The following is a 144,179-nucleotide window of genomic DNA, read 5'->3' as shown; positions in this document are numbered from 1 at the left end:
CCCCACTGTCAAATAAGCTGATAGAGACATCAGACGTTTCAAAGTGAGCACTGAGACCCATATTAGGCAATATGATTGACTGACTGTGCAGACCGTAAAATACCTACATCTGCAGTCAGCATGTGAATTTTGAGGAGCATAGATTAATTATGTGCCCTAGTTTGCTACTGACCTTCCTGAACTAGACCCTGAAGTTGCTGACTCAACTTGAGTAGCCCAGAATACACCATGAACGGAACAACAATATAGCGGTTGTAAAAACTAAGGTACATCTCCAATGCACTGAGGGTGTTGTTGCACAGACCATGAGTGAGAAAAACTGCCATTAAAAATGCACAATTGGAGTGTTGTCAAAATGTCAACCCAAAATGAGGTGGAAAGGAAGAATTAACAGTTTAATTTAATATGAAGTGCCTGACTGCACACCCTGTTACAACCACAACGTTGAGGTTGTGTTAACTGAAATGCAGCTTCTGTGGAAAGAGGACGTCATTCCCCATTCATGCTTGTTCTGTCAAAGTAACTGTCGAAGGTAATAATAATTAAAGATTAAATGTTTGGTTGCAACAAGGATGCTTGTTCACTGAAGGAACTATCCATGCAGCCAGTCGTTGGATCATTGGGGGCAAGAGGGTTGTGAATAAAATCATATAACGAAAACTTTGCGTCCACCTCCAAATTCTGAAGATGGCTTGTAGGCCTAGGTGTCTACTCATCCAAATTATCAGTTTCTCCTCACAACGTCTCGGTTACGTATGTAACCCTCATTCCCTGAGTAGGGAACGAAGACGTTACGTCGGATGTCGGAGAATGGGAGTTTCGCATAGAAAGCCAATCCTCTTTGAGTATTAGAAAACGAGCCAATGGCATGAAAATGTCATGGGTCTGCGGAATTTGCATAGCGTATCTCCGCCCCACCTCGTGAGTATAAAAGGAGGAAGCGGACGCAACCGCAGTATGTCTTCGCTGAGGAGCCGAGACTGAACTCAGGCTTCTACCCAGCGGTACAGCGGAAGTTGCAGGGAGACGTAACGTCTCCGTTCCCTACTCAGGGGAACGAGGGTTACATACGTAACCGAGACGTTCCCTTTCGTAGTCACTCCGAGTTACGTCGGATGACGGAGAATGGGGGTCCCCCGTGTAATCACGCCACCTTCACAGCTGTCTTCCAGTGCCCTGTGAAAGTCTGATCCCCTGTCGTGAACCTAGCACAGACGAGGAGTCCTACTTAGCACAGGAATTACCAGGGTACACTGGGGAGCATATCCCAGAGGAATATGCCGCAGCACGCCTAGCCGTAGGGAGGACTTAAGAATACACATATGGCCCACAGGGACTTCATATGGAGAAACACTGGAGTCATCAACCCGTAGGGTGGCTAAAACTTAACTCCAGGGGTGGCAAGGTGGCTTGCCGAGGGAAGACACATGCTCAGGGATATCCGCATTTGGTTCGGTTCATAACGTTCGCTGGGGGACATTCCAAGGACGTCCGCATTTGGTCTGGTTCATAATGTTCGCTGGGGGACATTCCGAGGACGTCTGCATTTGGTCCAGCGCCCCCTGGAACGGGGTCCGAAAACTTGGTCCATAAATCAAACACGCTTGCATGTAATAATATAAAATACGCTTGCATGTAATAATATGAAACTCGGTACACATGTAGATCTCATCGTTTCATATATACTGTACTTCATACTATTACTTTTTACCACCAACTGGCAGCAGGAAGTGTGTCACTTTCAAAATGCTTTGAAATCACCCTCTTATTTTTACCCGATTTGCTTCAAATTTCATCTGTATAATGTAAACACATGCCAGATAAAGACCTGTGAATGGATTTTTTATATCTTTGATACTGTTGCCGTGGCAACACATCAAACTTTAAAATTCTTTTAGGATGCTTTTGAGACTCTTAGCATGCTTGAAATTGCATGAAACTCAACAGACACATCACATTTATTGGCCAGTAGACATGTGCAAAGTTTCAGAAACGGACTGTCACAGTCTTCGTCTGCACCGTCCTGTCTTGTCATCAGCACTACACTTCCCAGGATCCTCTTGTCTCCACTCCTGAACTCACTCCCTCATCAGCCACCTGTTCCTCGTCTTGTTCATCAGTATCACCTGTCTTCACATCGTTATGTTTGATTCCTCCCTGTATTTAGTTCCCTCTGTTTCATTCAGTTATTGTCGGTCAATGTATATGTTACCCGGTGTACCCCGTCTTCCTGCCTGTATTTGTATTTTATGATTAGTAAATCTGTATATTGGAGCTTCTTGGACTCAGCCCGTTCTTCTGCCTGCACCCACACCCGTGACAGATTGACCGACCCAAAAAAAAAAAATGTGGAATTTGCAGCCGTACAACTACTCCTCCTTGAGCAGGAGGATCAATCCCTCGAGGCCCACACACAGAGGTATTTGGACTTGGTGCCTCATGTTCATTTTGATGACACAAGCCTCTGTGTGTTCTTCCGGGCAGGCCTAAACGCTGAAACCCAGGCACGCCTGCCCAGAGATGGGCCTCGAGGGAACTTCGCGGCCTATGTGGAGTGGGTGCTGGTGTCATGTGGATCTTCTTTCACCGTGGACGACGGCACCAGCCCCACTCCAACACCAGAGACCGTCCAGCCAGCGCCAGAGACCGTCCAGCCAGCGCCAGAGACCGTCCAGCCAGAGCCCGAGACCGTCCAGCCAGAGCCCGAGACCGTCCAGCCAGAGCCAGAGCCCGAGACCGTCCAGCCAGAGCCAGAGCCCGAGACCGTCCAGCCAGAGCCAGAGCCCGAGACCGTCCAGCCAGAGCCAGAGACCGTCCAGCCAGAGCCAGAGCCAGAGACCGTCCAGCCAGAGCCAGAGCCCGTCCAGCCAGAGCCAGAGCCCGAGACCGTCCAGCCAGAGCCAGAGCCCGAGACCGTCCAGCCAGAGCCAGAGCCCGAGACCGTCCAACCAGAGCCAGAGCCCCAGACCAGGATCCCACCCAGCCTCCCTCTCCCACCTCCTCCCGTCACGCAGCCGTCAGCCCTTCCGTCTGCCAGCTCCCCTGACCCAGCCTGGTCTGTGGATCCCCGGCCTTCGCCTCACACCTCCTCCATCGGGACACTTCCTCGGCCCCCGGTCCCATTGGCTCCCCCATGGCTCCTACCTCCCTCAGCTCCTCCTTGGCCCCTCAGTCCACCACATCGGCCAGGCTCCCTCGGTCCTCCGGATTCCCTTCACTCCCTCGTCATCCTCCCCTCACCTATGGACTTCCTTCCTTTGGCTCCGCCCCGTTTTGTCACCCCTCCAGTTCAGTTGGACTCCTCACTCCCTTCAGTCACCCGTCAGCCCTCACGACCTCTGACCTCACCGTGTCCCTCTGTGCCCCTGTCGTCACTTCTGTCACCTAAGCCTATGGTGTCCCCATGGTCCCTCGGTCCCTCTTCAGCACCCGATGTCGTCTGTCCCTCTGCTTCACCCTGGTCTCCTCTCCCATCTGCTCCGCCCCTGTCAGTCGGCCCCCTGGTGTTGTCAGCCCCACCAGGGGTCCTCCCTCCATCTGCTCCGCCCTGGTCTCGCCCTCAGCCTGCTCCGCCCTGGCCACGCCCTCAGCCTGCTCCGCCCTGGCCACGCCCTCAGCCTGCTCCGCCCTGGTCTCGCCCTCAGCCTGCTCCGCCCTGGCCACGCCCTCAGCCTGCTCCACCCTGGCCACGCCCTCAGCCTGCTCCGCCCTGGCCACGCCCTCAGCCTGCTCCGCCCTGGTCTCGCCCTCAGCCTGCTCCGCCCTGGCCACCCCCCGCTCAGCCCCCAGTTCGTCCCCCCTCCTTCCTCTGTTCTGCGGCGTGAGGTCACGCCTCCCGGGAGGGGGGAGTTCTGTCACAGTCTTCGTCTGCACCGTCCAGTCTTGTCATCAGCACTACACTTCCCAGGATCCTCTTGTCTCCACTCCTGAACTCACTCCCTCATCAGCCACCTGTTCCTCATCTTTTTCATCAGTATCACCTGTCTTCACATCGTTATGTTTGATTCCTCCCTGTATTTAGTTCCCTCTGTTTCATTCAGTTATTGTCGGTCAATGTATATGTTACCCGGTGTACCCCGTCTTCCTGCCTGTATTTGTATTTTATGATTAGTAAATCTGTATATTGGAGCTTCTTGGACTCAGCCCGTTCTTCTGCCTGCACCCACACCCGTGACACGGACGTGGTGCAGGGACTAAATAGCGCCACCTTTTGACAAAAGTGGGGTTGTTAGTTTTATCTACAGTTACAAAAATCGGTATATACATTGTACTCCTCAAGCCGGACAACCTTCTAATTCATAGTCATTAGCTCGGACCAAGAGGAAGTCAGATATTTTGGTTTGAATATGGTGAGCCTCTCTCTGAGCCTACGTTTCTGTATGGCAAGCCCTTTTAACATTTAAAAGCTAAGTTTGCCTATCCGGAATTAACATTGTAGATATCAACAACGTCTTTCTGACTAGTCATAATTACATTTTGGATAGTTTGTATTATCATTTAAGATATCTGTAACGTAATTGTGACTAGTCGAAACAACAGATAGAGTATGGCAAGCCGTTTTAAGATTTAATCATTTAATCATAAAAGGGCCAAAGCCTGCGGCACTGCCACCCCGGTGCCTTTAGGTAACTAAAGGAACCGGGGTTGCGGTGCCACCGGCTTGGGGCCGCCATCGCTTCTTGCAGCTATATTTCTAGTTTATGTTTGTAAATGCATGACATGATGCATTTTAACGGGCATGCGCATGAAGTTGAGTTGCCATGGAAACGGAGCGTCACCAGTGCAGACAGCAAAACTCAAACTCTCCCTGTTTTCACTGCTTTCAGGTGAGTTTAGTCTCTAAAATCACACAAATAACACACACGACTGTTCTTGACACTTCTCTTAATTGTAACTGACACGCTTCTGTTTAATATTTACTTTATAGAAATGGGTTAGTGTCTTCGAAAAAGTCCATTAGCATCAATAACCGTTTCCAGAAGAGTTAACGTTAGGCTAACTTTATAGCTTGAGCTTTTGTTTATGAATGTTTGGGCTTTTAATCACATTTTATGCGTTGATGAGAGGTTTTGATATTTTTGTAGTCTAAATATTTAGCTTGGGAGTGAGCTAAAAACGTATGTATTTAACATAAAACGTTACGTTTTATTACGTTACTGTTAATCGATGACGTCACTTACACGGCTGAAACTAGCTGAATTGTTAATAAATATTGATAAAAAAATTCTGTGATTTCAGCAGCAACAAGATAATTGTTGGCTATGTGACAAATGGTTTGTTGTGTTCCTAGATCGTTCCATGCTGATGCCCTGCTCTGTAGCAGAGTTGAACTGACCATCATCTCTAAAAGGCACCATACTATAAGTAAGCCAAAGACAAATGTCCACTTGGAACTGAACTAAAACTTCAAACATACACTAATGTTGTTAGTACATATTTATATATATTTATATATATATATATATATATATATATATATATATAAAGTTTGATACTCAGTACCCGAGTGCTTCAAAGAATCTATTATCATCCCAGTCCCCAAAACCAAGACCATCTCCTGCCTCAATGATTACAGGCCTATTGCCCTGACATCAGCAGTCATGAAATCATTCGAGCGCATCTTACCCAATCACCTAAAAACTGTCACCACCCCACTCATGGACCCATTACAACTTGCTTATAGAGCCAACAGGTCAGTTGAGGACACCATCAACTTAGAAATGCACCAAATACTGAACCACCTTGAGTCCGCAAACACATATGCCCGGATCCTGTTCATGGATTTCAGTTCTGAATTCAATACAATAAACCCCGTCAAACTGGTCAATATACTACTGGACATCGATCCATGCATTTTCCACTGGATTCACAGTTTTCTCTGGAACAGGAAACAGAGGGTAAGGATGAATGATAATACATCCTCCCCTCTGTTCCTCAGTACAGGTGCACCCCAAGGCTGTGTTCATTCACCATGCCTTGAGATTGGCATGGTTTTACTTCAGTTAGTCTAATAGCTGGTTTGATTTGCATTGAAAGATAATCTTATGGAAAGTGGTTTGATTTGCATTGAAAGATAATCTTATGGAAAGTACCCCATGCCAATCTCAAGGCATGGTGGAAGGTGTGTGATGATGCGGGGATATTTTAATTCCAAAGGCCAAGGGAACTTTATCAGGATGCATATTATTCTGGATCCATGAAATAACTGGCTTTTAAAAATAAAAATCTGCCTGACTCAATGGGAATTTAACATAGGGGTGTCCTGACTTATGCACCCTGTATTTTAAGGAAAAACATTTATTTATTTATGATACATTATTCATTCACTAAGAAAATTTGTGTCCTTAAAGGTTGGAGTTTTCTTCATTTTTCTAATTAAGGCATTAAGATCAATATCCAAAAGATGATTTTTTATTCCTCTTTTTAGGCAACTTTAGCATAGGTGTCCAAACTTATTCACATCACTGTATATGTATGGTATTGTATTTTATATATATATATACTGTATATATATATATATATATATATATATATATACGTATATATATATATATATATGAAGAGTTCAGATGCAAAAGCCTCTAAATGCCATTTGAAATTTTCTTCTTTAATGGTGATTTTTATCAAACTTGTATATTTAAGTTCTGTAATTTCACTTAAATAACAATTAATGGGTAATTATCATTGCCATTTAAGTGAAATCACTGAACTTAAATATTAGCCTGGCTGCGCCCGCCTACGCACTTCCGCTCAATTTCATTTTCCTTCAGTACTGCGTCTGGGACCGCTCCATATCCTTAGGTTTCCAGAAATCAATTTTTTGTAGGACCAATCAGCGAATAGAGGGAGTGGCTGAGAACGATGACGTTGATGTAGTGCATCAGTTTGAGTGCAGTAATGGCAGCGGAGAAAGAAGTGAGAAAAGCTATTCGGTCCGTTGTTGGAAAAGAAACTGCCGAATATACAGAATTTAAAGCCGGATTGTTGTCGTCTCACCTCTTGTTGCACAACGGAGGACCAAGTGAAGGAGGCAGAAAGGTTGGAAGTTTGTGCTGGGCAGCTCGTGCACAATGACCGTGACATTTTGGACTTTAGCCTGGACTTTTACATGTTGTAAATCATACAAATTGGTTGTGATTTAAAAAAAAAAATTGTCATAAATAAAAATTTGAAAACCCATACTTTGGAGACTATATTTGATTTTCAGTTTTAGATGTCAATGGTTAATTTGTTTTAATAAAAAAAAAAAACTAAATGCCATATAAAAATGTACAAACACATACTTTGAAGACCATAATTAAGGTAATTAAGAAACAAAAATACGTAATATGAAAAATTGTTGTTTATTACACATCTGCAGACAGACTGATCATACAGCATTGACTGAATAATCACTGTCCTTCATGTCAAATATACATTTCGAATTAATAATTGTTCATAGATTAACAAAACCTGCAGATCTCGTTGACTGAAATCCTATTGTAAATTTAATCCTCTGATCATTCGGAGTTCGGACTTGTTGTTTCTTTTACTGTCTATGGTTGTTTCCAGCCGTTTCGGCGCATGACATACGTCACTCACGACCACACATTAGCGATTGGCTATGGCAGATCGTGAGTGACTCTGGGCAGATCCAATAGATTTGAACTTTAATAGTGAACCCGCCTACAAGGAAGGAAACGTTTCTCAATTGAGGGAGGCCAGACTCTCTGTACAAATGAAATGTATGTACGAGAGTCTGGTAGAACCAGGCTACTTAAATATACAAGCTTGATAAAAATGATCATTCTAGAAGAAAATTTCAAATGGCACTTAGAGGCTTTTGCATCTGAACTCTTCATATATTTAAAGTCTCGTATGCTCTCTTAGGGCTTAATATTGATCCTTTACTGATGGTATTACAATGATCCAACTAAAATTGTGTTACTTTGTTTTAGGTTCCAAGCTTACGGGTGGAATCAGATGTGGAGTAATGCGTTTCAGCTGTACCTGGCAACCGGACACGCAAACATGCTCTTTTTTGATAATAAAAATAAAAGTATTTTGTTTCCTGACATTCCTTGTTGTGTGTTTGTTCCTTGAGTAGTTAAAATGTGTGTTATCAGACTATAATATGTTAAAAAAGACTTCTAGTGAATGTTAAAGTTCACTAGAAGTCTGAAAAGTCCCCGAATGTTTGCTGAACGTCCCGCAAACGTCCCCCGCGACGTCCTGTGAACGTCCCGCGACCGTCCCCTGCAACGTCCTGAGAACGTTTAAAGAACCCTACAGAAAGACCTTCAGGGGACGTTCGCAGTGGACGTTCAGGGGACGTGTTTTTGTTAGCTGGGTAGCAGGAACCGTGCACATGGAGGCACCTAGCCGATGCCCAGGCAACAGACACTGGTGCCAGCATCATCAGTGCTGGAGGACTCAGGGCTTTAATAGAAGGCTCAGCTGAGGAAAACAATCGCACTTATCCAGTCCGTGGAGTGGAATGGCGAACAAGCGAAGACACCTGAGCGGGTCCAGTACTGGCCGGTTGAGCGAGTACAAGAGAGGACACAGGCTCCACTTGGAGGTTATAGAATCTCGCGAATGTGTTAGGTGTCGCCCAGCCTGCAGCTCTGCAGATGTCTACTAGCGAGGCGCCATGCGCTAGAGCCCAAGAGGAAGCCACACTCCGGGTGGAGTGGGCCATCACACCAAGGGGGCACGGTCGACCTTGCTGCTGGTAAGCCAAAGCAATGGTGTCCACAATCCAGTGAGACAGCCGCTGCTTTGAGAGAGCCCTTCCCTTCTGGGTCCCACCATAACAGACAAAGAGCTGGTCTGAGGTCCTGAAACACCACGTTCTGTCTACGTAAGCCTGGAGGGCATGTACTGGACAGAGCAGTGCCAAGGCTGGGTCTGCCTCCTCCAGGGGCAGCGCTTGCAGGTTCACCACCTGGTCCCGGAAGGGAGTGGTAGGAACCTAGGGCACATATCCGGGCCGGGGTCTCAGGATCACGTGAGAGAAGGCCGGCCCGAACTCCAGGCACGCTTCGTCAACGGAGAATGCATGCAGGTGCCCTACCCTCTTGATGGAGGCCAGAGCAACCAGGAGCGCTGTCTTCATTGACAGGAACTTCATCTCAACTGATTGCAGAGGCTCGAAGGGAGGCCTCTGCAGGGCACTTAAGACCACTGAGAGGTTCCAGGAGGATACGAGAGGAGGGCGAGGAGGATTTAGTCTCCTCGTCCCCCTCAAGAACCTGATGATCAGGTCGTGCTTTCCCAAAGACTTACCTTCCAATGCTTCATGAAATGCGGCGATGGCAGCCACATACACTTTCAGGGTGGAGGAAGACAGCCTTCGCTCCAGCCCTTATTGCAGGAAGGAAAGCACGACACTGATTGAGCATCTCCGGGGGTCTTCTCGGCGAGAAGAGCACCAGTTGATGAAGAGGTTCCACTTCAACGCATAGACGTGTCTAGTGGACGACGCTCTAGCGGAAGTGATGGTAGCCGCCCCCACAGGTGGCAGGGTATTCAAACCTGCCTCGCCTTATGCTACCGCCTGTGAAAGACTCGGTGCCAACACTGAGCAGCCCGTCTCAGGAACACCGCTTGGCCTGGCGTTTAGCGGGGCGCGGGGCCTGAGGGGGTCTTTCACAGGAGGCGGTAGCAGGCTCCCTCCTTCCCCCGGTGGAGGGCCGGGGGAGAATCTTTTGTTCTCAGCTCCCCGCTGCTCACCCACGGGTGGGCAGCACCCTGAGTTGGTTAAAGAAAGACTTGACACCATCACTGAGCACACAGAGCAAAATGAAAGGAGGGCGCCCTCGGCGGCGAGCAGGTTGAGGCGCCTGTGCCGATGGCTGGGTGGCTGTCGGGGCAGGATGTGTTCAATAGCCTCAGTCTGCTTCTGAGCGGTCGAGAACTGCTGGGCAAAGTCCTCGACCGCACCACCGAAGAGGCCAGCCTGGGAGAGGGGAGCGTCGAGCAGACGAGTCCGCTTTGCGTCCCGGACATCAGCCAGGTTGAGCCAGAGGTGACGCTCCTGGACCATGTTAGTGGCCATCACCTGACCCAGGGAGCGTGCTGCCACCTTAGTCGCCCGGAGGGCGAGGTCAGTAGCAGCACGCAGTTCATCAAACGCCCCCGATTCAGTCCCGCCCTCCTGCATGTCTCTGAGCAGCTTTGCCTGAAAAACCTGCAAGGTGATCATTGCATGCAGGGCAGCGGCCACCTGTCCTGCAGCTCTATAGGACCTCGCCACCATCGATGACAAGAACCTACAGGCCTTGGACACCCGTGAGTGCTCGGAGGGGAGGAAAGGTGGGGGAGACTGACTGGCTTTCTATGCAAAACCCCATTCTCCGTCATCTGACGTAACTCGGAGTGACTACGAAAGGGAACTTCTTTTATCCTCACACAGAATGTGTGCACCCCTGTAGCTCAATCTTTTACAGCATCAATGTAAAAAGCAAATATAGCCAAGCCAAAAGAAATGAATGGCCAATGAGAGTTATTACGCAGGTTTTTCCAAGCAAATGCAAAAAAATAAAAAATAATAATGTTTGCAAGTTGGAAAAAAAAGGTCCTAGACAAGATGGCACCAAGCTCTTCCGTAGACACGTAACAGGGATTGTCATACTCCAAGTTAAAGTAATGTGTCAACAAGCAGTTATTTATTGGTGGTGCTCAATCATGTCAGGCGGGGAGTGTTCTGTTACAGTAATTATCAAAGTTAATAATAATTAAATGATGTTTCATGTCAGGTCAAGTCAAGTATATTTATATAGAGACTTAGAATGAGACTTTCAAATTACTTGAAAAAAATTACATACTGAGAAAATTGGATTTTGGGGGTGAAACCCCATAGACTCCCATTCATTCTGCACTCGCCTGCGAGCGCCCCCGCATGGACAGAGACGTGTTACTGCAGCCAGTCCAGAAACAGGAATTAACCAAACAGTGCCAATTGCCCCCTTATTAGACATTCTCTGGTACAACTAACGTAAAGTTGATAATGCCGCGAATGACTGCAGGTTTCGAACAAAGATGGCGACAAAGAGGAAAAACACGGGACTGCAGCTTTAATTAATCATGAATTAAGGCATATTTGTGCACCCAAAATAACTCATGTAATAACTAAAATGTAAAAATTAGTTTGTCCTTTTGAGATTGAAATATTTTGTGAAGGTTAAGCAACTCCGTTCAATGACAATTTGTAATATATATATATATATATAAAATAAAAAGAACACTATGTAATCTTCAAAACTGTGTTTTTGTCATATCCTGAATCACTAATAATTACCAATTCTCTTTTTCAGACAAAGCTGAAGCTAAAGGAATGCGGGATTGAAAAGGAAACAAGAGTGGCATGGAGAATTCAGCCAAATGGAAAAGTGTTTTCACATGCTTGAAAACAAAATATTAGTCGTACAATTGTAAGTTGATTTATCAAATTTTTCGGATTTTCAAGAAATTATGGACTTTCTTCTCTCTTACACTCTCCTCGTGTGCACTTTGTTTGAGGGGGCAACAGAGATGGCTCACTTTCACTCCAGCTGTGTTCTCAGAAGGATCTGTTTCAGTACATTAGAACATTATTAGTACATTAAAAATGTTTTAATTATGTTAATTCAGAAAGAATATAGATGTATGATCTTAAAACGTTGCTTAAACACTTTCATTTTCATTCAAGTTGTATTTCAGTACAGCTTTGATTTCATTGAACAGTGGGGGGAGTCCGTCTGTTTCCTGATAACAATCACTTTTATTTACTTGTAATGAAACACTTTTTGTTTGAAAATTTACTGTACAGCTATATTAATAATATGTGTTTATTTTTTCTTTATTATTAGTTGACTAGTAATGACTAGTAATGTTGTTTTAAATAATTTATCTATATGCATAAATAAAATAAATAAAATGCTTAAATCACTACAGCACCTTTAATATCAAGTCCCCTTGTAGATATGTATACACACCACACAAATAGAAACTTTTTTTTCCATTTTTTTATTTTTGAACAGGGACAATGTAACATTTACCAGGATATACTAATTTCCACCTGCTGGCATGTCACAGCTCTGGTACCAAACCAAGAATAACCAGAACTGTAGTGACAAACCGTGACACTTTAGGCCTTCTGACTCAAGTTAATTTAGTTCTAATTAGAATTTAGTTAGTAATTTAGTTAGTGAAGGGTGTAACTTTTCATTATTCATCAATTTTAATTTCACATTAAATTGTGAAAAAAAAGGGGTGGGAAAAACTCTGTTTAGTCATGCATCCTTGGTTCATTGAGATGAGGGAATGCAATATTTCGTAGCCAGATCTTCAGACTGGTGGCAGAAGGTCTGGACTCCATAGCAGATTTCCTTGAACAAGGACCAACTAGAGGCCATCTGAGTCACATTTTAAATAACCAATCACAGTTTCTTTTGTTCCGCATCATTTTTAGAGTGTGAAAATATACTGTTGACATCCCTACAATAACAGACCGGCGGCATGTAAAACTTTTTAATATTTTAAAAATTCTTTGGTGTGAACTTCACACACATTTGAAAATCCAGTGTTTAGTTGCTCTTGATATGAAGAGTTCAGATGCAAAAGCCTCTAAATGCCATTTGAAATTTTCTCCTTTAATGATGATTTTTATCAAACTTGTTTATTTAAGTTCAGTAATTTCACTTAAATAACAATTAATAGGTAATTATCATTGCAATTTAAGTGAAATCACTGAACTTAAATATACAAGCTTGATAAAAATGATCATTCTATAAGAAAATTTCAAATGGCACTTAGAGGCTTTTGCATCTGAACTCTTCATATGCACTCAGTCACAGTACATGGCGGCTTTCTTTTTCCATGAGTGATCATTAGAAAGCGTGGCACACGTCTTCAATCAGATGATGACTTTGAGTTTGAAACTGCTGAAGTGTTCCCAATTTTCTGTGCGGTCTGTGGGCGTGACGTCTGAGGCTGAGACTAGAGGGAATATATATATGAAGAGTTCAGATGCAAAAGCCTCCAAGTGCCATTTGAAATTTTCTTCTAGAATGATCATTTTTATCAAGCTTGTATATTTAAGTTCAGTGATTTCACTTAAATTGCAATGATAATTACCTAATGATAATTAATTGTTATTTAAGTGAAATTACTGAACTTAAATATACAAGTTTGATAAAAATCATCATTAAAGGTGCCTTCTGGAACTAAAAATCAAAAAATATTCCATATTCCATAACAGATGGGGGCAGTATACCTCCAGAAAATGTGTTGTGCCGCTGCCGCACGCACTCACGTCTTCAAACAACACAAACAAGCGCTGTTTTGCTCTCTTTCTTCGCATATTATTCAAATAATTTGACACGATAGTAAAAGGTCGGAAGACCGCAGTTTCACGTGGAGCATTTGGAGATTTTTAGAGATCAGAGACTTAATGAACAACATCTCAACACTAAATGATGAAGACCGACTCATAGACGCCTGTCTCAAAAACAAGCTGTTGCATTTCAACGATATGGGAAAATAAAAGCCTACAGGCTATTATTTTAAGTTTACGGTATTCGTTTTGTTCATATTACACTTTTATTGTTAGTTTGAATTAATTTGACAGACAGCATTCGCTGATGTTGATCAACCTAGCGAAATTCAGAGCTGCCAGCTCTCACGAATTCACCGTGAGACACATGCAATTAACACTTAGCAAGCAGGTTAGTTAAGCTCTCAGATTCTGTCAATTTTATTATGCAATTCAAACAATAAATACCGTTTTGGCGCTTGTACATGTTACACCACAGATCCCTAGCGCACGTGAACCGATCATCTCTACTAGCTAATGGAAAAAGAACCCGAACACTGTTGAAAGATACAGTATGCTACAACTTACCAAAATGTATTCCTCATGCATAATGTCGACCAATCATTTTTTGAACTCTTCCCTGAACTGAAATGTAGTAATGGGCTGTATTTCCACACGACTGACATCAGGTTCAAGTACACACACAAGCCGGCGCTAGCGCGACTCACTCGTGTACTGCAGTTTGGCTGGTGGTAATGTTGCCCGGCCGCATACCGCCTCCCATGGCCGGAACTGGTATTACGACACCTACCGGGCCGGGGCTAGTCATTTAGCATGCTAATTTAGGTTTATATCTCGGCAGCACTATAACTTGCCAGTTTTTTAATTACATCATTGCACTTATTTCTTCTCATTCTTTTGATGCGTGTAGCTCATTTTTGGGATATTTTTACCTCAATTATTACATATGCCACCTTTAAAGAAGAAAATTTCAAATGGCATTTAGAGGCTTTTGCATCTGAACTCTTCATATATATATATATATATATATATATATATATATATACATAACAGAAAAAATCCAATAACAAGATAAATACATCCAATGAGATGTAGCAGAAATACTTCAATGCAGCATCAAATCCCTACTTCAATGAACTTTAACACTTTGAAGTATCCTTAAAAAAGGAGTAGACAAACATGCATTTCATCAAACAGTTAATGAGAGTTGAAATACATAAACCTACTTACTTGTTTGATACACGCACACATCAATGGCAAGAAAGCACTGAGTCGGTTTGCTACACTCACCCATGCAGGGATGCGTTTCCCAGAAGCATTGTTAGCCAACTATGGTCGCAAGTTCCGTCGTTATCAGCATAGTTCAAAGAGTCGGTGTTTCCCGAAACCATCGTTCCAACGAACATTCGCAAACAGCATCGCAAAGTTGTGTGGTTTGAACGACAGCTCTCGACCTATGGTTAGAGGCATCGTTTCACCTCCATACATGGACACCTAATCGCATACAACTCTCTGTGCAATGACAGTGTCCTCTTGGATATTACAAGTTTCTACTTCTTTATTGATAGAGAAGCCCCTCTACGCCATAGCCTGCCCATAGGAGAGGATCAGAAGGTTTCTGTTGAAAGCCCAGAGCTGTGAGTAGGGCTGACTTACTGTATAAGGATGGAGAAACACATCCAGCCTCTTCTCTGGGGGCCTGAAGGACAGGAACTTCTCATTCCTCACCTCCAAGGACAACAATTGTTAAAATTTCTGGATGATCAGATCACCTAAAGAAAGAAATGAAAAAGCACTCACATATATAATAATTCAATGAAATGTGCATGTGATTCTTTTGTAAATTGTATGCCTAATGTCAGGAGGCATACAATCATCTTTATGTACCTGTAGAAACCCCGTCTAACTGCTTGTCTTGGAGAAACCTTTTGACTAGACACTTTCCTGACACAATTCAGGATCCGAATACATCATGGCCGGGTTAAGACAAGTCATTTGGGCTCAAAGGGCTCTTCTCTTGAATCTTCTTCACAATTTTGGACAGCTTATCCAGTGTAGGGCTGAGTAGACCAGTCTAACAACAGGGACACCAGGAACAGTCTGGTTACACGTGATGTATTTCCTAAATATCTTTATTGCAGCCTCAGCTCCAATGATGAACCCTGGACTGCATGTCACTAACATCAAGCCAGACCAAATGCTAAGGTGTGGCATCATTTGACAGTACACTATAACAATGAAAATAAGCACTCTGACTTTACAATGTTTCTTTTCTTCAGTATTATTAAATTAGGCAAATTGATCTGACTATTTAAAATATTTGCATTTCAATTAATTCAGTTTTAGCTTTAGTCTTAGCATAACTGTGAATGAGAGGAGATTTCACTAAAAATCAATATGAAAATAAAATGAGAAGATTCACCTCACCTTCAGCAGTTCAGCGAAGTCATTACCAATGAAAGACAGTGCAGGCTCATCAGGCTGGTATTTGGAAAGGATGGGTGTTACACTTCGACACACTTCCAATGAAAAAGTGATGCTGTGCCAGAATGAGAGGGGTTTTTTGCCACCGCAATGTTATCATAGGAGGACGTGTCCCAAGTTTAGGAAGCTTTTTGGTGCTAACAGTATCAACATACTTCATCATGTCTGGCCAGATGACAAGGGCCCTTTCTGCCACTGGGAGGTTCTCAATCCTGAGGTGACCACAAAAAGGCAAAGCGAAGATTTTGGACTTTGTGTGATTACAGAAATCCTCCCTTCTTGCTGGCATGTTGTTGAAAATTGTATGCAGAGGTCTTAGGAACTTCTCCATATGCCAGTCAGTGAATCATAACTCCTCACCACTGCCAGCTGAGTACCCCCAAAATGCTCTGCATGCTCCTGCTGCTGCATCTATAGACACAGAGAACATCTTTCTCAAGTCAAGGTCACATATACACCCAAAAAAACATATAAATTCTACAAAACACATATTATATAGCCTACATAATAGTTAGTGTGAAGGTTGGGGCCTCAAGGTTAAAGGGTTCTGTTTACACCAGGGTGTTAATTACCTTTATAAGGACAATTTTTAAACCTCACTAAATATATGCATTCTCTTTCATGTCAAATTCTTAAATTTGATCAAACTCAGTTTTAATAATAAGGGCTGTTATCAATGAAATTAAATCATATACTCTGCAAAATTACAACTGTAATACAATTTTTTATGAGATTGATGTTTAAACAAATAATTAAAAAAAAAAATCAATGATGCCTTTAAACAATAAACCAATAAGTGGTGGGAAGTGACCATCTTAATAAATGAATCATTGTGTCAGGCGTTGTGCAGGATGCAGAAGACGAGGACAAAAGGAACTCAATGTTGACGCTTTATTTACAAATTTAACTTACAAAGATGAAGGGAAACATTCCAGGGGCCCGTTTCAATAAGGAGGTTCTCTGTTCAATCAACTCTGAGTTTAAACTTGAAATCTGAGTTGTCTCACCCTGAAATGGGAAACGTTTTCGGTTACAGAACAGCTGAAATTAGTTAGTTCAATGAACTCTAGGTTGATTGACTCTGAGTTAAGCGCGTGCACCACACCTATAAAAAGCCATTATCAATGGAGCACAGATATTTTAAATCACTATGCAACAGCGCCATACAAAAAGAGGTCTTCATATTTCTCACTAGCAGGACTGTTTTAGCTTGGGAGAAAATAGTTTCTGGAGTCAATGCTTAAATTTACGTTTTACGTGTGGGGTGTAGTTAATTACCAAGTAATCTAAATACTGTAATTCAATTAAAGTGATTACTCTTAATTCTTCTGTAATTTAAAGTAAAATCTGATGTAATTGCATTAAATACTGCATAGAATAGAACATACCATACCATCTTCTTCCGCTCATCCGGGGCCGGGTCGCGGGGGCAGCAGTCTAAGCAGAGATGCCCAGACTTCCCTCTCCCTAGACACTTCCTCCATCTCTTCTGGGGGGAAACCGAGGCGTTCCCAGGCCAGCCGGGAGACATAGTCTCTCCAGCGTGTCCTAGGTCTTCCCCGGGGCCTCCGCCCAGTGGGACGTGCCCGGAACACCTCCCCAGGAAGGCGTCCAGGACGCATCTGGAACAGATGCCCGAGCCACCTCAGCTGACCCCTCTCGATGTGGAGGAGCATCGGCTCTACTCCGAGCTCCTCCCGAGTGACCGAGCTTCTCACCCTATCTCTAAGGGATCGCCCAGCCACCCTGCGAAGAAAGCTCATTTCAGCCGCCTGTATCCGGGATCTTTTCGTTTCGGTCATGACCCAAAGCTCATGACCATAGGTGAGAGTAGGAACATAGATTGACCGGTAAATCGAGAGCTTTGCCTTACGGCTCAGCTTCTTCTTCACCACAACAGACCGGTACATCGACCGCATTACTGCTGAAGCTGCACCGATCCGTCTGTCAATCTCCCGTTCCATCCTTCCCTCACTCGTGAACAAAACCGCAAGATACTTAAACTCCTCCACTTGAAGAAGGATCTCTCCACCAACCTGAAGTGGGCAAGCCACCCTTTTCCGGCTGAGGACCATGGCCTCGGATTTGAAGAGCTTATTTTCATCCCAGCCGCTTCACACTCGGCTGCAAACCGTCCCAGTGCATGTTGAAGGTCCTGGTATGAAGGGGCCAACACGAAGAGCCGCGAAGAGCAGAGACGAAATCGTGTGGTCCCCAAACCTGACACCCTCCGGCCCCTGGCTGCGCCTAGAAATTCTGTCCATAAAAATTATGAACAGAACTGGCGACAAAGGGCAGCCCTGCCGGAGTCCAACATGCACCGGGAAGAAGTCTGACTTACTACCGGCAATGCGAACCAAGCTCCTGCTTCGGTCATACAGGGACCGGACAGCCCTTAGCAAAGGACCCCGGACCCCATATTCCCGGAGCACCCTCCACAGGCCGCCTCGGGGGACACAGTCGAATGCCTTCTCCAAATCCACAAAACACATGTGGACTGGTTGGGCAAAATCCCATGAACCCTCCAGCACCCTGTAGAGAGTATAGAGTTGGTCCAGTGTTCCACGGCCAGGACGAAAACCGCACTGTTCCTCCTGAATCCAAGGTTCCACTATCGGCCGTATTCTCCTCTCCAGTACCCTGGCATAGACTTTCCCAGGGAGGCTGAGAAGTGTGATCCCCCTATAGTTGGAACACACCCTCCGGTCCCCCTTCTTAAAAAGAGGAACCACCACCCCGGTCTGCCATCCCAGAGGCACTGTCCCCGACCGCCACGCGATGCTGCAGTGGCGTGTCAACCAAGACAGCCCCACAGCATCCAGAGACTTGAGGTATTCGGGGCGGATCTCATCCACCCCCGGTGCCTTGCCACCGAGGAGTTTCTTGACTACCTCGGTGACCTCAGCTAGGGTGATGTATGAGTCCACCCCTGAGCCCTCAGCCTCTGCTTCCTCAATGGAAGGCGGGATTGAGGAGGTCCTCGAAGTATTCCTTCCACCGTCCGACGACATCCCCAGTCGAGGTCAACAGCCGCCCACCCCTACTGTAAACAGCATTGGTAGGGGACTGTTTCCCTCTCCTGAGGCACCGTACAGTTTGCCAGAATCTCTTCGAGGCCAGCCGATAGTCCTTCTCCATGGCCTCACCGAACTCCTCCCAGGCCCGAGTTTTTGCCTCCACGACCACCCGTGCCGCTGTCCGCTTGGCCTGCCGGTACCTGTCAGCTGCCTCCGGAGTCCCACGAGCCAACCAGGCTCGATAGGACTCCTTCTTCAGCTTGACGGCATCCTTTACTTCCGGTGTCCACCACCGGGGTAGAGGATTGCCGCCTCGACAGGCACCGGAGACCTTACGGCCACAGCTCCGAGCAGCCGCTTCGACAATGGAGGTGGAGAACATGGTCCACTCAGACTCAATATCTCCAGCCTCCCTCGGGATCTGGTCGTAGCTCTGCCGGAGGTGAGAGTTGAAGATCTTTCTGACAGGAGATTCGGCCAAACGTTCCCAGCAAACCCTTACAGTATGCTTGGGTCTGCAGAGTCCGTCCAGCCTCCTCCCCCGCCATCGGATCCAACTCACCACCAGGTGGTGATCAGTTGACAGCTCCGCCCCTCTCTTTACCCGAGTGTCCAAGACATACGGCCGCAGGTCAGATGAAACGACCACAAAGTTGATCATCGACCTACGACCTAGGGTGTCCTGGTGCCACGTGCACTGGTGGACACCCTTATGCTTGAACATGGTGTACGTTATGGACAAACTGTAACTAGCACAGAAGTCCAATAACTGAACACCACTCGGGTTCAGGTCGGGGGGGCCGTTCCTCCCAATCACACCCCTCCAGGTGTCACTGTCATTACCCACGTGAGCGTTGAAGTCCCCCAGTAGAACAACGGAGTCCCCAGTCGGGGCACTTTCCAGCACCCCTCCCAGAGACTCCAAGAAGGCCGGGTACTCTGCACCGCCGTTTGGCCCGTAGGCACAAACGACAGTGAGAGACCTATCCCCGACCCGTAGGCGCAGAGAAACGACCCTCTCGTTCACCGGGGTAAACTCCAACACATGGCGGCTGAGCTGGGGGGCTATAAGCAAACCCACACCAGCCCGCCGCCTCTCACCATGGGCAACTCCAGAGTGGTGAAGAGTCCATCCTCTCTCAAGGAGTAAGGTTCCAGAACCCAAGCCATGCGTAGAGGTGATTCCGACTATCTCTAGTCGGAACCTCTCAACCTCACGCACAATCTCGGGCTCCTTCCCCGCCTGTGAGGTGACGTTCCACGTCCCTAAGGCTCCGTGTCCAGGGATCGGGTCGCCGTGGCCCCTGCCTTCGACTGCCGCCCAATCCTCTCTGCACCGGCCCCTTACGGCTCCTCCTGCAGGTGGTGAGCCCACGGGAAGACGGTCCCACGTCGCTTCTTCGGGCTGAGCCCGGCCGGACCCCGTGGGGAGAGGCCCGGCCACCAGGCGCTCGCATACGAGCCCCATCCCCGGGCCTGGCTCCAGGGTGGGGCCCCGGCTGCGCCATACCGGGCGACGTCACGGTCCTTGTATGTACTTCCGTCATAAGGGGTTTTTGAACCGCTCTTAGTCTGACCCGTCGCCTAGGACCTGTTTGCCTTGGGAGACCCTATATAAGGCATATAGCCCCAGACAACATAGCTCCTAGGGTCATTCGGGCACTCAAACCCCTCCACCACGTTAAGGTGGCAGTTCAAGGAGGGGTGAAGAATAGAACAATTATGTTTAAAAAAAGTAGTGGATTTAACATACATTTTTAAAAGGTATATTTTTAATGTTCTCCCCACTCTCTCCCCACTGTTTAATTCAAGAATAATTCATGCAATTGTATATTGTTAAATTGAAAGCATTAAAAGTGCAGTTTCTTGTCTCTCCTTGTATTGTTCAAGTGGTTGAGGTTGATATGGGATTTAGTAAACTAGTGCAAAATGCCTGTGCAAAATAATTTTTTTGTGTGTGTTTTTAGTGTTGGTTTGGTGCTTTTGCATTTACTACAAATGATGGCCGTGAAAGAGACTGCGTACGCTAAACAGCGTAGCTGACTTACAGATTCAGTTAACAAATGAATAAGCGTGACGATTCAGGGGGCAAATCTGCTTTAAATATAATATTAAGAAGTAAGCAGCGTAGCTGACTTACAGATTCAGTTAACAAATGAATAAGAATGTTTATTTTTAAACCACAAACCTCTCTAATGTAAGAATGTTTATTTTTAAACCACAACTTTTAAACCACAAACCTCTCTAATATTAGAATGTTTATTTTTAAACCACAACTTCAATGTGTGCTTCTATTACAGATATATTTACCTATATCTTTTGCATTTTTAATCCAAACAACGTCAAACTCGGCTCTGCATTTACTCGTGCCCGTAGCAAGACACTTGTCAGTTTGAGATCTATTGGACTAACGGTTCGATAGATATGCGATTAAAAGTCAGACACACACACACACACACACACACACAGACGTTCCGGTAATTTTTAGATAGATAGATAGATAGATAGATAGATAGATAGATAGATAGATAGATAGATAGATAGATAGATAGATAGATAGATAGATAGATAGATAGATAGATAGATAGTAATCATAGACATATACACTAGACCTCACCTTGGATACGGCAGTTCATTGGAACGAATGCGTCAATAGAGCCGCCATCTTGAAACAGGGGAGCCCCTCCACTTTAATGCATCAGCGTCAATGTAGTAGACAGGTCTAACGCAAATAAAATCACCATAAATCATCATGAATGCGATTTTTCTTGGTTTTTTTGTTTGTTCCAACGGTCAGACATGTATTTATCATTGATTCCAGAAAGAATTTTTTTTTTTTTTTAAACATTCTTCCTAGTTCAGATTTCATCCGTGAACATCATATGCTGCACAAAAGTCCGCCACCATCAATGAATTTGAAGGGTAACACTTTAGAATACGGTTCCTTCGTTAATGAATAACTACACAAGAACTAATGAGTAACACAATATTAACAATCTAGTAACTATTATTGACTAACAAGAAACTCCGATTAACGAACTAGTAAGTAATAGCGCACAGACGAAAGTAGTAGTTCACTATAAAGTAATCAATAACTACTATTTTTTTAATACTTCCCAGAGAACTACTGAAAAAGTTTATTAATAATCTAGTAACTACTAGTAACTACTATTAACTAAAAGAAACTCTTATTAACGAATTAGTAAGTAATAGCTCACAGATGAAAGTGTTACTAGATACTTCTGTGGGAATTACTAATTATTTGGATTCGTATTATAAAGTGAAGATCATTGGAACTAACTAGTAATTACTCAAGTGTTACTGTCACAGGTCGAGGGGAGGAACGCTCGGGTTACCAACCACCCCCCCTCTAACTGAGTCACCACCGTGAGGAGCCGACACCACAGGCACACAACAGAGGACCCGGAGACAGAGATAAATTTCAAAGGAGTAACAATCTTTATTAAGCCAAAGGTTTCTCACAGTTCAAGAGACTCTCGTCGATGTACGATGATGGAGCAGGGGGGTTGAAGCTTACTTCTCACCAGCGGTGCTGCAGACTTCCAGACCCAAGAGTAAGTATGTCAGGTAAGGATTCTTCACGGTACAAAGTACTCTCGTTGGTGCACAGTAATGAAGCAGTGGATTAGAAGCTTACTCTTCCCCAGCGGTGCTGCAGACTTCCAGACTCAGACAGTAAGTATGGCGGGTAAGGATTCTTCACAGTACAGAGTACTCTCGTTGGTGCACGATAATAAAGCAGTGGATTAAAAGCTTACTTTTCCCCCAGCGGATGCTGCAGACTTCCAGACTCAGACAGTAAGTATGGCAGGTAAGGATTCTTCACAGTACAGAGTACTCTCGTTGGTGCACGATAATAAAGCAGTGGATTAAAAGCTTACTTTTCCCCCAGCGGTGCTGCAGACTTCCAGACTCAGACAGTACGTATGGCGAGTAAGGATTCTTCACAGTACAGAGTACTCTCGTTGGTGCACGATAATAAAGCAGTGGGTTAAAAGCTTACTTCTCCCCCAGCGGTGCTGCAGACTTCCAGACTCAGACGGTAAGTATGGCAGGTAAGGATTCCTCACAGTACAGGGTACTCTCGTGGGTGCACGGTAATGAAGCAGTGGATTAAACGATTACTTTATCAGCATTGCTGTATACTTCTGGGCTCAAACAGTAAGTAGAACAGGTGAGGATATTCACAGTACACAGTACTCTCTCTTCAGTTCACAATAGGGAGACAGTGAGTCATAAGGTTACTTTACCAGTGGTGCTGTATGCTTCTGGGCTCAAACAGCAAGTAGAACAGGTGGAGATCTTCACAGTACAAAGTATTCTCTCCTCAGTTCACAGTAGGGCGACATTGGGTTAAACGATTACTTTATCAGCGTTGCTGTAGACTTCTGGGCTCAAACAGTAAGTAGAACAGGTGAGGATAGTCACAGTACACAGTACTCTCTCTTCAGTTCACAATATGGAGACAGTGAGTCATAAGGTTACTTTACCAGTGGTGCTGTATGCTTCTAGGCTCAAACAGCAAGTAGAACAGGTGGGGATCTTCACAGTACAAAGTACTCTCTCTTCAGTTCACTGTATCACTCTGGGCTTCTGACGGGGGCAGATATAATAACCTTCCACGAACGTGTAAGCATGGATGGGGGCCACTTCTCAACAAAGACACAGCACACTTGTGTTCACTTCAATTCCACAGCAATAAATCAATGTGTATCAATAAGGCAAAAGCACTGCAATTCACTCACACGATAGGGTTGGACAGAGGCCCCACTCCGGCCGTTGCGCTCGTTTACAGGGTTTTCACTTTTAATTCCTCCTCATCACACTCTGAAACACATAGCTCCTCCAACAGTCAGATCCACATTCACTGTATCCTCTTCAAGTGGTTCAAATGTTCATAAGATGAAAACAATTCACTTATCTTTCCTCTCTCCTTCCACAGCACAGATCCAGCCCTAGCTCGGCCCAGCAGTCTTCCCACAAACGATCAATCTGACCCAGCAAACTCGAATGGGCGATCTCCACACTCCAACGATTTTTCCAAGGAAGCCTGTATCCAGCACTGCCCAGAGTCAACCCTTTGGAATCTTGACACACTGTACACCCACCAACCGCGCTGCAAACACTCTCTAAATGCTCCTTTTATATTGTGGCTTATGAAACAGGGAGTCTGTGTGAGTGCCGCTCCTCTCTCTCTCACACCTGCAATGCATTAGCGCTAATCAGTACGGGCATGTTTCCATCACACCCGGAACCGTAGTGGAGTGTTGCACCCAATATGTTCCCTTAGGAAACTCAGGACTATCAAGAAGGTTCCGTTTACTGAGCGATTTTGTCACCCGTGACATCCCCCCTTGCCAATCGGTTCCAGTCCCTGGAACTGGCGTCCCTCAATTCCATTCGCCGTACCTCTCAGGTGGTTGTCCTCGGGTGTTCCGTTGAGATCGTCGGGGTGGCGAGGGCAGAGCCGCTCTGGCTTCAACCTCAGGGTCCCTCGGGACCACAGCCCACCCTATCATAGGTGCCTCTAAGGCGGGTGGTGCGCTTGGGGCCTCAGCCGCTAGTTGCGGGTAGTTCGGACAGGGACGGAGCAGGTTTCGATGGAGCACCCGTATTGGTCCGGGCTTCCCTTCGGGCCGTACAGAGTAGACGGGGGCATCAGGCCCTTGTCGTTGTTCCACCACGTATAGCGTCGACTCCCAGCGGGCACTGAGCTTCCCTTTCCCTGGGCGCCGGTTGTCCCATACCAGCACTCGCTCCCCAGGTAACAAAGGGGCCTCTCGGGCAGTCCGGTCGTATAGTCTCTTATTCTTGGCGGCTGCTGTACTCAGATGGTCTGAGACTCGTCGGTAGGCATTGAGCAGTTGGTGGTGGTGCCGATTTACCCAGTCAGTGGTACTATACCCTCTTTCTGCAGCCTCGGTCCCCATGAGCAAGTCCACAGGCAAGCGGAGATGGCGCCCAAACATAAGGTAGGAAGGAGCATACCCGGTGACACTGTGCACACTGTTGTTGTATGCTTGTAACAGCGAGGGAAGACTCTCGGCCCATTGGCCCTGTTGTTCACTCTCTAGGGTCCCCAGCAACCCCAGCAAGGTCTGGTTGAATCTTTCGCACCCTCCGTTACCCTGAGGGTGGTATGAGGTCGTATGGGTCTTTCGGCAGCCATAGAGGCGGCTCAGCTCTTGGATGACCCGGGACTCGAAATTTGAACCTTGGTCCGAGTGTAGGGTTTCTGGGCAGCCAAAAGGTTGTATCACTGCTCTCCAAAGGGCGTTGGCTGTGGTAACTGCCGTTTGATCGACGGTGGGGACGGCCCAGGCATATTTAGTAAATAGGTCCGTCATGACCAGAATATTCTGGAATCTGTCTGTTGGTCGACCCAGAGTCAGGAAATCTATCCCTACGATATGCAGAGGTGCTTTCGGTCGCAGGGGGACCAATGGAGCTCGGACCTCCTTCCTGCGTTTGAACAAGGTACACCGTGGGCAGCTCTGAACAAATTCCTCAACTTTCTTTTCCATCCTAGGCCAGTGGAAATACCTCCTCAGCAGGGACAGTGTCCTCTCTTGGCCCTGATGGCCAGTATGGGTGTGATAGGCATTCAACAGCTCCGAAACTTGGCCCTCTGGTACAACAACTTGGTGTACAGTCTCCTGTGTGCGGGGATCCTGCCTTGAACGACAAATTACTCCTTCTCGGAGTTGCAGCCTCTTCCACTGTCTCAGAAGCTGTCGTACCCCCACCGTCTGAGACCGTCTTTCCTCTGCCCTCGGCATGTTTCCCTGTCGGAGGTACAACAGGAGCTGACCCAAATCTGCATCTCTCTGCTGCAGCTCTCTCCACCGTCCGGGGTCCCACCCCCAACTAGATGGAACAGACTCCGGGGCCCCGGACGCTTCCACCACGGCCACCAGCAGCTCATCTTCGGTACCAAGGGCACCGAGGGGTGCTTGATCGTCCCTCTGGGTGGCTGGGAGTCTGGACAGGGCATCTGCATTTACGTGCTCTCTGCCGGGACGGTATTTTAGCTGGTAATCATAATTTGCTAGCTGTGCCACCCAGCGCTGCTCCACTGCCCCCAATTTAGCGGATTGCAAGTGTACTAAGGGATTGTTGTCTGTAATCACCGTTACCTTGGCTCCCCACAAGTAGTCTTTAAACTTCTCCGTCATGGCCCACTTCATCGCCAGTAGTTCGATTTTAAAGGAGCTATAGTTTGCAGCGTTTCGCTCGGCGGGATGTAAACTTCGACTTGCGTAAGCTATCACTCTCTCCACTCCTTGATGCTCTTGGGCCAGCACGGCCCCCAATCCTGCATTGCTGGCGTCAGTGTACAGGAGAAACGGCTGGGTGAAATCTGCATAGGCTAAGATTGGGGCCTTCAGGAGTTCCTGTTTAAGGTTCTGGAAAGCGGTCTCACAGGTGGAATCCCAGTGTACTGAGGGGGAGCCTTTACCACGGGCACGTCCAGTGCCAGCCAAGAGTTGGTTCAGTGGCTTAGCAAGCCCAGAGAATCCCTTTATAAAGCGACGATAATATCCCACAAAGCCCAGGAACGACCGCACCTGTCTTACTGTCCGGGGTGGCTCCCATCCTTGGACCGCCGCCACCTTCTCTGGGTCCGGGGAGATCCCTACAGCACTGACACGATGTCCCAAGAACTGCACCTCTTTCCGCAGTAACTGGCATTTTTCCGGCCTAAGCTTCAGCCCATATTTCTCCATGGCCCTGAAAACTCCTTCCAGATGATGCAGGTGAGTGTGGAAATCAGGGGAGAAGACGATCACATCGTCTAGGTAGACCAGCGTTGAGTCGACTAATTGTCCTCCTAGGCAGCGCTGCATCAGGCGTTGGAAAGTCGCAGGAGCGTTGCACAGACCGAACGGCATACGGTCCCATTCAAATAACCCAAACGGGGTGGTGAAAGCTGTCTTCTCCCTATCTCGGTCATCCACCTGCACCTGCCAGTATCCACTTGCCAGGTCCAATGTCGAGTACCATGCCACTTGGGTAAGACTGGTGAGTGAGTCTTCAATCCGTGGCAACGGGAATGCATCTTTCTTCGTTACACTGTTAAGTTTGCGATAGTCGACGCAAAACCTCCAGGCTCCCGTCTTCTTCTGCACCAGAACGATGGGCGCAGCCCAAGGACTACTGCTTTCTCGGATGATTCCTCCCTCCAGCATACCTTTCAACAGGGTGCGGACCTCGGTATAAAGAGTGGGGGGCACCGGACGGTACCGCTCTCGACTAGGCGTCGCCTCACCAGTGGGTATTTGATGCTTCACCACCCCTGTGCAGCCATAGTCCTCTTCATGTTTTGAAAACACATGTTGCCACTTCCTCAAAAGCTCCTGAAGCTGTACCACTTGCTCCTCTTCCAGATTCTCACCCTTCAGGGACTCTCCCATCAGATGGGCCGGCATCCCTCCTCCAACTGAACCCAGTTCTACCTCAACAGGGCGGACAGCAACTTCCACCACCGCAGGGCTCACCTGTCTGAAGCAGACAGCTTGGTGCTCGTGCACCTGGGCAGGACGTACCGAGGAAACTCGGGCCAGACGTTGATGTCGACGAAGGAGCACTGGGTAAGGATTTGTGTTCCGTACTTTTACTGAGACTCGCCCCCGATGGACAACCGCCAGTCCGTGAGCCACTTCAACTGGCTGACAATCTTCGTGAGGCTCTACCAGGACACAGGTGCCTGACCCACGGGGTCTTGCGGGTACTCGGACCCAAAGAACGGTCTCACTCTGAGCTGGGATGGACAGAGCATACCTACAGGCAACTCGACCGATGTCTTCCCTCTCTTCTATGTGATTAGCTGCGTGCACTCTTTTGCAATCGGCCAGAATTCGGTCCCAGTCCTGTTTTGCCGGTGACGGAGACATCCGAGCCGGTGGGCCTCGAAACAATTCTTCCCAGCAATCCAGTATAACGTTCATCCCTAAAAGTGCTCGATGATTTCCCAAGCAATGATCTCGGACAATAACTACCCCTTTTTGTTGGACGGGGACCCCTCGGACAAGAAAGTCTACCACGATGTACCCTGTGTAGGGGATGTCCAAACCATTAGCCCCCCGTAGGGTCAGCCTGGAAGCTTCAGTTGCTTGGAGCCGATGATCTGCGAACAACTCCTGGGCCAGGCTCTCCGAGAATAGCGTAACTTGAGACCCTGTGTCAACCAAACAGACTATCGTGACTCCATTAGCTTGAACCTCCACGGTAGGGCAATGTCCCACCCAGTCATCTCGTGCAACAGGAACAGAAAGAGGGTCACACAAAGGGGTCCCGGCCACTTGACCCACAGTGGCCGGTGGAACTAAAAACCCCCTTGAGAACCCCGACGAAGCCCACACTGGCGACTGATATGTCCAGGATCTCCACAATTTATACAAATGGGCCTTCCTTGGTCGTCCCACTGGAACCGGGGGCCCACAGGACGTAGGGGGCGGCGCAGAGGACCTCGCCCTTCCTCTGAATACGACCTCTCTCGCCCCACTGCTCCGCCTTCAACTCGTCCTTGACGAAGCTCACCCAGCAGGTTCCGGGATAATTCCGCCATCTGTCCCTTGACATCCCCCAACAGTTCGGCCCTCAGTTTCTGCTTCCAATCGCTCGGTTCGACAGGCGCAGGTCCACTGGCACTACTTGCTGCCACACAGACTGGTGTGCGAGTTACCTCTCCCTGGTCCAGTTCTAACGCCAAGGCCTCTTGTCGCAGAGCCTCAAAGGTCATAGTGGGGTCTCGTCGAAGCTGGAGTCGTATGCCCTGACGTACTGGCCCTTCACGCAGCCCCAAGACGAATTGATCTCGTAACAAGTCATCCCCTTCACCCAGTCCATGATCCGGTCGCCCCTTCAGCCAGCCAAACTGCTCCCGCAACTTCAAGGAGTATGCCCGCAGTGTCTGCGTAGGCCCCTGTTTATAATTAAAGAACTGGGCACGAAGAGTGGCCACTGGGGTGGAGTCTCCATATAATCCGAACAAGAAATCGAAGATAGTTTTTGCAGTAGCACGTGTGGCTTCCGATGCAGCCAGAACTTCCCTTTTGGCTTCTCCTTCCAGCGACCCCAACACAAACTGTACTCTCTGTGCTGCACTCAGTCCCTGTAGTCCAGCCAGATACTCCGTCTGCGCCTTCCAATCCTGTAAGCTTAACTCCGATCCCGGTCCTCCATAGCGCTGTGCCCAGGGAGCTCCCATGAAGATCGGCATGACTTGAGGACGAGCCGCAGGTGCCTCTTCGTCCGCCATCGCGTACCTGTGGCCGCTACAACTCACGGTGTGTATCCTGCCGACTACGCCACTTTTGATGTCACAGGTCGAGGGGAGGAACGCTCGGGTTACCAACCACCCCCCCTCTAACTGAGTCACCACCGTGAGGAGCCGACACCACAGGCACACAACAGAGGACCCGGAGACAGAGATAAATTTCAAAGGAGTAACAATCTTTATTAAGCCAAAGGTTTCTCACAGTTCAAGAGACTCTCGTCGATGTACGATGATGGAGCAGGGGGGTTGAAGCTTACTTCTCACCAGCGGTGCTGCAGACTTCCAGACCCAAGAGTAAGTATGTCAGGTAAGGATTCTTCACGGTACAAAGTACTCTCGTTGGTGCACAGTAATGAAGCAGTGGATTAGAAGCTTACTCTTCCCCAGCGGTGCTGCAGACTTCCAGACTCAGACAGTAAGTATGGCGGGTAAGGATTCTTCACAGTACAGAGTACTCTCGTTGGTGCACGATAATAAAGCAGTGGATTAAAAGCTTACTTTTCCCCCAGCGGATGCTGCAGACTTCCAGACTCAGACAGTAAGTATGGCAGGTAAGGATTCTTCACAGTACAGAGTACTCTCGTTGGTGCACGATAATAAAGCAGTGGATTAAAAGCTTACTTTTCCCCCAGCGGTGCTGCAGACTTCCAGACTCAGACAGTACGTATGGCGAGTAAGGATTCTTCACAGTACAGAGTACTCTCGTTGGTGCACGATAATAAAGCAGTGGGTTAAAAGCTTACTTCTCCCCCAGCGGTGCTGCAGACTTCCAGACTCAGACGGTAAGTATGGCAGGTAAGGATTCCTCACAGTACAGGGTACTCTCGTGGGTGCACGGTAATGAAGCAGTGGATTAAACGATTACTTTATCAGCATTGCTGTATACTTCTGGGCTCAAACAGTAAGTAGAACAGGTGAGGATATTCACAGTACACAGTACTCTCTCTTCAGTTCACAATAGGGAGACAGTGAGTCATAAGGTTACTTTACCAGTGGTGCTGTATGCTTCTGGGCTCAAACAGCAAGTAGAACAGGTGGAGATCTTCACAGTACAAAGTATTCTCTCCTCAGTTCACAGTAGGGCGACATTGGGTTAAACGATTACTTTATCAGCGTTGCTGTAGACTTCTGGGCTCAAACAGTAAGTAGAACAGGTGAGGATAGTCACAGTACACAGTACTCTCTCTTCAGTTCACAATATGGAGACAGTGAGTCATAAGGTTACTTTACCAGTGGTGCTGTATGCTTCTAGGCTCAAACAGCAAGTAGAACAGGTGGGGATCTTCACAGTACAAAGTACTCTCTCTTCAGTTCACTGTATCACTCTGGGCTTCTGACGGGGGCAGATATAATAACCTTCCACGAACGTGTAAGCATGGATGGGGGCCACTTCTCAACAAAGACACAGCACACTTGTGTTCACTTCAATTCCACAGCAATAAATCAATGTGTATCAATAAGGCAAAAGCACTGCAATTCACTCACACGATAGGGTTGGACAGAGGCCCCACTCCGGCCGTTGCGCTCGTTTACAGGGTTTTCACTTTTAATTCCTCCTCATCACACTCTGAAACACATAGCTCCTCCAACAGTCAGATCCACATTCACTGTATCCTCTTCAAGTGGTTCAAATGTTCATAAGATGAAAACAATTCACTTATCTTTCCTCTCTCCTTCCACAGCACAGATCCAGCCCTAGCTCGGCCCAGCAGTCTTCCCACAAACGATCAATCTGACCCAGCAAACTCGAATGGGCGATCTCCACACTCCAACGATTTTTCCAAGGAAGCCTGTATCCAGCACTGCCCAGAGTCAACCCTTTGGAATCTTGACACACTGTACACCCACCAACCGCGCTGCAAACACTCTCTAAATGCTCCTTTTATATTGTGGCTTATGAAACAGGGAGTCTGTGTGAGTGCCGCTCCTCTCTCTCTCACACCTGCAATGCATTAGCGCTAATCAGTACGGGCATGTTTCCATCACACCCGGAACCGTAGTGGAGTGTTGCACCCAATATGTTCCCTTAGGAAACTCAGGACTATCAAGAAGGTTCCGTTTACTGAGCGATTTTGTCACCCGTGACATTACTAAAGACATTTTCTAAAAGTATACTAAAGTTCACCAAAAATCTCAAACGTTTGCACAAATCATGACTAAATCATATAGTAACACTTGAGTAATTACTAGTTAGTTCCAATGATCTTCACTTTATAATACGGATCCAAATAATTAGTAAGTAATAGCTCATAGATGAAAGTGTTACTAGATATTTCTGTGGGAATTACTAATTATTTGGATCCGTATTATAAAGTGAAGATCATTGGAACTAACTAGTAATTACTCAAGTGTTACTACATGATCTAGTCATGATTTGTGCAAACGTTTGAGATTTTTGGTGAACTTTAGTATACTTTTAAAAAAAGTCTTTAGTAACACTTGAGTCATTACTAGTTAGTTCCAATGATCTTCACTTTATAATACAAATCCAAATAATTAGTAATTCCCACAGAAGTATCTAGTAACACTTTCATCAGTGAGCTATTACTTACTAATTCGTTAATAAGAATTTCTTTTAGTTAATAGTAGTTACTAGATTGTTAATAAACTTTTTCAGTAGTTCTCTGGGAAGTATTAAAAAAATAGTAGTTATTGATTACTTAATAGTGAACTACCACTTTCGTCTGTGCGCTATTACTTACTAGTTCGTTAATCAGAGTTTCTTGTTAGTTAACATTAGTTACTAGATTGTTAATATTGTGTTACTCATTAGTTCTTGTGTAGTTATTCATTAACGAAGGAACCGTATTCTAAAGTGTTACCATTCGAAGTAAAGGCAGAGATAGCAGCGTTACCTAAGCTACTTCCTATGACAAGACCCCTGTTCCAAGATGGCGGCGGTTTTGACGCATGCTTAGAACCCCCAGGTGAGGTCTAGTGTATATGTCTATGGATAGTAATAAGTAGACCAATACATTCTAGAGATAAAAATTATTACATTAATCAAATTTTATATTGAAGATGTCATTTCTAGTTGGTAATTAATAAGAGAATATTAGAGGTGAAACTGAAGAAAGGTATGTTATTCTGCACCACCACCTCCACAAATGCAGTTTTTCACATCTGGATTTGGGTATCCTCTGCCATTCATCCTTGCAGATCCTCTCCAGTTCTGTCAGGTTGGATGGTAAACGTTGGTGGACAGCCATTTTCAGGTCTCCTCAGAGATGCTCAATTTTGTTTTAGTCAAGGCTCTGGCTAAGCCATTCAAGAACAGCCACGGCAACATGACATCATTACTTTTGCGTAAACATACACGCCACTTTCGAGTCAAGTGGCGTGTTATCTCTGCGCATTTTGAGCTATCCGCGTGTATGCATGTATGTCTACGCCATTAACGTCCGAGTGATTCCGCGTGTCTGTACACGCCGTCAAATGTCCAGTAATAAATGCCATTAACCCCAGTGACGGTTAGGTTTAGGGACGGGGTTGAGGTAAGTCATATATTTATATATACAGTAATAACGTTAAGTCAACGGCATTCATAAACACGCTGAAAAGTGATTATGCGTCTTGATAGCACGCCAAAAATGGAAATACGAATTGGCATGTCATACACACGCTACTTCATGAGATCAGTCTGGCCACGGAGTTGTTGTGAAGCCAATCCTTCATTATTTTAGCGGTGTGCTTAGGGTCATTGTCTTGTTGGAAGGTGAACCTTCGGCCCAGTCTGAGGTCCAGAGCACTCTGGAAAAGGTTTTCATTCATGATATCCCTGTACTTGGCTGCATTCATCTTTCCCTCGATTGCAACCAGTCGTCCTGTCCCTGCAGCTGAAAAACACCCCCACAGCATGATGCTGCCACCACCATGCTTCACTGTTGAGACTGTATTGGACAGGTGATGAGCAGTGCCTGGTTTTCTCCACACATACTGCTTAGAATTAAGGCCAAAAAGTGGTCTAGTGATCTTGGTCTCATCAGACCAGAGGATCTTATTTATCACCATCTTGGAGTCCTTCAGGTGTTTTTTTAGCAAACTTTGACTAAGGAGAGGCTTCCGTCGGGTCACTCTGCCATAAAGTCTCGACTGGTGGATTGCTGCAGTGATGGTTGACTTACTACAACTTTCTTCCATCTCCCGACTGCATCTCTGAAGCTCAGCTACAATGATCTTTGGGTTCTTCTTTACCTCTCTCACCAAGGCTCTTCTCCCCCGATAGCTCAGTTTGGCCGGACGGTCAGCTCTAGGAAGGGTTCTGGTTGTCCCAAAGGTCTTCCATTTAAGGATTATGGAGGCCACTGTGCTCTTAGGAGCCTTAAGTGCAGCAGAAATATTTTGTAACCTTGGCCAGACCTGTGCCTTGCCACAATTCTGTCTCTGAGCTCTTCAGGCAGTTCCTTTGACCTCATGATTCTCATTTGCTCTGACATGCACTGTGAGCTGTAAGGTCTTATATAGACAGGTGTGTGGCTTTCCTAATCAAGTCCAATTAGTATAATCAAACACAGCTGGACTGCTGTATGTGTTTCCCGTGTGTTTGTTGTCAAACTAAAAAAAAATGGTTTATTTTTAATTATTAAAAAATGCCATTATTTTACATGAAAACGTTAATAATTTATTTTATTAAGTAAATATTGTATTATTTATAGTACATTATTGGTTTGACTTGTGTATATATATATTTTTTAGATCATATCGTATTTTAAGCTGTCAAATGGTGACAGCTTAAAATGTTACAATGTGCCCCTCACATTTTACAATGTACCCCACCTATGGGGCATGTTGTCACAATTCAACATTTCTTTCAGGGTAAATCAAGACAAAAATTATACACTGTATTAATAAAACAAAACCACATTATTGTTCTAGACATGTGGGAAATTAATGTGGGGGGAAAAATATTCTAAATAGATTTGCACAAACTGAGAAAGTCAAAAAGCGTTACGTTGTGCCCCGCTCTCCCCTATGTGAGATTCAACACATTCTTTCTGTTGTGTGACAGTGTGGAACGTCTTTGAATTGCCATGAATTTAATTCCACTTCCTGTCATTCCAATTCCAATTCAACTTCCTGGGGGGCGGAGTCAATTCAGTTCAAATTCCAATTTATGAATTGAATGGAGGCCAATTCTGAAATTCTGAATTTTGCTCAAGCCCGACAGTCAAGTCAAGTCAAGTCACATTTATTTATATAGCGCTTTTCACAATACAGATTGTATCAAAGCAGCTTCACACTGAATAATCCCAACTGAGCACGCTCAAAGCAAGCCAAAAGCAAGGCGACAGTGGCAAGGAACCAAACTCCATCAGATTGGATGGAGAAAAAACCTTGGGAGAACCCAGGCTCAGTCGGGGGCCAGTTCTCCTCTGGCTTACATTCATATTGTTTAAATATAAATATTAAATATAAATATTGTTTATGAATAAAACGGCGCCATAACATATCGCAGGCGTTGAGTCGTCTCTTCACAGGCGTTGAGTCGTCTCATCACAGGCGTTGGGGCATCCGAAATCCCCGTGAGAGGCTGGACACAAAACTGGACCTGACGAACGCCATTTTTCTCGGGACAAGCGTCATGAGATAACAGCAGAAAGGCAGATGGGAAATAATTAGCATAGCTGATGTTCATAATGATTTCCGTTATAACTCACAAACTCTCCGTAACCTGAACTCTCCGCAACCCAACCATACGCGCCGACCCGTTTGTCTAAGAGGCTGTCGAGCCCCACTGGTGCGTTAAGCAGTTTCAGTGGCAAACGGTTCCGTATGGCATAACAGAGGACTAGAAGGTAAGCATTATGTGAATGCTTGACTAAAGAGAAGCGTCTTTAATCTAGTTTTAAACTGTGTGAGCGAGTCAGAGCCTTGGACCGTATCGGGAAGGCTATTCCAGAGTTTTGGAGCTAAATGCGAGAACGCCCTCCCTCCTTTACTGGACTTCGATATCCTAGGAATGACCAGAAGCCTTGAATTTAGTGATCTTAAGGAACGCGGTGGATTGTAGGGCGAAAGAAGGTCCGTTAAGTACATAGGTGCTAAACCATTTAGGGCTTTATAGGTCAGTAGTAGTATTTTGTAGTTGATGCGGAACTTAATAGGTAACCAGTGTAGAGATGATAAAATCGGTGTTATATGATCATATTTTCTTGACCTAGTAAGAACTCTAGCAGCTGCATTTTGTACTAACTGTAGCTTGTTTATTGAGGATGCAGGACAACCAGCTAATAAAGCATTACAGTAATCTAGTCTCGAGGTCATGAATGCGTGAACTAATTTTTCAGCATCAGAAATAGATAGCATGTTACGCAGCTTAGCAATGTTTCTAAGGTGGAAAAAGGCTGTTCTTGTCAAGAACAGCTTTTTTATCAAGTCACATTTATTTATATAGCTCTTTTTACAATACAGATTGTATCAAAGCAGCTTCACAGTGATGAGTTATAACATGAAAATAATACAACACAGATCAATAATATTGTTAAATATTATATGTCCCCAACTAAGCAAGCCAAAAGCCAAGGGAACAGTGGCAAGGAACCAAAACTCCATTAGGCGATTGAATGGAGAAAAAAAACCTTGGGAGAACCCAGGCTTAGTCAGGGGCCAGTTCTCCTCTGGCCAACGAAGGAACAGTTATTACAAAACAAATTGGATCGAAACATTAAGAGAATTATTCCATTTACATCTGTTTGTAAGTCGAAGTAATCACGCCGGTTTGGAGAGTTGTTGAGGATCAGTGCTGATGGCTGTCATGTCAATGAAACTAATATTAGTGTAGACGCCATCCTTCTTATGATGTACCAAGTAGATCAGGATTTACATGACGTGGTCCCGGTTCCGGCTGATCTAAACTATGCAGCCTAATTTTGAATTTAGGAATTCTATAGTGTGTTATGTGTATGTTAGGCCAAAGAGATGTGTTTTTAGTCTAGATTTGAGCTGACAGAGTGTGTCTGCTTCCCGGAAAATGTTTGGAAGATTGTTACAGAGTTTTGGTGCTAAATACTGTAGGAAAAGGATCTACCACCAGCAGTCGATTTTGATATTCTAGGTATTATCAACTAGCCGGAGTTTTGAGATCGCAATAGACATGAAGGACTATAATGCGTTAAGAGCTCAAGTACTGCGGAGCTAAACCATTTAGTGCTTTATAAGTAATCAGCAATTTTATCAAATTTATACAATGTTTAATAGGCAGCCAATGCAGGGTTGACAGAACGGGGCTAATATGGTCATACTTCCTGGTTCTGGTAAGAACTCAAGCGGCTGTGTTTTTGGACTAGCTGAAGTTTGTTTAAGTGTGCAGGGCAACCACCCTGTAGACCATTACAATAATCTAGCCTTGATGTCATGAACACATGAACTAATTGTTCCGCATTGGTCAATGAGAGCATATAGCGTAATTTAGATATATTTTTTAGAATGAAAAATGTGGTTCTACAGATACTAGACACATGACTTTCAAATGAGACATTGGTATTAAAGAGCACACCCAGGTTCAGTATTCTGGGCTGTTACGTGTGGAAGTTTTTTGTCCAATAATTAGAATCTCTGTTTTTTCAGAATTTAGCAGTTGGAAATTAAGAGTCATCCAATTTTTTATATTAGCTATGCATTCTGTTAATTTTGTGAATTGGTAAGTTTCATTAGGTTTTAAAGAAATATACAGCTGAGTATCATCAGCATAACAGTGAAAGCTAATTCCATGTTTCCTAATGATATCTCCTAATGGCAGCATGTACAGAGTGAATAGCAGCGGCCCTAGTACTGAGCCTTGTGGTACGCCATACTGAACTTGTGATCGATAAGACATCTCTTCATTTACTGCTATAAACTGATAACAGTCTGATAAGTATGATTTAAACCATGCTAATGCAGTTCCACAAATGCCAACATAGTTTTCTAGTCTATTTAAAAGAATTTTGTGGTCAATTGTGTCAAATGCAGCTCTAAGATCGAGTAACACTAATAGAGAGATACAACCACGATCGGATGATAAGAGCAGATCATTTGTGACTCTAATGAGAGCTGTCTCACATGCAGGTGTTCTTCTTGCGTCGCGTGTGAAATGTCTTCATCCCAGGTACAGTGGCATATATTTCAGCATGTCATGAATATAATTTCATGTTTTTTTTTTTTTCTAACGACAAATGATCACGTTGCACACGTTTACAAGCCAGCGTCATTATAGTAGCCTAGTCTTTTGGTTACCGTTTTACTGAATTATATGATACTTCAATGCAATGTTTGATGAGCGATTTTGAAGGGATCTAAGGGATCTAATAAGGATCTGATAAGCAGAGGGTATGACAATAGAGGGAACCAGGCGATGGTGAGTGGATGGTGACTGAAGATTGTCAATGGTGACTTAGCTGGCAGTAGATTGATGATGGGTTTCTGTACAGATGGAGAATGACTGGGATGACTGGTGAACAGTAACCGGACGGTAGACGACGAAGGTGAGTATTCAGGTAGGGAGTCGTTGTATGTCGTTGTAGCATTGACGAGACCAGACACTGAAGTGAAAGTGATGTGTGTATGAGGCCCTGTTTACACGAGAACGCTCGCGGGTGAAAACGTAAAAATATTTTATCGGATGTGTCTTTCGTTTACATGGCGACGGCGTTTTTGGGGCTTAAAAACGCAAAAAAGTGAAACCACCCTCCAGAGTGGAAATCTTTAAAACACTCCACCGCCGCGTTCCCGTGTGAACGGTAAAACGCAAAGCTCTGCTTGACAGTGAAGGTTGTACGCCGTCGCACAGGCTTGATGTTGTTGTAGTGTGCACCCTTAGCCGCCTGGAGTGCATACTACAGTAAATTTCACAGACTTTTGCGTCACCATCTGCACGCGAATTTCACACCCAAAACGCTCGTCTAAACGCAGAATAAAAAGTGATAACGCAACGCCACTTTGCGTTTTCTCTTCAGAATCGTTTCCGTGTAAACATAGCCTAAGTAGTGAGTGGTGATGAGTACAGATGCAGTGAGTCAATAATCATGTGATTGAGAATGAGTGGGCAGACCATATTATTAGGTGATGATTGGTGTTGTGATGATGTGGTTGACTCTGTGGCCCCGTTTACACGAGAACGATTCCGGGTGAAAACGTAAAGAAAACGTAAAAATATTTTATCGTATGTGCCTTTCGTTTACACGGCGACAGCGTTTTTCAGGCTTAAAAACGCAAAAAAGTGAAACCACCCACCAGAGTGGAAATCTTAAAAACGCTCCACCGCCGCGTTCCCGTGTAAACGGTAAAAACGCAAAAGTCTGCTTGACAGTGAAGGTTGTACGCAGGCACGTGGACTTGGTGTTAATGTAGTATGCACTCCTAGCCGCCTGAAGTGCATACTACATTGAATTTCACTCACTTTTGCGTCACCATTTGCACGCGGATTTCCCACACAAAACGCTCGTCTAAACAGTGATGACACAACGCTACTTTTGCGTTTTCTCTTCAGAATCGTTTCCATGTAAACATGTAAACATAGCCTAAGATGGCTGGTTTTTGCCAGTAAAATTTTTGTTTGTGCTGCCTCGGGTTTTGAACAAATTCAATCAAGGCAATATCTGGTGTCAGACAAGTATGGAAGGTCTTCTGGTGGTCATGAAGCAGCATCTCACCTCAGTGTCATCATGTTGGAAATTTAAAATAGATTAGTGACCTCCCCAAATTAGGTCAATCAGACTGGGAATGCCCTTCTTAACAAATAACTGTTTTATGTGATCTCCTCCACATTTGGCAAGCTCTTCTCCTCATGTTTGCATTTTCCTCCAAGGTCACATGCAACACATTATGGTTTTAAAGTTGCTCTAATTCATGTTTTCTTCTCTACTTTGAGCATAACACTGCGTCAAAAGAGGTGTATACGGGAGAATTCAGGCAATGAATACACCTGCTAAATGTGATCTTTACCATGGATCTTTGGATCTTTGTTATGCGTACCTGTATAATGCCCGCAAAGACCCGAAAACAGGAACTTGTCTGACCCCATGCTGTTAGTTGATGGCTTGGCTTTTTAAATGCTAATTTGTTTTGGGACTGGCGGCTCAAGATTGCCCCTATTCCCCTGCCCTCCTCCTTAGTATTCAGTAAAGGTGATTAGGCTGATAAGTGCTTTACATTGTCAATCTACAACAAAGATTGTAGTACCTGAAAATAAGTTTGTATCTGGGTGTCCACTGCTCTTCATAACAAAGGATAAATACTCATTAGGATTTTGCACATTTATTTAGTGTAAAATTAAATAATACAAAACCTTCAAAATAAACAATGTAAACAAGAAAAATGTATCCCACAGGACCCACATGCTAAACAAACTTTCTCGTTACAATCGTTACAATGACCACCAAACTCTCTTCCGTTTCCTTGTTCCCTCCATGGCTTGAAAACAAACGTTTTTTTTGTTTTGTTTTTTTGTTTTTTTTAATGATTTGCTTCTGTAATAAGTAGGGATTCGCAATCCGGTCCATTCTTCTTCTTTTAAATTTCTGTCAGTGCAGACACTGTTAAACCCTTTATCGATCCGGTAGTTTGATGTTTCTGATAAACTGAGTGACTGAGGTTGAATTTAACCTGTGTTTATTTCGCTTGATTTCCGTATTTCTGCTTTCCAAGCTTGCAATTGGATGAAATACAACATTTGACGTCATCCAGTTCCAACCAACGGAATCAGTTTATGTTTTGTGTCAGTGAAAGTAACCAATAGCATTACCTGAAAACTTTAGGGGCGGCACATTTTGTTTGTGGATGGGTGTTACCAGTATGTGTATAAAAGAAAAGATAACTAAAATATACAGGTTAGTAAAGGTACGCCGTATCCTATTTACAACGAGAAGATGGCTTGCAAAAGAACGCTGGAGTTTTACGGAGAGCAGAGTAGAGATGTTACTCCTTTACATCGGGACAATGTGGCTATTCAAACTCCGAGTCCGAACGAAAACCGACTGGTGTATATGGTGAATGCAAGTTTGAAGAGGATATTTGAAAAGCTGGAGACGATGGACAAGAGATTGGATAAGATGGAGGCGGACATCAATGAGCTCAAAGAGGCAAAAGAGGAGCCTGCTTCGAAGAAATTAAAGAGAGCTGGGAATAAATCTGTTGCGGTCAGTTATTTTAATTATTTTAGTTTTTTAAGGCACAAACGTTTGGCGGTGTCCGCTTAACTTTGTGTGCTTTATTTATTAATGTATTTGAATTGAGCCCTCGTACTATGTTGGATTTTTACAGGAAGCTGTACAGAGATTGCACAATGAGGAAAACAACAGACACAAATATGACCCACAGACAAGGTATATCTTTAAAACTATTGTTTCATAACAGTCCTTTCTTCTAAATTATATTTTTAATCAACCTTCTTTAATTACTGCTCCACAGTCTCTCCTCCCCCAACAACCTCGACGTCACAAGCTATCTTTTTAATGGCGTCTCCATGGCTGAACCGGACGTAGATCCTGCTGTTGTTAAAGGTAAAGACCTCATTATGCTTCTGCGTCAACTCCACGGCATATACGCCGTCACTCCTACGGCGTCGTGGCCATTTCATAATTCTGCGTCAGCTTGCGTTGTATCGAGGTGCATTTCACTGCCAGAACGCTAGGGGGGTGTATGGTTCACGAATCTCTTTGCTAGTTTGTTTTGGCTCCGTGCGAGAAAGAATGTTGTTGCAGCTGGAGCTAATCGACGTTGAACAACAAATGATTTTATTGCAAATGTTTAATCGCAGAAGAACATGAAGACATCAGCGAAGGTGGTCTGTACGTCCAGTGCACGAAGACAGGGAAAGGATTGAGTTCCATCCAGACAACGCTGTGAGTGTCGTTAAAGCGTGTGTTGTCCTGCACGACAACCTCACCTACACAGACGAAGTGAAAACCCCAGAGAGCCGATATTTACCACCACATTTTACAGACTGTGACTCTGAAGGGACCGTGCAGCCTGGAGAGTGGCGAAGAATTGTGGCAGACGACACAAACTTTGTTCCCATAGAACCAACACAGATGTCCAGGGCCCGTTCCACCCGAGCTACCATAGCTGTTCGGAATGACTTGAAGGCTTTTTTTTTGTCTCCACATGGAACTGTGCCATGGCAGGATAATGTAGTGTCCCGTGGCAGACTTTAGTTGTATTATCCATGATGTATTGTAAATAAATAACAAACTTTGTTTCAAAATAAACGTTGATTTATTGATTGATTAAAGTTTATTTCGAGCAAAAAGAAGAAAGAAAAAAATATAGAAATAGGTTATATTTTAACAATGAAATAAAAAACAACACAGTTTATCACCCATATACTTACATATGCATTTATTTTTGTGGGCTTTATACAAGAATTGAGCGGAATAAAAATCAACTAGATCAAAACGTTTTAAAATTTTAGATTGCAGAAATATGTTTGTGTGATTAAAATATCCCACCTTGTGTATAATTCTAACTGCTCATTTTTGGAGTAAGAAGAGGGTATGTAGTGAACTTTTATAATTATTGCCCTAAATTTCTATACATTATATAGTGCATTATATTCCAAGACATTTAACTTTATTCATTATAGAAATACTTTTAGCTTTACCTTGTATGTATCTGGTGTGTGGTTTCCAGCTTAATTTACAATCAATAGTTATACCCAAGAATTTATTTTCTGAAGGAGGAAAGGTACGAGAGAATCACGTGACCCTCTGACAGAGATGGCTGCTTGAGACTTCAGCTCCCCTACTTAGCTTTGATTAATCATCTGTTTTAAAAAAAGAAAGTTTATCCTGCTGGACTTTAATGCTGTAACTCAATCGTGTTACTCTCTACCGGGTGTTGGACACTGTCGGTTAGATCACAGCACAAGAGTAGAATCAGACACAGAGCACTATAATTGTTCTTCACGCGTACAGTAACTGAAACTTAAAACTATTAAAAGAAAAGGCTCAATAAACTATTGCATAGATAGATACTGTATAATACACTGTCCATCAATATGTATTTTCTTTGTGCTTTGAACTTCAATGCAGACTTGACGTGCTGCACGCTGTAACTCCGTGTGGCTTCAAGCGCATCATTCTCCACTCGGGATGCGCATAAGCGCTTTGTGCCGCACTGTACTGAGCCTTTCATATCATCATGCAGTGACAGATTATTACTAGCCTTTCTTGTTCTGTCCTATCTATCATATGTTGCTACTTCATTAAACATCTGTGCTATACATTTAAAACATGTTGTCTCAATTTTATAGTAGCCATGGCTAGATCTAAAATAATTTATCTTTTTGATTTTTGTTATCTTGTTTTTCATGAATGTATTTTACAACAATACAAAGAGCAATGTGTTTTATCCACTTATATAGTTTATAATAGAATTTTTGTCATAGATTATGATCATATATTTTTGGAATTTGTTGTTTATCTTTATAATGAAGTTGTCTGAATTAAGTAGATTGTGTTTAACACACAAAAAGAGTGATTATCAGTTGAACACACAGATTTATAGAAATTCTACTTGATAAAAAAAAACTGCGCTGGATTCGGATCGGTATCGTTCGATACTCTGAATTTTTGGTATCGGATCGGATCAATTCTGAAAAAGATGGTATCGGTGCATCCCTAGTTAAAAGCATACTTGATGAGCACTCCCTGCAAGCAATCTCCACACCAAGGTAATATATACATATTACCTAGCCCCAATGTAAATATATATATATTCTTCTATAATGGGGTCGAGAGAGAGGGGCTATGGGACTGTAGGGAACTTTTTCTTCCAAAGAAGCAACAGACCAGGAGACAGTGGAAGTTTTCCAAGCAGAAGTTCTTTATTGCTGGTCGCTGCAGTCCAACATCGTCTCACTAAGGGAACTTTTACATTGCAATTTATTATGGGGAGGGATTTACAGAGAGGGGGAGAATAGGGACAAAGCATGCAAAGGACGTAGGTGTTATCTCGTTACCAAACTTTCCCCAGGCCTGATCTCATCAGCACAACCGTTATTCAGGTCATTGAGGCTAATCCCATCAGCCTGACTAGATTGCTCAACCATTACCATTATCATAGAAACAAAAGCAGAGCTGTATTGTACTTAATGGCCAGTAAGTGCATAAAGACAAAAGCTATACATAGTTCCCACAGGCAAATTAATGTCACGTGACCTCCCCGGAGACGCCATCTTTGAGGGCATAAGCTGCTGTGTTTACCATAGGTGTTTACAAAGTTTTATGTTACACAAATCACGAAGAGACAACGTGAAATAGATTATAAAGAGACTCTGTTAAAGCCCCATTATGTTATTTTTGAAATGTTGCTCTCGAGGTCCCCCTACAGTTGGGAAACAGTATTGTCTTCTACTACTGTCGTAAAGTCTGTCATGGTTACACTAGTGAATACACGCGTCCATTTGTTGACAAGCGATACCTAGTGATGGCCAAATGAAGCGTTTGGAAGCATTATTGCTTTCTGATACAATTGTGTCGAAAATGGTTCATTACTCGAAGCTTCATTCAGATAGAAATTGCAGCACCATCTCCTGGTGAAGTAAATGTAATGTAACAAAGCTGACAACCATAAGTATGCAAGTAGGCATGTTAACGCCCCGTTTATGACTAGTTTACCGACGCGATCAAAGCTGAAACTGTTAGTGCTGTGAAACTCATTTATGTAGGTGAATTTTACAGATACTGATGAATTTCATGTGTTCACTTTGACAATAAAACATTAAGCATGATGTGTGTGTGTAATTATTTCTTTAGACAAGGACAGATCAGACCAGCTTTAAAAAAATGGAAACCATCACAGAAATTCTAATGGTTTCGATTAAAATACCAATAGGAACCATTTGCTTTTACCATTTAAACCACTACAGTAGAGACCCACAGAGGCCACTACAATTCCCATGAAAACCATTAAATCCAATAGAATTTCTGTAATGGTTTCCATGACTATAGAAACCATTATTACTTATTCTTTCCTGTGGGAAGCAACTTGTGGGACTGATATTTTTGTATGAAAAAGATGTGCTTGTGTAACTCCTTGAACTTGAATAATGTAGCAGAGGTTTCTTTGAAGTTTCTGTCTTTCTCCATATCATTCACTACATATGTAAAAATATTTGTATGCAGAAATGTCAAAGAACTAACCTTATTTGGGAAAATAAGTTTAAAGTGTTCCCAAACTTGCGAACAACTTCTCTTTCTCGCTGGCTCCATCACTACAACACTAAAATATACTCAATCCACTCTCAATAATAACGCAAATCCGAACACCGACTACTAACCCACGGTGTTGGCATGGTTTGGCTTCACTTTTATAAGAAATACAGCCGCCAGGTTTCAAACCCGTCAACACTGGATCGGGCTGTCAAACCAGTCAGGCAGTTTACTACAGGAGTGAACCATGTTTGCTTTAGACGTCATTTTCACGTGACTAGTGATGTAATGATACAAACTCCGAAGCATTGGTTCATTGCAAGGACCATTCGAGTTTGAAGCAAGCTTCGGAGCGTCGGTGTCAGACCTAACATAACATCAGCGATACCCCTGAACTCTGCAGCAGGAGGGAGTTCTCACATCTTGGACAGACTCCAGTGTTGCGTTTGAAATGTCTTCATCCCAGGTACACTGGCATATATTTCAGCATGTCTTTTGAATATAGTGTCATGGGCTTTATTTTTTTCAAATGTCAAAAGATCTTAGCTCATGTTTACAAGCCAGCCTCTTTATAGTAATGTTAGCCTATTGGCTACTGTTTTAAATGATGGATATGCTAATTTAATTCAATGTTTGTTGGTAGACAATAGCCATGTCGTAAATATTATAATATCAAGCTACCATAGATGAATCTGCAAATTTGAAAAATCGATTTACATTATAGCCTGAGGCAAGACACTTTCACCAGAAAAATAAATAACAAACATCAGCCTACAGACATAGAATAGTTATCCTGATCGATTATTTTGTTTGTCTAATCATGTATTATTTACTTGCAAGAATGTAGCCCCAACCAAACTCGGTAATCAGTATACTTTCACGTATCAAGCTGGTGCAAGCTGCCCGCGATGCTCTACGGGGATGCTTGAGTGTCTTAAGCGCCCTTAAAAGAAAGCAATGCAGTCTACACTGGATGCGGTGAGGGACGAAGCTACACAACACATTACCAACAGTAAACTAATCACGCACGTGCTCTGTTTCTGACGCACTTCACGTTTGCTAGGCGGGGGAGGATTGATGGATTTTTAGTACCCGAGAAGACCTCTAGTCAGAGCAATGTTTATCCCTGGGGACAGCAATGTGGGAGCAGACATCCTGTCGAGGCAGGGGCTGAGGCCCGAGGAGTGGAGACTCCACCCCGAGTCCTGGAAGGAGTTTGGACAGGTAGAAGTGGACCGATTTTCCTCTCACAAGAAAACTCACTGTCCACTCTGGTTCTCCCTATTGCATCCAGCTCCCCTGGGGGTGGATGCCATGGTACAGACATTTCCCCCAATCGCTCTGCTCCCAGGGGTTCTAGAGAGAGTCCGGTGATACGGGATCAGCTTACTCCTAGTAGCCCTGTACTGACCAGCCTGAGTATGGTTCCCTGACATCATGGCCTTCTGTGGCGAATTCCAATCAGTAGACCTTCTTTTTCAGGCCAGGGGAACAATATTCCACCCTCGGCTGGAACTATGGAAGCTGTGGGTCTGGCCCCTGAGGGGGACCAGCTCATAAATGCTGGTCTCTCAAGTGAGGTTGTTGAGACCATTTTAAACTCTAGAAACCCCTCCACAAGGAAAATATTGAAATGGAATGTGTGTAACTTATGGTGCAGAGAACTTTAGTTGGACCCAGTTAACTGCTCAGTGGCTGCAGTGTTGGAGTTCCTCTAGAGTCACTTCTCTGACTGACTCTCCCCATCCACACTTAAGATCTATGTGGCGGCCATAGCTGGCTTCCACACGCCTCTAGGGGTGGGCAACTTGGGGAGACACCCACTTATTGTACGTTTTCTTCGTGGAGCTAGGAGGATGAGGCCTATCATCCAGTCCAGAATCCAGAGTTCCCTCAAAAGAGTTGGGAACCTGCAAGCTTTATCGGTTGCTCCTTCTTACCTCGAGTTCGCTCCTGGCAAATTAAAGGCCATTCTCCACCCTAGACCTATGTGCCTAAGGTGCCATTTCAAATGTGGCACGGTCTAGTTCTTCAGGCGTTTCATCCTCCACCGTATGTGTCGGATGAGCCAGCTAAACAGTATTTACTGTGCCCGGTCCGAGCACTGGAGGTCTATTTTCATAGAACCTCGGCCTGGAGGAAGGCGCACCAGTTACTCGTATGTTTCGGGTCACCTAAGAAGGGCTCCCCTGTTTCCAAGCAGTCTATCAGCAGATGGATAATAGAGGCTATATCTTCAGCTCACGAGGCGCACAGCTTGCCTTTGCCTCTGCTAATAAGAGACCACTAGTGGAGTGGCTTCCTCTAAAGCTTTGCTGTCAGGAGTTTCTCTGCTGGAGGTCTGCGATGCCATGGGCTAGGCTACCCCTCACACCTTCATTAGACACTACAGTCTGGATCTGCCCTCTACTCCGGGTTCTCAAGTTCTCTCGTCCTAGGTGTGCCAGGTTGCTTCGAACCAGGGCGTACTCTCTCAGTGTGGAGCAGTGGGAATTTCGTTTTCAAATGTGTCGATTTTCAACGCAGCGCGAGTTCCCGAGAAAGGTAAACGTCTCGGGTTACGACTGTAAGAAGGGAACGAGACGCTGGGTCCCTTGGCTACACTTCTAGCGCTCCAAAGAGCGACTTGCCAGGACCAAAAGCAGACATTGTTATGTTCTGGTCCCCTTTTATACCTTCCGCTCACTGTAACATGCGATGTCACGGGTGATGTCATGACGCAATAACAATCAATATTGGACTAGTTCCATACAGGCTTCAGACGCGTCACGCTAGAGGCATTCCCAAATGTCGATTTTCCCTTCTCGGGGAACGAGGGTTACAGCCGTAACCCCAGACGTTTTCATGGCATTTGTCTGTATATAGTTAATGTATTCCTGGTATGGTAAATAAAATAAAAATTTTGATCACACACAAAAAAAGAAAGAAGGTACTGTTGATCCCGGAGAAAGGCTTTTACATTGCCACTCTTGCACACCACTTTTCCTGCTTTAAAGGCTTTGAGAATCTTTCATTTTAACACTGATAATGTTGAAAACTAAAGTGACTAACTTTATCTAAACGTTCAGGTTAAATCCTACACTTTCCTATCAGTTCTAAGAAAGACTTTTCCCTTTAAATAATAAGAGGTTTAAGAATAACTGCAACTTTAATGGAGTCAGATTCATTATATAGGAGTCAGATAAACAAATGAATGCACGTCATCATTCAACTGCTTTTTGTTCCTATTATTGGTTCAAAATAGCTGCGCAAGTTTCAAGTATAATTGCCTTCTCTTCTACTACACACTCAAAAGTATCAATTAAAAACCTAGGCAGCTAAGGAAAAGAAGCTGTACACAATGGAATGAAATGAACATTGAAAGAAGAGTCTAAAAAAAAAGGAACAAAACCCTGATCCAGACATGATAACAGGGTTAATTTATTGGCAGTAGTCATAGTCATTATCATAGTTTCTCTATGCTTTCTGACTCGGCAGTTTCACTTACTGTATTTATTTACAAAAACACTTCTTCACATGACAGGTTTTAATAACAGAATAAGCATATTTTAACATATATAAATCAAAACTTGCAGTGCCAAAAATGTAAACATGAGATATTATGGCTTTAGGTGAGGGTTTAATATTGTTATAGGACCAAACACACTATAAGTGGAAAGTATAGTAGTATAGCACTGACAAATAACTTCTAAAGGATTATCGGGACCAAGTTATGCATTTATAATATACATCCCATTATACGAGACTAATTAATTCTACCACCACCAAAGATTCATATAAAATAGCTCAGATCATCAGTTTGGGTTGCTTATACTGCAACCCTTACTGTCTGAGGCATCCATATGTGCAGATTATAATACTGTAATTGTGGTTATGATGGATTGTTTATTATTGAGAGTATTCACATTCATCTTCATAAAGGATAAATAGGAAAAAGTCACTGACTGCCTAACATTAAGCCCACATAGTGGAAAATATATTGCGTAACAGTGCACAATGACAATAACCATAGTTTATAAAAGTATCAGGTTATAATAACAATAATTTGTATAATAATAAATACAATAGAAAATAAATGTTTTAAAAAATATTCACTCTCATACAACATAATTAATTCCTAAAGCCATTAACAATTGCAGTATTAGCAGCAAAACGCATGTGGTCCCGGAATACATTACACAACAAATGTATGCATTTGGGGGGAAATATTCAAACACTAATATTTAATAAGTCACTAGAATAATATTACCACTAGATACAAATACAATCTCCTAAAATTTAGCTATATTATATAATTTCCTCAAATGTATTTTCTTTTGTTGTTGTTATTTCTTTATATATTTATTAATTTTATTATGATTATTTTCCCTAATAATAAGATTACATTTGAATCCACTTAATAATTTTGGTTCCGCAAGGATCGGTGACAGATTTAGTGAGACTCTAGACTGATTGATAGATTGTCTGTAAACCGAAAAATCCTGAATTCCATATTTGTTTGTTATTTAAAAGAACCCACTCATAAGAGCCATTTGCTGTTTTGCTGTTGGTTTGTTGTTGTGCATTACAGTGATGACAATGCAATATAAATGTTGAGTCATAGTCTTTCTCTCTCATAAAAATCAATTCAGACTTTAAACTTGCAGATGTAAATTATGCAGCAGGAACAGGAAACAGAATATTTCAAAATTGTGTTCTGCATCAGCATAAGAATATGCTCTTAAACTGTTAATAAATTGGTACAAAAATGAAAAAAAAAGTATTTTGATAAAACATGATCATACTATTATACACAGAATATTAATACCTCATTTATTCTGCAGCATAAAGACAATAATTAGTATAATACGTAATTTTTAAAATGCCCACGGTTTTAAAACCTATAATCAGGGAAAAAAATGAAGGAAAACTGATAGTCTTTATGCTGTGTATATTGTGCATTATTTAGTGGAACTATATCTTGTACAATGACACTGATACACTTTAACACTAGTGGCAAAACCATTTGACAGCCTTGAAAAGCATGACAGAGGCTATTGAAAAGTTATGACAACTAATACATTTGCCGACAACACCGGCTTTCCAGACAACATCAGATGTGTGCAACCCTTGCCTTGACAAGCACAAAAATCCTTCTTCACGAACACGATCTGGCGCCTTCTCTCTTGATTTAGAAACTTCATAGCAATAGCAGATCTCTCGGTGAGAAAACTGAAGCTCCTCTAGGAGTTCAAATTCATTGTCCAGGCTCTGCAGGAAGGCGGCTTTCATAGAGACTCAAGGCATGGTGCACAAATTCATATTGTTCCTCGGTCTGGATCATACCACCCCTGCGGAGAAAAAGAAACACCACGCGATTACAGGCGAGTCTCAATTTGATGAAAATCTTGTTTTGGCAGGTACATTGTTATACTGATAAATGCCATTATTGTTTTTGCTACTGAAAGAAAAGGTTGTTTTTATGGCATCTTACAGAAACAAAGATGTCCTGAGCCCAAGTCAGATTGGCTTCGTTAAACAAATTAATTAACTTAATAAAGAACTTTACAGCCATGACTGAAATGGAACAGATAAAGATCATATTAGGAGAGGGACAGACTGTCATGGTTCGCGGGTTTTGCCTGTTCATTCTGTGTGTCTACTGTGCTGATCTGATTGCCTTTCAGCGTAATGGTTAGCGTCACAGAATCCATCCTCTTGGAGTCAGCATATCTCATGGGTTGAGTACGCTCGTAACTCATTACCAGTGTCGTCCACGGGCCTGTCTTCGTTTAAGTGTAGCTTAGGTCACCAGCCACCAATTTTTCCTAGTCTGGAATCCGAGGTCGCGGTTCCCTCCGCTCACAAATTCGTCCAGAGGTGCAGAGACAACTGGAGAATGGTCAGGGAGACTCTTCTCCAGGTGGGTCAGATCTTTTTTCCAGCCAGTTAGATTTTTACATTTCCTACCGCCAAACCCAAACCTGACATGTTTTTGACAAATCTGAAAGCCTGCATTTTCCTGAGCCCACCCTAAATTTGTGGTTTCAGTGGTAACTTGGGAGATTGAGTTGAAGGTCTGCGCTGCCTTACTTGGGGTAACGCGTCCGCCCGGGTTTCCACTAGATAGTTTGTTCGTGCCTGAGAGTTTATGGTCCGACGTCATTTGATGGGGTCATTGTTCTAAGGTGGCTTGTCATCCGGAGGTGAGTCGTACCATGTTTCTCATAAAGGAAGGGTTCTGGTGGCAAGCTATGACTTGCAACATACATCGCTTTGATTTGGCTTGCACGGTTTGTCCCAGTTGTATAAGACTTCCAATCAACCTCCTGCTGGACTCACTGTCATTTCCTTCAAGACCCTGTTCCCACATTGCTCACCATCTGTAATAAACTGGCTCCTAAATTCAGAAGCCCATTTACTGTCAACAAAAAGATTCTTAGTCCAGTGGCAGTCCAGCTTAATCATCTTCCGGCATACAGAAGTCATCCTCTCTTTCATGTTTCTAAATTAAAACCCGTTTTTATTTGCGCTTTTCATTCTACCATTAAAGCTGCAATACCTAAGATTTAGATGCCGCTAGAGGGCGCTACATTCAAAACAACAACAACGGCTTTGCTTGATGACGACGTGGAGGAACGCGGAATGATGGGAACTGTTGTTTTCAACTCCACCGTGGATAAATCAGTCAGACGGGAATCGAAAATTAGTTGTCATGGATGAGGTAAAGTTCGCTTTCTATAAACGTTGCGTTTAATGAAATGCTTTGTTTTTCATTAAACTGAAATAACCGCAAGAAAAGTCAGGTTTAAAAGTAAATTAGTTACTGTACGAGTCACTGGACGAAGCTATGGTGGAGAGGGTTTGAAGGGGCAGGTCTCTTGCAAGGAGTTGACGTGGCTGGTCCTCCTTGGTAACTTTATAAAAATAAAAAATCAATTTAATGTACATTTGACACATCTTTTCATGTCGTGTAAGTATTCAACCACAGCTACAGTTTCACAAAATTAACGTTAAGGGGGTCGCACACCGGACGAGAAGCTGCAGCGCCGCGTCGCGCCACATCTTTAAAATTCGAAAACGTTATTATCTATAAGTGTAACGTTTTACACATACCGGCAGCGCTATTCGCCGTCTGTCCGCGGCGCCCAGCAACGTCTCAGGACCGTGTTCAAAATCCTGCTGCGCCACAGAGCGCCATTTACATAGTTTTATATAAAATTTTAATTATTTTTGTCTCAAATCGTTGCTAATGGATCCTGACTTCGCCCTATGCTGCAATATGCATTTAGTTTTGCAGTCATTTACAGAAATCAGCTGCTTGAATGACAATTGCTGATGTTATTATTCGATTTTTCAGGTGAGATTCTCAATTCATTCAGTGAACGGATGCTCTGAGGTAAAGTTTTCAGAATGCAGACTCAGCAACGATTGTATTTAATTGTACAGTACAATCATAACATAGAACAGACATTATCCTCATTTCATGTCATTAAACATAACAATATTGCTGGCCATACACTGATGAGAACGTGGGCGTCCGGTGTTCAACACTGTGGAGTTGTCCTAAACGTGGCGCGGCGCTTCTCGTCCGGTGTGCGACCCCCTTTACAGCCAACAGTTCACATTCCGAGAATAAATAAGAAGAATAATTGTGCTCCATTCCATAACAAATGCGCGAAACAAGCTGACGTTTGTTGCTTGATAGACGCTAACGCACAACTACAACTACCGCATTTGTCCAGGACTACACGTAGTACGAGCGGAAACCGAGGTAAGCGGATATGACGCGATTGACTGGCGACTCCCAGCTCACCCCTGCTCATACGCCCCGTTTCCTTGGTTAAAATCTCAATTTTCTCGCGATTTAAACTTTGTTTGAAACATTTGGAATATTGTGAGTTATCATCATAACTAAATATATAACACTAGCCTTGTGATTTTGGGATATTTGAATGCAAAAATCGTAGGTATTCCACCTTTAATCCGCCCGCTTTAATCCAGTCCCCCCACTGCTACAAAATGTAGATGGGAAACCTGCTTATTCAGTCAATCGTATTCTGGATTCAAGGCGGAGAGGGGTGATGGTTCCAGTACTTGGTGGACTGTGAGGGTTATGGTATGGAGGAGACGAGTTGGGTTTCTGCAAGGGACATTTGGATCACTACCTCATCAATGATTACAATCGTCAGGCAATTTCCCCAGGGAAAGCCAGGAGCTGGCGCTCTTAGGGGAAGGAGTACTGTCATGGTTCACGGGTCTGTGTGTACATTCTGACATGGCTTTGTTGTGTTTCTGTCACTGGTTTGATTGCTCGTCACCGTTGCCTAGCTACTAACTGCGCTGACGAGCTAATTAGACTAACCACACTTGCAGCTCGTTATTGTCATCCATATCTAGTCATGTATTTCCTGTGTTCCTTGTCAGATCGTTCTTGTGCTCATTGCCATTCTGTTCCGTCAGTATTCTCTCAAGTCTTCTTTTCCTATGTGTTTGCTTCCTGTTCGAGTGGGAATTACTGGCTGCTTTGCTGTTTCAGGATATTGACAGACATCAGTGTAGTCTCTCCTTGCTGCCAAGGCCTGCTGCTATCTCTGTAGCTCTTCATAGTCATGAGGGGTCCCTGAGACATTAAAAAGTCACCATTCCACTATTAACAATAGGGTTGAGTATCGTTTGAATTTGAACGATTCTGATTCCGATTCCGATTTCTTGTTTCGATTCCGGTTCCTAACGATTCTCGATTCTGATTCTTTTAAGAGGCAGGGTCAAAAAAGTTTAGCTAACCCTGCTAACCAACGGCCTTTCTGAAGGAAATAATCCTTTCTGAAGGAAAGACTCCTTCTGTAAAAATACTCCTTTTATCACAAATTTTGCATTTTGCCGAGATTTCGTTATTTTTAGAAAAGTGAAGCCACACTTTGGATCGCCGACGTAAGGTACTCATGTTCGACTTGCATGGTTATGCCAACACTTCCGGTAGACGCTTCTTCGTTGGTGTTGTTCAGCGGTTTCTTCTTCCGCTCGGCGGACTGTGAATATCGAAACTAGGAATCGAAATTTTAACTTTTGAACGATTCCGGGAAAAACGAAAAGTTAGTCTCGGTTCCAATCGATACTCGATTCTCGATACCCAACCCTAATTAACATACTGCAAATAGTTCACCTGCTCTAAAACCCAACAAATCAGTCTCACTTCAAACACTCTTATGTTATGTTTTGTTGAAAATAAAAGTGCATACTGTATGTTGATTTCAAAATAATGGTATAGTACAACCACATTTCCAGAACAGTTGGGACATTTTGTAAAATGAGATAAAATCATGAATCTGTGAAATTTTTGTCAATCAAAATATTTACCCTAAACTTTGCAATCTGATTCACTGCATGACTACATCTGTCTTGCTTATTTTTCCTCTTTTTCCAATAAACTGTGAATTTGCATTTGTGACTGGATCCTGTGTTTTCCCCCAAACCTTTGGAATATGTTAATGTTGATATGAAAATTTTCCTGTGTAATGTAATCAGCATAATCTGAAAAGACTAAGACATAGTTTTCCCTCTATTCACAGTGAAAATACTGGAAATTCTTGTTTATTATACTGCATTTATAGTAATATTGGATGTGTTACAGTAAGTAATGTTCTTAGTCTTTCCATCCAGTGACGGTTTACGTGGAGAAAGCAAGATGAAGTTTAATGTGTAACCAAAATACCAGCCTGTATGCTTTCTCTCTAACCTTTCACCTCCTCCAGCTCCACCTGCCTAGATCTGCTACGGGATTTATGTATGTCTATTTATGCAGCAGCAGCATATCTACTGTAACATGCTCACAGTAGTGTGCCTGTGTATCAATTAGCAGTAGCAAGTCCATACTTGCTCAATAATCAACAGCAGTATTCAGCAACATTGGAGATCCAGGACGCGAAGACCAAATACATTAACATTTCAATAGCTGAACAGCGAAACAGTCACAAATTTTAATAGAAAAACAGTAAAACATTTGTACCTGTCTGTCCTAAGTTGGCACACAATTCCCAGCACATCCACAACTCCCTCCAGCTCCAACTGACGACAACCAATTGTTGTAGCCATGAAACACCCTGTCCGACCAATTCCAGCACTGCAAAAATTCAAAGGTAAGTTAAATGGTTTTCAAGCACTTTTTTTCACCAAGCACTGGATTATATAATGTTTTATCATAGTTTTCCACAATAAAACATGAATTATATTTTATATACAGTGCATCAACCAGTAGACACTTTTTAAAGGGACACTTCACCCATTTGCATTAAGCTTTGTATCTTTAGAAACCCAGTCATATTTTTGAATGGTCATGGTTTATTCTCTTATTTTCCCCTGAGATGGGAGAAATAAGGATTTAAGTGTTTTACTTCCAGCTTATTATGACGTAAAAATCGTCATTTTGCGTCATAATAAGCAGGAAGTCACATTTCATTAAAAAGTGTAGAGACTACAAACATTAGCTCCTCATTATTCAAGGGTGTGGCACCCACTCACCCTACAGGCCAATTACAGATCATTGGGTGGGACTTCCCTTGCAGATACTGAATCAATATCAGCCATCTTGTTTGGAAGCTAAGCTAACAAGCGCTGTGGAGATAGGAAGTATGATAATGACGGAAGAAACTAAACATGATATGGAAGAAGAGGATTTTGAAATTCTGCTGCTCGAATCCGATGTTCGTGGCTATCCTTACGAGTCGCAGTATAGTGAAGAGCAGCTGAGGCTGATGGAGGAACCGGAGGCGGCTGCCTGTCGCGGTCGAGGAGCCCAAACTGACTCAACCTGGGCGGACTGCTGGTGCATGTGCTCTCGCTGTGAACTACGAACACAGATAGAGTCCGTCTGCTGCAGAGAATTTCAACGATGGCAATTTCTCCTGAACGAAATCTCTGAATCAGATGAGCAAACGGGCGTTTGTGTTGTGATGTGAACCATCCCAGTTTCGCCTGACTGAACATCCACCCAGATAGCAAACTGACATTGAATCAACGTGGAAACGACGTCTCTCGTGACATTGAAACAACGTTGATTTTGCTCATCGAATTAACGTTGAACCAACGTCAGACGCGGCATTCTTCAAAGCTAAATGAAAATCGAAAATTGGTTTGCTTTCATAACGTTGAAACAACGCGTTGATTTCAAGTTGATTTTCCGTTAGTTTTGAAAGAATGACGCGTCTGACGTTGGTTCAACGTTAATTCGATGAGCAAAACAATGTCAGATCAACGTTGTTTCGATGTCATATTTCCACGTTGATTCAATGTCAGTTTGCTATCTGGGCAGGTATCATGCAGTAATTCACCATGACAATGAGTTTGCCAATGTAACGTTAACAGGGTTTGTAGCTGTGGGAAGAAGGAGGCGGGAACCGGCGAACATTTAAACATTTTAATAGTAAAATGAACAAATACAAAACGAAAGTATAAGCCAGCAGCCCCTCATTGACAGAAACAAAACACATCATAAAATCAGGCCTGTTTCTCTCTCGATCTGCCTTCGTCGCTCCTCATTTTATGATTTCGTTCCTCCGCGAGACCGGCGCACGCCTCACAGGTGTCTTATCATTATCACTCACGTCGCCGTCCTCTTACGTCCCTCGCCCTCGATCGTCCTGCTCGCCACAGCCAACTAACTAAAAATTTTGTGTGAAATGAGTTTCAAACTCTGGTGACAGCTAACGTTAGCCTTGTAGACGGAAGAGTGATTTCTCTGTTTGCGCTGTTCCGGGTTAGTGAGTGTGGCTTGCCGAGCTGTGCACTGTGGTGCATTGTGGGAGTTGTTGTCTTACATAGAAATGCGCCCCCCCGGTTATTTTCTGTCTTTTCTTGGTCAAGAGGGCACCAAATTCAAAAATTCTTTTACTTTTCGACTACATATATGATCCACTTTCAATAAAGATTAATGTTGAAATGGGTGAAATGCTCCTCTAATGTTTTGCTGATAAGCTACTGAACCTGCAGTGTACAATAATCGGCCCACAAGATGTAAAGCCCCTCCTGTCCTGCTCAACATCGTTGACTAACTGCAGCAGGGGTCCAGCGCTCTCTGGGGTCTTTTGGTCCGGCCATGAGGTATACCAGTAGTGCTGCACTTTACGACTCTGGCCTCCATTCTGAGGGATTCAAAACACATGATCCATTAGAGTATCTGATAATAGTATTTCTTTTGGATTATTACTTTTACTTATAATGCAAATACCTTTAGTATAAGGGAGCGGATTATATAGTGGTCACATTCTTTAACATTATTAACGAAGACCTCCACTTTCCCATAGATCCCCCTCTTCTCGGGCCAGTACAGAACACATTTCTGAAACAGTAAAACAAAATCTTTGGGAAAACACAGTCTATTTAGTCATACTAAGAGCTTTGTGGATCTTTTGAATTGAAATTACTTCATTTTTCTCTTTCAATTTAGTAATCATGACAATGACAGGGCAGTCCTCTTGCCAAGCCATTTGCCAGAAGTCATTCACCGTGTTGATCATTGGACCCTGAGTGGCAATGAAGGCCTTCTCATCTCCAAGATAGCCCTGGACAAAAAAAGTGCTGAACTTAAACAGATATAATGACATAATGGAGGTGAGCCAAGTATCAATCACCATCAGAGCCAAGTTAGAGCAACAAGACTCTTCGATACTTTGGCATGAAATTAAACTTTCTTGTTTATAATGTTTCACTTTTCTTTTTTTAATGTTTTTCACTAAGGTTTTATTTTCTGATGGTAGTAGATTTAAGTTAAGTTACCTCAAGAAGAACATTATAGGATTAGTTCACTTTTGAAAAAACTTTTGCTGATAATTTACTCACCCCCATGTCATCCAAGATGTCCATTTCTTTCTTTCCTCAGTCGAAAAGAAATTTAGGTTTTTGATGAAAACATTCCAGGATTTTTCTCCATATAATGGACTTCAATGGGAACCGGATGGTTCAAGGTCCAAACGACAGTTAATAACAGTTTCAGATGCAGCTTCAAATGTCTTTAAACGACACCAGACGATGAATAAGGGTCTTATCATGCGAAACGATCGGTTATTTCAAAACTTATTCCAAAAATGTAACTTTTCTAAGGACAAATGCTAGCCTTGCTCTATTCTGTGAGGCGCGTTTGCAACGTCACATATTACGTAATTACGTTCAAAAGGTCACGGGCGACGTAGCCGAAAGTACAGAGTCAGTGTTTACAAGTTGAACGCATAGGTTGAACGTGCAAACTAGCTCAAACACCATTTACAAAAAAAGGAATTAAAAGGAAAAACAACGATGTCGGACGATTTTGATTCTGTACTTCCGGCTACGTCGCCCGTGACCTTTTGAACGTAATTACGTATTACGTGACGTTACAAACGCGCCTCAGAGAATATAGCAAGGCTAGCATTTGTCCTTAGAAAAGTTACATTTTTGGAATAAGTTTTGAAATAACCGATCGTTTCGCATGATAAGACCCTTATTCATCGTCTGGTGTCGTTTAAAGACATTTGAAGCTGCATCTGAAACTGTTATAACTATCTTTTGGACCTTGAACCATCCGGTTCCCATTGAAGTCCATTATATGGAGAAAAATCCTGGAATGTTTTCATCAAAAACCTAAATTTCTTTTCGACTGAGGAAAGAAAGACATGGACATCTTGGATGACATGGGGGTGGGTAAATTATCAGCAAAAGTTTTTTCAAAAGTGAGCTAATCCTTTAAGAGGCTTTTTGGCATAGGCTATTGAATAAATTGTGACTGTGTCACTGAAAACTTACTCGTATGTAGTTGGCATTAATGTAACTGCTGAGCGGGTCATTTGATTTCTTAGTCTTCAGAATAACCCTGGAATGTGGATCTGAAATGAAATGTGAATTTTGTGTTGCATTATAATTGATTCACCAGTATACTACAGTGGCCCACTAGTGCACAAGACGATGACATTTATAAAGCAAACATATTATATAATTAAAGGGGTAAATGGACTTTCAATAAAACTTGGCTGCCTATGCAGTAGAAAGGTGAAAATTATGCATTTCAGCTGTTGTTTAGCTTTAGCTGAAGTCAGTTCAATGTTGATTTAGTACTGTTGTAAAGATCATCAATTATTAAATTAGTTCATTTCAATTATTAAATTAGTTCATTAGTTCAATTATTAAATTAGTTCATTAGTTCATTTAGTTCTGTAAAAAATGATGTCATGGTCCAGCTCATTTCAGTTCTCATCCAGCAGTGTCAGTAAAGTCAGATCAATAATATTATTGAATTTTAAGTGAATATTGAGAATTAAAGGAGTAGTTCACTTTTGAAAAAAACTTTTGCTGATAATTTACTCACCCCCATGTCATCCAAGATGTCCATGTCTTTCTTTCCTCAGTCGAAAAGAAATTTAGGTTTTTTATGAAAACATTCCAGGATTTTTCTCCATATAATGGACTTCAATGGGAACCGGATGGTTCAAGGTCCAAAAGACAGTTAATAACAGTTTCAGATGCAGCTTCAAATGTCTTTAAACGACACCAGACGATGAATAAATGTCTTATCATGCGAAACGATCGGTTATTTCAAAACTTATTCCAAAAATGTAACTTTTCTAAGGACAAATGCTAGCCTTGCTATATTCTCCGAGGCGCGTTTGTAACGTCACGTAATACGTAATTACGTTCAAAAGGTCACGGGCGACGTAGCCGGAAGTACAGAATCAAAATCGTCCGACATCGTTGTTTTTCCTTTTAATTCCTTTTTTTGTAAACGGTGTTTGAGTTAGTTTGCACGTTCAACCTATGCGTTCAACTTGTAAACACTCTGACTCTGTACTTCCAGCTACGTCGCCCGTGACCTTTTGAACGTAATTACGTAATACGTGACGTTGCAAACGCGCCACACAGAATGGAGAAAGGCTAGCATTTGTCCTTAGAAAAGTTAAATTTTTGGAATAAGTTTTGAAATAACCGATCGTTTCGCATGATAAGACCCTTATTCATCGTCTGGTGTCGTTTAAAGACATTTGAAGCTCCATCTGAAACTGTTATTAACACTATCTTTTGGACCTGAACCATCCGGTTCCCATTGAAGTCCATTATATGGAGAAAAATCCTGGAATGTTTTCATCAAAAACCTTAATTTCTTTTCGTCTGAGGAAAGAAAGACATGGACATCTTGGATGACATGGGGGTGAGTAAATTATCAGCAAAGGTTTTTTCAAAAGTGAACTAATCCTTTAAGATCTGCAGGAGCACTTGATAATTACAGACATGTGTTGGATCTGAACTTTGCAGGTAGGTAGATCTCCAGGAATCTTTTCAAAGTTGTGAAAATGTCAAAATTGTATCGAGATTCCCCTCGCACCGCCCTAACTACCTCAAATTTGGGAACACCTTTGGGATTTCTGTGATTATTAAAAACCCTGCCTACGGCCCTGTATGCTGACTTAGCAAAGCACTACATTACTGCTGTTCTCAAGTATGTATCTTTTATATATTATATTGGGATAAAATATACCTAGTGTATATTATAAAGTGTTTATTCTGACCTAACTACAAGCAGCCAACTTTAAAGGGGTCCACATAGTCATGAGGGGTCCCTGAGACATTAAAAAGTCACCATTCCACTATTAACATACTGCAAATTGTTCACCTGCTCTAAAACCCAACAAATCAGTTTCACTTCAAACACTCTTATGTTATGTTTTATTGAAAATAAAAGTGCATGCTACTGTATGTTGATTTCAAAATAATGGTATAGTACAACCACATTTCCAGAACAGTTGGGACATTTTGTAAAATGAGATAAAATCACGAATCTGTGATTTACACAGATTTTCGTCAATCCAAATTCAGTTTCGTCAATTAAAATATTTACCCTAAACTTTTCAATCTGATTCACATGCGCGTTGGCGCTGCTATCAGTGGCATGGATACAATGTTCTCTTGTGGCTCATGCACACAGTCTTCACTCTGTAGTTTAATCTATCTATTGAGAGGAGACTCTCAATTTGTTCCAGTGAAATCACAAAAAGTGCACACAAACGTGTCCCTGCTTGATATACAACCACTGATAAACATTGGTTGCCAATGTTTTCCAACTGTACGTTGGTTAAGAATGAAAAGGCTAGAATTTATTCACACCTCTACAACTGAATCCAACGTATCATCAGCGTTTGGATTCGCTTCCATGGTGCTGTCAAGTACGACTCACAGTCTGTGAGGTAAACTGAATGCTATTGGCTATTTCATTCAAAATGTCCCGCTTTAGCTTACTGTTTCAGTGTAAATTACCACTATGCATCATACAAAGCTGCACGTTACAAGGCACTTCAGTGGGCCTTTAAGATACACACATAACCCATTTCAATTCGATCGAAATGTCATTCTGGTCGAACTTGGTTGTATCGATCAACGAGTTGCACGAAGGCTTTTCAGTCAGATTGAGCCACCAATCCAATTATTGACCAATTTATTTTATTGCATGTAAATGTAGCACTTAGTGTTGCCACTATCTACAAGTTTCCGAGGGGCGCTCCTGTAAAAAATAAAGTGGGTGAAACTTCCGGTGAGGCGGCGGAAGTAGCATTCAAATGGTATTTTGTGTGTTAGTTAGCGAAGAGGCTAGCTGTTTTTCAGAGAATTATTTTACTATTTAAAGACGCAAATCTTTATGAGAGATGTCGTTACGGAGCTCAGGGACAACATGTGCTGTTCGCGGTTGTATGTATAACCGGACTAAACTAATTCAGTGGCTTAAACGTGATTGTTTTGAACATAAGCTAAAAACGAAATTAGAGTGATCCTGCCAACGACTGTAGTTTTCATCACCTCCCAAAAGACGACGAATCTTTCTGTGTACATTTGTTTAAATTCTTAATATTTTATAAACTCTATCAGCATGTGATTGGCTGTTCGCTACTGATGTTACACCTAAACTCAGGATCAAAGCCTGTGTTGACAGAATACCAAATGTATTCAAGTAGCACATTCATTTATAATTTTGAATAAACTCCAAAGCACAAAGACTAAGTGTGTATTTTTATTTTAATTGTTTGTCAGCTCGCACAACTGTCTGTCACCATGCCTTGATGAGTATTGGTTATTAATAATGTTATTATAATACTCCCAATCAACTACTGCGGAGGGTAAAGGTACTGTTATTTCACCTTTTGTACTGTTATTGAGGTTGTGTTCCCACATCGTTAGCTAGTTTGGATCGCTATAACTTGAATGACTGTCAACTGTTGAATGAACAAGTGTCAAGCATGTCAAGTCGCGCTTTGTTTACTTCGAACCGGAAGTCGCGCCCACTTTTGACGCAAGGCCTCATGGGGCGTAGGAAACTTGTGGATACCTACATTTCAGTAGTTGATACCAATTCCTTGGCATGATTCAACTCAAATAACAACAAAATGTAGAAATTCAGATACTAACTTGGCAAAATGGTCTTGTATCTATTTTTTGATCCATGATTTGGGATATCCAGTTCTTTCTGATCCACAAAGTTCATGGGAATTTCCTGTGGATAAAAAAAAAGTTACACACTCAGCTGAGTATAATGGAAATGGTCAACACCATTACATAAGCACTTTCAAAGTGTACAGCCTTACAATAGATTTCAGCATTCAGATATAACATAAAGCATCCAATAAATCCTACATCTGTCACAGTTATGCTCAGTTTTGGTTCCTATTCCTATTTTGCCTGCTTTAGTTATTTATTTAGTTTTCCTTTATTCTCTGTTACCCACCACTAAGTTTGTCTCGGTTCTTTCATTTGTTTGTTTGGTGTTGTTTGTGATTAGGACACAAAGTTACACCTACTTGTGTTATGTTACACCTTGTATTATTGCCTTTATTTTGTTTTACTAGGTTATCACTAGTAAGCTATAAGTTATCACTATTATTTGTGTCAAGTTGAACCCAATTAATTCTAAAAGTATTGTGTTGCACTGGTGTATCACTTACGACAAATTCTGCATGCAGTCTCTGGGTGTTCAATGTGATGTCACGAAGCTGTTGCCGTGAGAGGACTCGACTGGCAGACTGCAGGTATTCCTGAGTCACACGCTCCCGTGGAGTCACAACCCCACAACTTATAGGCTCCACCGATCCCAAAGCACTCATATCCAGCACTAGAGAGACGTTAGATCCTCGTCTGCGAGAGACATAAAAATAACAGTAATATTTGAGGAAAAATTGTATTTGGTTTTATACCATATATCTGCATATATGGATAAACATAGACTGCTGCTCCAAAGAGCCATGATAGAATCACATTGATTTTGTCTACTGCATGATTGTTAAATGTGACACTTAGTTTAAAACTTATGATTGCTCATTTAGGAATTAATAGCAGAATGAATTTAATATAACAAACATGAATAATGATTTAATATAACATGGATAATGATTAACTAAAGTGTCATCTCACAACATTGTAGTTAAACAGTGTACTCATTATAATTTATATTTCATTTTTAAAATTATTCATATTTCAGAGGCTGGGTTTTAGTTAAATGTTGATACATGGTTGAATATAGCTGAATAAATGCTTGAATGTCACCTATTGTACTTGTAATTTCCTTATTACTTTTGATCAATAGGTGGTGCTGTGACCAAATTGATGGTGTGTGGTCAGTGTGGGGAGACAATAACAAACACAAACTTATGTCATATATGTCATTGCAGATTTATAGCCTCATGCTGTGTCTCAAAACACCTACTTATACTATGACCTAAAAGTATGTGTGGTTTTTGTGAAGAAATATGTACATACTTTTGTGTGTGTAGCAGAAGAGTATATAAATTGCGTTTTCAACGGACAGCTCTTTCGCTTAGTGGGCCATTCAACCGAATGGGTGACATTTGCTTGTTGTAACTCTTCAAAAATAAACTTTATTTTTGATCTTTTTTAACATTGAATCTAATACTACACATGTTTAACTATTCAAAATTTGTATTGGTCAATCTCGGGCAACTTTATTTATTATTTTACAAGGTTTAAGCAGAATATGGACGAATGTTTTCTCAATCCTGATAGCAAAAACCATGTGTCATTTAAAAAGCAAGTTTAGAAGCGTGTCAATTAATTCCTTTGTTTTCCCCACAAGAAAGTGTTTATTTTAAAGAAATTGTTGGTTATATATTCAAAAAAAATTATATTTTTGCCAATAAAATCACTATTAAAGCAAGGTGTATTTTGATATAAAAAACACAAAGGCATTTTTTCATTTCAAAGATGGCCGAAGCCTCAAGCTTATAATTTTTTTTAGAATTAATTCATTAAATAATTGTATAAATTATGGGCCAAACAAAAATGATAAAAATAGTGGTTTAATTTTTTTTTTTTAGAAAAAGAAACAAATAGTAACAGGACTGAAGGTAACAGGATTGAGTTTTTAAGCAAAAAGTTATCAAATATATGGCATATGGCCACATAGCAGTGATGCTAATAGCGTGAGGACACTGAGCCATTTCTAGTGCCTTACCAAAAGTTAATATTTTTAAAATAAAACAATTAAATCTAAGAAAACATTTAGGTAACAGGAATGTATGTTGAGATTGACCTTCTCATTCATAGTTACAATTTCATCAAATATACAGAAATGAAAATGAGAGGAGTGACTTATAGTCGGCCCATTGCCTTCAGAAGATCCAGATGATGAAACTTACTGTTGAAAATGTGTCTTGTGGAATATTCTATGTTATTCAGTGGGGGAATGTAATAGTGTAACAGGACTGAGTGAAAACCTGGGGACATGACTAAAATGTGTATTTTATCTAAAATATTAGATCAAATGTTTTTTTCTTTTTTCATTTTAAAGCAGTTTGGATATAAAGTCACACAACAATGCAAGAAAAATCAGATTTCTGAAGGATTTTAATCATAATATTTCATGGTAAAGTTTAGAGATTGAGAGTTGGGACATGCAGAAAATGCTATTTTTTAGTGTTCTGTGTCGTTTTTGTTAATGTTTTCAATTATATGTTTTCAATTTGTAGTTAGCTAAATGTGCATGACATTTTGCTTAATAATAAAATGTATTTTAGAGTTCATTTTCATGCAATTTTATACGTATAAAGTGTTCTGGGGACAGAAATGTCACCCTTTCGGTGGAATGGCTCTAGTAATGTGCATCCAATCACCATTTAGTCAGTCACCTTGTCATAGTTAAAATCCAAAACATTCATTTAGAATTTTTTTTTTTTCACATTAGAAAAATAGAATTCTACAAAGTAATTGTTATTATTTATTTTTCCCTCAAATTCTTCTAAAATTCTCCTTTTTGTGTTTACAGAAAAATAACAGCAATGTGGGTTTGAAACAACATGAGGGTGCACATTATAACCGTTGATTTTATTAATGCTCTTTCATGCAAAGAATAAGTCTTACCGCTCCTGCAGGCCTCCACCAGGCTTCATCCTAAAAGGTGAATGTGTGGAGGACACACTGGGTTTGAGTTCAGCCACAGAGTGGCTGGGTGGGCACTGCGGCTCTGACGTCGTCACGCTGGAAAGAGTTTGACTGATGTTGATGTTACAGGACGGGGTGCTTGTACTGCTGGTTAAATGGGTGGCACTGGGTTTGGACGTCTGGTTGGCCTGGACCATGCTGTTCTTGAGGGTCAAAGGAGGCTGAGCACCATGAACAGGGATGGGTGCCAGCTGGACGTCCCGGGTGGATGGGGATGGGTCTTTAAGCTGCTGATCCAAGAATTCCTTCTCCTTTATTCGGTAAAGCACCTAAGGAAAGAAAATATTACTTTATAAAAGTCACTTGCAGATCTCGCAAAGAAAAAACACTAAAGAAAGTAAATGATTTTTGTCATTCCCATTAATGATGATGAGAACTCTGTGCACTATCATATAATCCTTCACGTCCACTGCAACCTTTTTAGTGCCCAAACTCTGGAACAGTCCATTCCTAGCCATGTTTGGGAGACAGACACACACTTGACCCCATCTCTTTAACCTGGCATACACATAACTAGGGTTGGGTATCGAGAATCGAGTATCGATTGGAACCGAGACTAACTTTTCGTTTTTCCCGGAATCGTTCAAAAGTTAAAATTTCGATTCCTAGTTTCGATATTCACAGTCCGCCGAGCGGAAGAAGAAACCGCTGAACAATACCAACGAAGAAGCGTCTACCGGAAGTGTTGGCATAACCACGCGAGTCGAACATGACTAGCTTACGTCGGCGATCCAAAGTGTGGCTTCACTTTTCTAAAAATAACGAAATCTCGGCAAAATGCAAAATTTGTGACAAAAGGAGTATTTGTGACAGAAGGAGTATTTCCTTCAGAAAGGCCGTTGGTTAGCAAGGTTAGCTAAACTTTTTTGACCCTGCCTCTTAAAAGAATCGGAATCGAGAATCGTTAGGAAACGGAATCGAAACAAGGAATCGGAATCAGAATCGTTCAAATTCAAACGATACCCAACCCTACACATAACTAGGGTTGGGTATCGTTTGAATTTGAACGATTCTGATTCCGATTCCGATTCCTTGTTTCGATTCCGGTTCCCAACGATTCTCGATTCCGATTCTTTTAAGAGGCAGGGTCAAAAAAGTTTAGCTAACCTTGCTAACCAACGGCCTTTCTGAAGGAAATACTCCTTCTGTCACAAATACTCCTTTTGTCACAAATTTTGCATTTTGCCGAGATTTCGTTATTTTTAGAAAAGTGAAGCCACACTTTGGATCGCCGACGTAAGCTACTCATGTTCGACTCGCGCGGTTATGCCAACACTTCCGGTAGACGCTTCTTCGTTGGTGTTGTTCAGCGGTTTCTTCTTCCGCTCGGCGGACTGTGAATATCGAAACTAGGAATCGAAATTTTAACTTTTGAACGATTCCGGGAAAAATGAAAAGTTAGTCCCGGTTCCAATCGATACTCGATTCTCGATACCCAACCCTACACATAACACACTATCACATTTCTATAATTCACGCTCGTTAAAGGATTGTTAGGCTGAATAAATTCAACCAGAACCATGAACACTTCCCATGACATCAGATGTGTGTTACTTTGTAATATTAGGCCTATGCGAATATTAACCTGTCTCATTCTTATCCCAATGTTACCGTTGTACACCAGACAGGAAACCTGCACCCTGACGACCACAACAGCCCTGAATGTCCATGGAGACCATAAAAACTTGGCCCTAAAGACAGACCTCGTGTGAACCTTATTGACTAGACAGTCATCGGCACAGATCGAAAACCAGACAAGTCCTCCGCACAGACCTTACGACCAGCTTCAACTCTTCCTCCTTCCATGTGCTGGTGTGATGTATCCCCCAGACTGTATGAATGAAATCAATCCACAATCTGGTATGTGATGCAGCCAGGAATCATAATCACACCAGAGGTTTTTTTCCCCATATCTGAATTTGGGTTCCTTGCCACTGTCGCCTCTGGCTTGCGTAGTTGGAGACACTTGATATTCCATATTATTAATCCAACTGCACTGGCACTATCAGATGAGAACTGGACTGAGCTGGACGAGGACATCACTGTTTTCTCCAGAGCTGCTTTATAGCTGAACACAATGATGAACTTTACAGTTATTGAACAGAACTGAATCAACTCTGAACTTATTTCAACTGAATAACGACTGTTTACTATTGTCTTTTTAGAGCTGCTTTACAGCAGAATTGAATTCTGTTCGAAATTGCAGATTGGTGAGCTCATCGAAAAACTTGACACACTAGAAATGTTTTTCATAGAAAAATATAGAACATGGGAGTAGAGTTCAGATCAAATCCCAGTTACTGCAGTACAAATGCAGGTTTCACTTTATTGTGATGGTCCCTTTAAAGGGATAGTTCACTTTGAAATTAAGTTTTAGCTTACCTCAAGGGCATCCAAGATGTAGGTGTCTTTGTTTCCGCAGTATTTTCAATTTTGATATTTTTAGGTCAAACCGTTCTTGTCTGTTAGTCATATAATGCAGGTCTATGGTCACCACCTCAAAGAGCATGCACAGAGAAGTCCAAATTAAACATGATTTAATGACTCGTAAATGTAAGTACACATTGATGGCCTAAGACACAAAACGAGCGGTTTGTGTGAGAAAACGAACAGTATTTATATTGTTTTTACCTCTTGTAACCACAGCCAAGTCGAAGTGATCTGAGGGCACAGGCGCTTTGTGGCTGTGGTAACAAGAGGTAAAAACGATATAAATACTGTTCGTTTTCTCACACAAACTGCTCGTTTCGTGTCTTAGGCCATTGCATACATTTATACATACTTACTTACATTTTCGAGTCATTAAATCATGTTTAATTTGGACTTCTCTGTGCATGCTATTTGAGGTGGTGACCGTAGACCTGCATTATATGACTGACAGACACAAACAGTTTGACCTAAAAATATTAAAATACTGTCGAAACAAAGACACCTACATCTTGGATGCCCTTGAGGTAAGCTAAAACATATCAAAAATTAATTTCAAAGTGAACTATCCCTTTAACATTTTGTTGACTATAAGTAACTGCATGTCATTGCACCTACATGTCTACTAACTAGTGTTAATTAGTGTAGAGTATTAGTAGACTGGTAGGGTTTAAATAAATGGTTTCAAAGTTATTTATAGTCAACAGTGTTCAAAAGGGAGTCAGGTTTGCAAACACCTATTTCTCAAATGAAACTTAACATAATGGGTTAGGAGAAGACTTTTTTATTTATTTTTTTTATTGTAAGTGTCGTCACAGTTTTCACAAAATTTTACATCCAACCATTTCCAAACAGTTTTTTCATGTAAAAGCAATGTTTGTAATGTATCTTCATTTCAGACACGGTTTTATTGTCTACTTTCAATCTAAACAACTTGCACTCCCAGCAAGATACAGAGCAAGATTTATACATATATATATATATATATATATATATATATATATATATATATAAATTCACTCGATACATTCACATTGTCAAGGGTTCCAGTAGTGAAATGCACAAAGCTTGACGAACAAACTAACTTTTAATAAACACTAGGAACACAAAAGCACTACACACTTAACAAAATGTTACTAATTTCAGTTTAAATTTACTAAAAGTTATTTTAATGATCATATTATCAGAATTAATGAATGAATGTATTACATTTGTAAAAAAAAATAATTAGTAATTTGTAAGAACAGTATTTTTTTTCTACGTCATAATTTAAAGCGTCTCTGAACCTGAATACTTTCAGTCAGTTTCAATTAAATCTTGTTGAGAATTTAAATGAGCTTTTATAATCTTAATCTTTACATTAAGGCCTTGTCCACACGGACACGGGTATAACCGTGACTTTTTTACGTGGTTCGGCCGTTCGTCCACACGGAAACGCAGTATCAGGACACTGAAACCAAACATTTTTGAAAACCCGGGTGAGGATTTTCAGAAACGGCGGTTACAGTGTTGTCGTGTAGACAGTAAAACCGGGGGTTTTGCCTTGCGATGCCAGAGTGTGTGCCCGCGCTGCGCTGTTATCCACCCATAGATATCATATAGAGACTATTATATATTCCTATCTACAAGTTTCCTACGCCCCATGAGGCCTTGCGTCAAAAGTGGGCGCGACTTCCGGTTTGAAGTAAACAAAGCGCGACTTGACATGCTTGACACTCGTTCATTCAACAGTTGACAGTCATTCAAGTTATAGCGATCCAAACTAGCTAACGATGTGGGAACACAACCTCAACGAAATTCAAAAGGGTGAAATAACAGTACCTTTACCCTCCGCAGTAGTTGATTGGGAGTATTATAATAACATTATTAATAATCAATACTCATCAAGGCATGGTGACAGACAGTTGTGCGAGCTGACAAACAATTCAAATAAAAAATACACACTTAGTCATTGTGCTTTGGAGTTTATTCAAAATTATAAATGAATGTGCTACTGGAATACATTAACTGGCACATTTGGTATTCTGTCAACACAGGCTTTTAACCTGAGTTTAGGTGTAACATCAGTAGCGAACAGCCAATCACATGCTGATAGAGTTTAGAATATTAAGATTTTAAACAAATGTACACAGGATGATTCGTTGTCTTTTGGGAGGTGATGGAAACTACAGTCGTTGGCAGGATCAGAGACGGGCTCTGGCAGGATCACTCTAATTTCGTTTTTAGCTTATGTTCAAAACAATCCCGTTTAAGCCACTGAATTAGTTTAGTCCGGTTATACATCCAACCGCGAACAGCACATATTGCCCCTGAGCTCCGTAACGACATCTCTGATAAAGATTTGCGTCTTTAAATAGTAAAATAATTCTCCGAAAAACAGCTAGCCTCTTCGCTAACTAACACACAAAACACCATTGGAATGCTACTTCCGCCGCCTCACCGGAAGTTTCACCCACTTTATTTTTTACATGAGCGCCCCTCGGAAACTTGTGGATATGATGTCTATGTTATCCATATACCAGAACCTATTAATAACTTTTTGCTAGGCTTCTGATTGGCCAACGTGGCTTTACGGTTAGGGTTATATCGCCGCCTGCTGGTGTGGCATACTCTTGACAGCGCTTGAAAGCGTGTTTTTGCGTGTTCATGTAGACGTGATTTTTTTTAAAACACAGGAGGAAAAACACTTGTCCTCTATGTGGACAAGGCCTAAAACACATGCATCCATGATTAAATCAATTACAGCATTGCTTTAGGGTCATAATTGAATTCAAAATCATTTTCTTTCTCATGATTTTATATTATCTATTTGGAAAAGACCTTTAACGTCCATTTTAGCAATTATTTACATATGAGTGAGTATGTTTTTTCTTACCATAAAATAAACGTGTTCACATTTGTATCAAGTTTTCCACCAGAGGTCTCTATCTCATCATCATAATGAGCTGTGCGGTAAGGTTTCAGTGCTGACTTCTATCAAATGAACTTTACCTTTGTACAAACAACACTTTTATTTCTGTTTGTTTTCCCGGACACTAATGTGGTTTTTAAATGATCTAATGAAACTTGCAAATGGACCCGGCTCCCCTACAGGGGCACAGCTTTCACAATGCACACTCTCACAGCATTCACGATTCACACCTACGTCAACTTCTGTCGAATCACGTTTAAAAAGGTTTCATTTGAATAAATACTGTTGTTTTATGCAGATTCTTTGTTATTGTACATTTAAATGGTTAGAAATGTCTAAATTGACCAATCAGAATCAAGTATTCTAGAGCCATGTGATAATATTTATGAATGAATTATCAATGAACACTATTATAAGGTGTTAGTCAGCAATCAAACACCCACGCCTTCTCCAGCGTACATGCATCTTGTACATGTGAACATGTGTTAAAAAAGTGAAATAATACAATTTAAAATTAATATATTTAAAAAATAAATTATAAATAAAGTTCAACGCAGATTAATGATATATAATGTTACAATTAGTAACGATTTCATTTTTTATTGTAGTTTTATTATGTATAATTCATATTTTGAATTAGCTATATTTTTATATTCCATGTTACTTTTAAAAATTACATTAAGTCAATTTATTATGATTTTTCCAGTTTTAGTTTTCTCTATTTCCAGTCAATAATTCCCATGCTTCAACTTAAGTTTAAATTTTCATTTATAATTCCTGTTTAAGTTTTTCAACTAATATTTTTATTTTAATTTTGTTGTAAACCTTTACCACATTTTATATTACCTTTTTCATACTGCTTTCTACAGACAAATCATGAAATTAAACAGTTTTATTACCTGAACATAGCCATAGTTTTATGTTTCTTTTCACAACTAACAGTAAGCTAATGGTATAATATATATATATATATATATATATATAATATATATTTTTTTTTCTTCTCCTTTTTTTCCAGATCATGTTTTACCGTATATATAATATTTGATCTTTCACAATATAAATCCAAATGTAAATTTAAAGGGGTGCCACCTGCAAAAGGATCATCATAAAGAGTTTGATAAAGAGTCCTAGTATTTAGATAATCACAATGCTAATAATGCTTCAGCAGGCCCTGTCTTTGAGATCGGCTCACAGCTTATCGTGGTATTTATTCCTTAAGCTCTTCAGTCCGTCGGTGCAAGAGAGTGCGGGTGCTCTGAGGACGTGCTATGATGTCATCGCCAGAGTTAATACAGACTTAAAATGTTAAGAGCAAACGTCGACCAATCAGAGGGCGGAGTCAGGTGTGACCAAGATGGCAGTGCTGATCCTTTTAAAGTGCTGAACCACCAGAGGAAACCATGCGACTTCCTCTGCCACAATACATCCGTTTTGCAATGACTCTTCTCTGTATCATATCCTGTGTCTCTGCTTCTGTTCAGGTCTTTTTCACTATTACTCACAGTATATCAAAACCCAAGTAGTGCCTTCAGTGTGTGCAGACTTGAATGTTAATAACCGTTTGGTGTTTACTTCACGAGGGTGTTTGCTGAGACAAGCATGAAACAGGAAGTATTTGAACCGTTCCAAGTGAATAAAACTCAATTCAATATTCAAATTCAATATTCAAACCCGTAGGACGGACAAAAATCTCAAATGAGAACTCTTTCATATCTTATTTGTTTCTCCAAGACAGCACTGAGATGGAATGGAGAGCAAACGGGGACTTATACGTAGGGTTTCTGCTTCTCAGATGTTTCTCGTGTGAAAGATCCCAGCATCTCCTTTTAGTCTCAATCCGAACTTAAACATTTCTCATCGAGTTGTCATTTCATCAAGTGTCAAGTATCTTACTGTTTGACAACTCTTTCTATGTCTATGAAGGAATGTTAGGAGAAACTTCTGAGACAAAGTTTTAAACAAAATCAATAAAACATTAGGTTTCCTGAGATTTCATTAATCTTTCCCACATAGCTTCCTATCCTATTCGAATCAACTGAATGGTAGAAGACTGTGAGAGATACGTACCATTAAACAGCTGAAGATGATGATGAATATTGTGAGACAGATAACCAGCACGTAGAATCCGTCTTTACCCCAGATGCTGTTCGTCTCATGGTGGTTTTTGAAAACATTCTTCTGTTCAAAAACAGACACAAAAAAAAAAAAAAAAAAATCAAAACTGTCCAGAACCAACAATGTCACTGCATGCTACATCGGACATGAGTTTTGAGAGACCTGACATGCATTTATACTGTGGTTGAGTGAAAGGATCAACAAGTGTGATCTTAAGGAAGACATTGACATTGAGCTTGACACAGAGACTGACTCCACCCCTAAACCTGCCCACCCACACACACTGGATGAAATGCACTGCAACCAACACACATTCACCTGTCCTTAGGTAGTTGTTACATAAATAACATATTAATGTTTAATAATCATTAATAATGATCTCATATTAGTGGAGAGTTTACATGAAACTTAAAACTGTACTTAAAATGCACTTGTCATACTGCAACAAAAAGCTAAAAAATAGTGCAAAATCAGTAAATAATTCTATAAATAATAAATAATTGATATTGGTGTATTACAAAACATCATCAACATCAAATGTGATGTTCTACTGTATATGATGCATTTACAAAAAAATTTTTTCCAGAAGTGAAGTGAACTTGTATATTAAAGATCTACGTAATGTAATGTATAGTAAAAATTTCATTTGAAACTATAAATGCAACCTTCTTCAAACAATATCTTTGTATTAGTGTCAAAGATTACCCTGTTATTGTATATATATAATTTTTTATATCATTGTCAATATAATATAATTTTAGGTTTAAAGTAACGTAAAAAAAAAACGTCAAAAATCGAATTATGGTATGGTGGTTTATATGATAAAAAAAATTGGGAATTCTGGGTTATGAAGAGGAAAGACATTTTTAATGGTCAAATCAGGTAGAAAAAGCACCTTAAATGCTTTAATGGGTTGAAGAATAAAAATATTGTTAAATTTCAAAAAATACAATTACGTATACTTTTCTTTGAAATATTGCTTTTATTTTCAATCACAGTTTTATCTCCTATGATTCATTGCCTATGTAGTGTATTCAAAAATACTTTTGCCATGCTTCTTTCAGCATTTATGTCACATTTGTTTAGGTTTTGTTCTTGTTCATGTGCGTATTAGGTATGTTCGACTTGAAGCAATGCTGCACAGACCGATGGGTGTAAGACCTCAAAGTACCGCGAGATTGATTAGAGAGCAGACGGCTATGCATGCTTTCAGAACTTTGATGCCAAACACTGCTTTAAGTCAAACACCTATTTTTATAGTCATGTTTCCTGTTAGTCTTGTGTTTCCCTTGCTCCTGATGTGATCATGTTATGTGCTTCCCTAGTCGTATGTGTCTTGTCATGTGTTCATCAGTTCTGTTTTATCATTGGTTTACTGTCTTGATCATGCTCAGGTACTCAGGCTTGTCAATCATAAGTCTCATGTTTCATTGTTCCTTTGTCTAACTTTGTTCCCTATAACTGTTGCTGATGTGTTCAAATTCAAGTCTGTCTATTTTGTATTTTGTTTATTTGAATAAATCTGCACGTGGGTTCTCTTTAGAAGGGAACTCAACAATATGTCATTGACGCTTTGGGGAATGCCTCAGGCATGACAGGTGTCTGAAATCAAGTGTCAACTCACAGCAAACATGTTGACCGGCAACAGCCAGTGCATCATCAGTTTGAATGATGAGCACGCAACCTGGATGAATAAAAAAGGGCACATTGAAACCGTGACATCATCCTTTCGTTTTCAGTTTTCACGACTGTTTTGTCTGTTTGAGAAGTGAAAAAAAAAAAATGAAGCGCACAGAGAAGAGGAGAAATTCCTTTCGCAAGTGTGCCGACCAGTGTCCCAGATATCTGACACCAGAGGACTCACACGATCTGTGCGTTTTCTGCCTGGGCAAACTGTGAGAGTTTTTCTATTAGAACTCTCCGCTCTCGTCTGTCCCACTTCTCAAGGGAAGTGGGTGCGGCATCTGAACCCCGTGGTGTCGGTCCCGCTCGGGCTGAGGCTCAACGGTGCTTGAGCACGTGGCAGATCAGCTGGACACGGGCGTTAACCTCACGGATGATCTGCAGCTGACGAGGGTGAGTTACAGGTTGATGTAGAGGAGATTCTTTTCATTTCTGATGGGTCTTTAACTGGTTCTCCTCTGGTCGGTCTTCGGGGAGCTTCAACCCTGCCATCCAAGCCACTTAAGACAACATCATGCTTGAATGGCAGAGCAGTAAGTCAGGCAGGTGCGGTTCTGCACACCCTCGTGGTCCTTCAGGCCTACCAAACCGACCTGCTGCAGAAACTCGATCAGGGGGCCGGCCTGTCTCCTGACGCAGTCGCAGAGTTGCGCCCCACCATGGATTTGGCTCTCCAGGCCACCAAACAGTCTGCTGTGTCCATCGGCTGTGCAATGATGGCTATGGTGGCCATGGAGAGGCATCTGTGGCTCAACCAGGCTGACATCGGGGAGAAATAATAACCTTTCTCCTCGATTCGCCTTCCGAGGTTTTCGACCTTCCATCGAGATGGTGGTCGATATGTTCAGGGAAGCGAAGCTGCGCTCTGTGGAGTTTAAGAGCTGCATACCGTGGAGGTCCTCGGTCCAGGCCAGGCAAGCAGGAGGGCCTGGTCCGTCATGGTCTCAGACGGAGGATCACAGACAGACCCAGAAGGCGAGTGTTGCTTCCTGTGCACCCCCTCCTCCTAGCAGAGGGAGTAGGGCGCATAAGAGGCATAACCTAAGCGGGAGGCAGGATATCTCAGGCAGTTAGACATTTGACCTCCCTGGATCTTGTCTCCTAACCACCATCGCTCCCAGGCTTCTCCTACATCAGACCTGGGGCAGGGCCTATGATGAGTTAAGGAATTCTCTGAACTCATCATGCCCGCTTCAGCTTGGTTGATAGGAGCGCCTTCACTTGGCTTGTGAAACAGTAGAACTCAGGTTACTGAGTTTCTGAGTCCTGGTGTGCTTCATTCTGCACGCTGCAGGTTTTATGTTGAGTGATGTTTTTTTAACGCAAATAATATTTTTCTCTTCTTTTTCAGAACTCGTCTCCTGTTCAGAGCCAGGGACATGTTTGGTAAGCAGGTAATGTATTGTAAAGTAAGCTGAGCTCCCACATACTGTGGTCGCCAGGTTACAGGCTTCACCAGGCCTTCCGGGTTATAAGCTTCCACATGTCAGGTAACAGGCCTTACCTGGCCTTCCTGAATGTGAGCTCCCACATACTGTGGTTATCAGGTTTCAGGCCTCATCGGCTTTCCTGATATGAGCCCTCATGTACTGGAGCTCCCCATAAAGGGGGGTACTAGAGGTTGACCGATTATCGGCCTGGCCGATTATCAGCGCCAATTTTAAGCAATTTCATCTGTATCGGCCATTTTCAAATCCGATTTGCCGATAAAATAATTTTATTTTGAAATGCGCTATTTTTGGCTCTAACGCAGCCAGCCACCTCTGTCGGAACTCTGTAGACTAGACTTATGTCCCCGCACATCTGATTTGTTGGGAGTCACGAGTCCGGCCAATCAGCGCGGCAAGCTGAAGGCACGGAAAGTTTTGCACTCTCACACCGAGAGCACTCGCTGACTGGACTGGAGCTGCTTCACTGATCACGCATCAGTTGTCTCTCAAGGCATCAGTTGTCTCTCAAAGTTAAGGCAGCAGCAGATTTTGCTGAAGAAGCATTGCAATACACTGAAGTTGCAAAATACCTCAATATAATAGAGCCCTGTGATTTCCGCGATGCAGTAAACAGACGGAATCGCGAACTCCAGTCATAAAAACAGAATTTACTGTATAAAGTGGAATATCACGGAATTTGTCAACTTTTTGATGAATTAAAAAAAAAAAAAAAGCAGGTCAGTACAAACCAAACCGCAAAAAGACTATTTAAATATTAATCCCGCGTGTCTCTAAATGAATGGCGCTGACGCGTGATTTCATTTACCACACACACACAAATAACAGACACTGGAGCACGCGTGACGCTTGCGCTGTTTTCAGCCTCATTCGGATCATTATATGAGGACATCATGATTGCATAAACAACATCTCCAGAGTCGCTCGCTTAGTCACTTCATGAGCTTTTTAATGCTTCAACTGAGAAAAGTTATCATCACATCATAGACAATCGGAAACTCAAAGATCTCCACGGCTACCCGTCAAAATAAAAGTTCGGTTTTTCAAAAAGCCCTAAAAATGTAATTTTTGTTAAACTGTAAATAAATTGAATAAGTTTAATGATTTTAATTAATTAGAAATGCTTTTTGATTACTAAAATTTTATTTAAACATTAAAATAGAGTCTTTAAGTTTTACTAAATGTTTACAGAATGCTGCTGGGTGCTCCCTGCACTTTGTTATTATTATTATTAATAACAGTTCTCATATTCAAAGATATGTTTAAAATCATTTAAAGAAAGTATTTGTCAAAACTTAATTTTGACATTAATTTACAGTTTTACACCAGACATAGGCTAATATATATATATATATATATCGGTTTAAAATATCGGTTATCGGTCTATTTGATCTGTAATAATCGGTATCGGCATCGGCCCTGAAAAATCACATATCGGTCGACCCCTACTCAGTACACCTTCCTGGTCTCTTACTTCCTCAGTGTTCAGGACGAGCACTGTGTAGACCCGTGGTTTGAGTGGACAACTTCCGTCGTTTCTTGAGGTTGAGTCACACTATCCGGGGGGATCCTGTCTCTGTGATCCGGAACTGAATGGTTTCTGCCAGCTTTGCAGGCCTTCGGTTTTTGGATGCCTTTTCCAAGGCAATTTCCGGAGGCTGTGTCTCGAACAGACAGGCAATGGCTAGATTGTGGATCTTAGTATAGATCACCAGGCCAGCCTGGTGGCATTTCAGAAAGCATGCTCTCCTGAATAGTGACTGGCTGGGAGTCCCTTGGGTCCCCTAGCCACACACCCTAAAAGTGTCCCCTTTTATTAGAAAGTTGTCCTAAGCCTTTGAGCTGGCCCAGATAAACATCCTATTAACTATGTTCTGGCAGTTTTCTTGGTTAATTAGCTTGGGCTATGACCGGTAGGGAATGCTGTCACTGACAACCCAATGGCAAGTGGTTTCATTGTTCTTTGAATTACTGGTTCTGACAAATGTCACTGCCCTTGGGCATGCACTCCCCTCAGCATGGCGGAGTGTGTATTTCATTTCTCAAAGTGTCAATGACATATTGTCTCATTCCCTTCAAAAGGGAACGTCTCAGGTTACGACTGTAACCTATGTTCCCTGAGAACAGGGAACAAGATAATACGTCTCCCTGCCATAGCTCGGGGCCTGACGGGGCTTTTTCCTCGGGTTTGACGGCAGTCCCTGGGATGAGCTCTTTCGACCATGGGTGAACCTTTCCTGTTTTATGGTCTAGAGATTCTAGAGACCAAATCATACTACTGGTTTTACAATGGTTGTACATGTTAGCTCCCATTGGTCATTTAGTATGAGCATGGAGTAGAACCTTCCCAGTTATGGGCAAGGGCCTCTTCTCCCTGTAATGAGCTTATTCTGATTTCAATATAATTCTGTGACAGACAGTGACATTGAGTGGTATGGCTCTCTGTGAGCCTCCTTGGTGGAACTGTCTTTGGTGGAGTAAAGAGAGAGTCATCCTGCTGAGACTTCCGCTCCCCAGAGCTCTGCTTGGATAGCAGTATCTATTGTAGAGCTCTTGTTGAGCCTTCTTGGTAAGCAGTCTTTAGCTTAGAATGTAGTTAGGCTTCCTCTTGTTTTAGAGAGTTGTCCTGCTAGGGCCTCCATTCGTAGAGCTCCGTCTGAGTGGTCACGCCAGCTTGAATTGCTTTCTGTGAGCCTCCTTGGCGGAACCACTATTAGGGAAGCGTTGTTAGGTTTCCTCTTGATTGAGAGAATCGTCATGCTGAGACCTCCACTACCTACAGCTTCGCATAAAATAACATGAAGTTGTATGACTCCATGTGAGCCTCCAAGGTGAGGTGATAGCGGTATGGAGTTGTCAGGCTCTTTTTGAACCTCCTTGGTAAGCAGACCTTAGTGTAGAAAGTAGCAGGCCTCCTCTCGCTTCAGAGAATCGTCGTGCTGAGGCTTCTGTTCTTAAAGCTCACCTTTTCAATACTATATCAGATCATTGGCTGTCTGCTAGCCTCTTTGATGATATTGTTTTAGAGTGTTACTAGGTCTCCTCTCATTTTGAGGGTGGTTTTCCAGAGTCCTCCATTCGTCAGGGGTATAATGTCCCCTGAAAGGCCATAATACCAAGCCCTGAGCTCTGCCCATGGAGTATCTATTGCCAGGGTTTTTGGCCCTAGAGAAGAGAGTCACTCTGGACCAGGGCATTTCTTCCCCATATATCGTCCTAGGACGTAGTGCGAGTTTCAATTCGATAGGGAACGCCTCAAGATTTACTCAAGATTCCCTGAGAAGGGTATGCCTGCCCACATCTCCTTCAGACAAAGTTGTTATTGATGTGTACTAAAGATACCTCTAGTCAGAGGTGGGGACAAGTCACACATGGTCAAGTCCAAGCAAGTCTCAAGTCTTAACCATCAAGTCTCGAGTCAAGTCTCAAGTCGCAGTTCAGATAAATCAAGCAAGTCAAGTCAAGTCAAGGGTTCACCCTAAGCAAGTCAAGTCAAGTCCTGATAAGTTTCAAGTAAAGTCAAGTCACACTACTAAAATAAATAGAGGTAATTTTTTTCGATACATATTTATTTTTGCACAGAAAAGATGAACTTTTATACATATATTATGTATCTTATTTAATAAACATTTGCTATATTAATCATATGCATATCTGTGCTACATTAATATCTGAAAATAAAATAAAATTGTGTTGTTTACACAAAACGTTCAGAGTCTATAGATGTATCGATTCTAAGATGTATAATCCAATCTGTCTAATTCAAATTAATTGAAACGGTCTAAAATGTATGAAATCTAAAATGTAATATCTTATATCTTATATAAATGTAAAATATAAAATCTAAAATGTATGAAATGTATGAGAATATAAAATGCATTTTTTTTTTTTAATTTAGTAGTTTTTCTTATCATAGCCAACAAATGTCTTCGGAAACTCCTTTTCCTCGATTTACTGAAACCTATATGTAAAACGCATTTGCAGCTGCACAGCCGTGTATATCTATGCTGCATATACAGACATCCCAACCTACAAGAATTCATTTCAGGGAGGTATATCTCAATGAATGTAATGTTAGGGAGGGGGGGATATAAAATATGTTAATAAATATAAAATATGTTAATATGTTATATTAACATATTTAAAATATGTTTAAAATAAATATAAAATAAAAATGGTAATATGTTATATTAACATATTTTATATTTAATATTACATGTTAAATAATATTATGTATATTATATATTAAATTTACATAAATATTAACAAATGATTGTTTTAATTATGGAATTCTCCATAATTAACTCCTAAACTTCAGTAGAGAACAATTCTTTGTAAGGAAGGAGGGGTTTCTTTATTGTACATTTATTTGCATGTAGTATGTAGCATATGGTTTGCGTTGCTTTAAATTGGTCAGTGCAGCGCTGACTATTGAGTGTCGCTAGGAAACACGTCCGCGCTGCGCTGACGAATCGGCTGCGCGGCTCGGATCATTGATTGAACCGTGCAGATGACATGTCTGCGCGGCACGAGCTCTGTAAAGCCCCGCTGTCTCGTCCCACTTTTGGTTTGTTTGGCTTCCCATATCTCTGCCGTGCACACGCCGCACGCTATATATGTTATACGCGCAGTATCTCGCTCAAGATTCCGGGAGATTTTAACTCATTTGCGGGCATCAGGGAGACGCTATCAATATGCGTGAGACTCCCAGTCCCGGAACTTCCGTTTGGCGCGGTTTGAATTGAGCAGCGTTAAAGGCACAGATGCCGATATAGTGATGCTGATGTCACAATATATATATATTTTAATTAACTGTATTGCTGTTTGTTTATTATATGTTCAAGTCATTGTCGAGTCTTCCACTTCAAGTCAAGTCAAGTCTCAAGTAACTTGTTCTCAAGTCAAAGTCAAGTCAAGTCATTTTTGTACTTTAATCAAGCAAGTCACAAGTCCTGAAAATTGTGACTCGAGTCAGACTCGAGTCAAGTCATGTGACTCGAGTCCCCCACCTCTGCCTCTAGTGATGTCATAGGTTATTGTCTTGTTTAGACTTGTGCTTCAGACACCGATTACGCTGTCAACACCGGTTCTCCATAGAGTCTTAGGACGCAGTGTCTCATTCCTTTACTTGGGGAACCATGGTTACAGTTGTACCCTGAGACATTTTTCTTCAAATGTGACATGTGAATGTATTTTCTTAGATTGAAACATATAGGATGAAATGAATTTTAAAATGCTTTTTTAAATATATAAAATACAAAAATGGCCAAAACATGTTTATGTAAATATACTTTGAAATATATTATAGCAATAACTATTTTTAAATATATATTTGAAAAGATCCCATACAGCAAAATTAAATAAATAAATATTTCTGATCCGATCACAAGAGGTCAGAAACACTGCTGCTCAACACGAGTCTCTGATTTAAAACATCACTTAATATGTCAGTGCATGATGATAAAGGAGTAAAAAACTAAAAAACTGAACTAAAAAATAATGACACACTCACACATCCATACACACACACACAAACTCACACACTCACACAAACCTCTGTATAACAAATATATGCTCACAGCAGCTCACAGTCCACACTTTCTGTGCAGCAGCATTTGTAGATTTAGTCCACCAAGACAAAATTAATTCATTTAAGATTGTCATATCCATTAACATACTATAACTATACCAAGAGTTGTAATGATTGAACGGTATGTTTTATAGTTTTACAGCTGACAGTAACTTCATACAAGAGCAGTTAGCCCACAAACCTCAGTGGACGCCTCAGTGGTTGCAAGCGGCCCAGAGCTGTGGTGAAGGGTGTTGATGTTGAGCAACTGGATCATTTCCTCATGGGCCATTGGTTCTGATACTCCAACAGATGACACATACAGTTCTATGTCATCATTTTCCTCCTAAAAACATGAAGAATGGTGTATGAACAATATCCTTTATAAGATATTTAGAATCAACAGAATGGTTTTAAAGCCCATGCAAAAATATATGGTTTATATATATATATATATATATATATATATATACCTAGAATTGCACCTAAACTAACAAATAACAAACAAATTGTGTAGATACAAACTAACATATCTACACAGGTCTAAATAAGGGTCAGCAGGAGTAATTGAGGATTGTGCCCTCTGCTGGTGGGAACAGAAGCTATAGCCTCAGATCTTCCAGACAGTGGAACATTGACATCAAAGATCAATAAATAACTTTTGAGACAAATCTTTCATTGTCTCTCTCCCAAACCGCAATGGGAATTGAGAGAGGCAGAAGAACAGGGACAACCCTATGTGATGTAATGAAAGATTAAACGTTTGCAACACTGTAAAGGCCTCATTTCATAAGGAATCATATTTCCTTGATCTTTTGAGAAAATATTGTTATACAGTGAAACCAATGAAATGAAGTTAAGTTAAAAAGAGCTGTTATTGAAACTGAGCGGTGACAACTTCTGCAGCTTTCAGGTCTCAGACAGATGAACATCATTTATATGTCAATAAGGCCAACTGTATGATAAGTAACTTCACGATGTCAGTTACTGTGAGGCTGTAGAATGGATTATTTTTATTTGTAATAGCAGAGCAACTATCAAAATCAAATTTCCATTCAAAACAGTAAAAAAGCAAATTGGTAATTAGCAAGGGTGTGTGTGTGTGTGTGTGTGTGTGTTTAAAACAGTATTTGAAGATTAAATAAGTTATATGTTACAAAATTATCACTGTTTTAGGCATAAAAAACTAACATTGTAACTTGACCCAAGAGGGAAAAAATATTAAATTATATGATTATTCATGATAAGAATGGACAGTATAACATTTCAAAGATTAAATATTTAAAAACACATAATAATTTTACATATACTGATTGTAACAATAATAACAATATAAACATATGATTAAAATATACCTGCCACATGTAAACTACACAATCAAAATATGTCTGAATATGTGAATATAATGTTAAGCATAAAAAAAACTGTAGTGTAAAGGTACAGGAGAAATACTTCATTGTGTGACATGAATTTATCTATTGAAATTTCATTTAAAATGTCTCTATCACCAGTGGTTGAAATATGCAACACCTACCGGATGTTGCATGTATCTATAACTGAAATTTTGCAGCCACAAACATGCCACGAAAGTGGAGTATTGAGAAAGATCACCCAAATCCTTTTTTTCTACTTTGTTTTTCCACTGTAAAACAGAACAGGCTCCAGGAGAGCCAGCTGACGACGTTGATTGTTGTCTATTTGTTTTTCTTTTTAAATCAAGTTCTCACGAGTCTCCCTGGGATTTCGTCTCAATGAGAAATCATTACAGTCAACAAGTGTGTGATTTTGCAGTCCGGCTGAATCATCTAGTGTGTGTGTGTTCAGAGGATTATAATTCTACAAATCGGTTGAAACTGTCATTATGTCTCTGTTCTTTCACAGTTTTAAAATCGATTAAGATTAAAAAACTGATATGGTTACTGATTATGTTTTTCACCTGTGTCTTATTTAGTTGCATTTTTTCTTGGCCTGTGTTTCTACCTTAAAGGAGTAGTTAACTTTTAAAAAAACTTTTGCTGATAATTTACTCACCCCCATGTCATCCAAGATGTCCATGTCTTTCTTTCTTCAGTCGAAAAGAAATTAAGGTTTTTGATGAAAACATTCCAGGATTTTTCTCAATATAATGGACTTCATTGGGAACTAAACAGTTCATGGTCCAAAAGACACTTTCTATCACGGTATGTGTTATCAAAAAGGTGTGAGGACTCAAGTGCTGGAGAAAATATAATTTTATTACCAAAACCAAACAAACACAAAGCAAAAACCCACGAAGGGGAAAAACACAATGAATAAAAATAAAACAACAACAGAACCTGAACAGAGGGTCACAGGGAATGGGAGACATTAGACAACGTACCGACACAGACTGCAAACAAGAGGAGACTTAAGACGGGAACTAATCAGGAGGGAACAGGTGGAAGAACTCAAACAATCATCAGCACACAAGCACATGGCCCAAAATAACAAAACACCCATGTGCAACACAAGACAGGACAGGCATGTGACATTACCCCCTCCCTACGGAGCGGCTACCAGACGCTCCATCAGGCGGGATGGAAGGGACAGACCAGGGCGGGACGGGAGGGAAAGACCCGGGCGGGACGTGAGGGACAGACCAGGGCGAAACAGAGTCCATCGGGTGGCCAGGGCGAAACAGAGTCCATCGGGTGGCCAGGGCGAAACAGAGTCCACCGGGTGGACAGGGCGAAACAGAGTCCATCGGGCGGCCAGGGCGAAAGACAGAGTCCATTGGGCGGCCAGGGCGGTGAAGACTCATCAGGCGGCCAAGGCGGTGAAGACTCATCAGGCGGCCAGGGCGGTGAAGACTCCTCGGGTGGCCAGGGCGGTGCAGACCCCTCGGACGGCCAGGGAGGCGAAGACCCCTCGGGTGGCCAGGGCGGAGCAGTCCTTTCGGGTGGCCAGGGCGGTGAAGACCCCTTGGGTGGCCAGGGCGGAGCAGACCTTTTGGGTGGCCAGGGCGGTGAAGACCCCTCGGGTGGCCAGGGCGGAGCAGACCTTTTGGGTGGCCAGGGCGGTGAAGACCCCTCGGGTGGCCAGGGCGGAACAGACGTTTCGGGTGGCCAGGGCAGTGAAGACCCCTCGGGTGGCCAGGATGGAGTAGACCTTTCGGGTGGCCAGGGCGGTGAAGACCCCTCGGCTGGCCAGGGCGGTGAAGACCCCTCGGCTGGCCAGGGTGGTGCAGACCCCTCGGACGGCCAGGGCGGCGAAGACCCCTCGGGTGGCCAGGGCGGAGCAGATCCCTCGGGAACAGACACCGGCTCGGGAACAGACACCGGCTCGGGAACAGACACCAGCTCGGGAACAGACACCGGCTCGGGAACAGACACTAGAACAAAAACAGTTACAAAGACAGACACAAACACAGACACACACACTGGGTCCGGAGCCGACATGAGCTCCAGCTCTGGAACAGGCACTGGCTCTGCCTCCGGCTCGGGAACAGGCGCTGGCTCTGCCTCCGGTTCGGGAACAGGCGCTGGCTCTCCCTCCGGCTCGGGAACAGGCTCCGGCTCAGGAGCTGACACTAAAACAGACACAGTCACAAGAACAGACACAAACACAGACAAAAACGCTGGGTCCAGAACCAACATGAGCTCCGGCTCAGGGACAGGCACTGGCTCAGGTACAGGCACCGGGTCAAGGACAGGCACTGGGTCAGGGACAGGTCTCTCCAACGTCTTAATCAGACGCTCCAGATAGTCCCAGCTCAGGGATACAGAGACCTGATTAGTCTTTCGTCGGACAGACGGGACGTGAACCGTTTCTCGCTGGGCAAACGGGACGAGAACAGTCTCTCGCTGGGCAGACGGGACGTGAACAGTCTCTCGCTGGGCAGACGGGACGTGAACAGTCTCTCGCTGGGCAGACGGGACGTGAACAGTCTCTCGCTGGGCTGACGGGACGTGAACAGTCTCTCGCTGGGCTGACGGGACGTGTACAGTCTCTCGCTGGGCTGACGGGACGTGAACAGTCTCTCGCTGGGCTGACGGGACGTGAACAGTCTCTCGCTGGGCTGACGGGACATGAAAAGTCTCTGACTGGGCAGACGGGACGTGAACAGTCTCACGCTGGGCTGACGGGACGTGAACAGTCTCTCGCTGGGCTGACGGGACATGAACAGTCTCTAACTGGGCAGACGGGACGTGTTTCTTCCTCCTCCTCCGTCTCCTGACCACCGGACTCGGGACCACCGAACTCGGGACCACCAGAACAGGGACCTCTGGACAAGCGCCCCTCCTCCTGGCCAAACGGGTTCCCTCAAACCGCTGAGAGTCAACAGGGGACTTAATGTGGTGGCTAGTCACAGTCTTGATCTCATCTCTTCCCAACAGATCACCGGCTGCCCTGATCTCCACATTCCTCTGAGCACATAAGGCAAAGTACTTGAATAAGGAGATTCCATTCTCCCTCTCCGCAGGGCAAAGCTCGCTCCATTTAATCCACATGTGGCTGGAGCAGAGATCTTAGGGTGACCAACCGTTCTGTTCTCACGTCTTCCACCTTCTCCGCTGAGTCCTCAAGTGGTCGGTACGTTCTGTCACGGTACGTGTTATCAAAAAGGTGTGAGAAATCAAGTGCTGGATAAAATATAATTTTATTACCAAAACCAAACAAACACAAAGCAAAAACCCACGAAGGGGAAAAACACAATGAATAAAAATAAAACAACAACAGAACCTGAACAGAGGGTCACAGGGAATGGGAGACATTAGACAACGTACCGACACAAGTCAAGTCAAGTCAAGTCACATTTATTTATATAGCGCTTTTCACAATACAGATTGTATCAAAGCAGCTTCACAGTGATAACATGAAAGTAGTACAACACAGATCAATAATATTGTTAAATATTAAATACTAAATAACCCCGACTAAGCAAGCCAAAAGCAAGGCGACAGTGGCAAGGAACCACAACTCCATCCCTGCGTCCCAATTCGCATACTATCCGTCCTAAATAGTATTCGAAAATAGAATTAGTACGTCCCAAACCGTAGTATGTTGAAATGAGTGTTTCAAAGATTCCCGGATGGTCTACTTTTTCCGGTCAGAATCCGAAGTGTAGATCGATGCACACTCTAACGGCTGATATTGCCCACAAACCATTGCGCGTTGGACGAGGATTCGGTTAGAACTACAAACACGAGTAAAAAGTGTTAAAAAACTACAGACACGTAGTCGATACGGAGGACGCGCGAGACCCCGCGGTTGTGTAGAGAGGTTTAGATAAAGAGCTTTGAGTGATTAATTATCAGTATCAAACCTGACGAAAATGAACTTATTCAATGTTGTCCACATTATATTGCATTTTCAGCAGCATTGTGAACTTTTGTAAAGACACGTTTAGCCATTACGTTTTAAATGCATCATTATATTCAAATTGCAAACACATGAGGAGAGCATGAAAGACCCACAACTGGCAGATGAACGTGCGCTCCGAAACGGTAGGAAATAAAATTAGATAGAATGGAGGATTTTAACTGTGACAAGATGATTGACAGGGCAGTTTACGGTGACAGAATGCACGCGACAGAGCTGTCCGTTAAAGATGACGTGATAGTATGTCCCAAAGCTTGCCTACTCTTTTGCTACACACTCAAAAGTATGTACTTTTTCCTCACAAAAAGAGTACATACTTTTAGGGCATAGTATAAGTAAGCGAATTGGGACGCAGCTCATCAGATTGGAAGGAGAAAAAACCTTGGGAGAACCCAGGCTAACAGCAGAGATCTGCAAACAAGAGGAGACTTAAGAAGGGAACTAATCAGGAGGGAACAGGTCGAAGAACTCAAACAATCATCAGGTAACGAGGGGGAGGGATCAGACAATGACACAGGCACATGGCCCAAAATAACAAAAGTGCAAACTGTTCAAAGGGCTTTAAACGATTCCAGACGATGAATAAGGGTCTTATCAAGCGAAACGATCGCTCATATAATTAATAAATAACAAAGTTTAAGTTTTATAAGCTCAAATGCTCGCCTTGCTCTGTACTGCAATGCTCGTTCGTGACTCTCCTGTTCGAACTCGTCTATCAAAATGAATGAATCTTTTTCTGAGCCAATTTGTTTGTTTTGGTTCGTTGAATGGACCAAATGACTCGTTTTGTAGTGAAACTGTCTTTGGACCTTGAACCGTTTGGTTCCCACTGAAGTGCATTATATGGAGAAAAATGCTGGAATGTTTTCATCAAAAACCTTAATTTCTTTTAGACTAAAGAAAGAATGATATGGACATCTTGGATGACATGGGGGTGAGGAAGTTGTCAGCAAAAGTTTTTTTGAAAAGTGAACTACTCCTTTAAGTTGTTGGTAATTGTCTTTGTTAAGTTTGTAAAGTTGCCAAGTTGTTTACTCACCTGTGGATTGCCTAGTTTGTTTTGTTAAAGGTGAAGTATTTAGTTTTTGCGACACTAGTGGAATTACAAAAATAAAGCATACAGTAGGTAGACAACCAGAATGTAGTTTTTACTGCCGCAGTTTTGCCGAAACTTTTTTTTTGTGTAATCTACAGCTGCGCCGCGACTCTTTCAGAGCGATTGAAAGATGGTCGCAGATTAATTCAAGTGAAACGTAGTTACATTCATTAATTAATTAATCAATCACAATACTGAAATTAAATTGAAAAAATAATGAAACCTGTATCTTGACAGCCTTGAAAACAACCTTGAAAGCACCATTTTCGCGCGTCGAGCCTCCCCCAACTCAAACATCACAAAAACAGAATTTACAGGTGCAGCTCCTATGGGTGAATCAGAATTACTAATGGGTTCTGTTTGCTTTTGTTACCAGTGTAAATGTGTGTTGTTTTAATAGACAGAGTGTAATTCTTTATGTTGGAAAAAAGTAATACATTTAGTGTTTAATAACAACTAAAATCCTATATTTTTATTCTTGACCTTGTTTTCATTTAAAGCAAATCGACTTAATGGAGTCGATTCCATTAAGTCCTACGGTGGGAGTTGGAGTCAACCCTGAAATCAAACCTCCTTATAAGGGTTAGGTTCCTCATATATATATATATATATATATATATATATATATATATATATAGGAAATAAAAAGCTGTATCCGAAACCCCCTATAACTTTATTTACTATCCCCTACATAACTCCACTAATATACTGAGGGAGTGAATAAAAAGTTCTGCAGATGTCCATTATGGGAGTGAATCCAATGAATTGTACTCAATTTGTCTTCTCAAAAATGTGCACTATTTAAATGTATAGGAAGTGATTTCGGACACAGAGTCATACTATGTACAAAGAACACTGGTACAAACCATGAGGGACTAATGTGAAGAAACTAAAAGTCCACAAAACGAGCACAGAAAACACAGCAATCATGACATAAGCAGGGTCGATGTTGATTTCATGTTGACTTTAATTACCACCCACACTGAAGTAGTCCTCGAACCTGCATTAATTTTGACAAGCAAATTGCAGTGACCTTTTGTGTACTGAGCACATCCCATATTAAGCTTCAGCGGCATTAAAGCAAATAAATATATAAATGTGTGACTCTCACAGGGAGTGCGTGCGCTGAAGTGGTGATATATGCGAGCTGTGATTGATTTTTTTGGACACCTCGTGGGAGTGGGGAAGCTTCCAGAGGTCTCGCATCAGGTGCATTAGTGTAATTGGCTCTGAGGTTGAAAGAGTTCATCTCACCCCACCATAAAACACATCCTCCTCACTGTACTCGCAAAAACACATCATTTAATCTTGTACGTATAGACAGTAGCCAAATGTTCAGCGCCAAACTCAATGTCAAACCTATTCATTTTTATGAGAGGTGTTGCTATGGCAAGTATATCCATCGATGTTACTCATATACCTAAACTACCATTTCAAATAAAACAACTTAAATCATGCAAATCACATAGAGGAGTGTTGTTTCTTTAAAGTCATCATGAAGTTAAAATCTATTAATGCATATATTACATCATCATGGCACATAAGGTGTCATACAATAGATGGGAAAACAAAGTAACTTGCGTTGCATTACTCATTTGAAAAATTAACTCAGTTGTGAATTTAAAAGTAAGGCATTACTTTACAACTTACTTGGGGGGAGGGGGGTCGTCTGTACGTGGAAAAATCTTTTAAGCATATGTTGTCGAGTAAACGTACCCATAGTTTGTGCATGTGTGAATGTGCTCTAGCACCCAAGGGAACACGGGAGTATGACGCAAGTGTCCGTGATTGAATCAAACATCTGTAAACAAAGCAAAATAATGGAGAACAAATATAGTAAAGTAGACATATGACACGTTGGTTATTTCAACCCGATCTCACGACCAAGTCGTACGAATTCGACGAATGATTAAAAAGTGGCTAATTCGTAACAATTCATACGACCTCACTCGTGCGAATTAATACGATTTTGCTAAATCGTACACATTTTACGAGTTGGCCAATTCGTGTGAATTCGTACGAATGACCTACCCCTTACCCCGCCCCTAAACCTAACCATCACGTGGGTTTAGACAAATCGTACGTATTAGTACGAGTGAGGTCGTACGAATTAGCCACTTTTTAATCATGCGTCGAATTGGTACGACTTGGTCGTGAGATAGTGTTGGTTATTTACAACAATAATCTAACTGTAACGGGTGGTTGCAGGAAGGTAGATGATGAATATAATTCCAACACAAAGTTTCATGACGATAATAGAAAAATAAACAGACAGGAAGGCCAACACACACTAAATGCAACATAGAGCGAACAGAGAATGAATGAAAGTTCATGATGATAACGGACGAGGAGATGGCGAAACAATGCAGGGAGGCTGAATTGAAGGGATGGAGGCAGGATGGGGTGAAGGGCTGGTGTTGGTGGGACGACGAAGGTGTTGAAGGTGGAGGAAGTCCGATGGCACAGACCCAGAGCTCCCCAGAGCCGACAGCCCACGGCAGAAACGAATGCGGGAGGAGCCTAGATGTAGAAGGCGTGGCTGTCGACATCTGGGGGACGACCAACAGAGACGAGGGCCCAGGATCCGATGGCACATACGGAGATTTGATGGCGATGAGCGACATCGCTGGTGCTGGCGACCCAGGCGATGTCGTGGCGACGAGCCTCATAGGTGGAGCCAGATCACCCGAGGAGGACTGAGGTGACGTCGGTGAGACCGAGGACAGAGGTGAAGCTGAAGGGAGAAAGGAGTCCACTGCAGCCATAGGGGAAAAAGGATGTAGCGGATGTCCTGTATATCCATGGCGCAAGTGGAGCAACGACTGACCAAAGGGTGACTCCGGTGGGGGACGGAGCAGAAGTTACTCCTTCATGACGACGCCATTAAAGGTGCCATATGTAATAATTGATGTAACAATATCCGAAAAATGAGCTACACGCATCAAAAGAATGAGAAGAAATAAGCGCAATGATGTCATTAAAAAACTGACAAGTTATAGTGCTGCCGAGATATTAACCTAAATTAGCATGCTAAATTATTAGCCCCGGCCCGACAGGTGTCGTAATACCGGTTCCGGCCATGGGAGGCGGTATGTGGGCGGGCAACGTTACCACCAGCCAAACTGCAATAGACGAGTGAGTCGCGCTCGCGCCGGCTTGTGTGTGTACTTGAACCTGTTGTCAGTCGTGTGGAAATACAGCCCACTACTACATTTCAGTTCAGGGAAGAGTTCAAAAAATGATTGGTCGACATTATGCATGAGGAATATATTTTGGTAAGTTGTAGCATACTATATCTTTCAACAGAGTTCATGTCCTTTTTCCATTAGCTAGTAGAGACGATCGGTTCACGTGCGCTAGGGATCTGTAGTGTAACATGTACAAGCGCCAAAACGGTATTTATTCTTTGAATTGCGTACTAAAATTGACAGAATCTGAGAGCTTAACTAACCTGCTTGCTAAGTGTCAATTGCGTGTGTCTCACGGTGAATTCACGGCGCTAGCTTGATCAACATCAGCAAATGCTGTCTGTCAAATTAATTCACTAACAAAAGTGTAATATGAACAAAACGAATAGGCCTACCATAAACTTCAAATAATTGCCCAAGCTTTTATTTTCCCATATAGTCGAAATGCACCAGCTTGTTTTTGAGACAGGCGTCTATAAAGCGGTCTTCATCATTTAGCATTGAGATGTTGTTCATTGAGTCTCTGATCTCTAAAAAATCTCCAAATGCTCTACGTGAAACTGCGGTCTTCCAACCTTTTACTATCGTGTCAAATGATTTGAATAACATGCGCGATGGTAGGAGCACAAGTCATTTTCTGGAGGTATACTGCCCCCATCTGTTATGGAATATGGAGTAGGATTTGATGTATTATGTTAGATGGCACCTTTAAAGACGATTCTATATTTTTGAACCAACAAGGTTCAAACAATTGATGTTACAAAGTCACTACAGTTTTTAGAAAAAGTGGTGACTGGCTAGTTAATTTCTCCTAATGTATTGTACTCTAATGTAATGTATTGTGTCTAATGTAACGGCCAGCAGATTTTGAAAATACACAACTCAAAAGGTCCTACCTTCTTTCCCCCAGCGCTGCCCCTAACTCCACCCATTCGAAGAATTGTACCGGGGCGACTTGCACTTACTGTGACTGGGTCACGAGCTGCGAGTATGCGCACAGGACACACGTGTGAGGGGGGAGCGGGGTATGGTACAACCGTTTGATTGACGCACTTACTGTCCAATGATTCTAGGTTGTCTTGGAAATGATTGGCTGGAGTTTTTCGACAAGCGAAACTTCAACCAGAGGTGTGCACGCTCATGGACCACACACACATGCACGCTTGCACAAGCTGTTCATAACCAAAGGAGCATCAGCAATAAAGTTATAAATCTGCAAGTCATTTAAAATATATGAAAGGAAAGGCATTTGAGTAAATTACACACTTATGTGAGTGTAGGTGTGAAGGGGAAACGGGGATAGTAGAAAACTTCGGTTTTTGTTGCCATCTATCTCCATGTTGAACTGTTTTATGTGCTTACTGTATCCACTTACGATGAAACACATTCGTGAACAATATAAGTTACTACTTTGTATAGGACCCGTTTGAGCCCTAAAGCAGACCGGAGATCTCTCCATTTGTTGAAAGCTTCCCGATGTTGACTCTCGTCTTATTCCGACGCCTGGCACTGGACAGAAGTTTTATTTTCTTTGTCTTGCGTGGAGTTTGCGTTGGGATTAGGAATGAACTACAAGCCGGTCTCTTTGAATCCATCTTCTACTTTTGTCAAAAGTTGACTAAATTTTCGAGTTGTCTTCGCTGATACTGAGAATGGCAGCGAATACACAAGCCTGCCAGATATAGCCAGGCGAGCGTGAATGCGCATGACGTCACACCCAGTCTCGAACTCCGTCCCAAATCCCTCTTATTTATTTCACTGTACAGGATTATAGAGGCAATCGCAGTGATCAGAGAAGGGCTCATTCAGCCACTTGTTTAAACATGTATGGGTTAGAAAAACAGGTATTTTTAACATGAAATGTTGCGCAATGCACCTTTAAGCAGAATTCACTGTGCATTGTCATTGTACATCAAACACACCCCACAAAAAAAAACCACCTAGCAAACACCCTAGTAACATTGCTGGCACCTTACATGGCCACATCTGCACCTTCTGGTTTTGATCTAGTCAGTAACATACTTGTTTCAGTGATCAAGACACGCAGGTTTATGTTTGGAATTAAAGGTATAGCGGAGGATTTTCTTTTTCCGGGTGGGTAGTCTATACTATTGGTCCACCTAAGTGTCAATCATTCTGGTGATATGTTTACGTAAGGCCGTCGTACGTGCTCATCCCTATGTAGTTTTCACTTTCAGGTGTATTATGTCGGAGTTACGGTTTCAGCCATTCCTTTGAAAATGGCTGAGGGTCGAAAGAGAAAAAATGTATACGAAGTGTATGATAAGAAGAGGAAAGGCCGCAGAATATAGAAACAAGACCAGAGTGATTTTGGGTTAATATCACATGCTGGCGTGCGCTAAAAGCACAGGTTGGGCTTCTCACTGATGCCGCAGTCGCGAAGATTCTACCAGACAGGTAAAGTTTGTCATGCTATTTGGAGAAATCCATTTAAAATCACTAGTAAAAATTAATGCAAGCTACTTAGCAATGCTAGTCCTGGCACAATGCACCGCATAGACACGGTAAACATCTCAATTCGTCTAAAGCCTTTTGACCAAATGGTAAATGGTATCACGCTGAAATATTCTAAAACCTTGTGTGTTTATTAGTACACAAATGCAACAAGCTACTTCTCCATTACATATGCAACTATGTGTAAAAATAACGTATTAAAACCTACGACAATGAGACATAGCACTGCTTATATGTTGCCATTTAACGTAATTGCGATTGCAAAATAGTTTCCTCAGAACGTATTTCGTGTGATACAGGGTTGTACATATCATGTCTTGAGTCCTCGGTCTCTCAATCGATCAGTATAATAAGTAAATAAAACACGAAAGGGCATTTGACATGTTGTCTTTTTTATGAATGTTTTTGAGTTTGTTTATAATTTGCAACATAATTGCGCGAGGCGTAATAGGTGTTCCCTCTCGGGAGCAAGAGTGTTGTGTTTGTGCATGTGCATTTTTTTTTTTAAAAATTGGAGAGGGCGGGTCTTCTCTAAAATTCGGAAAGATCCTCCGCTATACCTTTAAGTATGAACACTTGCAATTTAACAATTTTAACATTGTATCAAGGATCATTACAGAGAAATATTGATACCAAATTTTTCTTTTCTTGTTTTTTACTTCGAATTCAACATGACATCATGACTTTTGCGTAAACATATCATTATCTCTACGCATTTTGAGCTATCCGCGTGTATGTCTACGCCATTAACGTCCGAGTGATTCCGCGTGTCCGTACACGCCGTCAAATGTCCAGTCATAAATGCCATTAACCCCAGTGACGGTTAGGTTTAGGGACGGGGTTGAGGTAAGTCATATATTTATATATACAGTAATAACGTTAAGTCAACGGCGTTCATAAACACGCGGAAAAGCGATTATGTGTCTTGATAGCACGCCAAAAATGGAAATACGAATTGGCGTGTCATAAACACGCTACTTCATGAGATCAGTCTGTCGAATTAAACAAATTAAAAAGTAACTAAACCCTAAACCAATTTTTTTTTAGTTAATGATCTGTAAGAATGGATCTTTATTAAAACCAGTCATTGATTCAAGTAACTTTTTTGAAATTTCTGTATAAAGTGTTTTATTTCTACAATACATGGTGTAAAAACGTCTTAGTGCTGCCCTCTTCGGGTTGAACGGTGGCTACTGCAGTTGAATTTTCCTATTGGATGTTAGCGGTTCTTTGTGACATATACACGTTTCAGCTCACCACGCTCTTGGCAGTATAAAAACCAGCTTGTTTCATCAAAACCACTGTAGCGAGTCAGGAGTTGGAATTGCGATTATTGAAAACGATCAGGATAGTGTTTTAGCATCTATTTCGTCCCCTCTATCTCCGCTGGGGTCTGCCCACTTTTTCAGCATTTTTCAAATATTGCCAGTGGGTGGAGTCAAGCTCTGACCAGGGGTTTAGTTACCCTTTAAGAGGGGAAAATATGACTCTTGTTCTAACAGAGAAAGCTGATTGAGAGACCACCAAACACACTACATAAAAGGCATATCCAGGTACTGTATGTGTGTACGTCTTTAAAAATATGCTGAAAGATTTCTATTATTTCATCTCAACTGATTCAAATTAAAGGGTTAGTTCATGCAAAAAGGAAAATTCTCTCACAATTACTCACCCTCATGTTGTTCCAAACCCGTAATACTTCATTCATCTTTGGAACAAAAATTAAAAAAATTTGGACTATACCGCTCAATTGATATGGATTAGTTTTATAATCTCTTTTTGAAGTGGTAGTTGCGTAGCTGTCAATGGAGGGACAGAAAGCTCTCAGATTTTATCAAAAAGACCTTCATTTGTGTTCCGAAGATGAACGAAAGTCTCAATGATGACAGAATTAAAATTTTTGTGTGGACTTCCCCTTTGATTGACACCCCTGGCTTCTTTTAAAGTAACTAAAATATCTTAATGTGTGTAGGGTCTCACCATTGTGACCGTGTGGTGGGCAGACACAGGCTTGTTCTCCACACGGTCGATGTTTTGCTGGAAGTTGATGCCTGACTGCCTCTGTGGAGCTCTTTGGATGGATTCTAGAAACACCGCAGGCATCAGCTTGGCCAACCGACCACGGGACTGGGTCTGAAGCAATTCCCCATGAAATTCCAAAGCCTTTCCCTGGTTGTGGACACCCGAGTGCTGATGCACTGGGCCAGTCATTTCATTAGCTATGCGTCGATGGGGTCTCTGATAAACTTCATCGTCCTCAGTAATGCCCCCTGAAACAAGAGTTTCACGTCATAGCTGTTACTATATAATGACTGGAATACTGTTTTAAACCAATTTCACAACAGGGCCACAACAGTACATTTTATAATATACATTTTATTATTATATCCCATATTAAATATAACTTTTGTTGTCTTGTTTTGTAAATATGCACATGAAAACATTTCAATAACTCAAAGTGAATAACTTCAATAACTCAACAACGTAATTAAATCTGACTGACTGGTGAGTTTATAAAGGAAATGATTTTTATGTACAATACAAATGAACCTTGGACCACTTGGAGCCTGAGCAACCAATTAAAATAAATGGCATTCATTCAATGAAGGTTCTTTATTGGCATCTATGGTTCCATGAAGTACTTTATCTTTAAGAGTGTTGATGAACCCGAAAAATTACAATAAATGTCTTTTTTATTTTTTATTTTCCCTTTGGGATAATTCACTACAAAATGTTTTAATCATTTACTAATCATCATGTCATTCCAAAGTCTATCTATCTCGTTGATGGTTTAGATGTAACTAGAAGAATGTTCAGTATGATAAAAGAAAGAAAACTCACTTAATTCAGCCTTAATAAATATTGCAAATTATCAAGAATGATTTTGTGGTTAAGTGCTAAAAAGTGAAGTAAGATATCTTTAAACCTGACAGGAGCAAGACATCGGCAACAGTAAAAAAAAAAAAAAGAAAAAAGAAAAAAAAGAAAAAGTAATGAATATCTGCGTATCTGAAATATCTACTGTACCTGATATGAGCTTCAGAAATGACTGTGCATTGGTGATAGGCTATTCTTATTAATTTAAGCATTGACTAGAAATGTTGACTAGATAAACATTTTCCTGTCTAATAAAGGTTCGCATATTTCACTATTTCCATGACATGAAATTGGTTTTATTTACTCCTTCTAGCCTCCGAATGATCCAATTGTCCATATTATTAAACACACATCATGTGCATTATTTACCAAACAAACGCCGAATTTACTCTTACAGTAGAAAATGAGGAAATTACAACAAACATCGATATCGATATTGTTTTTAGCCTCACCTGTGACGTGAAATCCCATCAATAAAGAAATAACGTGTAATGCCGCGTTCACGAACATGATTCTCCTCGTTTTATTAAAAATACATTATGCCTTTATGAAAGTCAATCGAGGCTGCAGTGTCTCTATGGTTAAGACACTGAAACGATTGCTGTTTAATACAATAATTCCGCTTCTGCTGTGATCACACACCCTTGATGTGTCTCTCTAGCGCCGAGAGGATTCATTTATCGAGTCGATTCGCTTGATCGATTCATTTGTATGGAACCGATTCAGGCTATGTTACGTCTGGTCCAGACCGGATCTTTTAAATTGTAATCTTTTAAACCTGTTTATTATTTTAGTCAAATACAACTGTAGTAAAACGAGTATATAGGCTACATTTCTATTGCTCGCTGAACAATATTTTTCTGTGATGAATCAATTAACTATTCAGTAATGTTTGAGCTGTCTTTCCAATTTACTTCTGTTTGTTATACGTTTAATGCTAAGTTGTTTAGGATTCAAGTATCCACTCACCTCACAAACTAGGTTCTTGTAGTCCAATGCTCTGCAATCCAGTTCTAAAGAGTCTTGAGAACCCGTTCAAAGGAACGATTGATTAATTTGGTGAAAATTATAAGATGAAAAATGAACAAGCCTTATTTGCCAACATACATCTTTTACTAATGAATAAATACATCTGCAGATTCCGCACATCTCGAAACTGATCCCATCAGAGACGTCTATTTGATGTGTGAAGTTTGCTCATCTGCAATACGTCTCTTGGACATTTCCTGTCAGATGTCAAACTGACATAGACGTCTATCAGATGTTCGTAAACAGCAGATACTTTCCTGATGAAGTGACTTTAACAGACATCTTGCAGATGTACGTGTGCTATCTTAAATCATGATAATTGATTAGATCATTGCATCCATTAAGAAGACCTGGCAACTTTTGGACAAGGATTTGTCAAGGCAATTCAATATTGTTTGCTCAAGTCAAAAAGAATTAAGATATCAGATGTTTAATCCCAAGGCACAGAAGAGAGAGAGAGAGAGAGAGAGAGAGAGAGAGAGAGAGAGAGAGAGAGAGAGAGAGAGAGTTTGGTACTTAAAAGCAAAAAAAAAAAACTTAAAAGCGAGGTAGATATTTAAGCAGTCTGGCGTGAAATGTAGTCTTTGATTCTCAGTCAGCATCACTTGGTTCTTTGTGTGAAAGCTTCTTTTATAAACCAGGCTTGATCAAGAAAGGGCTGTTAGACAAAGTCACATGATGACCTTCATTCAGAACTCAGGCTAGCATTCATAAAAACCAGAACATTGACTGCAATGCCATGTTTTTGTTTAGTGACGCCTCAATGAACATTTATTTTCTAGTATGTTCCTTCAACAACGATGAATGCTCATCCTCAAGCACAGCTCATCGTCATCTTCAACACCTCATAAACACCCCACAAATCCTCCATTTCTTACTCATGAGCTCTTAAGAGGAGATCATTTTGGATGATTTTCTTCTTAAAAAATTCCGATCTGCCAAGTCAGTCTGCTGTGTCGTCTTGTGGCGAACATGTACTGTAGACTCTGCTGTTGCCATGGCAATCTGATGTCTGACATTCACCATGCAGCAAAACGCATCTCTGCCAAAATGCATCGCCCAAAATAGATCTGATGTATTTTATGCGATTAGTTGGAGGGTAACTGCACTCCTGGAGTTGAGTCCATGGATCTGTAATTTCAAAGACCATAACATAATTTTAAAGACCAGAACAAACAGACGTAATACAAAGACCATGAGAAGCAGCTTATCTGGAAAGATATTTGACAAATTATTGAATCATTTTAAAATTCATTTTAATTAGATTTAAAAAAGTAGGCTAATGACAATAAAGTGTAAAATGTAAAAAAAAAAAAAATAAGTGTAATGTAAATGTTGTATTTTAGAAGGTTAGGCTAAACTAATCTGTTTAAATAGTATTCTCAGTGACACATTCCCATTCCTAAAGATATTTCATTGCGATTAATATTTTGATACATTTCATTCTAAACAATAAAACACGTCCAAAAGCCTGTTTACTTTTGACAGTAGATTGATTTATAAGAATATAAGTATTTCTCCTTTTTTTTACACGTAATATGTCACTGGTAAATTATATAGTATCTGCTGCTTTTAAAAGTCATGTGACTTTCTAGCAACTACTGTCAGTTTCGACTATACAAAAATAATCAGTTGGTAGAATGGAAAGAAAACTTACACAAAATGGGAGGGGATTAATGGCCCAGATGTTGTCTTTGATTGGTCAGATCTTTATAACTATTATCATTCTATATCTCTTCTCTTTACCCCATTCAAGGTTTAAGCCTATAGTCCCAGACTAAAATACATGTTTGAGATGTTTTAACTGAAAGCAACTTGCACTGACACAGATCTTGAAATATTTCAGTGCCATTGTTTTGCACAACAGTAATGTTGTCGGTTTTTTCCCCTAAGGCACATTTATAAAAGCTACTGAAATGCCCTAATTAAACTTATGCCTCGTGGCTTAATCTAAGCCCTGTCTGTGAAACCAAGGGGATAGTTCACCCAAAAAAATTGACTCAACCTAATGTCGTTCCAAACCCGTAAGACTTTCATTCATCTTCCGAACACAAGTTAAGATCTTTTTGATGAAATCTGAGAGCTTTCTGTCCCTCCATTGACAGCTTGCAACTACCATTTGATGCTTCAAAAAGTTCATAATAAAGATTGGAAAATTAATCCATTTGAATTTAGTGCTTTTGAACACATTTTCTGAAGTGACTCGACCGCTTTATGTGATGAACAGTTTTGATTTAGGCTGTTATTCACAAACTGGATTAGCAAACATAATCAGAAGCTCAACCGAACATGCTTGATGATCGACAGGCCTCATTGGTTCTTGAAGAAGCTCAAATTTAACATGAGAATGAACCGCAGACAGTAGGCCTATAAGAAGTGGACAGGAACTCAAATGAGACAAGTGAAGCCCATTTTTAGCAATTTTTTATGACTTCCGTTCCTGACGCACAGACTCAAACTGACTCAAACAGAGCTTGACGACGCAGATGTGACGTGAGCAACCCGTCTGTCTTCTGATGAATTATTTTGTCATTTTGCCTCCACGTTTCCCCGATTGCCCGCGAGCTTCTTCTCCTGTCCATATGGTAATCTCCCTACTGTGCGACAGCGAGTTGCGTGATTATGACGCAATCGTTACCCTACTTTCACAAAAAACTGCTTCTGCGGGGCCATAACATAAGCTACAAGGTAATGGAGCATTTTATACATTGTCGTGTTTCTTTGGAAATAAATAATGGACAAAAGGAGTCTTCAAACGCCTCAGATTTAAAGTTATTCGCTGTCAAAGTGACGCCAAAATTAATGGGAGTCAATGGAAATGCTATATCAAGTGAAGTTCTGTTACAAGATGGCAGCACCCGGTCGGCTTCAACTTCCAGTCGATGGATTACCCCCTTGGAATTAACCTAATTGTTTCTCATGTGTCAAGCAAACATGCTTGATGCTATGACACGAGGTGTAATTGACAAAATGTAAGAATTTTTGGGTGAACTACCTTATGTAGCCCCGCCCCTTTTTCCACGTTGGGCTCCTTGTCTTTTGACTGAACTGCTCGTAAAAAAATCCTGGTCGATATTTGGTAAGACATTTGCTTTAATGCTTATGATAAACATTACAATGCTCATGATAACTTTTGTTAACTCTACAATTAAATCCACTTCGCCAGCTAATGGGCTCTATGCACGGCGTTATTTTCGGTGAAGGATTAAGGATGCTCGATAACTTCCGCCGATCATAGAGTCCACTGCAAATCTTGAGAATTTATATTGAATTTTATACTCCATGGTTATACTAATGAAACGTTAGTCACAAAAACAGATAAAACAGACACCCCTCGTTGTGTTTATGCTTCTTTTTAAAATTATTTTAAATAAACATAACTATATATATAATATCATCTAAACGTATGTACGTTTCGTTTCAAAGACGGGAGGACAGTAAATATTGAAGACTCTGCCATAATCCCGTTTTCTCCGGTTTTCCTCCGCTTTAATCTGCACAACCGGAAATGGACGAGCATCCTTACGCCAAATGCGGAACTTATGCGTGCATATAGCCCATTACTCCTCGACAGCGATGCCATAGAAATATACAGAGCGACCGCAAAAACGGAAGTTCAAAGACAATATTCTAAAGATGACGGAGCATGGTGCATAAGGTCTATACACCTTATTCAGAGCAGCGCCATGACAGGTATGAAAGTGAGGCTGTGAGGGATAGTCTTACAGTGTTTCCAATGGCATCCGCTGTAAAAAGCTGAATAAAGCTCCTAGATTACTTACAATTTTCCACAACTTACATTGTCGGGAGTTTTTTGTCAACTGTAATTTCTTGGAAAGATATTTTTCCAGTGTTTCATGAGCAGAACAATCCGAAAACACATTAAATAACAGTACAGCCCATTGAAGAGATGCAAGTCTATCCCTCACAGCCTCGCTTTCATTCTCATTAAAAATCAAAGATGGCGCTGCCGTGAATAAGGCGTATACCTTTAAGTTCACCGTCGTTATCTACAGTTCCTTTCTTGTGTTTGGTGTTACTTTTCTCTGCGCTGAATCAGGATTGACGAATCAGAGGCGTTTTGGATTACTGTTTGCCTTTAGATAAAAACATTTCATGGAGATAGTTGAAGCGTGTCAATTTATGATCTTAACATTTTTTTTAAACAACCAATTTAAAATGATTACACATTTGATCTAGTGTCTGCTGCAACAGTAAAAAATCAAACGTAAGCGGCTCAATGATTGTCTCTCTCAGTCTCAGTCTGAGCCACCGCGCGCCCCCTGCAGGAATAAACCGTGTGAATCTCGTAGGAAACAGAGCCGCGGCCCCTTGCGTGGATCACCTGACCACCTCTCAGGCACGTCACAGACACACAGAGCGCCATTAGACTGATGGCAGATCTTCAACAGGAGTGAATCAGTGTTTAACAGTGTGAACAGTGCGAAGACTTCATGCGAAGCGCAGATCGGTGGCTCTTTGTGTGCGTTACTGTCATATTTGGATCTATATGGCTGCTGTGATCGGCTAGTGGGGCTCGAATCAGGCTTTGTTTTTGCGTCCGGGAGAGAGAGAGAGAGTTTGGGCATGGCGGCGGCTGGAGGAAAGACGTACTCGTTCAAGGTGGTTCTTCTGGGGGAGGGTTGCGTCGGCAAAACATCGCTGGTGCTGCGATACTGCGAGAACAAATTCAACGATAAACACATCACCACCCTTCAGGTGAGCGAGTCTGCTGAACTAACCTTACTCGACGTATTAAATGTGTTAGCCAGCCTTCACTCGTTTATTGGGGTTTCATCTGAAATATATTGAATATTTTGTGTTTAAGTTACTTTTTGTAATAAACGATTTGGTTGCTTAAGTAGTTGCTCGTCTTTTTTGTTTTCTATCTATTGTTAGATTATGGGCCTAGATTGTGATAGATTATATATGCAATTCGTATAAAAATTGGTTATTTAATAATATACTGTGTATTAATAACTATTTTTAACATGATATTATGTCAAGCAGTGGCCTGTTGTGTGCCACACGATAAACTTTCATTTTAAATCCAAACACGTTTTGACTAGTTCTTGTAACTTATACTTATGTTTACTGTTTTTCATGTCACAACTTGAAAGCATTGTTCTTTTAAAAAGTCTTTGTACATTTAACCCTAAATCGTTATCTGATGACTAATTTATGTCCAAGGTTTCCCATCAACCTACCTGTGTATACCTATTCAATTAGAGGAAACTCTCTTCCTGGTCTTTTTTTTTTTTTTTTTTTTCATAAGAACCAAAACATTTTCAGTTAATTTGTGATTTTTGTGTAACGTTACACAATATTTGGTTATGTGACAGAATGATGACAGAATTATTAGGACATGTTGTGTATTTTCAAAAACAGTTGTGAAATATTATTGCAGTTTTAAATAAGTGCTTATTATTTGTAAATATCTTAAACAGCAATTTATTCCTTTGATCAAAGCTGAATTTTCAGCATCATTATTCCAGTCTTCAATGTCACATGATCCTTCAGAAATCATTTTAAATATGCTGATTTGTTACTCAACTCATAATTATTAATGTTTAAACCCATTTTATTTATTTTTTTGCGGAAATCCTGATGATACTTTTTTTTCTTTTCAGGATTTTTAGATGAATAGAAAGTTCAATTTGATATATATATATATATATATATATATATATATATATATATATATATATATATATATATATATATATATAAGTTGTCCTAAGACTAGAACGGGTATTTGTTAAAAATGTATGTGTAACTTTGAAAGGTTTTGAGTGTGGTTTAAATCTTTTTTTTTTTATACATTTAGTCAAAACCAGTCCATACACGAGTCAAAATAATTATTATACTCCTATTTTTATACAATATTAATATTTTTCAAATTTTAGGATATCGAAGAAATAAATAATAAAATTAACAAAGCTATGAAATAACATAATGGAAAGGATGTATTGATTATATTAGATTCTTCAATTTTGTCACCCATTGTCCTAATAACAATTAACACGTGTTATCAGTTATAAAGCACCTTATGCTTTATGTAACTATAAATCTATGTATATTTACAGGGTTACTTCACTCAAAAACATTTTCATCATTTAACTACTCTCATGTTGTTCCAAACCTGTATGACTTAATTTTTTTTTCTGTGGAAAATGGTATTTTTTATGTTTTATTTTCCAACTAAAACTGCTTGGTTACTCCTTTAAAACTCAACATTAAATATAATGAAAGGCCATCCCAGATTTTGATCAGTGTGGCTGAGTTCAGAATGATGATGGATTTGTAATGGTTCAACCATGTTACTGTGTAACAGACCATAAAGGAAAGGCTGCGGTGGCCTTTAAGTAACACTGTGAAACTGGTTACATGTTGTCAATAATCCATTATAATGATTGTACGGATTAATCATTCCTCTTTGACCAAGCTTTTTTTTCTTTAGCCGAACCTCTTAAGGGATACTCCACCGTTTTGTTTTGTTTTCATAATAAACTGTTATTCCCTTAAGACAAGTTAATGCATACCTCTCTCGTCTCAGTGTGTGCACTAAATCGCTCTGTCTTGCGGTGAAACTTTGTTAGCACTTAGCTTAGCCCAGTTCATTCAGTAGGATCCACGCAGAGAAGTGACCCAATACCTCCACGTTTTCCCTATTTAATTACGAGCCGTGTAACTCAACCAAGAATGGTGACACAAAATAAACCGTTTAGCTTTTCTAAGTGTATAAAATTGGTAACTATAATCTATGGCGCAATACCATAGCAAGTAGCCTGAATGCCAGCCAGAACCCCGCACACAACATTTTTTGGTCGGGAAGTTCGGTCTGGACTCGATCCATTGAGGAGTAATTATGATCAGGCAAAAAATGTTTGCGCCAATCAAATTGCCAGGGCGGGCTTTATACGATGATGGACAGATGATCTTCAGGGACGTAATCATCACGTTATCAAAGAGCGCTTAACTGCTTTCCCTCAGAGATGACTGCAGCTGGAGAATTGAGATGTATAGATTCCACTGTCGCGTCTGTTGTAAAATAAATCGACAGCATATTCAATTTAATAGACAAACAGAAAACTGCAATCAAGGCATTTGTCGATCGGAAAGATATTTTTTGCCGTCCTTCCTACATGATTCGCGAAAAATGTAACTTATCAGCTGGCTCCAATGGTTGCTAAGAAGATGGGACGTAATGAAAAGCCTGTGGTCATTGTGGTTTCTCCTTTGGTCGCACTCATGGAGGACCAAGTAAAAGAAACAACACTCGCTATTTAACTTCTAAAATAAGTAAGTTCTGTAGTTGACAACTGTATGCAAAGTAGTTGACTTAAGGCCCCATTATGCTTCTGCGTCAACTCCACGGCGTAGCTACGTCGTCACTGCTACGGCGTCGTGGCCGTTTTATACTTCTGCGTGAGGTTGTGGTGCATCGCGGTGCATTTCGCCGCCAGAATGCTAGGGGGGGTTCGCGAATCTCTTTGGTTCCGTGCGCCGCGAGCGAAAGAGAGAGAATGTTGTTTTTGTAATCGACGTTGAATAACGAGACGACACAAACTTTATCCCCACAGAATCAACACGGATGTCCAGGGCCCGTTCCACCCATAGACAATAAAATAAAGGTTCCACCCGAGCTGCCATAACGATACCTGTTTGGAATGACTTGAAGGATTTTTTTCAGTCTCCACATGGAACTGTGCTATGGCAGGATAATGTGTCCCATGGCAGACTTGGTTAGTACTGTATTATCAATGATGTAACCGTGAACATTGAAAATAAACAACAAAAGAAACGTTGATTTATTGATTGATTGAAGTTTATTGCAAGCAAAAAAGAAAGAAAGGAATATAGACATATATATTAACAATGAAATAAAAAAACAGTTTATTTTTAGATTAATTCTTTATTTACTTTCTTTATAAGAGTATTATAATTATCAGAACGAGGGTGCAAATGTTAAAAATAGCGCTAATAGCGGGAGGGGGAAATCGGAAAAGCTACACTCCTGAAATTATGTATAATCTGACCAATCAAAGCCCTTGCTGTCTGCGTAGCCTCGACGCGTAGTTACAAATTTTTGGAGGTGCACGTCGAGCTACGGCGGAGGGGTCGGAGAGGGGTTCGCGTCGACGGATAGGGGTCTGCGGGGGTACGCCGTCGATTCGATGCAGAAGCATAAAACAGGCTTTACTGTGTTGCTCTGATTGGTTGTAGGTCTACCGACTATCCAGTTGAGTGCAGCGTTTTTAGTTTTTTTTTTGGTTCGGTTAAGACACCCCTCATAATCAAAGCCTTACGGAGCAGTTTCAGACTCATATTCCGACAAGAATATGAGTATGACGAAGTCAGGCTACATAGCAAGTGCTTGGGAGCACTTTGACTCGGCGCAGTAATATCATCATATCATCAATAGGGTTGGGTATCGAGAATCGAGTATCGATTGGAATCGGGACTAACTTTTCGTTTTTCCCGGAATCGTTCAAAAGTTAAAATTTCGATTCCTAGTTTCGATATTCACAGTCCGCCGAGCGGAAGAAGAAACCGCTGAACAACACCTACGAAGAAGCGTCTACCGGAAGTGTTGGCATAACCGCGCGAGTCGAACATGAGTAGCTTACGTCGGCGGTCCAAAGTGTGGCTTCACTCGGCAAAATGCAAAATTTGTGACAGAAGGAGTATTTCCTTTAGAAAGGATTATTTCCTTCAGAAAGACCGTTGGTTAGCAAGGTTAGCCAAACTTTTTTGACCCTGCCTCTTAAAAGAATCAGAATCGAGAATCGTTAGGAACTGGAATCGAAACAAGGAATCGGAATCAGAATCGTTCAAATTCAAACGATACCCAACCCTAATCATCACTCCAGGGAGGAAGAGGACTTTTCACGAGTGATGATATTACCATGCCGAGTCGAAGTGCTCCCAAGCGCTTGCTATGGAATTTCGCCATACATTATAATTACCCACTTTACACGCCAGGACTATATGTTTTTTTGTTCGGGACCAAACAAACTAAACAAACTGAACTATAAGTGTGAACACCTGTAGAGGCCTCTGTCCACTTGTTTGGTGCGCACCTGTGTTCGGATGGCAGCATTCACACGCATGGGCGTCAGTTTGGTTGGAAATGTGTGAGACGCTTTCGTAAGGGGATTTTCAAAAGTGCTTGGTAGTGGGTACAATGACTCATTCATTCTTTTTTCTCTTTCGTGCACGTCATGTTTTGGAAGATGATGTCCTGTAGCTTACTGATGTAAATAAATAAAAATGAATACCAAGATGTGATGTCCGATCACAAATGTGCTGGTACTTTGGGTTTAATTGGTCGTACTGTGAGATCTAATATATTTTGTTAGTATTGTGAATTTTTATGTGAATAAATTAGGGCTGGGTATTGTTAGGTATTTCACAATTCTATTCGATTTCAATTCTTGAGGCTTCGATTCGATTTCGATTCAATATTGACTTATTAGCTTCGATATCGATTCAATAATAAGTAAATACACAAGTAATCAAGTGCCTGAGTATATTTTTAAGTAATGTGCGCAGTTTTACCGATGTTAAAGAACAAATTGACCCCAGCATGTTTGTTTCCTGTCATGGTTTATTCAGCAGAATAAAAATGTACAATATTGTATGTGTTGAATTCAAACACAACTGTGACAAGCACTGTACAGTGCTTTAACAACACCTCTAAAGTGCAAGTAACCAAGTAGTAGAAAGTATATTTCTTTCTTCCTATACATTCAAGTTATAAAAGAAATGTAAACAGAAGCACAAAATGTGCATACTCAAAAAATGTGCAATATTATATTCTAATTATAATTTTGTAAACAATAACACTTAATAGCTGATCACACTTAACAGCAATTGCGAGTTATCAGGCCAATTCTAAGGGGGAAAAAATCATTTCTCCCTTTCAGAAGTTTATATCTCATAGACTTTATATCATGCATTTCTGACTTTATATCACGCAATTCTGACTTTATATCATGCATTTCTGACTTTATAACACCCAATTGCGACTTTATATCACGCAATTGTGACTTTATATCTCGCAATTCTGACTTTATATCTTGCAATTCTGAGACTTTCTCCCAATTGTGAGAAAAAAAAAGTCATAATTGTGAGATAAAAAGTCGCAATTACCTTTTATATTTTCCATTCTGTGGCGGAAACAAGCTTCCATAGTTCCCGGCTTACAGTGGAATCCGAAATGAGCCCAAACGTCGGCTTTTAATGTTGGCGGTGCAGTCTTGAATCAGGCTTGAACGGAGTGCAGCTGCTGTCCGTCATCGCGCTGTTTTGCTAAGGGCTAAAGCGCGACTTGTACAACGCTGAACGCTCTCACTAGAGTGTAGCCCACAGCGCCGCCACTGGCCTGGATGGCTGAATCGATTCATAGGATTTGATGAATCGATATTGAATTGAGAAGCAAAAAATTGCAATGCATTGATGAATCGATATTTTTACCCAGCCCTAGAATAAATACTGTACATAAACTGAATAGTAAGTACATAAATACTGAAATGGTCCAGTGGCAGAATTTTTGCCAAGCGTGTTCTAATTCGCATTCGTATAGTTTTTTTTTTCCCCTCATCAAAACGGATAATGTTTATCAGTGGTTGTATATTGATATACAACCACTGATAAACATTGGTTTTGATGAGGGGAAAAAAAAACTATACAAGTGCGGATTTGGACCCAGAGAAGTCCCAGATAGCAAACTGACATTGAATCAACGTGGAAACATCACATCGAAACAACGTTGATCTGACATTGTTTTGCTCATCGAATTAACGTTGAACCAACGTCAGACGCGTCATTCTTTCAAAACTAACGGAAAATCAACTTGAAATCAACACGTTGTTTCAACGTTATGAAAGCAAACCAATTTTCGATTTTCATTTAGCTTTGAAGAATGCCGCGTCTGACGTTGGTTCAACGTTAATTCGATGAGCAAAATCAACGTTGTTTCAATGTCATGAGAGACGTCGTTTCCACGTTGATTCAATGTCAGTTTGCTGTCTGGGGTAGGGACGCGTTTGTGTGCATTCTGATTTGTGATTTCACCAGAACGAATAGAATCTCCGCAACGGATTGAAGCGCGGGTCCGAGTGAAGACGACACATTTCAGTGCTAGATCGCCTGTTATTTAACAAACAAATTAAACAAATGCTGCTAGTAAACTTGCATAGTTATTACATAGTTATATAACATCTCACGGCAGGGATGTACCAATACTATACAAATAGTATTGGTACATCCCTGTCGTGAGATGTTTCAAATGTGGTGGGGACAATATCGCCTCCCCCCCCCCCTCTTTACGAGAAGACCCATGGGATTTTTAATGACCACAGAATCAGGACCTCGGTTTAACATCTCATCCGAAGTACTGTGCTCTTTGACAGTATAGTGTCCACATCACTATCCTGTGGCGTTAGGACTCACACAGAGTGAGCGCCCCCTGCTGGCCTCACTAACACTGGTTTTCTCAAACTCAGGTCTCCCATCCAGGTACTGACCACCAGGCTCATCCCTGCTACAGGGTGATATGGCTGCTGGGATGTTGAAGTGTAAATAGACTTGAATCTTCTGAATTAATACAAATTTATGCCTTTGATTGCAGGCATCGTTCCTTACAAAGAAGCTCAACATCACAGGAAAGAGAGTCAATCTGGCTATATGGGTGAGTCACACATGTTCCTCTATGGTTTTAGCATTTGTGTAGCAGTTGATCTTGAATAAAAAGATTTTAGCAATGTCTTGTGTTGGAAAGAAGGTAGTGATCCACTGTCTGTGAACAAACAGCTCGCACTCAATAGTTGGTGAGATGCAGTCTTAAAGGAGAACTCCGGCGAACAATGAACCTTTGGTCTAATAAAACATGGGTACCTAGTCGTTCTCTGAGATTTGTTTTCATGATAATCGAATGTAAAGAGTTTTATCTCTAAAAACTGTTTAGCGTATAATGCTAGTAATGGGGGCATTGCCTAAGTAAAAAGAAATCGCTAGTTTATACCACTAACAAGGCTCAAAATACATAGTTCCCACAGGCGAATTAATGTCACGTGACCTCCCCGGAGATGCCATCTTTGAGGGCAAAACCGCTGTGTTTACCATAGGCGTTTACAAAGTTTTATCAGAGAATGTCGTTCTACAAACAAATATTTATTTCTGTTTATATTTTTATGCAAATCATGAAAAGTCAAAGTGAAATAGATTATAAAGAGTGTAGTGGTGTAGCGTTCAAAAACCATTATTTATCCAATGAGAAAATGTTTTTTTTTTTCTAGTTATTTTGATTTTGTGCTGATAAAAGTGGGCTTTACCAGAATGGAGCCAAGTGATTCGAGGGGATGTCAGCCAGCTGTTAAGGAAAGATTTTCAGAAAGTGTAGCATGTTTGTTGAAATATATTTTGCGTTCTGATGAAATAAAGAGTTTCTTCACAACAACACCAGAAACGTGTTAAATGTAAATGGAGTTTGACTTTGAATTGTTTCTTGAACACATCAACGCTCAATTTCCCAGTCAGTTGCGTATCGAACACAAGATGCCTGCATGAGCATTGCAAAAAGTAGTTTCAATGCGTGATGAAACTCTTCACAGTAGTTAATTGGTTCTTCTAAGTGGACAAGCAGTCGGTTCGTGTTCTTGAATATGTTTATGTTTGTCTCAGGATACGGCTGGTCAGGAGCGTTTTCATGCCCTTGGACCAATCTACTACAGAGATTCCAACGGCGCCATATTGGTGTATGATGTCACGGATGAGGACTCGTTTCAAAAGGTGAATGCTTATTTTAGATGATCAGAATCTAATGAGGTGTGTGTTACGATACACTTATCTCACAAGAAAAAGACTATACACGAGAATGAGGCGAGACGATATTTTAACACCATTTTAAGAATTCTTCAATGTAAAAATATGGGACTGAAAGTCACAAAATGCAAAACAATGCAGGTGCGTTTTGAAATGTTTTCACTAATCTTGGGCTGTCACGATTATTTTGTTAATCGAATAAACGGTCGATTATTTTGAGTAATCGGATAATATTTTTTTGTGGTAATAAGAAGTGACCTAAGTGAACAATAGCCTTTAAAATGATTACAAATACATACAATAACAAGCCAATAATAATTGGTACAAATGAAGCATCAAAAAAAAACAATACATTTTATATGAATAACACTGTTAAATACATCATGTATATTATGTTTTATAACAAATGAGAGGGCTGGTGATTGTTGCTGTTACACTCGATCAAATCCTTGTTTAATATTGGCCAATCGACATTTAACCGAACTAAGCAAACATATTTTTCAAAACAACTGCCTTGATCAACACAAAATAGGTGTCATTTGAAGGTTAGAATCTGAACATTACAATTGATTGCCTATATATGGATTAATCTGCTGATAAAATCTTTTTTTTTTTCATAATATATGAAATCCTTGTACTGTAATGTGTCAAAAACATCATACAGCTTAAATAGTCGTGTCATTTGAAAGGTCTCACGGAGTAGAATTCAAGAAGTATAATAGTTCTTGACTTTAAAATGAGTTTTTGTACGTGAAGCCCCGTAAGACCCATATGTAAATGATGTACAGATGCGCCATTTGTCACGTTTTTCGCTCGTAACTTCACGAAACATGCTCCAAAGGCTATTATGGTTCCAAATGCTGCTCATATGTCGAGGGATTTCACCGAAAAACAATTATCACATATTTCCTTCCTAAGTTATTGCATATCAAATAAGAAAGATATACAAAATGTGAATAATTTGTATGTTTTTTTTTTTTTGTCTTTTCAGCAGTTTCTCATGCTACGTTCACACTGGACGCGAATAGGGCGTCAGGCGCGAATGATTTCAATGTTAAGTAAATGCAAAGACGCTTTACGCGCCTGCGGCGCGAATGAGCCATGGAGCGCGGCGCGGAAGACGCGAATACACCTCATTCGCGCGTCAAGTTCGCGCGAATTGAGCGCCTGGCACGTTAAGCGCGTTACGCGCGAATGTGCCGTTTGTGCATTCACGCGTTCGACGCGAATTCGCGTCTGCCGCCCAAGTTGATAAATCTGAACTTTGGCGTGAATTCGCGCCACGTTAACCAATCAGGAGCCTAGCTGCTTGCTCACGTGGTGAAGTGTCTGGATGCTTCAATAAATTATTTTGTTAATATGACTAGTGGGATTATGCACAACAAAGCTAATGTTTTATCACTTAAATCATTATTTCTATATACGAGACATGTTCATTTTGTATTGAATGTTATTCATTCCATAGCTAGATTATATAAAATAGTATTATGTTGTAAAGACAATCAACATATGTGCATAAGTTCGTGTCTGGACGTGAGAGAGAGAAAAAAAAATCACAGAACAGGTTAATAACTTTTGAAGGCTGGCTCTATTTATCATCAAAACAAAAATAAATGACAGCTAGATTAGATGGATGAGGGCGAGGGTGATCCTCGCTCCGATGCGGGACAACATGTCATCAAACTGGGCGCATGACAGGCGGAAGTACCGCTGACAGCGGCCGTAATCCAGCGCAGCTCCTGGAGCGAGCAAATGGTGAAACTCGCCAAACGGTTCGGCTCTGAAGGGTCCGGTGGACACAAATATACGGCGACGATAATCCCCACGCCGCTGTTCTGCTCTCCAGAGTAAATACAGAGCGCTAACTCTCTTGATGAATGCTCGGTCGACATAAAAACAATGGCCGCCAACGGATTTCGATTCTCACGCGCGTAAATTTCGCTTCAAACTTTTGTTTTTACGCGCGCCAGTTTCGCTCTTGACACGCGAAATAACACAAAGTGGTCAAGCGTCAAACTAGACGCGTCAGGCGCGAATTTGACGCGCGATTCGCGTCCGGTGTGAACGTTTTTTGCTCTAAATTTAAAAAGTTTTCTATCAAACGGTACCTTCTATCAAACTTTTTGACTCTCCTTGCTATAGTTTTGGAGTTATGAGTCTTTACTTTTGTGTAGCCTATGTCATTCAGAAAAAAAACAACTGCCTTCACGGCTGAAAGGCTCAGAGCAAAGGATAAAACTGTTATTTTGAAATCACAATGAACAAATCACTCCGAAGCCCGCACAGCAGCATGTATTTATGTAATTGATTAAATATCTTGTAACGAACGTAACTCCAGGTCTACTTTCTGAGTATGAGACAGAACAACATAATGCAAGCACTGTAAAATGTTTTGCCACAAACTCAACTCCTTCATAGTGCAATAGCGCTTTCACCTCGATGAGAAATATCCCGTTTTAATATTGGAAAATCTCATAGCACTCTCGTCACACCCCTAGAATATAACAATGACTATGAAAGCCAACGATTAATTAATGTATTAAATCAAATCTCACTTTTTTTACTAGTCTTCAAGACAGTATTTTACTGGGTGGAGTTCTTAATATGGTAAATGGTTTTTTAATGATTTGGTCTTGCTGTAACCTAACTCTTGTTTTCTTGATAGGTGAAGAATTGGGTAAAAGAATTGAGGAAAATGTTGGGGAATGAGATCTGTTTATGTATAGTAGGTGAGTAACATTTGGGTGATTCTGGTGGGAAATCTGGCAATTGGGTTTCAGGATGTTACAGGGTTCACTAGTCATGGAAGATATGAGAGAATTTTTTAAATGGTGATTGCCTGGGAAACTAGAAATGGATAAAAACCTTAAGATCATGGGAATATCTAATTTCTTCCAGTTGTGTTCAGCTCTAAAACATGTCATAAGCTATTTCTAGCGCTCTCTGTGAGCACAAACTCAAAAATGTTTTACTCAAAATCCTTAAACTGGAGAGTTCTTTGGTCTTAAAGAGTGGGAACGATGATGGGAAATGTGTTATTATTGATAGCAGAAACGCATTATCTCATTAGACTGAATGTTCAATAAAGATGCAATGGATGGTTATGTCTGAAACTTTCCATAATCACGACTTAGTATGCATTCTACAATTACGATGTAATACTTATGTAACATATTGATTTTTACTTGAATTGTATCTTTCTTTCTTTTTTAGGCAATAAAATTGACCTGGATAAAGAGCGACATGTTTCAGTGGAGGAAGCAGAGGGGTATGTACTTATCTCATGTCTGTAATGTGTTTTTACTGCAGATAGTGTGCGTTTTATTGAAACGGGATGTTTTTAGTATGCCTTGTGGATATTAGATCATGTGGAAGGAAACATTGGATGCGAGGGACAGAAGTCAGTCTATCAACTATGAAAATGTCTTTGAAATACAAATAAAGCTATAGAACTTTTTAAACTTCAATTTGGCTCTAAATTTCAGCTATCAGCAGTGTTGGTTAATAAGTTATTGGACTTGGCTTGTAAATGGCTGTATGCTTCAAAGTGGCCTGAAACGCATGCAAAACTAGTGCCTAAAGATATATTTATATATTTTGGTTTTGTTATAAATGTACTTTTACAGTTTTATATAGTCATTGTCTATATTAATATCTCTTAGATTAATCCTCTTAGTGTATCCTGCATGACGTTCACATCCACTGAAAGACTGGTCACATGATTTAGACGGTCACATGAGAAGATCAGTTTACACATGATATACTGTATCATACTGTAGCAGTAAATTGTCCTCTTCTGTGTTACTTTTCAAAATAGGTTTTTAATAAGTTTACTGTAGAAATGTGGGAACATCTTTTCTTAAACTGCTCTTATCCCGAACCTTCATTCCAAAAATAATTTTCTCAATCTGTGTTTTTGTCCTGTTTTCGAATAAAAAGGTCTAAACATCCTTAAAGCAAGATGCATTTATTTGAGAAGCAAATTTCACTGATATCTGTCAGTATTAGGGGCATTTTATTCATAATACCTCAAAATAAAATGCTTACAGCTAGAGCTGCATGATAAAGGCCAATTTATACTTCTGCGTAGGGTGCGCGCAGTAGGTACGGCGTAGCATACGCACAGACGCGTCCCATACCGCGTACCCTTCGCCGTCGCCTGACGCGCACCTCCTCAAAAATGTAACTACACGTCGCGACGACGCGGACCGCAAGATCGGTGATTGGTCGGCTTGGTACTAGCATCGCATTTCCTCCTACGCATTTCCGCACGTACCTTCTCACGCATTTCCACCACTGTCTATGATTTCCACACGTTTCATCTCCTCCGAAGTCTTCTCTCATTTCTGCCTTTCAGTTTTAGTAATTTCACTAAAGTGAACTGTTTTTCCACCTTAATAAGCTCCAACTCCAACATGATCAGCTCTCTTTCAGTCGCTATTGCTCGTAGTAACCTAGCCGCGAGGAATCTAAACACAGTGGAACATTAAAACTCTCCGCCGCCAACTAGCGTTTCAGAGCAGTACTGCAGAGCAACCAAGACCTGAACGCAGAAGTATAAATGCTCACAACGGCGTCGCCTACGTGCGTAGCCAACGCCGTACACTACGGCGTACCCTCGACGCAGAAGTATAAATTGGCCTTAATGTTTATATGCGATTATTTTGCAAAATATTATAATCACAATTATTACTAATCAATGGATCTCATTTGAGAAATGAAATGATGAATATATACACTGAAAAAAAATATAGATGGTTTAACTTAAAAAAGTAAGTAACCTGGTTGCCTTAATTTTTAGTTGATTGAACTGGAAAAAGTGAGTTATTACAATGAAGGAGATTAATTTAACAATCAGAAACTCAAAACTATATGTTATCTGAACTAAATAAATTATTTAAGTTGACTTGACAAAAGAAAAAATGTTGTGATTACTACACTGTCAAGTCAAGTCAAGTCACATTTATTTATATAGCGCTTTTCACAATACAGATTGTATCAAAGCAGCTTCACACTGATAACATGAAAGTAGCACAACACAGATCAACAACATTGCTAAACACTAAATAACCCCAACTGAGCAAGCTCAAAGCAAGCCAAAAGCAAGGCGACTGTAAAAAAATATTGTTGGTTTAACTTAAAAAAAAATAAGTAACCTGGGTTGCCTTAAAATTTTAAGTTGATTGAACTGGAAAAAGTGAGTTAATACAATGAAGGAGATTAATTTAACAATCAGAAACTCAAAACTATATGTTATCTGAACTAAATAAATTATTAACTTGATTTGACCAAAGAAAATATGTTGTGATGACAAATCTTGAAAATATTTTTGTATATATATATATATATATATATAAATATAAAATGCACTTATTGTACAGTATTAACTTTCAATGTAATAATGTAATAAACGTTCTGGCAGTCATGATCCGATTCCAAAACCAAAGATTTTATTCTTATTAATTAATCGTATTAATAAATCTTAAAATATGTTTTAATTTAATTACTAAAGTAATTATTAGTACTTTTTAAAATAATTATATATTTAAAAAAATATTGCTTCAAAATATAAAAGCTAATAATAAAGAGGAACAACAAAAAAAACGTATTACAAGCAATAAACAAAGAGTGCTTTCAGTATTTAAGAGTATCTAAATGTTTTTCCTTCAAGAGTGATTTTTCTCTTTCTCAGCTTTACTGTTGTTTGATTTACTGATGACTTAATAGACAGCGGGAGATCGAATAAGCTGCGTTCACTTTTATTTATGAAAGATTGCTTTAGGGAAGGTTTGAGTGGTGTGTGTGTGTGTGTGTGTGAGGAATTGGGAATCGCGCATCTGCGGTTAAAATCTAAGCTCCAAATCAATTCTGTATTTCTCAGAATCGTTGAAGAGAGAATTGAGATTCATTGATTTTTTTTTTTTCCCTCATACCCCTAATTAATTCCAATAATGTCACATTTACACTTTTTTTTGTAGACGAGTAGTTGTATAATTGTTTATTCCGCAACCACGATCACAAACATTATGATCAATTCAACAATCATGTTTGTATTTATTACAGTCCGTCACAAAGAAGGTTCGCTTGTAGATTTAGTAGCAGCAAATAGGACGCACAGTACTGGCTGTATGACACTTTAATTCGAGCAGAATTTGACAATAGATATCAGTAAACGGCAACATACATATCTGACAGTGTTGTCACATCATCAGCGCTTTTTTGCATCACAGAGAGAGCTTCTGCGTGCATATGGTTGCCAAATTGACAAGATTAAATAAAACACTCAGCGGAAATGTATCCTTTTAAGATAAAAGCTCCATTTGGGGGATTTAAGCTTTTGGCTTCTGGAAACCCCCAAGCAAGATAGTGGAGGTGTATTAATAGTGCAAGATAACGGAAATGTTGGGGGGGGAAAAAATGTTTTTACGACAAATAAACAGCAGGCTGATTTTTTTTTTTTCTTTTTACATTATAATTCTGCTGATTAAAATACGATTATTCATGCAGGCCTACTTCCAACGCCTTTAAGTGCTTTCTGAGAAGTTATTATTTTGTTAATTTTTTTTTTTTGTCCTTTTCCAGATATGCAGAGTCAGTGGGTGCAAAACACTATCACACATCAGCCAAATTAAACAAAGGCATTGAGGAGCTGTTTCTGGACCTGTGTAAACGTATGTTGCTTTTAGATGCTGTGTATTCTGTCAGTCTGTCTGTTTCCTATAACAGGGCCTGAATTTTATTTCAGGAGGAGGGGTGGGGGTGGGGGTGTTTGAGTTCAATTTAAGGTGAAGTAGAATTATCATCTCACCTAAATGTTTGATTACTGTGTTTTTACAATTAATGCAATTATATGCTGAATCATGTTGAATCATTAGGGAGATACAGAAATTTAAAAGGAAGTTTGTTTAGAAATTATTTATTTTTAAGATTACCTTAAGTCTTGATTAAGTTTTTTTTTGGGGTCTACTAGAATAGGTTTTCATGCTTTTATGGTAAAAAAACACGTTATTTTTCACATATTTGACGTTGTTGCAGCACCTCTCTTCTCAGGCTGTCTGTAGCCATGTTTCCATCGACACGTTTTTATCCGAATTAAGTGATATCGAATGAAAAATGCCTTATGGAAACAGTAAAATTCGATGAAATTTCATGAAAATCGACTCAAATGAAATACGTTCGGTCTCATCGGATTTTCTCTTGATCGATATACGGCTAATGCGATAAAAGCTGATGGAAACGTTATTTGCCGAATAAATAATGAATTGCGAATAAGTTTTATGCCCGTTTATGGTTGCAACACGTCAGAAGACGAGTTCATTTCCGGCCAGTCTGTTTGCGCACACATGGCGGATGTCAACAAAGACGGGTGTAAGTGGACAAAGCAAAAAGATGCTTCAACCAAAGGGTTTCCGTAAACCACGATCTCCCAGAACTGATGGAGCGCTGTCGTTCCCACACCACAGTCACCTCCGCTGTCGTCGGGCATACGTGCATCGTCATCATCATAGCAATGTTTATAGCGTCGCTGTTTTCTTAGGTTAGTTTTGCTTGTTTTTACGTGGCTTGGTTGAATTGTAATGTAGAATGTGGTCTGTTATTTCTGGTTAACAGACTGCGGCGCTTCTAGTATAACACACCATTGCCATGGACGCAGTTCAGAGACGGAACAGACTATTTTCTTTAGCAGAAGCAATACTCGTTTTTAAATCAATAAACTCGTTTTTAAGTCAATATTTTGTGTCAAATTATTGATTTATTTATTTATTTGGTTGATTTATATGTAATAAGCAGGATAATATATAGCGAGGCGGTTGCGAATACAACAACCGCCTCGCATACATTATCCCATTCATATGTCGCTATCAGCTGGCACATAAGCATTATTAGCCTTCAACTTGTGAAATATTGATCATTTTTTGGTAGATGGCGCGATCCGTTTTGTCTAACAAAACTTTGTTCGCAAAAGTTTGCTTGAATGTTGTTCGATTCAGTGCGAAAATAAATGGAAACACCTTAAAATGTCTCAAATCAATTCGATATACCAATTTGATCGCAAAACAGCATGTGACGTCATTACGTACAGGTTTTTATTCGCTTTAAAGCCGTTGGATGGAAACACACTTTCACCAGCTTTATCCGCATGAGTTTTTTAACCGAATTTCAGATAATTCGATTGACAAGTGGATGGAAACATGGCTAGTAACACTCTATTTAGTTCTGCTCTCTATTAAGCCCCTCCTTCTGAAAAGCACAATGTGCTCTGATTGGTCTGCTGGATCAGTGTGTGGTGATTGGTCAAACACTTCAAAAGTGTGATTTGGAAATGTCACACCCCTTCTATAACTGCAAGTTTCAACACACTACTAACACAACTCTGCTAGACCTCTTCCCTTTTTTTGCTTATGCCTTGGGCAGGAAGTATTTAAATGAGGAATTTTGAGACATGTTCGTTACTGGAAGACTATTAGATTAGATTAGTCGACTAATCGATAAAACTAATCGTTTAGTTAATAATCGTTTACCCCAGCCCTACTTCCAACATCCATTGCCATGATTTTTCAAAATTTCAAAAATTACGTTTTAGTCGCCGTCACTTCACAATTGTTTTTTATCGACATTCATAATATATCGCAAATGTTTTACGCAAATCTGTAATGAAAACGCGGCTATTGTCTCAGAACGGATTTGTTCGAATTAAATGCTGCTCCACACCAACTTCAGACTCTAGAACGCAACATCCACAAAAATCTTCCCAAACTCCTTTTATCCTAATCATTCTTAAATATATCTTTTTTTTTCTCACTCTCTCTTTTTTATTTTTGGCCAAATTGTATATTATTGTATATATTAATTGTGTACTGCGTTTTTTTTTTTTTTTTTTTTTTTTATCAGAAAAAGGGATCATACGGAGCCCCTCTAGTCCCACTTTGGTAAAAAAAAATTAATTAACTAACTCGTGGCCTCGAGATAGTAACTCGTGGCCTCAAGATACTAACTCTATCTTGAGGCAATGAGTTACTATCTTGTGGCCACGAGTTAGTATCTTGAGGCCACGAGTTACTATCTTGAGGCCACGAGTTACTATCTTGAGGCCACGAGTTACTATCTTGTGGCCACGAGTTAGCATCTTGAGGCCACGAGTTACTATCTTGTGGCCACGAGTTAGTATCTTGTGGCCACGAGTTACTATCTTGAGGCCACGAGTTACTATCTTGAGAACACGAGTTAGTATCTTGTGGCCACAAGTTAGTATCTTGAGGCCACGAGTTAGTATCTTGAGGCCACGAGTTACTATCTTGAGGCCACGAGTTAGTATCTTGAGGCCACGAGTTAGTATCTTGAGGCCACGAGTTAGTATCTTGAGGCCACGAGTTACTATCTTGAGGCCACGAGTTACTATCTTGAGGCCACGAGTTACTATCTTGAGGCCACGAGTTAGTATCTTGAGGCCACGAGTTAGTATCTTGAGGCCACGAGTTACTATCTTGTGGCCACGAGTTACTATCTTGTGGCCACGAGTTACTATCTTGTGGCCACGAGTTAGTATCTTGTGGCCACGAGTTAGTATCTTGTGGCCACGCGTTAGTATCTTGTGGCCACGCGTTAGTATCTTGAGAACACGAGTTAGTATCTTGTGGCCACGAGTTAGTATCTTGAGGCCACGAGTTAGTATCTTGAGGCCACGAGTTACTATCTTGAGGCCACGAGTTAGTATCTTGAGGCCACGAGTTAGTATCTTGAGGCCACGAGTTAGTATCTTGAGGCCACGAGTTACTATCTTGTGGCCACGAGTTACTATCTTGTGGCCACGAGTTAGTATCTTGTGGCCACGAGTTAGTATCTTGTGGCCACGAGTTACTATCTTGTGGCCACGAGTTACTATCTTGTGGCCACGAGTTACTATCTTGAGGCCACGAGTTACTATCTTGTGGCCACGAGTTACTATCTTGAGGCCACGAGTTACTATCTTGTGGCCACGAGTTACTATCTTGTGGCCACGAGTTACTATCTTGAGGCCACGAGTTACTATCTTGTGGCCACGAGTTACTATCTTGTGGCCACGAGTTACTATCTTGTGGCCACGAGTTACTATCTTGAGGCCACGAGTTACTATCTTGTGGCCACGAGTTACTATCTTGTGGCCACGAGTTACTATCTTGTGGCCACGAGTTAGTATCTTGTGGCCACGAGTTACTATCTTGAGGCCACGAGTTACTGTCTTGAGGCCACGAGTTACTATCTTGAGGCCACGAGTTACTATCTTGTGGCCACGAGTTACTATCTTGAGGCCACGAGTTAGTGTCTTGAGGCCACGAGTTACTATCTTGAGGCCACGAGTTACTATCTTGAGGCCACAAGATAGTTATAATTAATTTTTTTTACAAAAGTGGGACTAGAGGGGCTCCGTAGGATCCACCCAAAAATTAACTTTTAATTTTAACACTTTTATACTTTCCCAGATGTATATGTCAAGACTTAGTATAAATATTCTAGATGTATTTTATGGCGGCAACCCATAATTCACCCTAAGTGGATGAATCAATGTCTTCTGAAGTGTGTGTAAGAAAAAAAACTAACTTTTTTGGACTATAAAGTTTATAAACAATCACTTTCACAATGCGATAAGTGGTGGTCCTCTGTGCTTCCAAGTCACTTTTCACGCAAATGTCAACACTCTCTTCAGAACATGAAGACATTGAGTCATCCACTTGCAATATATTTATTTGTCTATTTTATAGATTATTACTTATCAGTCTTACATTTTTGCCGGCATCTGTAGGGATGATGGAGACGGCTCAGGCGGAGGAGAGGTCAAGGGGGAACGGCGCGAGTCACACAAGCACAGCCCGGAGAGGCGTACAGATCGTTGATGACGAGCCGCAGACTGCCATACCTGCCGGAGGCTGTTGTACATCCGCCTAAACACACTTACACACTTTTACCATACCTGGGACTGATAACGGCCTCTCTGTGTAAGAACTGCCACTTCCCACAGCTACACTTATCTGCGACCGCTCTACAGCTCTGTCAAGTCATTGCTTTAACAGTCTATTCCTAATTGAAGCGGTTGATTTATAACTCCACCCTTTCTCTGGAGGACTTAAGGGGTGAAAAGATGCCAGACTGACCTGTTCTGATGATTCACTTAGGCAAGTTATTACAAATAGTAGCTAACTATAATGCCCAATCTTATGAAACACATGCACTGATACATTTTCCTAACAATCTGATGTTGGCTCTTTTTTTCTTTTCTTTTTTTGGCAAGGTGTTGTGCATGTAGAATCTTTAAAATCCTTGTTATATTTTACGTCTAAGAAAAAAAAACAAGAAATTCTTTATTATTTAATAACTTATTTACAATTTCATCAAACATCTACATGTCCAAAGACCTTTGTGCTTCTTGTCATTCTTATACGGTCTCATCCTCCTGTCTTTCATATCTTCTGTATCTTTCTTAAAAATGCAACATTAAAGTCCATCTAGATCATTTAAACTCCTTGTAGATTTTGTCTTTTCTCTTCAACTTGCCTGTTTACTAAATTTAAAAATGTATTGTTTGCTTGCTAAATTCTTTATAGAGAAAATTATCCAATACTGTGTACTTTACTTTTTCAAGCTATCATATGCAGTCAGTAAAGTGTACAGATATTCAATATTGTATGAATGTAAAATGAATAACGGCTGTGGTAACGTTTTTTTTTTTTTTAATTTGTTTTTAATTGTTGCTTTTACTATGTTCATTTTTTTTTTCAAGATCTGAACATTTGGAGAGTTTGTGGAACTATTAAAAGTTTCCACAATCACATCACCTGTAAACACTGAGGTGCAGCTGTGAGCCTTCTGTGCCTTTAAATAAAAGTGTCTAGATTGATCCACCTATTGTCTCCTAGCATATATTATTAGTAAAAACTTTACTTTTTTTTTTTTAATTTTGAGGAGGTCTGCAAATTATTTGTTTAGATTTACAGTTGCATGATGAAATGTTGGTTGAGCGTTGTAACTGTGTCTCTATGACTGAAGACCACTAGAGGGCATAAATGAGTGGAATACCTTCATGTCTTTCTGCTTGTTAGAACCCTAAATAGAAGCATTCGCCTTGTGACCATAATGAGGTGTCTCAATAAATGCCTGCCTACAAATCAACTATCAACTTTTTTAGAAGTCTTTTCATTGACCTGAGTGACTGGAGACTGGTGGTCTTCAGCCAGTCAGAGAACCACGGTTAACTGCGTAACAAATATATTCTGTTTCCTTGGCTTCTGACTGCAAGAGGGCATGACTGAGTGGAAGATGAATAACCCATATTTCACAAGTCTGCAATGTGCCTCACCCAAAGGATTATTAAGAACACCTCTTCAATTTCTCATTAATGCAATTATCTAATCAACCAATCACATGGCAGTTGCTTCATTGCATTTAGGGGTGTGGTCCTGGTCAAGACAATCTCCTGAACTCCAAACTAAATGTCAGAATGGGAAAGAAAGGTGATTTAAGCAATTTTGAGCGTGTCATGGTTGGTGGTGCCAGACGGGCCGGTCTGAGTATTTCACAATCTGCTCAGTTACTGGGATTTTCACACACAATCATTTCTAGGGTTTACAAAGAATGCTATGAAAAGGAAAAAACATCCAGTACGCGGCAGTCCTGTGAGCGAAAATGCCTTGTTGATGCTAGAGGTCAGAGGAGAATGGGCCGACTGATTCAAGCTGATAGAAGAGCAACTTTGACTGAAATAACCACTCGGTACAACCGAGGTATGCAGCAAAGCATTTGTGAAGTCACAACACGCACAACCTTGAGGCGGATGGGCTACAACAGCAGAAGACCCCACCGGGTACCACTCATCTACACTACAAATAGGAAAAAGAGGCTACAATTTGCAAGAGCTCACCAAAATTGGACAGTTGAAGACTGGAAAAATGTTGCCTGGTCTGATGAGTCTGGATTTCTGTTGAGACATTCAGATGGTAGAGTCAAAATTTGGCGTAAACAGGATGAGAACGTGGATCCATCATGCCGTGTCACCACTGTGCTGGCTGGTGGTGGTGAGTGGGGGATGTTTTCTTGGCACCCTAGTGCCAATTGGGCATTGTTTAAATGCCACAGCCTACGTGAGCATTGTTTCTGATCATGCCCATCCCTTTATTATATATATATATATATATATATACATGATATCTGGAAGCAATGTAATACGTACACAGTGACAAGAAAGTCTCTCACTTCTGCTAGTTTTGCTGATATCTCTTATCCTGTACGAATTAGCCGTTATTACTACAGACGTCCTGTTGCAAAATTTACTCCATCTACCCTTTTAAAACGAATCTCCACCGAATAGGGCTTAAGCCTGTTGAATGGTGTAGAGTCAGGCGAAGAGCTGTGGTTGGCCACTGGTCCATTTTTCTGCAGAGTTTAGCTCCAACCCTAATCAAAAACACCTGAAAAAATGTAATCAAAGTCTTTAGGATTACTGTATAAATAACTGGTCCAGGATGAAGACCACAATTGTGGATCTGAGGTCTGCTGTGTGAAACGACGGTAACAACACTAGTGCATTAAGTTAAAAAAAGCCTTTGATTCATCTGGACTCCACTGGAAACCAAGGCCTACTTGGCCAGCAATAACAGCGGCTGGTTCAATATCTGAATGCGACTTAAACTAACCCAATGATTGGAAATGGAGGAAACGTGTAAACATGTAAGCCATCACATCCTGCCCTATGAACCCATTTCCTTGCTCAGCTAGAACCATTTCTGACATTTCACTGACTGACTGTTCACAAATAGATTCATGTCCACTGTCTCATATGTGAACTGACGCCGGATGGAGTTGCTACTCTCCTGACAACATGTGTGCATTGCTCTTAGAGAAAGTAGGTGTCTTTTATCTGCTCTAAATGCTTAGTTTGTGCAAAGCCTGAAAAGAGATGTTGAAAATGGCTGAACTAGCACTTTTGTGTTCTGAAAGTGATTTATTGTTGAAAACAAGTTTCGGTTCCTGGTAATTGATATGCTGGGACCAAATCTTTTTTTTTTGCATCTTCCCATCATGCCTGTCTGACACCCTTACCCCTCCCCTTGAGTTAAGTAGTTTTACGTTTTAGTACCATGTCACGTTAGCCTGACTTCTTCATACTCATATTCTTGTCGGAATATGAGTCTGAAACTGCTCCGTAGGGCTTTGATTATGAAGCGTGTCTTAACCGAACCTGGAAAAAAAAACTCTGCACTCAATTGGATAGTAGGTAAACCCTCAACCAATCAGAGAAACGCAGTAAGTGAACTACTTTGCATACAGTTGTCAACTACAGAACGTAGCCTAACTTTACTTATTTAAGAAGTTAAATAACAAGTGTCGCTTCTTTTACTTACTCCTCCATGAGCGCGACCAAAGGAGAAACCACAACGACCACAGGCTTTTCATTACGCCCCATCTTCTTAGCGACCGTCAGAGCCAGCTGATAAGTTACACTTGGAGGAAGGACGGCAAAGATATCTTTCCGATCGACAAATGCCTTGATTGCAGTTTTCTGTTTGTCTATTAAAATTAATGCATTGTCGATTTATTTCACAACAGACGCGACAGTGGAATCTATACATCTCAATTCTCCAGCTGCAGTCATCTTTGACAAGCGCTCTTTGATAACATGATGATTACGTCTACGTTAAAACTGTAGACTTTATATGTACAAAAGTGCATTTAAAACGAATTGATTTTTCAATAAATGGCAACAAATATTTTCAAGCAAGTACAGGAGAGAAAGCAGGTCTCTAATGTAGGGGTGCACGATATATCGGCCACTATATCGGTATCTGCCGATATTTGCTCATTTTTATGTTATCGTTATCGGCCCGATAATAACATTTGGCTGATATGTTAAAGCTGATAAATAATGAATTATTTCCTTAAATACTTGACACCTGAGACACTTAAGATGTGCACTGTTCAACATGATTGATCTTAATTGCTTGGAATAATAGTTAAAAATATAGTTAAGTGCAAAATCTGCTGTCATATCGGCTACATAAAATTATAATGAGAACATTATAATTGTGTTAGGGGACGGATTTTAATTGTGAGACTTTTGTTTTTGCAATCAGGCGTTCAAAAAGTATATAAAAATTTGATTTAGATTTATATATATCGGTTATCGGCTTTCAAATATAAAGAAATATCGGTATCGGCCAAAATTTTCATATCAGTGCATCCCTACTCTAATGTGATCTAATGTGATTGCAGGTCACGCATTTGAAACTGGCACTGCAAGGCAAATACAAAAATTAAAAGTATGTAATTAATTACTCATCCTCATGTCGTTCCAAACCCATAAAACTTTCGTTCATGAAAACAGAGATTTCTGTTCCTCCATTGACCGTCTAATACCACTTTCAAGACCCAGTAAAGACGTCATCCTGCACCTATCTTTCACGACACTTCCCAGGATCCGAGATTATGTTAGGTAGAGTTGGATGGCGCTATTCCAAGCTGACACGCTGCGGTCTTAATCCTCAGACATCATCGTGATTTACATGCAATAAGGAAGGAAAATGCTTTAATCTTCTCATTTTGCTAATGATATATTAGGGACTATTATTATTTTGGTTTGAAAATTCGGTTATATGGGCAAACGCAAAGCGAAACAACACTCTGTAACGAGCATGGAGAAAAATGGAAATATTGTTCCATCCCAGCTCTTTGCTTCGTATCCCGACGGCGACGATGATGTTACAGTTGATTCTGTTGAAATGGAGAAATCCTCAGCAACTTCTTTACCTTGCACCCCAGCTAAAAGCCCAGCTCCAAAAAAAGGGAAAATTACATCTTCTGACTCGGACTTAGATAAGGTTATGGCCGCTATATCCAGTCTCTCTCTGCAAGATGTGAGGTAATTTTCGAAAAGGTTACTTCAATGGAGACAACGGTGAGAAGTACTGATCATGCCATGACCTTTTTGAATGAAACCGTTGAAAAGTTACTTAAAGATACGGCCAACCACAGCGAGAGAATCGTTGCATTGGAAAAGAATGCATTGGATCTGAGAGAGGAAAACAGACAACTTAAAATTCAACTCCTGGAGGCGAACAGCTATCGACGAAGATGGGGGTTGAGGTTGCAGGGCTTAAAAGAGGAAAATCAACAGGAGGACACTAGACAGCTGACGATTCAAGTTCTTGGCAAGATCTCTCCAAAAATTGCTGGAAAATTACCTGAGGACTGAGGTGGTGGATTCCGTGCACAGAATTGGAAAAAAGAAAGATGGCAACACTGCGAGTGTAACAGATTAAAGTAGGTACAGAAGCTAAAGCTACAGTAATGTTCTGTTTATGCGTGTGTAACACATTCTGTCCTTTGGGACTTGCCATAGGCAAGAGGGGAGGAGCATGCGCATAAGTGAATGAGGAGCACATGTGTTCAAGAAAGAATAAAGAGAGTTTTGCATCGTTCCTGGAACTTCTGTCTCCCGTTTTTATTATTTTATTAGTTAAAAGTGTTTAGGCGAACCCAATACAAAAGCTCGGTTACATTGGTGGCAGCGGTTTTATTTTTTTTTCTAGGTTTAATTAATGTTCAAAAGTGTTTCGGCGGGTGATACACCATTTTAGTTATTGTAGCTTCTAAAGTTTATAGTTAAGATAGCACACGCGGTCAACGGATTGTCGTTATGTGGTGCAAGGACGAGGAGGACAGTTTTAGTATTATGTCGCGGGACCGTGAAAGAGGCCATAGAAGCGTGCGAATTGATTTGCCTGCGCCGTTCTCCGGGGATGAGAGGCAAAGCTTCGTGTGCTGGGCCAGACAGTTTGAAGTGTCGGTCAAAGCGCTCACGGAAGGGAGCGGAGCCGCTTCATACAACTATGAACTGACAAGGATTTTACCTACGCGCCTGTGCAACGCAGCCTTTTCCCTATGGGACAGTCTCTCTGATGCTGTTAAATCGGACTATGATGCGGTGAAGGAGAAGCTAAAAGAGGCTTTTGGAAGGAGACAATTCATGGAGCGATTCAGAGCCAGCCTATCTGCCCGCCCCCGCGCAGCGCGGGAGAGTTTGGAAGTGTACGCAGCAGAAATCAGCAAGCTTGTGGATGAGGCTTTTCCCGATTACGGCGACAGAGCCCAGAGAGAAGAGAAGTTTCGCCGTTTCGTGGCGGGTCTGGACCCGGTGCTGAGGACAAAATGTTATGAGCAAGGGGCGACGGACATGGAGGAGGCTGTAATGATTGCAGGTCGGCGTGAGAACGCGAGAAATGCATTTGATATGGGACATGTGACTGCTAATGTCAATCATAGTCAGACTGCCGACGGGATTGTTGCTAATGTGAACTCTGTGTCGGACATAAGTGGACTATACAGAGCGATTGATAGATTAACTGACGAGGTGAGGGGCATGAAAGTATCTCTTAACCGTTTGAAGGACAAAAATCACAGACTGAAAGAGAGAGTGAGCCGTAGCGGCACAGAGTGGAGTAGAGCACGCTCCCCGTCACGTGAGTCAAGTCAGTGCTGTTGTCAGGGGCGTGCATGCCGTATGCAGACATATGAGACGCAGAGAGGTCGCTCATCTGAAAGAAAACCATTTATGGATTTCAATGGTCGTAAGGAATACAATGCGACTCGTAGCCCTATGAGACGAAACGCCAGCCCTTCCCCCAACCCCAGCGTGCGGAGATGTGGCAGTCATGAGGAGGAATCAAGGAAGCAGGGAGTGCGCTTCATGACACCTGGTGGTGAGGAGAGGAACTACGACCCGGGAAACGGGTTGTAGCTGATGTTGCGGCCCAAACACCAGCTGTATTACCCAGGGGCCTCAAACATGATGACAATTCCTATGCTTTGCTGGACACAGAGGCGTACAGAAACACTAATAAGGGGCCACTGGTATCATATGTGAAAGGAACTATTGAGGGCATTGAACTTCCTGTTTTAATAGATTCCGGTTCTAGTGTATCACTAATGAGCTCAGATTTTCGAATGTCAGTCCCAGCACTTCGCAGTCGACCTATGAAGAAAGACTATATTGCGACCCGAGCTGTAAACGGGCAGATGTTAGATACGCTGGGCACTCTTACTGTGACACTACAGCTGGGCACTGAAACATGGCAACAAGTTTTTCATGTGGTGAGAGAAGCGACGCAGTCCGTATTGTTGTGATGGGATTTTTTAGTAAAAAATCATGCCCTGCTGGACGTTAGTCAGGCTAAACTGCAGTTGTGGGACGTTTCCATTCCGCTTCTTGCCAGCGAAGATTTTGTCCCAGCATGCTGCAATGTGTCTCTAGCCACAAATATGACATTTCCAGCCCTCAGTGAGTCAGTTGTGCCTGTTAGGATTGATTCACCTAGCGTGGCCCAGGTGTCTAGTGACTTTTTGGGGCATTTGGAACCTAACGTGTCTGATTCAGCCGGTTTGGTTATTGCGCACACACTCACTAACGTGCACGATGGACTAACTAAGGCTCGGATTTTGAATCCGACTGGACAGGACATTTCTATCAGACAGGGGACGCACCTGGGCGAGTTTTATTCTGTGACTGATTCTGATGTCCAGCATATGAAGCAGGACTCAAGTGGAAACGCCCAATGGCGCCACCAGGGGGTGGCCAGGGGTGGCCATGGCCACCCCTGGCCGACTCCTGGCCACCCCATTGGCCACCCCAATGGCCAGTATTAATTTTTGTAGCATCAGTTATGCATTTTATAAATAAGTCAAAAATATTCTTAAGTAAAAGAAGACGGGGAAGTATGTGTCGTGACGTGCTTTTTAAGTGCCAAATGGTACACTGTTACAGCAGCTTTTAGGTGTGTTTTTGCCACGTTTGGACAGGCAGGGATGCAAACAGCGCGCTTTTCGGCGCCTCCCGCTTTTTTCACGTCAGTTTGGGTGACAAAGTCATCTGAAGTCATTCCATAGCTTAATGTGAGGGACAGAAGTATATTTACATCATTAAAGTATAAACTCGTTTTCCCTCCTCTGCGGCTGTCATCATTCTCCATTCATATTCAAACAGCTCGCGCGCCTCTTGGATGCACGGTAAAACTCTCTCCAATATGATATATTGACATTATAAATGCATGATCTGTAGATAAAAGTCTGTATATTCGCATAAAATTACTTTATTTTCTTGGAGTTTGTTGCTGTTTTTAAACGACTCACTACCGTGTTCTGTTAGATCACATACATATCACAAGGATTATGAATCGGCATCAAACGCACAATAACTGTGAAACAAAGGAACAAATCGCACTTGGATTTGTGCGCTCGACATTTCTGCGATTTGTGACATGAGCTTTTAAATGCGCACTTATGAAGCGCAGTACTGCTGCACATTGTGACTCCATGTTGCTTTGAGCACATCATTCTGCACCCGCGATGCGCATACACGCTGTGTGCTCTCTGTTTTTCATGTAATCATGGGTTTGCGCACTGAAATATTATTAAAAGCCAATATATTTTGTTATACCTAGCCTGCTCAATACATTTTAAATAAGCATAATTTAATTGTATATAATTTATTTGTAGTTTAGGCTATATATGCACTTCTGAATTCTTGACATTAATATATAAATATAAAATTGTGACATGATTGCCTGATTGAATTTTAAAAGAGAACTAATAGTAATTTGTTTTTATTAACATATTTAGATTTTATAAAATTACTGTGCAGATTTTTTCAAGAATTACTTTTTGCTGCTGATGTATACACTCATTAAGTGTATTAAAAATTCATAATACATTTATGTAATATTTAAAGGTGTTAACTGTAATCTTACACTGCAAACTAATAACTTAAAAATGATTAAATTCATCACAATTATGTAAGTATCTGGAAATTTGCTGTGGGGCAAGGACCCTTATATATCATATAATATATATAATTATATACAATGTAATATATATTAGTTGGGCCCTACTAATATCATTAGTAACATTAAATATTACACAATAAACCAAAGTATATCAGTAGGAGTTTCCTTAAGTCTTTCTGATAGTTTTCTACAGGCTGGTTTATTACAACAGTAGAAAACAATTCTGAAATTATGGTTTATACTGTAGTTTTGGTGTGCCACCCCAAGATTTTAACTGGCCCCATCTGGCCACCCCTACGAAAAATTTCTGGAGGCGCCACTGGAAACGCCGTTTCTAACCCCTGTAACACAGCTCCACCTATTTCTTTAAGTGAGTCGCCGATTTCAGAACCAGACAAGGAAAAGCTCTCGTCATTGTTGCTGGAGTACATTGACATTTTCAATTCAGCAGGGCAGAGTAGAGGAAAATGCACATTAGTTCAGCATTACATCAGAACAGGTGAACAGGCCCCTATTAAGTGTTGAGCATACCGTACATCACCTGAAAAGCGAGCTGAAATCGAGCGGCAGGTGGCAGGATTGCTAGCTGATGGCATCATCGAGGAAAGCTGTAGCCCCTGGGCAGAGCCGATCCGCCCTATACGCTCACTACGCAAGCTGCGTAGGGCCCCGCAAATTACTCAAGGCCCCGCCTCCCCCTCCTCGTGTCATAGCGCGTCAATTAATATGGGCTATATGCACGCATAAGTTCCGCATTTGACGTAAGGATGCTCGTCCATTTCCGGTTGTGTAGATTAAAGCGGAGGAAAACCGGAGAAAACGGGATTATGGCAGAGTCTTCAATATTTACTGTCCTCCCGTCTTTGAAACGAAACGTACATACGTTTAGATGTAATTTTATATATAGTTATATTTATTTAATATAATTTTAAAAAGAAGCATAAACATAACGAGGGGTGTCTGTTTTATCTGTTTTTGTGACTAACGTTTCTTTAGTATAACCATGGAGTATAAAATTCAATATAAATTCTCGGTATTGCATTGGACTCTATGATCGGCGGAAGTTATCGAGCATCCTTAATCCTTCACCGGAAATAACGCCGTGCATAGAGCCCATTGACAAAATAAAGCGAAACTATCCCTCTGGTCACGATAAGAGAAAGAAGAAAAAACATGAGAGTGAATTGCGGGAACAACATTTAGGTAAACTTGTGTTCTCTCCTCTCCAAGTTTGATGTCAGTCAGCAAAGTAAAGTTAAGTTTATGTGCATTTCTATTGTGTTTTTTCGGTCTTGCTGACCACCTAGCTGGGCAGACAGGCTGTGCATCTCTTGCATCACTTCTCTTTGTGCCTGACTGACAAAAGTGAGAGTAAAATACAATTATGTATTACGTTTGTTTTTGATAAACAACAAAGTGCAAGTTGCGCAACGGTGTTTGTTTACTGCAGCTCGGAAAAGATAACCGCGTCGCGTGTGTTAGGCTATCATGCGTGTTCATATGCGCGTGCACGAAAGGAAACGCGCATTTTTTCAAGCAGAAATATATGTGGACATACTGTACAATATATGGGCGGGAAATTATGGCACTCCTTTCATCAAAGTACACATTATACATAACGTTACATACTTTTAAAACAAGAAACTGATTAGTCTCAGTCAATGTGTAGTTAAACATTCTAAACAACTGCAGCAGCACTAATTATGCAAGATGGAAAGCAATATTGACAATTTGACATTGATTGACTATTGATATATAGGCTATATTGAATTTAAAATGTTGATTAGCTGGACATACTGGTCAATATGGATGCACATCCCTCAGTAAATAATAACCATAAATCAAGAATTGCTTCAACATGCATAATAATAATAATTAAAAAAACTTTAACATGCCATGGCAAGCCATTTTAGCTTTTATTCATTCACAGTTTATTAGGGGTGTAACGATTCACTCGTTTTCTCGATGCATCGATTATAAATCCTGGCGATGCATATGCATCGATCCTGAAACATGTATTTTGAATCGTGAATCGTTTATTTACGTGAATAATCGATTTAAAAGGCTAAGAATCGAATTAATCACGATTTTATAGCGATTCAGTGGTTTAAAATATATAAACACAACCTTAAAGTGTTCCTGGTACAAGCTGCCTCACGCATTGGCCGTCATATGACATCCGCATTTGATTGGTTTCAGGCGCTCACACACCCCTGATTTCTTACGCTGAAGCCCGGTCGGTCAAATGCCTGAAAGATGAGTTTATCTTTCTACCTGTTGAGCTACTCATGTCGTGATCAGCTTGTATTACCGCAAATTAGTTAAAATCTCCCGGAATCTAGAGCGAGCGTGCATACGAGACAGAGGTTGTGCTCCAAACCGCGTATCGCGCGTTCACACACGGCTGCACGCACTCGGCAGAGAGGGAAAGCGAGCGAGAGACCACCTTGCGTGTACGGAGAGTCTTTCCATGTAATAAATTAATGAAAGCGTTTTATTTCATAGTGCCCACGCAATGGCATGGCAGCTTTATCAATGGCTTGAGCGGTTTGCCTCAAAACTATTGCTTTCTCGACAGAGAGCTCAGCTGGAGAGCTCAAACATGGACTGCTCAAAAATCTGTAGTTAACGTTATGAAAGCATGAGAGCTATGGGACCGAGCGCGAGCAAAATCCAGTGAAAAGATGATAACGCACTGAGAGGACGCAAAATGAAACTAACTGTAAACGTCTCCATTAATTTGTGCATACGTCATTTAATGCAATACTTTAAAAGCCTTTTTTAAAATATTTGCTACTTGCAAATGCTAATTTGTAGGCCATTGAATTTTTTTTTTATATAATAATATATTCATTAAAATTAAAAACAAACATGAACTAACATTAACAATGGACAAAATTCCCACTATCTGATCCCTGAAGGCCGCTGTAGGCTAATTCAAACCCAGACAAAGATGGGTGAAGCATTGAAATAATACTATAATGCATATAAAAAATTAAGAATCGAATCGAATTAATCGAATCGCATCGAATTTGGATGTGAATCGCATCGAATCGAATCGTTCTGAATTTGCACAAATCGTTCATGAATCGAATCGAAAACCTATGAATCGTGAATCGAATCGATTCGCTGTCTACCCAAAGATTCACAGCCCTACAGTTTATGTATTTTTGATATAAAGAATATCAATTTTTTTCCCCCCACTATTTTCAATGTGAATTCTTGATTATTTTTTTACTAGTAAGGCCCCTTAGTTACATTTTTATCTACCAATGTCTATTTTTGATATCAAGAATTACATGTTCACTTGTACAAAAGTTAATTCTTGATATCAATGAGCTCACGTCATGGCGTCACGGGTCAGGTAGAGGGCCCCTTAGCAGAATTTTGCTTAGGGCCCCAGGGAGGTCAGGATCGGCACTGCCCCTGGGCATCTCCAGTCGTGCTTGTGAAAAAGAAGTGTGGGGCTTGGCGTTTCTGTGTCGACTACAGACGTTTGAACAGTGTCACTATCCAGGACTCTCACCCTCTGCCACGCGTGGATGATACACTGGACGCATTAGCAGGCTCCAGATGGTTCAGCACGTTGGATTTTTCTAATGGCTACTGGCAGGTGGAGGTAGCCGAGCAAGACAGAGAAAAAACAGCTTTTACCACGGGTCAGGGTCTATATCAGTGGCGCTCCATGCCAATGGGACTTTCCAACTCTCCCGCAACTTTTCAACGGATGATGGAGCTAGTTCTAAGAGGACTCCCATGGCACATTTGTATGGTGTACCTGGACGATATTTTGATTTATAGTGGAACATTTGAAGAGCATTTAACCCATCTGAAGGAGGTGTTTTCTAGGATAAAATCAGCAGGTTTGAAATTGAACCCTGGAAAATGCCACCTGGCCAGGGATCATGTGGTCTTCTTGGGTCATGTCGTTTCTGAGAAAGGGTTGCAGCCTGACCCGAGAAACACAGAGAAGGTGAGAAATTGGCCAGTTCCCCAGTCTCCCTCCGAGGTTAGAGCATTTGTGGGACTGTGTTCATATTATCGTCGTTTTGTAAAGGACTTTTCGAAACATGCAGCTCCACTGAATCAGCTGGTTGGTAAAAACGTGCCTTTCGTGTGGAGTACTGATTGTGACAACTCATTTAACTATCTAAAGGGAATATTGTCTTCAGCTCCCATTGTGACGATGCCTGAGTTCAAAGTGCCTTTCAAAGTATATACTGATGCCTCTAAGTGGGCTGTTGGTGCTGTGCTCGCACAGGAAAAAGAGGGACGCGAGTGTGTGGTGGCCTATGCCAGCCGTGCTTTGAACGCCACACAAAGACGATGGTCCACTTTTGACCGGGAGTTATGGGCTATCGTGTGGGCAGTGAGGGAATTTAGACACTATCTTGGACTCTCGTCATTCACCATCATTACGGATCATCGGCCACTCTTAGCACTACGGCGCATGTCTATCGAGGATGACCCGACGGGCAGAAGGGCTAGGTGGCTCTTGGAACTGGACCCACTGAACTGGGTCATTGAGCACAAAAAGGGCAATCAGCACAAAAACGCGGATGCACTGTCCCGCCGTCCGGTGACACCAGACACGAAGGATGTTGAAACGGTAGTTAAAGAAGTGCGGGACGTGAATGTGGTGAGCGCCGAACAATCAAATAACAACATTTCTTGTTCCGCAACAGCTGAGGTGGCTGAAGAAGGGATTGTGACTAACTCGTCTTTCACTGCGGACACCGTAATGAGCCTGTCTGAGTTATCGTGTGATGCAGCGGACATTGTTGCTATGCAACAGAACGATCCTGATATTAACACAGTAAGGCAATGGGTGGAACGATCACAAAGGCCTCCTAGGAGACAACTGACGGGTGCATCTCCGAGTTTACGAAAATATTGGACTGTGTTTAACCGTCTCTCGATGATAAATGGACTGTTGTGTCGCTCTGTTTCCTGTCCTCTCACAGGTGAACCTGTTGCCCAAGTCGTGGTTCCTCCTGGTCTTAAACATGATATACTTATGCAGCTGCATGGGGCCCCAACCGCTGCTCACTTTTCTGCTGAGCGAGTGTGGGAACGGGCGAGACGTTTTTGCTACTGGCCGTCTATGTTTAAGGACATCAAAGACTGGTGCGAGCAGTGCACAGCGTGCCAGACTCGTCGTAGGCCTGTCCCTATTCATAAAGCACCCATGGGCGGGTCCCTCGCAATGCGACCCTTTGAGAGAGTTGCGATGGACATTTTAGAACTGCCAATAACAACCAAAGGTAATCGGTATGTACTGGTAGTTGAGGATTATTTCACGAAGTTTGTTAATTTATATGCTTTGACTAATCAATCTGCACAAACTGTCGCACATTGCCTGTTTGCTGACTACATTCTACTACATGGCATTCCCGAAACTTTACATTCAGATCAGGGCCGACAGTTCGAATCAGAGGTGGTCCTGACCCTGTGTAACTTGCTCAACATAAAGAAAACGCGCACTACTCCCTACCACCCAGCCTCAGACGGCATGGTGGAGCGTTTTAACAGGACGTTGATTGACCAAATTGCTAAGATACTCTTGTCGTGTGGGGGCGAATGGGATGATTATATCAAACAGGTAGCATTTGCATACAACTCCTCAAATCATTCTAGTACCAAGTTCTCGCCATACTTCCTAGTCCATGGACGGGAACCAAGGATGCCCACTGACTGTTTACTGGCCACCCGTATGCTTGACTGTGACGTTTCAAAGTCTCATGCTGACTTCGTATCCACTCTGCTGGCAAAGCTGCAAAACGCTTTCAGGACCACGAGAATGTACAGTGAGGTGGCGTTTGATCGATATAAACTATACCATGATTCGGACCTCAGACATCAGCCCTATACGGTCGGTGCCATGGTGTGGCTCAATAACCCTGTGGAGAGCCGTATGAAGCTAGCACCCCACTGGAAAGGACCTTTTCAGATTGTGCAGGTCATGGAGTCTGGTGGAGAGCCTGGACTGACGTACCGGATCGTTAGCCCTATAGACTCAGATGAACGAGGTCAGGTTGTACATTACAATAGGTTGAGACCTTATACACTGCCTTTTCCAACACCGTCTTCTACTGAGAAACTGTCTGTGGTTCCGGATTCTTTACCTGATTCCCCTCCTACGGAACCTGAGATATTGGGGGGAGTGAAGTGCAGTTCACCTCGAGAGGATTTAGGGGAGGTACTTCAGGGACCTGAACAGCTCATTCCTGTTATGAGTAGGGCTGGGAGAAGGTTGAAACCTCCTGGTTTCTTGAAAGATTTTGTACGGTACTGAGGTTCATTGTTGTAAAAAAAAAAAAGAAAAAAAAGATTCTTGTGCAGAGTGGAAAATGTATAAGTGAGCATTGTGATTCCATAGTGTACAAACTGTTTTATGGTTGGACATGGGTTTGAGTATTATACATGTTGATGTGTATTGTTCTTGTTCCTGTTTTCCATTCTATCCCTTGTTCTTTGGTAGATAAACGGGGACGTTTATTTTAGGGGGATGGGACGTATGTAACAGATTAAAGTAGGTACAGAAGCTAAAGCTACAGTAATGTTCTGTTTATGCGTGTGTAACACATTCTGTCCTTTGGGACTTGCCATAGGCAAGAGGGGAGGAGCATGCGCATAAGTGAATGAGGAGCACATGTGTTCAAGAAAGAATAAAGAGAGTTTTGCATCGTTCCTGGAACTTCTGTCTCCCGTTTTTATTATTTTATTAGTTAAAAGTGTTTAGGCGAACCCAATACAAAAGCTCGGTTACACGAGAAACATAATTATTCAATTCAGCATGCGCCACTATCGTGATATTGTATGGAGGGATGCAAGAGGCTCGAAATTCCTGGAGGATGCCCATCTCCGTCTAAAAGAAGACTTGTCACCCGACGAACGAGCGGTTCGGGCCAAAGCTTGGCCTATGGTTCAGAAAGCCAAAGAAGGCAAAAGAGCATCATTTATAGGTGCCTTTGCTTACATTGAAGGTAAAAGAGTTAGTATTGATGTGTAGTCAACACTGAACGAAAATCAGTTGCACACTGGTATTAAGTTGAAACTTCATGGACGATTCATAGTCCCTAAAGATTGACAATGCGATATTTCTAACAATTGTTAACATCTTGTTGAATGTAAGATCTCGGTGGTTCTATCGTTTAATTGTATCGAGGAAACTATCCTCATTTAGGAGGTCTTTTCTTATTATTTTCATTGTTCTTTTCTTTGATGACAGCTTTTAATTTTGGGAGATTAGATGTTATTTCTCTTAATGTCAGAGGACTAAGGGATATAGTTAAAAGAAAGGCACTTTTTCTCTTTATGAAACAGAGGGAAGCTCAAGTTATTTTGTTTCAAGAAACTCATTCTTGTGATACTGACTTAAAGTTTGGGAAGTCTCAGTGGGGTGATACTGCTTTGTTTTGTCATGGAACAAACCATTCTGCAGGGGTCGCTATTTTCCTAAACAAATTGAAAGGAGATATAGTGGAGACAATTTATTCTGGTGAAGGGAGATGGATTATAGTCATTTTAAACATTGACAATGTGAAATTTATAATTTGTAATGTATACGGATATAATAGCATCTCTTTAAATTCATGTATGTTTAAAAAACTTAGTTTGATACTTTTAAATTTAAAAAGTAAATATATAGATGCTTATTTGCTGATTGGAGGAGACTTTAATGAAACCCCTAACGACTCTATGGATAGACTCCCTCCAAGGAACAGTACTTCTAAGGTGTTTGAGTTGCTTTGTGATGATTTACAGGTTACTGACGTTTGGCGTTTTTTACATCCCCATGATAAGGATTATACTTGGTCAAATAATGCTCTTACTCATAAATCACGAATTGATTTTTGGTTATTATCTTCTAATGCAATTCATTTTATCTTGGATACTTTAATTGTTTATGCACCATTATCAGATCACAAATTAATCTCTATTTCTTTAGTTGGAAATACAAACAGTTGTAAAAGAATTCGTGGTTATTGGAAATTTAACAATAAATTACTTTCAGATGCAAAATTTATAGATTGTGTTAAAAACATTTCTTATATATTGGAAGATGAATCTATAAGTCATGTTCAAAGATGGGAATTTTATAAATTTAAAGTTAGACAACTGGCAATGCGGCGTGGTAAAGAAATTAAATTGGCTAATTCCCAAAGATGTCAAGTTCTTTTAGATGAACTTGAAAAGTTATTATCAAAAGAAATTCTTAGCATAGAGGAAGAAATACATCTATCTAAATTGCGAAACGAAATAGATGACTTTTACTTAGATTTAGCTAAAGGTGCATTTATAAGATCTAGGGCTAAATGGTTGGAAATGGGAGAGAAAAACACCAGTTATTTCTTTGCTTTGGAAAAAAGAAATATAAAAAGAAATTCTGTAACCGCTTTAAAAATCGATGATAACATTAATACAAATCCTGCTGAAATTAATAAATATGTGCATTCCTTTTTTAATAAATTATATAGTTCAAATTATAATGTAAATTATGCTAATGTCTTTATGCAAAAAGTCAAACCGTACATTCCAGTAATCTCAAATGAATTTAAAATGATTTGTGAAAATGACCTCACTTTATCTGAACTTACCAAGGCAATGCACTCTATGAAGAAGGGTAAATCTCCTGGCTCAGATGGCCTAACTATTGAGTTTTACACATACTTTTGGGGAATTATAAAGAAACCTCTAATTAGAATGTATAACGAATGTATTGCTAATGAAGAATTAAGTACTTCCATGAAACAAGGGCTCATAACCTTGATACCAAAACCTGACAAAGATCTTCTCTCACTTGATAATTGGAGACCAATCACATTACTAAATTTAGACTACAAAATTATATCTTTAGCTTTTGCCAAAAGATTAAAAACAGGTTTATCTGAGATAATTAATGAATCGCAAACAGGCTTTATGCCTAATCGACATATAAGCTGTAATATTAGGTTAATTTTAGATCTCATAGATTATGCACAGCATATTAACTCGGATGCAATAATATTGTTTCTAGATTTTTACAAAGCGTTCGACACCATTGAACACAATTTTTTATTTTTGACACTAGAGTTATTTGGTTTTGGAGAGAAATTTACCAAAGTAGTTAATATGTTATATAAGAATATTAATAGCTCAGTTCTTTTACAATTTGATACCTCTAATAGATTTCCTATTAATAGGGGAGTGAGGCAAGGTTGTGGAATCTCCCCCTTTCTGTTTTTGTTAGTTGTGGAATTGCTCTCTCTGAGTATTCGTAACCATCCTGATATTAAAGGGGTGTCCATCTTTGACCGAGAGATAAAAATTTCACAACTTGCGGATGATACAACCCTGTTTTTAGAGAATACTAATCAGGTTGGCAAGGCTCTTGAAACAATTATTTCCTTTTCGATGGCTTCTGGTCTAAATTTAAATATTCCTAAGTGCGAAATTCTTTGTTTATATGAAACTATGGAAACCTCTGTGGAAAATATACCCATCAAAGATAATGTGAAATATCTTGGAATTCATATCTCCAAAAGAATATCTCTTAGACAAGATATGAATTTTCTACCTAAAATCAAAAAAGCTAAACAAATATTTAATAATTGGCTTCAAAGAGATTTGTCTTTCCTTGGTAGAGTTCTTTTAATAAAAGCTGAAGGTCTAGCTCGACTTATATACCCATCATTTTCGTTATTTGTCCATGATAATACCTGTAAACAAATCAATAGCTTATTGTTTACGTTTTTTTGGAAAAACAAACATCAGCATCTGAAGAAACATGTTTTATGTGGTAAAAAAGAGTCTGGAGGTTTCGACATGTTGGATTTTTTTGATGTTAATAATACTTTCAAAGTGAAATGGGTAAAGAATTGTGTCAATTCACCAGAATCTATTTGGTATTTTATCCCACATAATATATATAATAAAGTTGGAGGGCTTAAATTTCTGTTAACTTGTAATTTCTCCCCTTCTAAGATACCTATTAAACTCTCTAAATTCCATGAACAGGCACTATTGGCATGGAAACTTTGCTTTGTCCACAACTTCTCCCCTCATAAAGTAAAGCTATGGAACAATGAAAATATTCTTGCAAAGAACAAGTCATTGTTTCTTAAGAATTGGCATGAAAAAGGTATTGATTATCGTTGTGATATGCTAGACTCAAAAGGGAATGTTTACTCTTATTATGATTTCATGTCTAAACATAATTTCCCAGTTATTCATAAGGAATTTCTTACCATGGTAAAAGCTATACCAAATGGTCTTGTTCATTTAATGAAGTGCCATTTATCGTATGAAGTGATTGTAAAGAGTAAAAATAAATGTCTGATTGAAGGCAAAAATATTTACGATCCAAAATGTAGCAATAAAATTATTAGAAATGTGTTTCAGTCTAGAAAACATATTACCCCGAGAGGAAAATTCTTTTGGAATTCCTTAATAGAAAATATTAATTGGGAAAAAAGCATGGATCTTACCTTATAAACATTGTATCCCCAATAAGGTGAAAGAACTACACTTAAAAATTTTGCACAATACCCCACCAATGAGATAACACATAAATTTGGTAATGTTCATTTGAATTGTAACTTCTGTAAAAATTGTACCGAGTCAATTGATCATCTTTTCTTTGGGTGTTCCCTTGTCAAAGAATTTTGGATTGATTTGTCAAAACTCCTATCTTCAAAACTAAAATTGGAATTCGAACTAAAATTGAGAGATGTAATTTGTTATTTCTCGAACTGTAATCATAGAACAGAATACATAGGAAATATTTTTATTCTATTGGCAAAGTATTTTATTCATAAATGCAAATTTTCTTTAAGAGTACCCAAATTAAATGTTTTTCTTTGTGAATTTAATTATTTTTTAACACACTAAAAAGAATTAATAACAAAAAAGGTGCCAAATTTGTGAAAATGTATGATAATATGTTGAGCGATATGTAATTGAAGTTACTCTGTTTTTTTTTCCTTTACTGTACTTATATTTCAATGTGATGTAATTATATCCTCTGTTTCATGCTGTCATCTGTTGTTATTTGAAGTTTATCAATAATAAAAATAAAAAAAAATAAAAAAAAACTTCCCAGGATCCTCTTGTTTCCACACCTCTCAGTCCCTCAATCATCCACCTGTTCATTGTCTTTATCATCTGTGTCACCTGTCTTCACCTCGTTAGTGTTCATAATGTTCATAGTTCATAATGTTCATAGTGTTCGGAGCATAAAGTCAAATATTTCAAAGCAGGCATTCAGTCAAATATAATTAGCTTATGCATGTTACGGAGCCAATAACACAGGCCATTTGATGATAAAATTGTGATAAAATTTTGTATTTTATTTTGATACATTTGATGATCATGTATTTGTAATTTGAAGCAAAATATTTTTTGATGTATTTGTGGTTATTTCTGACTCTGAGGAGGGGTATATCAATCTGGAGGGAAATTGGTCAGCGCAGGGAATGCTGAGTTTTCTTTTTACAGTCTGGTTTGATCGACAAAACAGCTGTTAGAGGGCTTTTATTTTGATATTATACATTAGACAGTCACAGTACATTGTGCGAGTGACAATATTATCTGAGTCGGATCCGAACCTTTATGTTATCAGACGTTATTTTTTAGCATTTGTATTATTTCATATTTATTTACTTTTTATGTCATTGTTTGTGTATTTCTATTCCTTATTGACATTCTGACTCAACGCGCCAAATTGTAGGCGTATTCTTTATAGGCTAACGTTAACGGTTTTCCAAGGCAAAACATTTATCATGATCACGGGAGACACGAGCAACGGACGTTAAAGTAAGATCAGTCGGAATCAGAGCTCGTCTCGATGTAATAGAAAAGCTCAACAAGACGTCGTCGGTGAGAGAAAGTCAGTAAACTGAATTATTGTTGGACTCAACCTTCATCGTGTAACGTGCTTTGGGTTAGTTAGTTAATGCCGTGCAGAAACTTGTGGTTGGTTGATGCTCTACAGTTTAGTGACACAAAATATATAGGCTATGTATTATTACTACAAGTAGCCTTATCTACATTCCTCTCATGGACTTATTGTGCTGACAGGTCATTCTCTCTTAAAGTTTTTAAATCAAAACAACCTTGAATTTCTGCGGCTCTGACGCACTGCTGCTGCCGGACGTCATCGGAATGCATTCTATTCGACACGTCACAGTACTAGACGCTGCAAACCTCTGTACTTTACTGAAACTCGTGACTTGTTGTCTACAGTCTACAGCTGTTGATTAGAGTGCAGTTTAATAGTCTACAGCTATTGATTAGTGTGCAATTTTCTATCTGTTTGGGTCTGTTTTTTTAATTACAGTTGAATTGCACAATACAGCTGTGTACGGTTTCAGATCATACAATTTGACCTGTCGGATTTTGGATCAACGTACTATTTTACGTCATGAATAGTAAAACATTTCGCAGTCTCAGGCCCCTGGAACGTAATAGTCCTGGACAACCTAAGAGTGGTTTAGACATGCCTACACTACAACCTCAACCACCGTCTAAACTGCGACCTCAACCACCATCTAAACTGCGACCTCAACCACCGTCTACATTGCGACCTCAACCACCTCCTAGGCTGAGACAACGACCAGCGCCTCAACAACGCCCAGAAGAAATTGAGATGAAGAGGGTAAGTAAGAAGGCTATCATAGGATTCACTGTGTTTTTTCAACCATCATCGGTCATTATTAACACTAAGCTTGCGTTCATATGTTGAGCATTGTATTAAAGTGTTTTCTTATTCTTATGTATCATCAACAGGAGATCACTCGGAGTTTCCATAACAGAATTGTGCTGAGAGAAAGGTCCCGGATGTCCAGCCAAGGGCAATGTGTCAAGCTTCCTCCTATCCCCGGCTCTTCCCGAGATGACAGCTCAAACCTCAGCCAGAGCTTTGAGAGAGTCCTAAGAGACCAAGACAACCTCATTAAGGTGACTACATATAACATATATATATATATATATATACTTGACTCTCAGTTTTACTTCTACAACTTTCATTACAGAGCCTTGGAGTAACAAATGTGTGTGTGTTTTACAGAGTTTTGTGAATGAGCTGTCGGAGATGGAGCGCACTTCTCATCAGCAGACCAGGGACAATCTGTTAAAGTTTCATTTGAGTCAGGTGAAAGAACAAGCGCTCGACTTCAAAACCAGACTCGAAGAACTTCGCTCAGAGTATTATACTGAGAGGTAACACACACAAACAATCACAAAAAAGTACACACACAAACAATCACACAAAAGTAGTGTTTTGTTTTCAAGGGCTGGCCAGTTTACCAGTTCCTGACAATTTAAATCGGGTCATTCTTTTTAGGATATACCTTTTAACTTTAGAAAATGCTGAATAGACAATGATGTTTACACTGTTTTCCCACCAAAAGTGATGTCATGAACAGGATTACACACAAAAAACAGTATTATATTGTATACAAAATATCTAAATAGGGACATGAAAATGCGTTGCGAAGGATTGAGCCAATGTAGTAACATCTGTGTTATTTCTTTTCATTTCCAGGAAGCTGATTGTTTCACAGTGCGAGCAGCAGAGTGCGTATTTGAAGGATGTAATGTTTTCCATTAGAAAGCACTACGCTAAGATTGGCGCTGAGGCGAGACGTAACTACGAGGACATTTGCAAACAAATAAAAAAAAAGGTACTGGTTTTATTATGTTTATATTTATTCATTTGGCAGATGCTGTTATCCAAAATGACTTAGTAATGAGGAACATCACCAGCAATTTGTCATATATATAGTGCCATATTTATGGGTTTAGTAAAAACTAGAATTAGTCAACAAGCTAGGGCAAAGGAAAAATACAAAAAAAGAAGAAAAAGAGAATAGAGTTCAAGTAAATGTCTTGGTTTACAAAATCATATTTATTGGATTAACCTAAAATATGCAGTGCAATTCAAATATAAATAAATCATGGATTACAAAAATACTGATTACACAAATATACAAATGTATGTAGGAGTTTACACGTGTACACTAGTAGTACTTATCAAAAGTTTGGAAGAATAAAGATTTATTTCTCTTTAAAGTCTTTAATGATCACCAATGGAGTAGAGCTAAGGGAGCACAATGACCAAGTCGGCCAGACAGAGTTTAGAGTTTTGAAAATGTTACTACAGATTGGACAAAAGGATGTTAGCAGTTGGGGAAATAAAACATAATCATAAATCAAAAACATAATCTTAATAATATGTTGTCTGTTTATTTCTGCAGCACAAAGGGGAATATAAAACTGTGGAAACACCGAAGAAAGAGGTCACTGAAGAACTGAGGGAATTCTGGAAGTGTGATGATGTTTCATGCGAAAAAAAGAAAGAAGAATCTGACTCTGCTTCTCCAGTTTAAAGAGGTGGAGACAGATAAACAGTGCATTCAGGAATTGGAGGTCAGGCAAAAATTCATTTGTTTCTGTTTAATTTGGACAATCATTTTTCTTCGCAATGGATGGCTTGAGGCAAGCAGGGAAGGACCCAAAAGCAAGGTTTAATATAACTTAATCAAAACTCAACGCACAAAAAAACAACACAGAAAAAACAGTCGGTCTACCCCCGAGCCAATGTGTGTGTCTGCCACCGAGCCGGTGTGTGTGTCTGCCCCCGAGCCAGTGAGTGTGTCTGCCCCCGAGCCAATGTGTGTGTCTGCCCCCGAGCCAATGTGTGTGTCTGCCCCCGAGCCAGTGTGTGTGTCTACCCCCGA

The 144,179-nt window shown here is 40.9% G+C and overlaps 6 protein-coding genes across 7 annotated transcripts in view; 5 read left to right on the top strand and 1 right to left on the bottom strand.

Moving 5' to 3' along the window:
* LOC120462148 (putative C-type lectin domain family 20 member A) overlaps positions 1 to 11,784 on the top strand; it is a 23,582-nt gene extending 11,798 nt beyond the window's left edge. The window contains exon 5 of the mRNA XM_089127322.1: positions 11,298 to 11,784. Coding sequence (XP_088983448.1) covers positions 11,298 to 11,390 — 93 coding nt within the window. The 3' untranslated portion in view covers positions 11,391 to 11,784. The remainder of the gene's footprint in view (positions 1 to 11,297) is intronic.
* A 27,970-nt stretch (positions 11,785 to 39,754) lies between these two features.
* On the top strand, positions 39,755 to 41,250 carry LOC148965231 (uncharacterized). Its single transcript, XM_089127151.1, has 4 exons — positions 39,755 to 40,212; positions 40,337 to 40,398; positions 40,484 to 40,575; positions 40,833 to 41,250. The coding sequence occupies exons 1-4, from the start codon at positions 39,943 to 39,945 to the stop codon at positions 40,919 to 40,921; spliced, it is 513 nt and encodes a 170-aa protein (XP_088983277.1). The 5' UTR covers positions 39,755 to 39,942; the 3' UTR covers positions 40,922 to 41,250.
* Positions 41,251 to 47,604: 6,354 nt separating this feature from the next.
* ptprr (protein tyrosine phosphatase receptor type R) lies at positions 47,605 to 96,465 on the bottom strand. Of its 2 annotated transcripts, none has more exons than XM_089126649.1 (13): positions 96,250 to 96,465; positions 94,901 to 95,190; positions 81,024 to 81,167; positions 72,074 to 72,184; positions 64,585 to 64,934; positions 62,157 to 62,346; positions 61,624 to 61,708; positions 57,982 to 58,061; positions 56,628 to 56,765; positions 56,432 to 56,542; positions 56,188 to 56,345; positions 54,215 to 54,328; positions 47,605 to 49,556 (listed from the first exon to the last, which is right to left on the bottom strand). In XM_089126649.1, exons 1-13 carry the CDS (start codon positions 96,305 to 96,307, stop codon positions 49,463 to 49,465), a joined length of 1,923 nt encoding a protein of 640 aa, XP_088982775.1. In that variant the 5' UTR covers positions 96,308 to 96,465; the 3' UTR covers positions 47,605 to 49,462. The 2 variants fall into 2 exon arrangements, with proteins under 2 accessions (XP_088982775.1, XP_088982776.1); XM_089126650.1 differs by having other exon boundaries at positions 72,074 to 72,181.
* A 4,715-nt stretch (positions 96,466 to 101,180) lies between these two features.
* rab21 (RAB21, member RAS oncogene family) lies at positions 101,181 to 121,148 on the top strand. The gene is made up of 7 exons (XM_039650846.2): positions 101,181 to 101,545; positions 108,462 to 108,521; positions 109,514 to 109,621; positions 112,320 to 112,383; positions 112,868 to 112,922; positions 116,237 to 116,325; positions 120,435 to 121,148. Exons 1-7 carry the CDS (start codon positions 101,414 to 101,416, stop codon positions 120,575 to 120,577), a joined length of 651 nt encoding a protein of 216 aa, XP_039506780.1. The 5' UTR covers positions 101,181 to 101,413; the 3' UTR covers positions 120,578 to 121,148.
* A 4,783-nt stretch (positions 121,149 to 125,931) lies between these two features.
* On the top strand, positions 125,932 to 128,224 carry LOC148965230 (uncharacterized). The gene has a single exon (XM_089127077.1). It carries the CDS (start codon positions 126,318 to 126,320, stop codon positions 127,416 to 127,418), a length of 1,101 nt encoding a protein of 366 aa, XP_088983203.1. The 5' UTR covers positions 125,932 to 126,317; the 3' UTR covers positions 127,419 to 128,224.
* A 12,769-nt stretch (positions 128,225 to 140,993) lies between these two features.
* Positions 140,994 to 144,008, top strand: LOC120462267 (dynein regulatory complex subunit 2). Its single transcript, XM_039650844.2, has 5 exons — positions 140,994 to 142,096; positions 142,228 to 142,398; positions 142,508 to 142,659; positions 142,985 to 143,123; positions 143,697 to 144,008. Exons 1-5 carry the CDS (start codon positions 141,863 to 141,865, stop codon positions 143,826 to 143,828), a joined length of 828 nt encoding a protein of 275 aa, XP_039506778.2. The 5' UTR covers positions 140,994 to 141,862; the 3' UTR covers positions 143,829 to 144,008.
* Positions 144,009 to 144,179: the final 171 nt, after the last annotated feature.

The sequence above is a fragment of the Pimephales promelas genome, chromosome 24, assembly GCF_988280905.1.
Source record: "Pimephales promelas chromosome 24, fPimPro1.hap1.1, whole genome shotgun sequence".
Lineage (NCBI taxonomy): Eukaryota > Metazoa > Chordata > Actinopteri > Cypriniformes > Leuciscidae > Pimephales > Pimephales promelas.
The sequence above is the reverse complement of the archived record's forward strand: the minus strand, read 5'-3'. Positions and strand labels throughout refer to the sequence as shown.

Bases quoted from the DNA above. Each gene is read 5' to 3' on its own strand.
- LOC148965231 (XM_089127151.1), top strand. From the start codon at position 39,943: ATGGCTTGCAAAAGAACGCTGGAGTTTTACGGAGAGCAGAGTAGAGAT. The intron at 40,213-40,336 runs GTCAGTTATTTT...GGATTTTTACAG, and splicing joins CTGGGAATAAATCTGTTGCG to GAAGCTGTACAGAGATTGCA. The intron at 40,399-40,483 runs GTATATCTTTAA...ACTGCTCCACAG, and splicing joins AAATATGACCCACAGACAAG to TCTCTCCTCCCCCAACAACC.
- ptprr (XM_089126649.1), bottom strand. From the start codon at position 96,307: ATGTTCGTGAACGCGGCATTACACGTTATTTCTTTATTGATGGGATTT. The intron at 95,191-96,249 runs GTGAGGCTAAAA...CTCTTGTTTCAG, and splicing joins GATGGGATTTCACGTCACAG to GGGGCATTACTGAGGACGAT. The intron at 56,346-56,431 runs GTATTTGCATTA...TGAATCCCTCAG, and splicing joins TCCGCTCCCTTATACTAAAG to AATGGAGGCCAGAGTCGTAA.
- rab21 (XM_039650846.2), top strand. From the start codon at position 101,414: ATGGCGGCGGCTGGAGGAAAGACGTACTCGTTCAAGGTGGTTCTTCTG. The intron at 109,622-112,319 runs GTGAATGCTTAT...TTTTCTTGATAG, and splicing joins ATGAGGACTCGTTTCAAAAG to GTGAAGAATTGGGTAAAAGA. The intron at 116,326-120,434 runs GTATGTTGCTTT...CGGCATCTGTAG, and splicing joins GTTTCTGGACCTGTGTAAAC to GGATGATGGAGACGGCTCAG.
- LOC148965230 (XM_089127077.1), top strand. From the start codon at position 126,318: ATGTGGTGCAAGGACGAGGAGGACAGTTTTAGTATTATGTCGCGGGAC.
- LOC120462267 (XM_039650844.2), top strand. From the start codon at position 141,863: ATGAATAGTAAAACATTTCGCAGTCTCAGGCCCCTGGAACGTAATAGT. The intron at 142,097-142,227 runs GTAAGTAAGAAG...TATCATCAACAG, and splicing joins AAGAAATTGAGATGAAGAGG to GAGATCACTCGGAGTTTCCA. The intron at 143,124-143,696 runs GTACTGGTTTTA...TTATTTCTGCAG, and splicing joins GCAAACAAATAAAAAAAAAG to CACAAAGGGGAATATAAAAC.